This window comes from Calypte anna, chromosome Z (assembly GCF_003957555.1).
Source record: "Calypte anna isolate BGI_N300 chromosome Z, bCalAnn1_v1.p, whole genome shotgun sequence".
Classification (NCBI taxonomy): Eukaryota; Metazoa; Chordata; class Aves; order Apodiformes; family Trochilidae; genus Calypte; species Calypte anna.
The window spans coordinates 28,668,020-28,789,915 of NC_044274.1; the positions used below are offsets into that span (position 1 = coordinate 28,668,020).

General features: G+C 39.3%; 3 protein-coding genes across 5 annotated transcripts; 2 read left to right on the forward strand and 1 right to left on the reverse strand.

Moving 5' to 3' along the window:
* Positions 1-31,084: 31,084 nt before the first annotated feature.
* On the forward strand, positions 31,085-42,065 carry CZH5orf30 (chromosome Z C5orf30 homolog). Its single transcript, XM_030468031.1, has 2 exons — positions 31,085-31,215; positions 40,944-42,065. The coding sequence occupies exons 1-2, from the start codon at positions 31,135-31,137 to the stop codon at positions 41,586-41,588; spliced, it is 726 nt and encodes a 241-aa protein (XP_030323891.1). The 5' UTR covers positions 31,085-31,134; the 3' UTR covers positions 41,589-42,065.
* Positions 42,066-46,438: 4,373 nt separating this feature from the next.
* PPIP5K2 (diphosphoinositol pentakisphosphate kinase 2) lies at positions 46,439-101,404 on the reverse strand. 3 transcript variants are annotated; one of them, XM_030467028.1, is made up of 31 exons: positions 100,892-101,259; positions 92,878-93,263; positions 91,122-91,317; positions 90,373-90,463; positions 89,394-89,479; positions 86,126-86,280; positions 85,628-85,729; positions 80,882-81,043; positions 79,652-79,773; positions 75,117-75,218; positions 74,478-74,564; positions 73,478-73,553; positions 73,287-73,396; positions 72,193-72,278; positions 71,426-71,551; positions 71,218-71,339; positions 68,539-68,721; positions 66,879-67,020; positions 65,619-65,842; positions 63,931-64,058; positions 63,628-63,742; positions 62,297-62,404; positions 62,102-62,218; positions 61,178-61,351; positions 58,751-58,924; positions 57,463-57,532; positions 55,290-55,409; positions 54,326-54,388; positions 50,452-50,583; positions 48,838-48,966; positions 46,439-48,188 (listed from the first exon to the last, which is right to left on the reverse strand). In XM_030467028.1, exons 2-31 carry the CDS (start codon positions 93,019-93,021, stop codon positions 48,085-48,087), a joined length of 3,750 nt encoding a protein of 1,249 aa, XP_030322888.1. In that variant the 5' UTR covers positions 93,022-93,263; positions 100,892-101,259; the 3' UTR covers positions 46,439-48,084. The 3 variants fall into 3 exon arrangements, with proteins under 3 accessions (XP_030322888.1, XP_030322889.1, XP_030322890.1); XM_030467029.1 differs by lacking the exons at positions 58,751-58,924; positions 100,892-101,259 and adding an exon at positions 101,290-101,374; XM_030467030.1 differs by lacking the exons at positions 54,326-54,388; positions 55,290-55,409; positions 58,751-58,924; positions 100,892-101,259 and adding an exon at positions 101,290-101,404.
* A 46-nt stretch (positions 101,405-101,450) lies between these two features.
* On the forward strand, positions 101,451-118,880 carry GIN1 (gypsy retrotransposon integrase 1). Its single transcript, XM_030467031.1, has 9 exons — positions 101,451-101,552; positions 102,736-103,006; positions 104,407-104,552; positions 105,410-105,603; positions 110,207-110,512; positions 111,166-111,354; positions 111,451-111,618; positions 112,067-112,355; positions 117,969-118,880. Exons 2-9 carry the CDS (start codon positions 102,891-102,893, stop codon positions 118,163-118,165), a joined length of 1,605 nt encoding a protein of 534 aa, XP_030322891.1. The 5' UTR covers positions 101,451-101,552; positions 102,736-102,890; the 3' UTR covers positions 118,166-118,880.
* The last annotated feature ends 3,016 nt before the right edge of the window (positions 118,881-121,896 follow it).

Sequence of the window (121,896 nt, forward strand, 5' to 3'; positions counted from 1 at the left end):
AGTTGGAAACTGAAAACAATTGGATACAGATTTACTAACACAAGGGAAAGGTAATAACATAAGGGATAAAGTAACAAAAGAATACAAATATATACTAATATATACTAACATATATATATATATATGTATATATATATATATATTTACACAACCCAATAGACATGGGCTCTGAGGAGCAGGTGTCAAGCTGGTGGTAAAGAAGCGCAGGGGAGCAGCAGCGCAGCCAGGAGCGAGTGGAGAGAAAAAGGGAGGAGCTGCCTGGGCTTCCCGAACTTTATATAGAGTATGAGCAGGAAATGGGAGGGAACAGACACCTCCCTTTGTGTTCCGCCCCTCTCAGAGTCCTAAAGCACCCCTTCTTTAGTTCTTCATGTTGAAACAATGACAGTGCGACCCGACCAGTGCCAAGTATGGGGAGAATTAATTTCCCTTCTGCTGGCCACACTATTCCTGATTCAAGCCAGATACTACCGAGTGTTTTAATATTGCTTTTGAGTCAACAAAGCATTTTAACGTAAAGTAATGAATGTCTTAAGAATCTCTGTTAAATTAATCTTACATGGTAAGAAATTATATGATACCTTGTTACTTGCCACATTTGGGATTTGGCTTTTTGTTTAAGTTTATTTAGACATCACAAAGCATCAGAGTGAACAGGTGTCACTTCTGATTTACCTGTGAACTCTTCAGGAACTATTTTCTGCAACAACTTGTTGACAGAATTCTGTATGTTTTGCACAGTTCAGCCAAATGCACTGTGCCTCATGCTAGTGATCTGCTTTCTCAAAGGCTTGAAAATGTGTTACTTAGCTTTAGTTTATCTTTGCATGTGAAGATTTTTGTGTCTGTGTTAGACTTTTCCATCTTAATCAGATTCTGTCATCTCATTATTAAATTGCAGTCTGCCTCATCTTATTTGAATGCTGTTTCAGAGTACCAGTGTTACTATTGCTATATGATGGTCTCAAACAGGGAAGGGATGAATGTCACAGAGACTGTATCTGAGCTAAGGCAACAGTGGTACTAAGCCCAGAACTTCTGAGTTTTGACTTCTGATATTTTTATTTGGCTAATGCATGTACTTAAAGTGCAGTTTAAACTTTGAAGTACACAATACAGGAAAATCCTTGGCAAGTCATCATACGTTACTGTGGTGTGTGTTTTTTTCATATATAAGGCGTGGTATTTCGTGAAAGAAAACTATTTCATAGCCATTACCAGCCAAAACTATTTCAGCTGTTTTTATACAGCTTCCAATATTGCATACACAGAAAGCTCTCTCATGCATTGACAACAACCCATTAGCAAACCATTAAAAACACGGTAAGTTGCCCCCTTTCTGTGCTACTGCACTTATTTTAAACTGCCTTGTCTTATTTAGCTTTTTTTTTGAGTGAACAATAACCTTTTCTGGCAGAACAGTTTGATTTAATGTCACTGTCATTGCCTAACCTCTGTTTTCAATGACCACTGTATCTGTTCCTTCCTTCTAACTGGACTTCCCACTCAGCTGAGTAGAAAAAGCTTGTGTTTTCCTTCTTTTTTGTTTGCTAAACTATTTGTTACTGACTTTTTGCAACAGACAGTGTTTTACAGCAAAGCTCACAACACAGTTATTTAACAGACCAGTAGGCTGACACCACATCATCTTAATGAATCTACAACGACAGCTGTGTTGTGCAGACACCTACTATTACTGAAACTCTCTTCTGCACTTCGCTGCAATAAGTCTCAGGTTTCCCCTCCATAACAAAGAATGCAGATAGCTATATTGTGCCAGGTCTTTTTTCCATCATTACCTTATCAAGGATACCAAAGAAATATCATGAATAAATGCAAAAGAAAATTTCTGTGTAAACAATGAGGATGCTATTGATATTGCACACATTCTTCCAATGTATTTTAAATGACAAAGACACTGGTTGATGTAGAACTTGAAATATGTATTGCAGATATGCAGAACACACCAGGAGAGTCTGAGTTCTTAACATCTCATATTTAAAAGAAAAGAAGAAATGCTTTAATCTCACATTAGAAGACTTGGGTCTTATTAAAACAATATTTTACCTTTTGCAGATTGTCTTTTTGGATTCCCTTATAACAAAAATCACAATGGCAGTGTATTATAGGTTGAGCTCTTCCTTCACTTGTAAATTACGATGGGATGATTTTAGTAATGAAAAAGACTCTGCTTCCCAGAGAGGGATGGAAAGGCATAAACATTTTGTGTGTGGTAATGCTTCCATCCACGTCTGAGTGCTGTATTCTGGCATCAGACACCACTGCATTTTCTCTGGAACCAAGAGGGTATATGATGAAAATTGTTTTGCCAGACTACAAGCAGTAAGACTACTGAAGTCAGTATATAAGTAAGATGTTATTTTTAAAAAAGCTTCTCCATACAGCTTTGAAATAATCCTGTTTCTACGAGTGAAACTTGTATTGAAAAACAAATAGATGCAGAAAAGTTATTACTGTAAGAAGAAAGTAGAAGTTGCCATCAAATTTAGGTTTTTCTTTCTCATTTTCAGCACCGACTTTTCAAACCATTTTCACAACAGAAGCATGTCTCTTCATATGACATCCTCCTTAATTCTTACCAGAATTTTTCAACATGCTTGCTTTACAGAACCATGTATGGGTAGATGTCACACTGTATAACACTACACTTCCACCCTTGGCTATCAAAAACCCAGAGTGCCTGGGGCTGCTGCACCAGCTGGACAGAAGCAAAGATGCCTGGATTCAGCACTACTGTGTTCTGAAGGATGGCTGTTTGTACTTTTATGCCACTCTTCGCTCTACACCTGCCCAAGGTAGGAATGGATGCTGGATTTTAGTAGATTGATAAACCAGAAACGTTTCACAGCAGTTTCCTAAAAGAATTTTTACCATGAATGATAAAAAAAGGAAAAATTCTTATAATTGAACTCCCTATGTTCTGTAAAGGTGAGTGAAGGAAGCCTTTTTTCCTAAAATAGACAGCTCTTTCTCCACCCCCATCTTTTGCTTTCTGTGTTTCTTTCTGGAATGGAGACAGTCAGGATCTGTGCACATTACCTTTGAAGAAAGTATCAACAAGAGCTACCCTTCCAAAGGACTTCACAGTGGCCAGAGCAAGTCCCACTGATGGCAGTCTGCTGAAAGCTGCTGAGTCCTACCTGTTAGATAGCATCATTGTAGAGAGAGACACCATGAACTCAGCCTGTTTTTTTCTGCCATTACCAGGTTTTCACATGGCCTTGACAAAGCTATTCCACTCACCAAAAGGTAGAACTTCCATGCTCCAGCAGCCATTGATATTCCCGGGTGGGGCCATGAACTAAAGCTGCCATTTAGCAGTTCTCCCCATTCCAGAAGGTGTCTGACCACTGAAAACAGCAACTTGAAGCTACCAGGGCTCTTTGTGAGTTTCAGGCACTGTTGTAAGCCTACAAGCACAAGCCTATGAAAGACAGTATTTAAAAAATGAAGAGGTGCTCCAGGGACAGGTAATGTGTCAGGACCGGCAAAGGCACTCTCCCTGTGCTAAGCAAGTTAGTATTTAAAAATCATAAAGAAAATTCTGTGGTACTTTTCCCTACTAGCCAGCTTACAGATCAAAAGGGAAAACTTCTCTTACAGTTTACTCTGTTTGCCTTATGATCAGGCAAGAGTCATTCCACTTTATACTGCTCAGCACTTTCCCTCTGCCAAAAGCTTTGCATATAAAATAACAGCTCTACTGAAACTGCAGCTAAGGTTTGCCCAGAGATAAATGATGAATTAGAGGAAAAGCAAAAATTAAGTATAACCTGTTTATGATACCCAAGACTATGCTACACCTGTTAAATACATCTCTTCAGTGTTTAAATATTCTACTCCATACAAACTCTTGTATACTGTAGTGCTTCTCTCGTTATTGCAATTACTGTTTTTTCCACTTTCACTACAGCTTCTCCCTCCCCCATAAAATCCCCAATGTTCCTGTCACTAAATGTGAAAGAAGAAAAACAAACAAAAAAACAAACACAAAAAACCCACAAAAAAAAAAACCAAAACCCCAGACCCTGAGGACAATAACAGGAACATTCAGCTACAGTTAATCAGCTCCAGAGGGCTTTACAAAACAGCTAAAATGAAAATGCCATGAAGGCCAAATTCTGTCTAATTCCTTTCCTTCACAGATGGCTAGTGTGGCCTGCAGTGATGTTTTAGTTGCTAATGGCAGCAAGGGAAACCAGTGGTGACTCTAGGAATTCTTTTTTAATGACCAAATTCATATCTCTTTAGCTTTTCAAGAAAAGAAAAAGAACATCAGAAGTTAGAAAAAACTATTTTGCAACTTCTTATCTAATGAGGAGATAAATAAAGCTACATAGTTGATTATTTGCTGGACAGGAAGCATGTTTTACACTACTTTCAAATAAATTTTAATGAAAATAAACCCTGAACTTTCACATTTTTAAATATTTTATATGTAAATTCTGCACAATTCTATCAAAACACCCAACACAAGGCATCTGAAAATCAAACTTGCAGATATTGTTGGTATGCTTGTAATAGGCAGTAATTTCATAAATGATACCTGCAATAAACATGATGCATGCCATTTTCTCCTGTCCAGGCGGCCTTTACCTACAGGGATACATTGTAAGTGAACAGTCTCTGGGCTCAAAGAGATCTGTAATTGAACTCAAGCCTCCATCTGAAGAATTTAAAACATTCTACTTATGTGCAGAGAATGTAAATGAAAACAAAAGGTAAACCAATCTTTTTCTTTTTTTTTTTTTTCTTTCTATTTTTATTTTATTTGGGAAAGTAGGAACACTGTAGATTGGAAAGATCTAGTGACAACTTTTCATTCTGTTTTCACTTGTTTCCCCAAAATTCCTTTTAATTGTAGATTTAATCAAACTGCAGTACAACATGTTGGCATGTGTGAGTCATCAGTTTCGCTGTTGTCAGTGCTGGAACAACAGCAAGGCTGGCTCGCAGAGGCTCAGAAAGGTACCTTAATTAGGAGCCTTTCACAGTGTGTGGGTGACTGCACTAAAACAGAAAAGCAACGGTACCTGCCATGAGAGATAATGGAAAATATATCTTCCTAATTCCTAAGAATTATTTACTTCCAAGAATGACCATTAGAATTAAAAAAGAAAATCTGTGTATCTGAAGGTGAATTTCTTCATCATATTTCAGCCACATTCTGGAGATCTTGTTTAAAGCCTACTAATTACAGGATTTGGGCTTTAATTTAATGAACAAAGGACAAAGCTTTTTGCTAGCTGGAAATTGGTGTTAGTTGTTACAGTCAACTGCTACACCTCCTGCCTCTCTCTAACCCACTTACTATCAGCATACATAGCAACACAGTAGTACAAACACCATTTATAGATGGCAAGTTTCAAGGAATATTAAACTGCATATAAAACACTTAATCAGAGACAGTTGTTTGTCTTTCGTTTCTTCTAGATGGATTACAGCTTTGAAAGCTTCAATTAATAAATGGTTACCCCTACATCAAGCAATCCAAGACTTCATGAACAGACCATTGGAGGAGACAAGGATGTGATAAGAAAGCTCATTTTTTTCCCTTTGATTCCCTCGATTTCCATTAAAAAATCCAGTCTTTTTCTTACAGTTCATTTCATTACAGTTCATTACATCATTTCAAATGATGCTTTAGCAGCAGGTAATCTTTACCATTGCTATAGATTCACAAATGTTTTTAGTATTAGTAAATAAAGCTGTGTCGCCGCCTTTGTGGCTGTCTAATTTGTGTTTCTGCATCAACTCAGATCATGCATAAAGTCTTTTACATCAGTGAACTGGCATCAACATTTATCTGATGCAGACAAGAGAGAAGCTGCTGTATTCCAACGTGCATTTTGTATTCTCTGATTTATTATATCTGCATTTTTCTAAATGCTCACTTTGTAAAACTCTTTTCCATCCAGAATTTTCATATGATGCAGGGCTAAAGGCTGGGACAGGCTGGGCTGACTAAAAGGCTAGCAGCTTCATATCATTACACCACTATTCCTGGAGGAATAGAATAAATTTGCCTTATTCAGATGAATACTTTTTTTCAGTATGTCCTGTATTAACATAGATTTTAATTTTTAAATGGTTCTGATTTGGCCATCTGCCATTGCAGCGCAGCACATTTGTGAAAATAAATCAATTCAAGAATCAGAGGCACTATTTCCTCCAAAGTTACCAGTTAGAAATAGCACCATAAATCTTCCTCAGGAGTATCAGGGTCAGACATCGGTAGTTATTAACAGCTGGTCTTATACATAATGTTTGACACTATTGTCTGATATCAAGATAAATCCTCTCATTAATAAATCTGGGTATTCAGTTCCCAAGCTTCCCAAAATACGAATTCAAGTAAAATAACAAATACTTGTTCCCTTTATTTACTGAAGTCACATGTTAAAAAATTTAAAATTTAATGCTGCAGCAAAGTACAGAAGGAAAAAGATACATACCCAGTACAGAAAAAAAATTTACTGAAATTCTGTGAAAAAAGCCAGTGATAATTGCTCTTCTTACCATGTTTCTTAGACCCTGAGATCATCTGAACACACCAGAACCTCATCTAATTGCCAGCTCATATTGTTAACATGGAAAATATCAATTGCAATGACATTAAAAGCTAAAAATCAAGTAGCCACCAAAAAAAATTTTTTTTAATGTGATTTATTGACTTTTGATGCTTCAAGGAACACTACAAAGAAAGCAGGTAAACACTCCAAATATATTGCTGCAGTGATCTGAGTGATTTAATTTAAACTAAGAATGGTTAGTTAAACTGTTGGTTACACTGTTTAGTGTAAGCAGTTTTCTGAAAATGGCAGCAAGCCCCAAGTATGTTAGCATCCTTGTGCTCTGGAGTAAAACATACAACTATATTTGAAAACAAGCAGTCATCACAGTCAAGTTCTACATTTACTGCTAGTCTTTTGACATTTTCACGTTCAGAAATGAAACTGACATTTCTGCTATAACTGAGAACAAGTAATGAAGTAGATATAAACTAACAACCCTCTGAGACCCAGATGTTCCTTCTCTCACTAGCTCAGTTGGCATGTTTTAACTACTGCACCTGCAACTATCCTCAGACAGACCACATGATCACCAACTACTTCATTTACACTTAAAATAAAATAAAATATGTAGCACAAAGAACTGACAGCGATATAACATTCAGTAACCTCAACATTAAGGTACGAAAAGAAATTAGCTGTTCAAGGTGAGTAAAGATTACAGGACAGTCTTTACTGTCTCACTAAATTTTTATCATTATGAAGTGCTTCACAAATTAGTGGCTCTTCCCCCGTGAGGAAGGGAGCCCAATCAGCTCACCAGATAACAACCAGTGCCCAGATGAAGCAGTAAAGGGCAATGGCAGTGCAGACTCTCCTCTCAGGGGCACTGAAGGACCCATTTGCAGACCTAACCCACTTACTAGAGAGGTCTGCAGCTTACCGGGGTCTTGAATTAAGGACATTACTCAAAAACTGCATAAACTCATACATTCTACTGACTGCTATCCACTCTTACTATTTCATATGGGCACCAATGATATAGATATGAGTAACATGAAAACTGTAAGGAAGGATTATAGCGTGCTGGGAACAGCAGTGAAGGACTTGGGAGCACAGGTAGTGTTCTTATCAATCCTCCCAGTCAAAGGAAAAGGGCAAGAAAGGGCAGACAGAACTGAAAAAGTCAGTAAATGTTTAAGTCATGTGCCATAATCAGGGCTTTGGCTACCTAGACCATAAGGGTGGGATGGCTCCCATGACTGAAGCATGGGGATGGCTGGGTATAAAATATCTAGGAAAGACAAAAAGAGGAGGATGTGTCATCTGCTACATCAATGACCAGCCTGGAGTCCCTGGAGCTGCTTCTGGGGATGGATGAGGAACTGACAGAGAACCTGTGGGTCAGGATTAATGAAGAGTCAGGGACAAGAAATATCATAGTGGAGTCCACTACAGGCTACCCAACCAGGATGACCAAATGGATGTGGGTGTCTTTAGACAGATAAAAGCTGCCTCGTTCTCACAAGCTCCTGAGGGACTTGAATCACTCTGACATCTGCTGGAGGAACAACACAGCAAAGCACCATAATTCCAGGAAGTTCCTGGAGTGCATTGATGGCAACTTCCTCCTCCAAATGGCAGAGAAACCAACCAGAAAAAGAGCTTTGCTGGACCTTGTTCTCACTAACAGAGATAGGCTGGTGAGCAATGTAAAACTCAATGGGAGACCAGGCTGCAGGGACCACTGCACTGCAGAATTCAAGATCCTTTCAGTGAAAAATGTTTCCTAATATCCAGCCTAAATGTCTCCTGGTGTAGCTTGCATCCATTTTCTTCGGTCCTGTCACACCCCACCACTCTCCTCACTCAAACCTCCTTTGAGATAGTTGAGAGAGGTATGAGGTCTCCCCTCAGCCTCCTCACAGGACTTGTGCTCCAGGCCCTTCATGAGCTTTGTTGCCCTTCCCTGGACACGCTCCAGCACTTCTGTGTCCCTCTTACAGTGAGGTGCCCAGAACTGAACACAGCACTCAAGGTGCAGCCTCACCAGAGCTGAGTACAGAGGGATGATCACCTCTCTGTTCCTGCTGGCCACTGAGTTCCTAACACAAGCCAGGATGCCATTGGCCTTCTTGGCCACCTGTGCACACTGCTGACTCAAATTAAGTTGACTGTCAGCCAATACCCCCAGGTCACTTTCAAACTTTCTGCTTTTTAACCACACATCCCCAGTCCTGCAGCTTACCATGGGGTTGTTATGACCCCGGTGCAAGACCTGGCATTTGGACTTATACAATTGACTTTGGCCCATTGGTCCAACCTGTCTGTGTCCCACTGTAAGGCTTCCGTACCCTCCAGCAGATCAACCCAGCCACCTAGTTTGGTGTCATCTGCAAATTTACTGAGGGTGCACCCAATCCCCTTATCCAGATCATTAATAAAAAGAACAGGCCCCAGTAGTGAACCCTGGGGGACACCACTTGTAACTAGGCACCAACCAGATTCACTATGGTAAGCATCTTACTGAAGAACTACTTTTCCTCCAGTTTTTGGAATGTAATGCATGCAGCCTGAGCACTAAAAGGTGGAGTCTGCAGAATACTCCACATCCAGTCCAATGGATTGTCTCACTCTTCTCTCTGTTTAAAGTTAAACACAAAGTTCAACATAGAAATTAGGATTATGCTCATAGTGCTTAGCTCTTTGCAGAACCATATCTGTAACAGCAGCTTGCATCCTGTTCATTACATTCGTTACTTCGAGACATAAAGCAAGAGTGTGCCTACATGTGACTACAGCACATCTAATCAGGGGGTAGAAAAAAATAAAAAGGTGTAAACTTGTGATTTTAAAATGGACTGAGTCTGAAAGCAAGCTTATGAGTTTTCTCAGTATAATTTCTTATATAGTTCATTAAAAATATTTTTTAAAAAAACATGTTTTGTAATTTTTCAATACGAGAGTTCTCAGATTTCTCAGACATGTGACAATTGACCTGCAATATAATAAAATAATAAAACAATGAAAAAATAACAAAAAGAATAAAAGAATACACAGAAGAGATTGGTTGCTAAAAAAAAAAATAAAAATACTAAGTAATAACACACCAGAGGTGACATCCAGAGCATTAATAGAAAACACATGAACTTGTTAACCATTGTTAAGCTTTGTTAAACCAAAATGTCCAAGGACACACCACTTTTGTATTGCAATGCTGTAATTTGCTGTTGTTCCATTCCGTCTTTAGTTGCAGCAATAAACTGCTAAAACTTGCTGCCCTTATTTGAGAAATAGACATATGTTAAAATGCCGTATTTCACAAGCCTGAAGAATTGTTGCAATAATTCCTCATTTTCTCTAATGAAAAGTAAAGTGGTATAGTTTAAATGGCTGCTGAGAGCTTTACCTTTACCCTCACATGAAAAAAGCCTGGGACAGCAGTGAGAAAATACAATCGCAGGGAAAACACTACCTCCACCTTAGAAAATTAAGTCTTTCTTGGCTTTGCCATGGCACTAAGAAAGGAATCCACTCTTCGCTTGAAAGAACATGAAGTAGAATACTACTTCTTCAATCTTTGAGTTATTTCAGTAATGTCAACAGAGTGCTATTACCCTTACTTACAACACTTCAAATGGGAACTCCAGAATGTAGGCTGAAAATAATGAGCCAGCAGTGTGCCCAAGAAGGCCAATGACATCCTGGCCTCTATCAGGAGCAGTGTGCCCAGCAGGTCCAGGGAAGGGATTCTGTCCCTGTACTCAGCCCTGGTGAGGCCACACCTCGAGTCCTGTGTCCAGTTCTGGGCCCCTCAGTTCAGGAAGGAGATTGAGGTGCTGGAGCAGGTCCAGAGAAGAGCAAGGAGGCTGTGAGGGGATCCAGCACAAGTCCTGTGAGGAAGGGCTGAGGGAGCTGGGGGTGTTCAGTCCGGAGAAGAGAAGGCTCAGGGGAGACCTCATCACCTGAAAGGAGGTGGGAGCCAGGGTGGCGTCGGCCTCTTCTCCCAGGCAGCTCTCAGTAAGACAAGAGGGCATGGACGTAAGCTCTGCCAGGGGAGGTTTAGGTTAGATATTAGGAAAAAAATCTTTACAGAGAAGGTGATCAAGCATTGGAATGGGCTGCCCAGGGAGGTGGTGGATTCTCCATCCCTGGAGGTTTTTAAGAAGAGACTGATGTGGCACTCAGTGCCATGGTCTGGTAACCACAGTGGTACTGAATTAAGGGTTGGACTTGATGATCTCAGAGCTTCTTTCCAACCCAGATGATTCTGTGATTAAGTAATCCTGAAGAATATTAAAAAAGAGCCCCTGGAGACTAGACACATCTTAAATTAAAAATATTTAAAAGCCCAAACAAACACATCTGTAAACAGATTCAGTAACTTGGAAAAGAATTTTAAGTTAGCTACCAAAGAAGTAGTAGTCAGATATGACACCTCCAAATCCAGATTTGTCCAAAGGCTAGATTCCACTCTGGAATGTAAGTTTTAGTCCCATTTTATCTTTTGTTGCACTTCCTTCAAAAGAAAATACGGAAAGCAAAATTGAGGTATGCTGCTTCATTGCTGTCTCATGTCAGCAAGGGACGGGCAGCACAGCTGTGCAATCAGTTTATTGCTAGTATACCACCACGGCTTATTTGTTTGCATTGAAGACTTTGTATTTATTGATAAACACACCTGCAACTAAGCTTTTCCTTTCACTGCCAGGAAAAAGATTACTACATTTAAACCAGAGTGCTGAGATTAGCAGAGTATACTATTCTGCTGAGAAGAAATTGAGTCATGTACTCAAAATATGGCATTTGCTGCACTCCGAATGGAGTTTGTTTTCTTCCCTGTTCAGCAGAAAGTATGAACAGGATTCTGAAGAGAGGAAGCTACACAAGGTCTCCAAGGCATTTTCCACCAAGGGCTGAGATCTTTTTAGCAGGAAAAACTTCAAGGCCATAAAAACAGATTTGCAAAGTGCGTAATTGCCTTTTGTAGCATGTTTTTGAAGGATAAAGGTGTCAGGGTTAGTTTTCCCCTTCCTTCTCCCTGACCCTGGAATCTCATTGACTGGAAGCTGAAAGGCAAAATATTTTTTATTTTTCCAGAGTTAAGACACCTTTCAACTGCAGCAATTGTGAACTATCTGACTGTCTGATACCCAGACTCAGATGACATGTGAACACCTATGCCCATTCCCTCTGCGGTCATGGTGCCTGTTCACAAGATGACATGCTAATTTTATCTGAGTGGAGCAGAAGGATTTCAATAGAATGTTCAATTTTACATGCTTTATTCAAGATGATCTTTTCATGGGTTATTTATTCCAGGCAAGCCAGGCACATCCATAAATAAACAAATCAATCAATCAATCAATCAATCAGTAAGATTTCAATAGAATGTTGAATTTGACATTCCTTATTCAAGATAATCTTTTCATGGGTGACTTATGCCAGGCAAGCCAGACACCTCCATAAATAAATAAATGCTCATATTATATAAATAAATCTCATGCTGACAGAGCCAGGAAATACTTTCCTTTTTCTGGGAAATAATCAAATAATCTTGCTTTCACCTGATGATTTCATCACTTAGGGAAAACACAAGACATCAACAAAAACAAATAAACCCCAAAACTTAAGTAATAGCTTAATCCTGTAAAACAGCTAAATGTTTTGGAAATTATACTCAGTGATTTTTTTTAACTAGTTTATAGTACTATAGGATGTTAACTGTAGAAATGTATAATATAAAACCTATTTTTGTAATTTATAACTTAGTATTTTCTTAATTTTACATTCCTGAGAACAGCAGTTATCTTGCATCAGCTGAAATGCCTTCTTATTTGCCAACAACCAGAAAGCACAGCTAATGACATTTCTATAATGAAATCTCACAGCACACTTTTTTTGGTTGAATTACACAGGGCAAGAAGATCACTTGCTGGTGACCTAGTGAACTGGGCATTCAAGAAAAAGTAAACGTCCTGAAATTGCTTCTCCAAATAAGCACTTGCCATTATTGCTGCAAAGATGGTTTTGAAACACAAATGGAACCACTAATTGGAGATAAAGTAGTATGCTCAGGAAGGGAAAAGCATAGATCTGCTAGGGTATGTCTCTAAACATACACCTATAGGCTAGTAACTCCTAAGGGAGTTAGTAATAACTCACTATCTGAAGTACCAGCACAGGCCATGCAAGGCAGTATGACTGCTGGTAGGAAGGCCCAGAGGGTCTCTGTACAATACCATGTAAAAGAGCTGGCAGACCAGCTTGTGTTTTGTGTCTGGGTAGGATAGAGATACCAGAAGTTGAGGTCCAGAGAAAAACTTTGAAAATCATCTGAAACTTTGCCAAATAAACAGACCTCATTCTAGGGAAAGAGCAAAGCAATCTGATGAGAGAGAAAGCTGAAGCAGTACGAGCCAAGATAAAACAAGTGTACAAGCTTATTCTAAAAGAACCCAACTAGCAGCCCCAGCTGAAACTACATTCACTATAATCCACTGTCCAGAAGAAAGCATGAGAGCTGGAATGAGAAATGTCCTGTCTAAAAGCTACACTACAAAGGCAGAAGAGAAAAAAATTTAGTCACCTCTAACTAACTAAAGAATAGCAGTATGCAAACTGTGGATATACAATATCCAATATAAAAGAATCTTACAGTGTGTTTACAGCAGAAGCAGAAAAATTTGCCCTAGTTTGATTTCGGTATTATTAGACACAAAGGCAAATTGGCATCTAGTTCTGCTGACGCTGAAAATCAGAACAAATAGCCACCATCTCTGCAGAACTGAATTCCAGATTGCTACACCTTTGTAATTGTGCTACCAAAGGACAATTTTATGTAACTATGCAACAGTCACTCTTCCCCATGGATTCAGAGTGTATTCACTGCTGCAAAGGTTGCTTATTTGCAGTTAGTCGATCCTTGCCAATTTTATCTGGGTTGAAAGCCAAGTACAGCATAATCCCAAAATCAGCAGTAGTAACAGAGTGGAGAAATATGGCCAGATGCTTTTAAAAATCATTCTGGGGGGCATCTATGGAAAGAAACATACGCTGTAAATATGACAGGAAAGTGTCAGTGTCAGGAAAGACAGCAGTGAAAGCAAACATTGCTGCTTTGAACAGATGACAGTCGGTGGATATGTAGGAGTTCCACTCACAACAGGACAGTGGAAGGAAAATAATCCCACAGAATACACTTAATGTGAAAGACGAACATTCAGTGTGAAAGAAGAGTGAGAACAGTCACCTCCGTCTATCAGAAGGATTACTCAGATCAAGGCTGTAGAGTTGAATCAACAGTTCACATCAACAAAATGGAGTCTCATTGACAAAGTAGAGTCTGCAAGAGACAATTTTTCCCTTTCACAGAAGTAGAAACAAACATGTAGAGGGACCGAAAGTGCCACTGCATGAACAAACCTTCCAAAGACCTTTACAAGGACAAGTGTCACGGATTCTGGCTGGGATGGAGAAACAGCTGTCTTGTGGTGAGAACCCAGTAAAGCACAGCTGCATATTGATCCAGCATCACAGAGCAAAGGAGCCATTATCCACTACAAATGCCTGACAATATATTTTATTAGAGGGAAAGTGACTTGGTTTCTGCTGTTAAGAAAAGTTCAGTTCTGCCAGGCTAGATAAACTGGTGCTGACAAGCCTCTGAGAACCACAAGTGGTGCCGGACCCTCAGCTGATAGCCTGAGCGCATTCTGATGCAACCCTCCTTTGGGAAAAGCACTAGATAGCAAGCAGCAAACATCAGACCACAAAACCAAACCTTGACTGCTCCTAAGCAGACTTTACCCAAAGCTGAAGAGAGCTGACTTCCTTATGTTTAATACACACAGGCTCCCGCAGCTGGAACGACCTGGAAAGCTGTTAAGCAAATAGTCAAATCCCAGGTTATAAAAGGAGCTCAACCACTTACAGGAATAGTCAAGTATCTTTCCAGATTGTTGATTTCTATGGAAAACCTTGACAGGACTCATTTTCCAAAGATAGAGAGGGGGCTTCAGTATCCACTTAAAAAAATGAAGACAGATGATGCTGTCCTACAGTCATTACAAACCTGACCAGCAATTAGGTCTGCTATTAGGGACACAGTGCGGGCAAATCCGAGAAGGGGGACATGGTCAGCAGCACACACTCTTTGGCAGGAAGAGGCTCAGGCCAAGAAGCAGCTACTGCCTGAGTTCTTAGGCTGACAGACATCATTAACTCACCCCTGAGAAAATCTGCACAGGATGCCATAAAAAAGTATTTTGAAAAATCCACAGGATATTATGTACCAATGTGTACAACAACGGGGAGAGTAGTCACTGACTGCAGCAATTTCATGAATTTCATGTATTCTCCATGGTGCAAAATGAATTAAGATTTTCACAACTGTAGGTTACAAAAGCTTGCTATTCATATGCAAGCCTCCAGGCAAGCCAACAAATTACCCAACAAGCCAGGGTGCCAAGGCAACAAATAATCCACAGCTGCCCACATGACATTGAAAAAAAAAATCTTAAAAGTTAATGCCAAAAAAAAAAAAAAAAAAAGAACATTGGAACAGGCAACTTTTGTGTGGAAAGGAACAAAACAGTCTCTTGGTAGAGTAAGAGCTGGTATTTTAACACGCATATGTTTCTCACAAGAATATTGAATCCTGGTCCCAAAAACCAGGGGAGTATATCTGCTAACCAAATGGAAAGACCAGCTGAGAGTACTTAATCTGTAGAGTGCAAGCAATGCATGGAGATGGATGTAGTAACAGAAGACAAAGCATTTCATTCAATCCAAACCAAATCATTAGTAGTCAATAGTAAGAGTGTTCTCAGTTTTCCATCTTTCAAAAAGAAGTAACACTTCCTTTTGTTTGTCTAGTCCATTTATATTTTATGCTCTTTGGAGCACAGACTCCACTTACTATTCTCACGCAGAAAATCTAATATGAAATATATATGTTCTTATTGTAGTAACACCCTAAGACGATAAGAAATCGTCAATGAGAATGCATTTATGTCACAAACAATACCTCATCATATTGACTAGAAAAAAATGTCTACAATTAAACTAAAATTAACCTACAAGCTAACTAAAGTAACTTCCTATCAATGCTACTGAGAACTGAAAAGGCCTTATTGCCAATGACCAGAAAGATAATAAGCAGTAAATGTTACTTCCTCTTGAACATAATTATGAGAGAAAGAAAGATTCCACATATTTTACAATCTAGATGTCCTGCACTTTAAGAAAAGGGAAAAAAAAAGGAGTGAGCAGGGAGAAGAGGAGAAACAATGATTTGCTGACGTGGTGACTGGTTGCTAGAAACAATGAGAAGATCAATCTGGTCTTGAAAACATTTAAAAATACATTTCAACATCCAAGTAACACAACTGTACAGCTGAGTATCACATGCATATCTTTTGTTGCAGAATGTTACGCAAATTCCATAGAAAACTTACTTTGACATCAAGTTTGGATATGCAATTTCAACACTTGTTATCAGGTACTAATACCTGTCAGGAGCATAGCTCCAGCTTCAGAGACTTCAGGTCAGAGGCAAAAGATAGAACAGATTTCTAAAAGCCATGTTTCTATTTTGTTTTAACCCTTCTTTCCTTTAATTTCTTGGGGTTTAGTTGGTGGAGTGAGAGTTAGTGTATTGTAGATGGACTTTCACACAGAACATTGTTTACAGGTTCACATGGCAATGACATTATTTTTTTTCTCTGCCAGAGCCTTGAGCTGTTAAGGTTTTTAAAATTATATATAAAATTATATATTCTTACACACATCGTAATAACAACCATGATATGCTAATTCTTTTCCAGCAGTATAATAGTTAGCAGCTGCTACTTAGACTTGCCACCACAGAGGTAGAATTACTATGATCCATGAAGGACAGCGAGGTAATAGCTTTGAAGCAGCAATTTCTCAGCTCAAGTAGTATATGCAAAAAGGCCAACCACTGCACAGCACACCATCGCACTGATGCCCAAGGCAACTCCACACAAGCTCCAGCAGATACCCAGAGCAGTGCAGCCATGCTAGTGCAGTGGTGTGGCTGGGCTATCAGGTCACAAGCTCACTCAGGTGTATCTCAGTACTGGTGTGTTGGGCCTGAAGGTTTTACACCAAGTCTGCGAGACTGAGCTGAGGCTTAGAGGTCTGGGAGGGGCCTCCAAGCCCTTGCTGGTATAAAATTAAAGTTTGTAAAACTTATTATCACTGTGCAACAGATAATAGCCCAATATCAGCAAACACAAAGCATGTTTCTGAAACACTTTTCCTGTTAACAGAAAGAAAGGTGGGTCTCCTTTGAAATTGGTTTGAGACATTGCATCTAGAAAAATAATATTTTTTCATAAAAACAATTGGATACAGCACAATTAATATAGCCATTACAGAGCATTGAAGTGACACTGACAGGCAGTATAAAGAACATTTTTTACTAAAAACAAATTGTCCCACAGTCAATGCACATTACCATAAGATCAGTAGGAAAAAGGAAGAGGGAGATGCTTGAGATGTGGATGCTAATGCAATATAGGTAAAATTCTCCCACTATTCAGTTCACAGGAAGTAGAGATGAAGAATAAAAGGAAGTATAAGTAAACGAAGAATTCAATCCTAGATATATAAAGCTATTTCATCACAATCACCATGACAGCATTATGGAGTGTCTTCGTATCATATGGGACTCTGCTGTTGTTTACTGTCCAGTAGATCAGACATAATTTTCTCTGGAGATAGCTGCCCAGAAAGAGCCTTTGACAGAATGGAAAATCTCTACCAAGAAACCCCAAAGGAGCCATTTTAAGGTCTCTGTACTAGCTCCTGAGTGGATAAAAATGTATAATAATAGGACACCAGACCTCTTTATTGAAAGTGTGAATTTGTTCAGTTTCAGTTATTGGCTCCTCTTAGCTAGAGTGCCAACTTGTCATTCTTACAGAAGCAGTGAACCTTGAAATGTTGGTTCAGAAATGTGCAGCTTGATAGAGGGGAGCGCACAGGGTATGTTTTTTATTCCTGCCCTTTCACAGCTTCAGTGTAATTCCTTTATCAGTGGCAGAACAACAACTCAGCAGAAATATCCATACATATTCACAGTGTGCAGCTGCTTGCCCTTAACATCTGGCAAATTTCACTGCAATGAAGAACAAAGCTCTCATGTTGTAGGTGGTAAGATTGCAATAAAATCAGGACATGTGAGTTGATCACAGAAGGAGTATTCAGTGGTGGTGATGTAGTGTAATTAGTGGAGATCAGAGGAAAAGAAATTTTGAAGGATTTAACATCAGATAGGATGTGCTGGAAATGCTACAGCATTTCATGCATGCTAGTTCTCACCTGTCAAATCATAAACGGTGTCCTAAAGTGCCTCGGGAACTGCATTGATATTCTGATGAGAGGAGTAAATTATTTCCTAAATTAATTTATTGCTGCTATTATTAAGTTTCTATTTTTTAATGATGAAGCTATAATACTTACGCATTTACTTAACACTTAACAACTTTCAAAAATCTTTCATACTAAATAAATGAAGAGTAAATGCACTCAATACAATTTTACTTATCAGCTGTGAAAAAAATCTCACTGAAACCCCATGCCTCCACATTCTTTTTCTCAGAGTCATTTTTCACAATAGTGGTCATATAGCATATGGTCCTATGATATCCACCAAAATCATAACATTTTGTCTGGACTAAAAACTGAGTAGTTTTCTGTTTTAACTGGGCAGTCTGCTAGTCTTTCCCCTCCACATGACTTTTCCACGACTTGTCATGCTCCTGTAAAAGAAAACTGGAAAGCATTAACCACCACCTCATACCTGAAAATAATTTATTCCTATAAAAATAAAAGCCCTCATAAGCATATCAATAGGATTTTTTTCCAGATGCTCTAACCAGCAGCAACAAAACATTTTTCTCTTAGGCATGAAGGAAAAAAATTCAGAAAAAGATTTCAAGTTATATGTGGGGTGTGTACAATGAATAATAGAGAACAAACAATTCATGAAAATGCTTACGCATTAGTAACATAAATGCATTCAGACTGTAGGACAGGAACAAATATCTTCATACATCAAAAGCAGCTAAACTCAGATACATGATAGAAACAAAAAGCTTGATGATTTACACAAATTGAACAGTTCTAGGGTGCCAGTCTCAAAGACATTATGTACTGTATGAACAAATGCTGAGTACATAGAACACCATATTTAATTTGGAGAGTGAAATCTAAATGTAGGCTTTATCACCATTAGAGCAACAATAGTATGTCAGCACTGAAGAATACAAAGGATTTTCCAAGAGAACACAAAGAAGCAAAGGAAGTATGTATGTTAAGAGATTCAGCAGGACGTCTTTCAACAAGCCATCTTCAAATTTCAGCCTTCTGGCCCCAGCAGCACCTCCAACCACCTCTGCCATTTTTTGTCTCAGTAGGAGAAAAAACAAACTGCTGAGGTCCTGTGCGCTCAAGGAGTAAGCAAAAAACAACAGACATGAGTCAGAAGCAAACATTAGTATACTTTATTCTATAATTTAACTACAGACAGGCTTTGACTAACACATTCCTCCCTGATCTCTTTTTAATAAAATAGCTACTCTGACAATGAAGAGGGCTGCAAGTATGTGTGAGGCAGCTGCTGCACAGGCCAACTGACTGAAATGTTAGAAATTAAAAGCATGAAAATATTGACTGGACATATAATAGCTTTGTATCCTGTAATGATTAGGACATGGGGAAGATACAGGGTACCCAGGGCAAAAGGACTGCATAAGACAAAGTAACAGAGACTGTTAAGACAAATATAGGAAGAAAACCAGAAAGAGGTTCTGCTCCATCAGGAGCAGAAACAGACCACAAAAGAGAAGAAAAACAAGTGCATGGAAAATTTCTGGAGTACAGGGAAACAAATGAAGTCTGATACCACTGAAGACATCCAAGAAGGCAGTGGGGCAGGTCAAGCTGGAAATATAAGTTCACTGGTTGTCAAATCTGCTGTTTCACATGCAAGGCTGACAGGAATGCAAAGCAAACAAATACAACTATTGCATCCTGTCACAGTTTAGCAGTTTGGGCAGAAAAAAAAACAAACACAAAGGACAGACTTATTCTCTCTTCTCCCCCTTCAAAAGGAAGATAAAAAGGGAACAAGACTATAGAGACTTTGCGTTAGAAACTGAGAAAACTGTAAACAGATTCACAACCAAAGGGGAAAGGCAACATAACACAAGGAATAAAGAACAAAAATGCAAATATATACAAATATATACATACAACCCGACCTCAATGGCAGCAGGGACGGGTGCCTGAGGGCCCTTTGCTGCAGGGCTGACTCAGGAGAGGGCTCCAGGGCTCTTCCCAGCACCCGATGGATGTGGATTCTGAAGAGCATGTGGCGAGCTGGGTACAGGAGGGCACGGGAACAGCGAAGAAAGGAATGTCCAAAAAGAGAGGAGGGGCAGACGGTCTGCCTGACTTTTATGTAGAGTATAAGGATTAAATAGGAAGAAATAGTCCTGTGTTCCGCCCCTTTCAGAGTCTGAAAGCCCTCCTTTAGTTCCTCCTGTTCAAATGGTGACATTCCACCCCGTATTCCATTCCATTTCTCTCCATGCTCATTCACCCAGCGGTGCCCCGTCTTTAAACAAGACTTTTGTTGGGTCCAGGCTGCAGATCCTCACCATGGCAGTGTCTCAAGGCAAGACAGATGGCACGGGGTCTGTCAGGGTTCATGCCCTCACGTCCTGCAAGCTCTTTCAGAGACTCTTGGACACCACTTCATTATCCTGGGGAAAAACACTTAATTACAACTTACTACTCTTATATATCAATCAAAACTATACAAAGTGAAACTAAATGCTCTTGGCTGGAGTTAAGTTCCCCTGTGGTACACAATGAACTTCCCCATCCTGCAAAACCCACCAAGTACGTCCAGGACCTTGAGCAGAGACAGTCCCACGGATGTGTTTGCCTTTGCCCAAAGCAGGATAGATCCAAAAAGCTTTTCCCAATAGGTTCCTTTTACACACAACAGGGACTTTATCCCCATCCATTGTATGTAGGAGGTCTGACTGAGCAGGACCAGCTCAACTGATAGATCCCCTGGTGTTAACTAGCCAGTTGGCTTCTGCCAAGTGCATATCCCAGTTTTTGAAAATCCCACCATCCATTGCTTTCAGGATGGTTTTCAGCAAGTCCTTGTAGCTTAGCCTGGTGAGACTGAGGGAGTGTGATATCAATCTGCCAGGTCCCTCCGTACTTGTATTTACACCAAGTCCCCTGTACCACAAAGGTTTTAACCATTTGATTTGTACAACTTACGCACATACATGACAATCATGAATAAACTGTGTAATAATGTCTAAAGTTAAATCGACCCTTTGGTCACAGGCCCATTTGTACATTGCATCTCAGCCTTGGTGACCTGAAGTTCACCTCTGCTCCCAGCCTAAACCTGTTTGAAACACTTTAGCTGCCTGGTCCCCACTCTTAGGGGCCCTTACCCTTACCCTCAGTGTCTCTAACAGGGCAGTGATACCTTGCCACAGGGTGGCAGCCCAAACAGGCTTCCCCCTGCACTGCCAGTTGTCCCGTTTCCATCCCTTCAGCCACCCCCACAAGGCATTTGCTGCCATCCATGAGTCAATGTAGAGGCAAAGCACTGGCCACTTTTCCCATTCAGCAATGTCCAGGGCCAGCTGGATGGCTTTTACCTGTGCACACTGGCTGGATTCACCATCCCCCTCAGCTGCTTAGTCTCTTTCTTATTCGAGGGTGAAGACATGGTCGCAGTTTTGCTGACTGCATCCGTAGGGATGTGCCGGCGCCCATCTGGCCATTTAACTCTCTCCCAGGATCTGGATCTCTCTGGCAGGTCCCCTGACCTTGTTTCATTTTATAGCAAAACCAGTTTCTAGTAGCATGCAAATTGCTTTCCTGCCTTTTTCAAGGATTTCTTCAGCTGTCCTACCCCACAGAGCAATACCCTCAATGCACTGCAGATGGTCTGGAGCTCCACCCTTCTCCAGTGCAGTGTGGATCAGTCCATGGCAGATGCTGGGACTGTTCTTCCAGCCCTGAGGCAGTCAGTTCCAAGGATACTGGATATTCCTCCAGCTGCAATAAAATTGGGGCCTGCACTCTGCCGCTATGGGAATGGAGAAAAACTCTTCAGCAGTGTCACTAGTGGCATACCATTTGGCTGCCTTAGACTCCAGTTCAGACTGAAGCTCCAGCATATCTGGAACAGCAGCACTCATTGATGGTGTAACTCTAGTCAGACCATGGTAGCCCACAGTTAATCTCCATTCTCCACCAGGCTTCCAGACTGGCCATATAGGACTGTTGAAGGGTGAGCAAGTCTTGGTGATCACCCCTTGGATCTCCCATTGGTGAATCAGACTTTGTATGGGGAGCAGGAAGTCTCTGTTGGTACAGTACTGTCAGTGATGAACTGTGTTAGATGCAGTTGGTACCTGCTGTTCCTCTGCCATCATCAGGCCCACCACAGAAGGGTCATCCATAACGCCAGGCAAGGCAGACAGGTGGTCAATGCCCGCAGTTTCCACAGCTTCTGCACCAAAGAACCACTTACACCCTTTGGGGTCCTTGAAATACCCTTTCTGGAGAAAGTCTATACCAAGGATGCATTGGTCAGTCATTTTACAGTGGGTCTCCCAGTCATTTAAAGTCAGGGTCATTTCATCCCTCACTACAGTCAGTTCTTGAGACCCTCCTGTGACTCCAGAGATGGTATCAGAGTCTGCTCCCTTGGGATTTGATGGTAGGAAGGTGCACTGTGCACCAGTGTCTACCAGGGCTCTGTATCTCTGTGGCCCAAGAAGCCACACTGTCCAGTAAACTCATTTATCCCTCTCCTACAGCTGGCTGGAGGCAGGGCCCCTCTACTGCTGAGTACAGGACCCACACTGAACAGAAGGGTTTGTGTGGCAGACTGGACGATCACTGTTACTTCCTTGACTCATAGTTGGGTTGGAGAGCCATCTGCTGGGGCCAGCAATTGGTGTTTCTTGGGAGACTGGAGCAGGCATCCTTCTGGAAACACTATCCCCAATGGTATTACCTTGCAGCTCCTGTGTTCTTGCATGCAGGGTCACAGTGTGTTTGCCATCGCATACACTCATGTCTTCACCAAGGTCACAGAGGGTCAAGTGTTGAGTTCTGCTTACCCTGAGCTGGTCTCCCAGGGAAGAGCCTATTTTCAATAGCTGATACATTAATCTATTCAGGAGAAATACTAGTGTTAACTTTCCATCTTGGAAAACACATCATGCAGCTTCTCAAAAGAGGTTTTCAGCTCCCCAGTTTTTTCCACAGCTGAGAGACAAGCCTGTAAGTGGTTAGAGACAGAGTACACTGTCTCTGTACTGTGTTAATTGGCTAATAAACTCACTGGCAGGTGGTGAGCACAGGCAAACGAATGGACAGTATCCTCCCAGGATGCTGAAGCAAGTAGGAAGAAGCAAAGTACCTTCTGTTTGTGACCAACAGATAAGACTTCAGGTAAGAGGACTACAACTCTGCAACTAGCAGCACCTGACATCTATCATGTACTTTGAGACCAGGTCAGATAAAGCCTTCCATTCTTCTCTGCAAAACTTCTATTCTTTCCTTTTTGTGTTTTACTGTTATGATTAGAGTATCAAAAATGCCAGTACATGCAACAGTGTGTATTTATGTGAAATATAGCTACTGAATTACATGAAGAGCTGTGATGAACTGTATCAGAACAGTTAGGAATGAAATCCACTGGTGCAGAGATGCTGTTCTGAGGAAATCAAAGTATTGTATGGGTATTCTTAAGGCTTTGCACTATTATTTGCAGAAGGCATTTAAAACAGCTCTTTCACAATGTGTTTACATTTAATCCTCAAATGCTTTCTCAAAATATTTAACTCAGAAGACTGGTTGTAAGTGTCCTTTCCATGGAGACTGTTGTTGCATATTAGACTCAGATAGACAGTTGTTCACTATTTCTAGCCATTCTGAGGTGAAAGTGAAGTGAAGTAAGTTTTTCACAAATATTGTTCATTTCCTTCATGGATACTGCTGATGCTGGTCACTGAATGATGTGTAAAAAGACAGGCAGAACAATTCTGACCTCCAGCCTCTGCAGAACAGGACGTTTTGAAATGCAGTGTTACTCTTCTTGCAGATGAGATGAGAGGAAAGAGATTACTATGGCATGTTGGTGGCCTTTCCTAGTGACAAACTAAGCTAGTTTGTGCTCAGCTGTACCATAGCTAAAACACAGACTGCAGGGGTAAAGGTATGCAACTCTCGGAGAGAAAGGAACATAACTCCTAACCAAGCTGGCTAACCTGCTGCCAAAGATCCCCCCACCCCTTTCCAGAGTAGTCCATCACTCCCTAAAACGTTGTTTTCAGGGAAGTGCTTTCCATTGCAGTAAAATCCAAAGCCCTTGTGACAACACCAGTTATATAGCTAGTTGTTGGTCTATTCAATATGCCCATTTCTGTCTGTTACCAGAAATAAAACTGGTAACACTGAGGAAAATATAACCTGGGCCCCGAAGGGTTTTGCATGCATGAAATCTTTCTTTTTTGTTTTTAGATTACAAGCTGCGGTGTCATTTGTGCCCACATGAAAGAGCAGCAATAGTTAGTAATCCATACTTTTGACAAGTCTAGGGAGCTGCTCAGCAGCATCCTGCTCTTTAGCTCTGGGAAAGCAGCACACTTCCTATGACTCCCTGTCAGGGTGACAGACTGGGACAGGGAGTGTGGGTCAGTTCACCACTTATTGTTTCTGCCATTCCTTCTTCCTCAAGAGGAGGGCTCCTCACTGCCTTTTCCTGCTCTCATGGGAGAGAGTCCTTCATGAACTCCTCTGATATCTTCCCATGAGGTGAAGTCCCTCAGGAGTAGATGGCCCCCGCGCACGCTGCCCTCACAGTCACAGCCTCCTTCACCTCCCCTACTGCGAAGTCTTCCAGGGCTGCAGCTTCACATCTGCCCCTCTCTGTGATCTTGGGCAGGTTACAGCTCCAAGTCTGTCCACCTGTGACACTTTAGGGGCTATTCCACCATGGTCCTTCAGGGACAGCACCATCATGCTGCTCCATGGGCTGCAGGCTGACAGGCTGCCACCTCACCATGGGCTGCAGGAAAATCCCTGCTCAGGCACCTTCTCCCCCAGCTTACTCACTGACCTAACTATATTTTCTCTGGCATTATTTGCTCGCACTGCCTCCTCTCTTCTATTTATTCTGCAGGTCTCTCTCTATATATTTATTTATTTATTTATTTATTTATTTATTTTTTAGGTTTTGTTTTCCCTCTCTTGAATATGTTACTGTAGTGCTAAGGCTTGGACAATAGGCTCAAGCCAGAGTTGACCTATATTTGAATCCTGTCCTTGTATGATAGTGCTGAGGCTTGAACAACGGACCCAGGCCAGAGCTGCCTTGTATGGAAATGGCAAAAGTAATTAAAATTGTGTCCTTGTATATAAAAAGCAATTGACATTGCATCCTTATGTTAATCATTAAAAACATCATCTATCAAAAGTAATTGACTTGATGCTTTGAAAAAGAGTATGTTAAAGAAACCCTGCCAGCCACGCAGGGACTGAACTCTGGCCCAGTCCCAGCCATGGTTCATCAGGAGATAAACCAGATAGTAATATACAAGGCACAATATACACAGTCATCCTGATTAGCAGGTTATTTAATATATATAAGGCTGGACCGTCTTGCAGTGACTTTGGATGCCTCACGTACAGGTGGAGGCACCGTGTAGGATTTTCCCACCTGCCTGGAAGGGTTCTCCAAATCCTCGCTGCATCCGGGGCTCCCCAGTGACTGCGCATCTGGATAATGGCAACTTATGCCAGTGCTGATGTATCTCCCTTAATCAGTATCATTTCTCTAATGTAGTAAAGATTTGATGCATTACCCGTTATATTTTCTATCTGTCTGCTTTAGGTACTTTGTTCTGTATTTTCCTGATTTGGTTGTATTATTTAGCTATCACCAGTAAAACACATCTAGTTTTCTCACTCTGGTGTCCAAGTCTCATTACCATCCTCAATTGGCAAAACAGTTACTCAGAGGCTTATCCATCTTCCTGTATCTGCTCAGCCTTGGGCAGAGGTGGAGCCAGGGGTGTAACCAGGGGAGCTTCCAGCAGCTTCTCACAGGAGCCACCCCTGTAGCCCCCCAATTCCAAAACACCACTGACTCAAGACACGTACATACATGCACATAAGAAAATTTATATTTCTCAGTAATGCTTCATGCATACCTAATTTTACTACTTACTTCTGAAATTCCTTTCCAAGGCACCTGCTTTGTCATCATCTCACCACTTGCTCTGCCGGATTCAAATCCATGAGGTGCTGGGAAAGAGCATTGGAACGTCTTCCTAAATCATCTCTGACACAAGGGACTTTTGGACCCTTATGTTAGTGATCATTGAAAACATCTGCATCATAAAAGAGGTAGAAGGTAGTGTGGAAAAGATCTTACCTTGAAGCTTAATGGCTTTGCATTGGTGCAAAAACAGTTCTTAAATGTCCTTGGTTAAGAAAAAAGTGACAAGTAGAATGGATGGATGAAAACTGGTTTATGACCAAGCCACATAATGTATGAATGTAGTATGCAGAAATAGACTTGTAGTCCAGACTTCTAAGAATTACAAATATCCATTCCTTATCTTGATCTCCTATCAAGGGAAGAATCATATTAATGAAATAACCTGAGTATGACTTGAAGTTAATTTTCATCTTTCTCCAAGCTATACTGATATCAGTGTATACATATGGATCATAAAGTCACTGGAAAAGAGGAACTTCTTTATGGAAATTACAACGTCTACTTGTTTATTCCCTTTCAAAAAGAGTTTACCGATTTTGGTGATAATTGCACTGATCTAAACAGCATTATGCAGTTGACAGTTGTAGTGAGAAATTCTTTGGTTTTAATCAAGTGATAAATTACAAGTTCAGAAAGAGAAATTCTCATATTTTACATGGGTATCTCAAGCCTGAAAGGAAGGTATATTAGGCTATTTTTGTCTGGATATATCTTTTCTCTAACATGTTCTTGAGAAATCAATTTTTTTTGTGCAACTTTCTTGGTCTATATCGTCTGATGTCCAAGTAGAATGGAAATATCATCAAAGCCATTTTCTGATGCACCAGTTTACTTCCAAGAAAGCTTGTTCTTTATGTGTGCATGTCTCACTAAATCTTCTGTTCTAATATGTTTCTCCAGAAGAGGGAATAACTGTTCCTTTCATAAGATTATTATTATTCACTGTATACTAATGTAAATATTAAAATTCCTGTGAACATTTAAAAATCTCAGTGTAAGTCCATGGGGAACTCCTGCCTTATTTATCTATAGATTCTTGATATTTTTCTAATTCTTATTTTGGGTGAGAGCTGGGATATTTCAGCTAACATTCTTTCTGAATACTCCATAAATGATTCTCAAGACTACTCTAAGATATATTTTAAACTGTTCATGAATCATAACTAAGAGTCTATAGTAATTTTTAAACACAGTAAACCAAGGGTTAAAATGTACTAAGATCTGTAAAGAAGAAAATCAAACCCAAAGTATCTGAAAGACAGGAACAACATTGTATTTGAAATAGAATGAAAAGAAGCAAAAGCTTGGAGACTCCTGCCTTTAATAATTTGGATATTAGTTATGAGCAAATAAACACTGACTTTGGAGGGAGACTCTCTTCAGGAGTGCCCAGTGACAGGACAAAGAGCCACAGACACAAACTGAAACACAGGAAGTCCTGTCCAGACAGAAGAAAAGTGATGTGAGGGTGACAAAGCACTGGAACACACTGCCCAGAGGGTTTGTGGAGTCTCCTTCTCCAGAAACATTCAAAACCCACCTGGATGCAGTCCTGTGTAATGTGCTCTTGGCAATTCTGTTTTAGCAGGAGAACTGGACTAGAAGAATCTCTGCATGGCCCTTCCAATACCAATGACTCTGTGATTCTCTGATTGTCTGATTCTGTTATTCAAACTATGTCCAGTTCTTGGCCCCAGTTTAAGAAAGATGTGAATGTCCTTGAATTCCCAGTCCTTTGTTGCCAGGTGAGGACAACAAAACTAGAGGAAGAACTGGAAGGCATAGAATCATTGAATCATTAAGGTTGGAAGAGACCTTCATGATCGCAGAGTCCAACCATAATCCAAGTACCACAACCACTAAACTGTATCCTGAAGTGCCACATCTCAGTGCTTCTTGAACAGCTCCAGGGATGGTGACTTCACCACCCCCCTGGGCAGCCCTCACCACTCTTTCAGTAAAGAATTTTTTCCTAATATCTAACCTAAACAACTTCATATCTAACTCAAACAACTTAAACCCATTTCCTCTCATCCTATCACCAGTTACTTGGGAGAAGAGACCAACACCAGCTTCTCTACAGCTTCCTTTCAGATAGTTGTAAAGAGCAACAATAAGACCTCCTCTGAGCCTGCTCCAGACTAAATTACCCCAGTTCCCTCAGTTCCACCTCGTACGACATGCCCACCAATTGCCTCACCAGCCTCATAGCTCTTCTCTGGACATGCTCCAGGGCCTCAGTGTCTTTCTTAAACTGTGACACCCAGAAGTGGACACAATACTCAAGCTGTGGCCTCATCAGTGCTGAGTACAGGGTCACAATCACTTCCCCACTCCTGGACAGTTTTTGATACAAGCCAGGATGCCGTTGGCGTTCTTGGCCACCTGGGTGCACTGCTGGCTCATATTCAGCTGGCCATCCACCAGTACTCCCGGATCCTTCTCCACTGAGCTGCTTTCCAGTCCCTTTTTCCCAAGCCTGTAGTGTTGCTTAGGGTTACTCTGACCAAAGTGAAGGACATCAGACAACTGACCTCAGCCCGTTGATCTAACCTGTGCAGATATCTCTGCAGTGCCTTCCTACCCTCAAGCAGATCAATGCTCCCACTCGATTTAGTGTCATCCACAAAGTTGCTGTGGTGCACTCGATCCCCTCATCCAAATAATTGATCAAAATATTGAACAGACTGGAATGGTTCAAAGCTGTGCCAGGGACTGATTAGACTGGACACCAAGAAATATTTATTTACCAAAAGAGTGGTCAAACATTGGAACAGATTTCATAGACTGATGGTTGATGCCCCATACCTGCCAGGGTTTAAGGGACACTTGGACAATGCCCTTATTGACATGTTTGAACTTCTGGTCAGCTGTAAATTGGACCACATGATCACTGTAGGTCCCTTCCACTAACCTGGTCTGTTTTACTTTTATTCTCTTTATGAGAAGATTGGGAGTATGAGGATGAAAACCCCTTCCCCTTCCCTTTTACCTTCTCCTTCCCTTTTCCCTTCCCCTTCCCCTTCCCTTCCCTTTCTTATTTTCCATTTTTCACTCCAACATGTTATGTATTCAATTCACCACCAAGGTTAAAGAAAGTTGTTGTCCCAGTACCAGGTTCATTTACCCAGTGTGTAATAATACAATCTCCACAGAATCATTGCTTTATTCCAGTTCTGCAGAGAATGGGGTGATAAGTGCCAAATCCAATTAGCTAGCATGCCTTCCTTGTAACATAGCGTTTCTCTTCTGCACAAGCAAATGCAAAATTAGCCTGTCTCTAAGCATACTGGTACCATTTTTCTACATGAGTGGTTAGCTAGTTCTTCACTGCTGCTTTTCAAAAAGCACTAGGCATGCTCAGAGGGTAGGGGGGCTTAGTGAGAAGGGGGTCTTTTCAGCTGAAGGGGGTTCTGAACAAGAAGTGAGTCCACAGTAAATTTAATTAGCCATGGTTTTCTGCTATGTGGTTTACATAGGACTTAAAAATAAAAGAGATTAGTGGTTTGTATCTTCCATTCAGCTCTTCTTTGCATTTAGATAAGCTCATTAAACACTCCCTTCTATTGGTTATGCTGACTTGTCTCTTTCGTCCTGTCATGAACATTTTCATTTTGGTTTTGAAAAGCTTACTTAGGTTAACAGACTTAGAACTTTAGTGAATACTTTGTTGCCTTTTCCTATTAATAAGCACATGCAATTGTGTTATTACATGGTATACAAAAGACAATGTTTAGATTTTATATACCTTTTCACTATGGTTTCTTTTAACGTAGCCAAATAGCATTTCAAGATACACTGAAAAGTTACCAAGCTTTTGGTTTTGAATGGCAAAAGTTGCTAAATTGTATGGTAATAGGTATTTCTTTTTTTCTTCTTTTAACATTAAAATATTCTGGTTTTAATTATTTTTTCAGTGTAAAAGTTACTTCAGCCATAGTGGTCCAAAAGTGGGATCTGTTACCTGGTGTGCAAAAAGCCACTCCACACACAGAGTCATGGTATTTGCTCCAATATCCATTTCTAATCAGAAAGGGGAGCAGGGTGATACTCCACAAAGCAAGCACAGTTTCCCAAAATGCAAGTGCTACTTTTATACCCCGAAACATAAGAACTTTAACATTATTCCAGCATTTGCACCCATAACTAGTTAACTAATTCCTCATTTCCATTTAAAGTGGCAATGTTAAAAAATTTTACTACTCATGCTCAAAGAGTAAGGGCCTTCTTATTAGTAGGGGTCCCTCTAGCTTATGGGGTTGGTATTTTAGTATGCTAATGGTACATCGATACAGTGAGTCCAATTACTCAGTGGCTTTCTGTCCTATGCTGAATTCTGTAACCAAAAAAAAGTTGTGGGTAGCAGTGGAGTATGCTCCTTCCCATCCCTTTCATCTGTCTTGCAGGCATGTCTCAAAGCCGGGTTGCTCACTACTTGGGACATTTTCCTCCTGTTGGGATCTGGTTTTGTCTAATTCTTACTGTTATGTGAGTCCTATTTTTATTCTGCATGTTTTCTGTGTTCTCTTTCATGTGATTTTTTTTTTCTCTTAAAATTTTACCTATTTCAACTAATAACTGGTATCAGTATTTCAGTGAAGAGGAAACAACCAAGAGGTGAATACTTGAGCCCTTTTTAGAGTTGTGTACAAAGTAGAAAAGCAATATGAGAATTTAGTTTATTCCAACCAAGGGTAGAGAGTATGTGGAACGGATGGAAAGCTTGTGTCAGCAAGGCTCGCTGCCAAGTACCCCAGGGCTGCCTCTGCTGAGGGATCCAGGAAGACATTTCGGCTGGTTCGGCACAACTTACCCGGTGTCTTTTGAGCCACCCTGGCCCCAACCGCAAGAACCCGCAGAACTTCGTTGCCTGAGCCCCCCATGCCCCCTCCCCGCTCCCGGGGGGAGCCAGCCCCAGGCCGCCCTCTGGGCTACTGCTCAGCTCCTGCCCCGCCCCAGCCGTGGCGGTGCCCCCAGCCTCCTCCGCACAGGCTTTTATACAAAAAGAAGGGAAGGAGGCGCGCCGGAGGGGCAGTGACGAGGCAAGGGGAGGCCACGGCGCTAGCCGGGCCAGGGTCGCGGCGGTTCTCCCCCGGTTACCCCTCAACACAACCAGCCCAACGCGGCCGAGGTCCAACTGCAAGGCGCCGCCGCCATAGCTGCCATTCGTCATCAGCCGGCGCCCGCGCCCCGCCTCCAGGCCCGGCCCGCGGGGCGGGCGGAACTGGGCCGGTTATGAGAAGCGGAGCTCGCCAGGCTCGGTGTCTCGCTGCTCTTCCTACGCCCCACGGTGGGCCCCGCCGCCCTGGAACGCAGGTAGGAGGCGGAGATGGTGCTGCTCTGCGCGGCCGTGGGTGGAGGTGTCTTGGGCCTCGGCTCTGCCCGCCGGCAGTGGAGCGAGGTCGGCTGTAGGCCCCGGGAGGAGCCGTCGGGCGGAGGGTGGCAGGGCCGACTCTGGAGCCCCGGAAGAAGCGGCGGTGTGCCGAGATTCCGCCGGTATTACTGAGAGTGAGAGGCGGGCGTGGGCCGCGGTGGGGCCCCATGGGAAGCCACGGTGTTGCCGCTCGGCGCGGCCTGGCCCGGCCCTCCCGCGGGGGGTGGTGGTCGCGCCTCTGCCCCCTCTCAGCGCTGTTGTGCGCCGCAGCGGGGCTGCTCCCGGTTTGGGAGCCATGGGGCGTCTGTTCCCATGGCTGCGGGCACAGGCGCATAGGATTGGTTTCCCCCCGCAGCGTGGGGGTCTTGGCGGGTTCTGTCACCGGCCTTTCTGTGAGCCGAGCCCCGTGCTCCCCGCCGGAGGAACAACCCGCAGGCCCGTGTACCCTGCGCTCCCACCCCACGGCTGCTTCGCTTTCCCTAGCAGCAGCTGGTGTATGCTCTGGAAGTCATCAGGCGGTGAGGAGGGACACGTAGCCCTCGTGAAGGTGTCCAGGCAGGTCTCGGAGGAGGACAGGGTGTTAGTTAGTGTACCCGCCTGCGAAAGGAAGCCGGGGGAATTGTCGTGTCATGTGAATCATGAAGGCTGAAGTGAGGTTGCTCAAGTGTGCTTTCGATGCCAGCTGCCAGTAACAGTGGAAACAGTGGAAAAGTCAGAGTTCATCTGTAAGCACTTGTATCTATTAATAACATTTATTTCTCTTATCAGTTGGAACTTCAAAACTCATCATACCACTCATACTCCTAGGCATGTGCAAAACTTGCTTAGGAGTATGACCTTACAGCTCTGTCTGATAGTAACAGAGTGCACTAGTGCCCAGACTTCTGTGGGTCATTTTATAATTTCTCTGTTATAAATCTTGCTTAGTGAAGGGTGGTGAGACAGTGGGACAGGTTGCCCAGGGAACTTGCAGATGCCTCCTCCCTGAAGAGGAGATTCAAGACCAGATTGAAGAGGGCTTAGAGCAGCCTGAGCAAGTGGGAAGTGTTCCTGCCCATGCAGGGGGATTGGAACTAGTAGGTCTTTAAGACCCTGCCAGCCCAAACCATTCAATGATTCTATGTAAGTTGAGACTCAAAAGCTTTTTTTAAATGTCAGTTTTACCATCAGTGGTACTAATTGACTGCATTTGTGCACTATAATGTGCATTAAAGTGTTATTTTGCAGAGTACAAAGCTTTCTAAGCTGCTTTGGTTTATTGGCCAGTGTTTTCCCACTTGAGTCTCTACATGTTAAAATACTGGGGGATTGTCTCTGAACATCTAAATGCTGTTTTGAGTGGTCTACAGATACATAGGAAAATAGTTTTAGGTCTTAATTTCTTTATATAAAAGTTATTTTTATGCTTTTTATGCAGGGTGTTTAGGTACATACACTTAGATCAACAAATGATGTACAGTGGTGGATGCTTTCTGTGACTGTATCTTATCTTACTTGTTGGCCTGTTGGTTCTGAAGGGCAGTGCAGTACATTACTGTACATGCATACATACATGTGGAAGTGAACTGATGGCTGAAGCCTGTACTTACACAGATCTCAGTGGGAGTGATGGAGAGGGCCTGTGATGGGGAGCAGGACAAGCTGTTTGTACTAAAAATTGGTTGACTTCTTGAAACAGCTCTTCCTGAACAGTATAAGAGTCCTTGGAGCATTTCCAGGAGGCATGTAGCTGGAACTCAGGAAACAATGCTTTGTTTTACTATGAGGAGTAGAAGGGTACAGCAGTGATTATCATTCCTACTTTTCCCCAGCCATCTCCCTTACTGAAGGCTGCTTCTCCCACCACCTTCCTGCTGTTGGTGTATTTTGAACCATATTCTGCATTATGTAGTATGCTTGCTTTATTTTATTTTATTTTTCCCTTGAGGAAATAGAATACTGAGGATGGGGGAGAGTGGTTCTCATGGTGACTTTGAAGTGGATGGAAGTGAGACAGTGGAAGTGCAATCACTGAAATTAAGTTATTGCATAACAGTGCCAGTACTGTAGCATGGCTCTCTTCATGTTCTGTGTTCTCTTCTTTGACCAGTTTCAGGTCAGCAAAGACCAGCTCCAGCCACCAGGCTCGCATAATCATATGCAAATGTGGTATGTTACAGTGAGGTCAGATGAACTGATTATTCTAGGTCAGTGTTTTCTGTTCACACTAGGGTAAGTTTAGCACAATTTTACTGTACCTGCATATGCAGTTGGGCTTTTATTAATTTTTATTATGTAGCAATCAAGTAAGAACAAGTACATTTGAGAAGGAAGCAGAGAACAAAACTTGAAAGCCATTATGTACATAACTAACTTGAGGATGAGACCTTTAGCAATGTGAATGGTCATAGTTGAATGAGACACACCTAGATACCTGCTGAAGATTGCATTAAGTCAAGTCAAAGAGCTAGGCATTTAAAGTGCATCAGTTAAAAACCAAACCGAAAAAACTTAGGTTGCTTTGATTAAACATATTTTTCTTGCTGTCTTTGAGTAGATATTATTTTTAAATAGTAGCTTTCTTTAAACAGCTGTTTCTAGTCAAAGGCTGAATCGAATTGGTTTTGTTCAGGTTCAGTGTAATGTTTGTTGACCAGTCAGGTTTTTGTATAGGTTTTTTGTTGTTGTTGGGTTTTGTATTGTTGCTGGTTTTGTTTTATTTTGGTTTTTTGATTGGGTTTTTTTGTTTAGTTTTTTTGGCTGGCTGGTTGTTTTCCAAGTGGGCTAGCCTGAAACTGGAGAGGATTTTGGAAATTAAATGTGTTTTGTTTGGTGATAAGATGAAAATAAAAAAATACAAAGAGGACAAAATAAAAAGGAAACATATTTTTAACTTACTAACCAGCTAAAGAGTAAGAATTATTTCATTTACAATACGTGTCAGATTTTTTAATATTGTTTTCTTTTTTGATAATGTTAAATATGACTGAGACTCAATATTCTGTTAATGGTTTAATTAATTAATAAAATTGAAATTGCAGTGAGCAGAACAGCACTGGATCCATGGGGAGTCTCTGCTCCACTCACACGCACACCTCTAAAACTCTAGAATTACCTTATATTGATTACAATTCTGTGAATATTCAAAAGGAGGTGGGTTTACATACATATTCATAGGTATTACATAATTCCATTATAATATTCATGATAGGCAGAGTCCAGACGGAGTCCTCTTTTGGGGAGATATCTGGGGGTCGACAAGGGGTCTTTGGATGAAGCTTGAACTTCAAGGCTTGAACTTTTTACCTTTCTTGATTTCGCTGACTTCATTATATTGTTACAAGGTGTTATCAGACCCTAGCCATAACTTTCCCCTTATCTGCTGGTTGTGACATCTTTATGTTCTTCTTTTGCAGATGTTCACATTCCTTTGGTGCCTAGTTGGCCTTGGCAGTGCCTTGTTTTAAGAACAAGACTTACACTCCTAATTATCTTCGAGACAGAAGTTAGTCTTGTTAGAGCCTTGTTTTGTTCACACTGAAACAGTGGAAAATTACATGTCTCAGCTGCTTTGTCTAGCTCCATATTCACTTCTTTCTCAGTTTAATTCTGAATTTCACTGGTTAGGAATACAAATTAATTAACATATATTACAACCATTTATTACAATAAGTAATACAGTAAGTACCAGTAAACAGCTATCTTTACATTAGTCAGGAGCATCAGCTTACTGATGGAGTGAGGTGGAAGCTTGTATCTGCGATTCCATCCAGTAAGGAAGTCATGTTATTTTAAAGTACTAAGTATTTCACCGAAGTTGCCCTCTGTTAAACATTTTAATCTAATAGTGCTTTTTAAAGAGATCGTAGAAATTAAATACCTTTATCTCCCACCAACCAAGTAAAATTTTATTTTACTTACCTGTTTGCTAAAAACCTGTCTGCTCGTAAAAAATTCATTACCTTGAACTGACTTTTAGAATTCCATCTATCTCTTTTCTGTGTAAACTGCACACTCTGTCATGCTGACCTGGTCTGCTGGCTCTCCTCTCTGTGGGACGAGATAGTTGCTGGTGTAGCTAGTTGTTATTTGCTTAGTAATTAGTTTTATATCCTCTTGACCCAGGAAACTACATTTAAAAATTTATAATTATTCCATTAAAGCTATGTGAATTACAAGAAGTAACAAATTAGTTAAATAGTTCTTTCTTCTTGCAGTAGGAACATATGTTTAGAAATTTCTTTGATCTTCTTTTGCAAAACATTTACTAATTCCTTATTCCGTATAAACCATGTGGTATTTATTGTCCAGTGTACTGGATTGCTAAATGGCTTAATACTTAACTTGTTGATAAGAACCTTCCCCACCCCTCCCTATTCTGTACTTATTCTTTTTGCTAGGTGTTTTGTAGACTGTTGTTTTGCATTGCCTCCTAGAGTTATTGCACATGTTTTATTAATTTAGTAATAGCCATTCCTTTTTTCTTTTTTTTCCTTGAAACCTGCAGGATCATAACATAGGTGACAAGCATAATATAACTTTCTTGCATTTAATTTTAATTAAAAATTTTATTTAAAAATATGTGCCAAACTTTGTTCATAGTTCATCTGAATGGTCTCATGTGGCAGAACATTTTAATATTACTGCATTTCACTTTTTTTTTAGATTACTTTGGTATTTCTCCTAAGGAAAAGCAAATGTTGGTGAAGAATGTGTGTAATTTATTGATACATTTCGGGAGCTTGTTTTCTGTAATTTACTTTTTTAACCCCCTTTCCTGTGCCTACAAATGTGGTATTAGTCTGTAAAACATAATACAACTTCTACGAGAGAACTTCAAGAGCATAGTGAAACAATATTAGTTTAGGTTACTTTAGCTGAAGGAAACTTAGATGGCTGAAAACACCCGTCGGGCTTTAGCAGTATGTGCAACAGTATCGCAGCTTGCAATAAAAGAAACTACAAACTGCCTGCATCTTAAAGTCTAGGGCCTGTCTGCCTCAGATCTAGAAAAAGAAATGCAGCACCTTTGTGGGTACTCTTACATAGCTGAAATGAAGCTTGACTTTTTTCTTTTCTTCTTTCCCTTTCATCTATTTCATTTGTTTTACTTGCAGATTGGAAATAATTCTTTCCAGAAAACTCTAAAAGTACCTAACCACACCAGCATATTTCAGTGACAGAGAAACAAGATGGCATTTCCAAGAGCACATACTATATCTGAAGTTTACTTCGTAGGCAGTAGGGGGAAAGGCATAGACAACTGACAGGCAATTGAAAAAAACTGTGTGCTGCCTTAACGTGTGGTGGGTGAGTTACTGCTTAGTCCTGATGTTTTACAGACTAATGTATCTTAACTGTGTTGCATATATTAAGTAGTAGAAGCATGGAGAAGAGGAAGTACTGAAACTGGCTTCATAGCCCTCTCCAATATGTTTGACTCTTACAGCGTTGGTATCACTGAATCTATTGCCAGCTTTCCATTCTTCCATCTACTTACTGCAATTTTGAGCATTTTATCAATGAGATAGATCTTTGGTACTTAACAAACAGTACTACCTGCAAGCTTAGCATCTAGGGAAAAAAAAAGCATCTCGTTAGAACAAAACAAAAATCAGTAGTTGGATTGGCAGAAATTTAATACTGTTCCTAAAAAAACCCCCAACCAACCAACCCACCAACCAAAAAATTTCTCACATTCTATCAAATCTCATATTCTAGTTTAGTTAAGTAGCAATGCACATTATAGTTTACAAAGAACCAGTCCTTTTGCTGAGAGTAACTTACTGTGGTGGTTTCAAAACAATGAAAAGTTTTTACAGTGCCAAGGGAAACCCCCTTTTCATCTTTGTCTTTGTTAAATACTGTGTAATTTAATTCGGGTTTTTGTTTGTTTGGTTTTTTTGTTTTTGTTTGTTTGTTGTTTTTTTTAGAGGGGGCAGACAGAGAAATAACACTCACCAAAATAAAACCCCCGAGACAGAAACAATTTGCTGCTGGGGGAACTGGGTCCTTTTGCAAGGCTTAAGGAGGAAGCAAAGTGAAAAGACATTCCACCCTTAGTTTTGAGCCACAGTTTTACATATGGTCATCTAAAAACTTTAATGGACCACAAGGTTATATTCAGGGGAGATATCTAGCAATTCAAACAGTTTGGGAAACTAAAAAGCCCTTTGCAAATAATAGGGCAAAAAAGATGGCAGGGACAGGAGAATAGTACCGGTGTAAATTCAGTAAATTCAACTGACCCCTTAAATAAACTGTGAGAGAAAATCCCTGCAAATGAAAAGGATTGGTCAGAAAATAATAAATAATAAATCCTGAAATATGCAATCCTCCAAAAGACTGGCAAAATGTGCTGAGATTGGTTCTGAATAAAACCAGCGATATGGAACTTAAGTGTGCAGTTGTTCCAAAGAGCTATCCTGAAACGTCTGTGGTGGATCTCGGCACACAGGTCTGCATGCTAAAATCTGATGCAGTAAAAAAACGTGGATTTGATTTGTTTGTAAAGCCTATATTTGTAAATGACACCTTTGGCAAGCCTGTCTTTCAAAAAAATGGGTAGAGTTTCCCTGAAACGAGCGGGAGACGAAGAGTTAATTAAAACCCAAATGATTGTAGATGGTATCCCTTAAAATTGCTAGGAATGGTTGTTCTTATTGGTCGGGTGTGAAGAGACAGCAGAATTTTGGCACACCCACACTAAAAGTGAGGCTGTTGCAAACTGCTCCAGGCATGCCCAAAGCAAAATTTCAAATGTGATACAGTATCCTATTCCAGTTGCGGCAAATGAGGGGATCAGAGAATTTCTGACTTAATACAAAGAGGCGTTATTGTGTGTTGCCACTCTCCCTTTAACTCTCTCTGGTGAAAGGGGGAATGACAGTAGCCTTTAGGACATACATTCCTGAGGACAAAAGGCAACCTCCATCCCAAGAAACAGAATTTCTAAGAATCAAATGGAAAGGGGTAACATGGAATATTCTCCAATACTCTGTCTCAGCTATGAGAAATAAAAGCACCCACAACTGAAAAGGAGTTACAAAAAATAATGGGAACATTACAATACTGGAGAAGGCACATTCCTTCCTTTCACAACCTTTATATTATCTGTTTAAAAAAACATCCGACACTGGAGTGGAATCATTTCCATGATGAGGTGCTAAAGCTCTTCCTTTTGGAAGCACAGACATTTTAGATGCTGGGACCTCTCCGCTCAGATGACCCAATAACGATAGAATGGATTTTTATTTCTAGTGCATTATCATACCACTTTTGGCAAAAGGGGCCATCTGGAGCCATAGATGGTAAGTTTTTATTCTCAGTCATTAAAGGAGTCAGAGAAATGATATTCTGTCTTGGAAAAAGGTTTGCTCACAGTAAGCACAGCACTTAAGGAAATTAGTAAAATAATTAAGAAACAAAGGGTAATCCTCTGAGGGCCCTTCAAAGTAATTAACCATGTACTGTCTGGACAGGCACAGATACTCCCCTGAGGAAGTATCTCAAAGGGGGACAATTCAAAAATGATACAGTCAAATTGAATACTTTTTTGACCTTTTCCAAATTGAAGAAGGCCCAGATAAAAAATGTAAAAATCAGGAATCAGTTGGATCCACAAAGGAAAAGGATTTAATAATGAAAACTCCTAGTCCTAATAAAGAAGCCCCAAAATACAAAAAGCGATTGCTTATATTGGACCCTTCTGAAGGTCAGTATTCTTATTGTGAAAATTATATCTGGCTTAACTTGTGCTGAAGTCTGTGCCAAAGCTAATGGGGGAAACATGGTTTCTTTTCTGAAAAAAAGTTCTTGGGGTTTTGCTACCAGGATCGATTGGACCGGCCAGTATTCAGTCTGATACTGGGACCCATTTTATTTCCCACCTGGTGCAACAGTGGGCTAAAAGCGAAGATACTAACTGGACATTTCATATTCTCTATCACTTGCAAGCAAACAGCATAGTGGAACTACCAACAGGTTAATTAAAAGGCTTATTAGGCTAAGTGGGATGAAAGATTTATTATGCAGTTTCTGCTGTTAACAATCAGTGGGGGGGTAAATAGCTACCCAAGAAAGAATGCTTTCTTCCCCTTATCAAGATAATCCCCTATTCAAGATAATAGCTCTGATAAGAAGCTTCCCAGGAACATCAAACAATCCCTGCAGCTAGGACAGACAGTTTTGATAAATTTACCAAAAGTCAGTAAAATTTAACCTGCCCTATAAACTCCATTGTATCCAAATACATGGTAACTGATGTGAATGATAAACAGCATAAAATTAGCATGGACGGGGTAATCTGTGTGGAGTAAGAATTAGGTTCTCTTTTCCTTGTGTTTACTGTAAACCGCTGTTTTCTTTATGTCATTTGTGTATAAGGACGGAATGAGATTGAATTTCTCGGATTCCAGGTCTCTACAATTTAGGAGATCCCAAACGCCATAGTGTACAGTTTTGGAACTGGCTACTCTGGTGCTGACACTGGAAGGTGTTACTTAGAGACAGCTGAAGGGCTGGCAACCTCTAGCCTAAGCAGAGGAACTTGTAGCATGATGATACTTTTTATGATTGCTCCTGAATTGTTATTACCTGTAATACGTTTTATTGATGGTGTAATATCTGGTGGTGTTATGTCAAGTAATGGATTTATGTTATATTTGTGATTATTTTATTCCTACTTTCTTTTCTTAAAGCTTCACTCAGGGGTGAGTAATTTGTTTGCAAACCCGCTTTCTTGCATTTTCTCCCACTATTAACCCCTTCCTAAAGCCTCCTTTTCAGTGTGGTGTTATTTTCCCCTAACTAAACCATTGTAATTCGCTTAAACCATAAAGATGGTTACTTTTGTAATTTGTGCAACGAATATGCCCAGTGGCTAATATTTCCTTGTAAACAAAATATAAAATAATAATAGTTACAGTCCGTGACGATATGCCATGTTGTTCCTCTTGTACTTGTTTTAATTCTGAAGGAAATCTTTAATTATGCATTGTCTTGAATGGACGTCAACTCCATTTTCATTCTCTGAGAAGCAAGAAGATAAGTCTTTTGTGATACGGAATGAGATGATAGGGTTGTTTGCAAAGGAGGGACTGCTGGTGACAGCTGCTGAGCAGCTAGGATGCCACTCTTTGAATCAAAAGCAAGCTGCCTTCATATCTGGAAGAGGGAGGCATTGCTGTACCCTCAGTAGGTGGGGTCTGGTCTGTGGTCATGCTTGAACTAAGGTAGTAGCTGTTAGACACACTTTTTAAAAGCTTCGTTTAGTGAGATTATTGTCAACAGAAAAAATATATGATTGAATATGAGAGAATTCGCTGTGGATGCACTACTAGATGTAGTGAGGGGCTGTAAGGAATCAAATGGATTAAAAGGATGAAAAAATTAACAGGAAATATTATTCTTTGTTGTCTACAATGTAGAGCTGTCTAGAGTGTTTTTAATGTTAAAGAATATCTGGAGTGTATTTTTTAAATGTGTAACTAAAAAATACCCATGATAAATTAAAAGGCTGATGTTTATCATAGTTTTGTTGTTCAGCACTGTGTAGAACAAAAGACAAGGCTTATCAGATAAGCACTGGTCATGACCTCTCTCTCTGATACACAATCTAATTTCTGTGATCTCTGGGTTCCTTGTGTTGAATTAAGGCTCTATTCCTGATCAGACCCTTTTTTATTTTCAGGAGGACAGCACTGTGTTTAAAATGGAAGTTGACATAAACGGAGACTCCAGAACTACCCTGCCTACCCTTCCTGTGCCTCTTGCAGATGTGAGTCCTGTGGGCAGGATGGAAGCAGAGAAGCCCCGCTGCTCCAGCACCCCCTGCTCGCCAATGCGACGGACAGTTGCGGGATACCAGATCCTTCGGATGGATTCTAACTACCTGGTTGGTTTCACAACTGGAGAAGAGCTGCTAAAATTAGCCCAGAAGTGTACAGGAAGTGAAGAGAATAAAGGGGAATCCGGGCCAAACTTTTGCTCCAAACAGCTTGATTCAGGACTTCCCCGTTCCTCTCGTTTTTACAAAACTAGAAGTAGATGCTATCAGCCCTATGAGATCCCAACAGTAAACGGAAGGACAAGGAGACGGATGCCGAGCTCAGGGGATAAATGCACTAAGGCTTTACCATATGAACCTTGTAAGGCACTTCATGGTCCCTTGCCTCTTTGCCTTTTAAAAGGTAAAAAGGCTTATTCAAAATCCTTGGACTACCTCAATTTAGACAAAATGAGTATTAAGGAACCTGCTGACACAGAAGTACTACAGTACCAGCTCCAACACCTTAATCTTAGAGGGGATCATATGTTTTCAAGAAATAACACATAAGCTATGATTTTGACTTCAGAGCCAGTTTATAACTCACATGTTTGCTGCAAAAATCTGTACATGACTGTTAACATTGTAGGTCATTCTGTATGTTAAATTTTATCAGAAAGTTATTTATTTGAATAGAATTTTGGCAATACAGTATGTTACAAATACTCAGAGGGATAACTTTCTGAGCAAGCAGTTTTTGATGCAAAGTTGACTGTCACTGGTGGATGCTTCTTTGGATGCCTTTAAAAAAAGCTTTGATTTTTAGTTGGGGATTTTCTTTTCTTTTTTTTTTTTGTCCAGTTAGACCTGGTATTTACAGTAATTTAACACTGAAAAATTGGTGATGTCTGCTTGTTTGTTGCTAATGTTGGCTTGATGTTAAAAAATGCTCTTTGACACATACTCAAGTTTAGGAGGTTTTCTGGTTTTATTTTCTGTAATATACAGTAAATTGTATGTGGGGTTTTTGTTTGGGGTTTTTTTAGGTTTTCTGGGGGTTTTTTGGGTTGTGTTTTTTTGTTTGTTTTTTGTTTTTGTTGTTGTTTGTTTTGTTTTTGTTTTTGTTTTTTTGTTGTTTTGTTTTGTTTTTTACAAAATGGACCAGAAGGAGCGCTTGGCTAAACTGGGTCACTTCCTACTTAAACAGTCAAGTGTAGACACTTTCAAACTGGGCTTGCACTGGTGGAAAGAGTGAGGTTCGCTAAAAAAAAGAACTAACAAACAAAAACTTTGCTACTTGAATTTTTGTTTTTTTTTAATCTGTAATCTGTGGAAGTAATTGCTGTCCCTCTTCTATAGAACTTGCTCAGGGTTATTATAATCCAGTCTTCTGGGGAGTGAAATTTTGGGGTTTTTTTGTTAAAGGGATTTTTTTTTTTTTTTTTTTTTTTTTTTTTTTTTTTTTTTTTTTTTTTTTTGATGCAGTGCAGGTGAAGTGTTTATCAGCATTGAAGAGATGATCCTGTTATTCAGAAGAGTAGATTGAATTCAACAGCCTACTTTTACTCAAGAATTTTTTATCCAAACATGGTATGAAGTGTTGATTTGACTGATGTATTCTAGATGTTTTAAAAATATTTTAGTAATTTCTGTTAAAAAAAACAGCTTTCAGACTTTGTTTAGGTACAATCTTTTACTGAAGTAGTGTATAACTTGGTTTTGGTTTATGACCTTTACAAAAATTCTTAAAAGTAAGATGACATTGTTTTGAACACACTATTTGATTGGTTGTTTCTGGTAGAATAAGATTTTGTTTATAATTTAGAATTAATAGAAAGCGCTAATTAGTGCATGTATGATGAAAAAGGAGTTCTCATGCTGTCACTTACTCCACAGTTGTAAATGGAAGCAGCTCGTTAGTCTTCATTTTCCTGGTTTGGCTTTTTTCTTTTTTTTTCTAGGTTTATTAGCATCTTCGCAACAACCTGATGTGTGTTTTCAAAAGTTAACTACACCTGTGTAAATTTAGTGCATTGAACTATGATCTTGAAAGTAAAATCTTCCTATAACAGAATGTATTCCAATGCCAAAGAGATGGGAGGATTTTTTCAGGAGTAAAAACCTGATTCTTGAAATACTCTATGATTCTGGCTGAAAAATAAAAAAGGGGTGGTATAAACGCCTATTCTTGTGGAGTCTTTTGTTGTGTAGGACATGTGTCAACGTTTAAAAAATATTACTTTAGACCAGGGGCTCACTTAAAACCAATTTAAAGCAAGGGTTTCACAGGACTTTTGTGAAAGAGATGCTTAGGTTTGTTACTTTGTTTCAGGAAATAAGCCAGTGAATTATTAATATTTTGTCCATGTTTCTAATGTCATCTTCTGCTGTAATTTATAGCTATAATAATAGCAGGTTTAATGGCTACCTAGCTAAGTTCAGGCATAAAAAAATTTGTTAGTACTTCACCTGTTTGGTGATTTGCTAGCAGAATTCATGCACCTGTGAGGAGTTCCTCTCTTTATAGCTGAATTAAGCAGTATCATAGCCAAATGAAGGGCTATGTATTATTATGTCTTAATATATTATTTTTGCTGCTTATAATGCCTTCCATTAAGCTCAAAACATGAGCTTAATTAAATGCTCATGATGAATTAAAATCAAACATGAGATGGGTCTTCATATTTCTAAAATGAAACTGGAGGTGAACAGTACTAACTTTTCAAAGTGAGTTCTCACTGTTCCTGTAATAAATTAGAAGGGGAAAAGAAAGACTCAAGATTAAGGTTTCCTTTCCTGCTTTAGGTATCTGCAGGAGGATTAAAATACTAAGGTATAAATTATACAGTTTAGTAGCACATCTTCATTTAACATAACCAAAGCAGATCTGGAATCATATGTAAACGTATTAGCTTGGTTATTAAGGCAGATCTTAACTTCAGGCACACTACTGGCATTTTTTACAAAATACCAAAGAAAAATCAGAATTAAATTTATCTGTATTTTCTTCTGTCATTTCCTATACACGCATGTTGCATCTCCTGTTTCCTGTCTTACGTGCTTGTATTTAGAGCTGTACAGAGAACTTCCCTGACCTTACGCTGTTACTTACCTTCTCTTTGTTAATCCAGTGATTGCTGACTTCTGCTCTGTTCTCTTGGGTGATGATTTCTCTTGCTGACAATGTTTACAGTAGTGGGCTTTGCTACTTGCAGACTAAGACTGCTATACAGTATTGCAAAGTGAGTAACAGACAAGCTTTTAGAATTTTAATGCGTGTTTTTGTGTGTTTGTTTTGTTTTCTGGAAAGAATGGCAAAAGGTGTGGTTTTTTACCACTGAAAACAGATGTAGCTGTCTGGATATGGAGAAACGTTCTTAAGTTCAGGGCTTGAAGCATAAATAATTTCAGTATTTTGTGGGCAAATAAGAGGACAAGTGTAATTTTAAAGAAAACAGGAGCAGAAAAGCTGCATAAAAATCTTGGAAGATCTAAATGTCTGCAGCAATATCAGCTGATCTGTTTCAGTAAAGCTAGACAGGCTTATATAATTTGCTTAGGAAAAAATGAGAAAACTATCTAGAACACAAAGCTGTGGTCTGAAAAAATCATAGGTGGGTTCCAGGGTAGGTGGGTTTCAGGTAAACCCAACAAAATTTTAAGGTTAGTACAAAGCTAATACCAAGTTTTATGGGTAAAACTGTTGTTCCAAATCTGCGTTCTTCACACAGTATGCAAAACCCATAGAGTCGAGATACTTGTTTTCTTCCAGTTCCAAGCTAGCTCACCTTTCCCCATAATAGGATTTATTTTATAGACCAAACAATGCAAAATCACCTTATCTTTAAGTATAGTGAGACTGTTTGCCTGTGTGATTGGCTAACTAGTCCTTTGCCTGCACTTGAAGTGCTAGTGCTTCTGCTTCTTACTACTGGCTCAGTTTAGTGGTCAAGACAAAAACTGGAGAGAACAAACTTGCTAATACTCCCCTGCACCCTTCCCTGGGGAAAGCAAAAAGGGAATGAGGAAGAGACTTAAAGCTGGGAACCAGAACATGTTTAATGGAAGAGAGAAAGGACAGTAGAATAGGATCAATAAAAAATAACAAATATGTACAAAACCTAATTCAGGCCATGGCTAAGGATCAGGGAAAGGTCCACAACTCTTCCCAGCACTCAAGGGATTCGGATACTGCAGAGCATGTGGTGAGCTGATGACAAAGCAGGTGTCTTTCTGCAAGACCTCTGAGTGCAGGAAGCTGCAAGGAAGAAGGGAGCTGGAAGGGAGAAGAATTTGCCCTCCTCATGGCTTTTACAGAGGATAGCAGATGAGAGGGAATACTGCCTCTCCACCCCTCTCTCTGCCACCCCAGATCCCTCAGGGTCCCAAATACTCTTAGGTCCCTGTCTTGATACCATAAAATTACCCTGTGCCCCCTCCAATCTGTAACAACTGGAAGAGAAAAACCCAACCAAAAAATTGGAACCCAACCAAAAATGGAACATAATGCTTCTATCTGTTTTAGATGACAGAAAAAATGTTAAATCCTACAGTCTGCCCCTTCAATAATCTATTGCATTGAAATGGTCATTAAGAAGTTTATTTCATCTCTTCTGCCAACTTAGTCTGAACTCTGCTGGTTTAGAAGCAATTGACCAGTGTATTATCATTATTTTTTGTAAACATAACCTTGCTGGGCTTGGTTATATGGGTTCCCATGAAAATGAACTATGAAAGCACACCTGTTTTGTCTTAACAAATTTTACTTGCTAGTATAACAAGAGAACTCAAATGTATGTCTTTAGTATAACAAAGAAACAAAACAGACCATTAAGAAAAATAATTTTAGGTGTTTTTACAAATATTTTTGGATTTTGCTCTGTTTGGTGATGAAGTTTCATTTTCGAAGGAAATGTTAAATCTTCACCTAAACTACTTTTCAGGGTGGTAGTATTTTGGAAGTTACAGTCATATTCAAACATTGATTTTCTTGGCCTCAGTCAAATCTGACTAGAATAGGATTCACAGTTCAGAAAGAATCCAGTTGCATAAAGAAGACAAACTAAATGTAGGTTCAGATCAGCTCAGCACAGTCCATGTTCTCCCTCATTACCAGACTCGTAGTAGGAAACAGAAGAGCACTCACAGAGGTTCTGTATTGAATGTTACCATTCTGTGAGGTGAAGAAGCCCTGCAGACTGTGTCACCACTGTTTACCTTTTCCAGGACATATTTAAGTGTAAATGAAAATCCCCATTTCTTGTAAGTAATGTCTTACAATGCCAAGAGAAATTTTGGCTTATTTGATTGTACATTTGTGTATTATATGGAAATTCTTTTTCCATCAAGACTACAGAGTCAGCTATTGTGTGTATTTGACACATACTCTTCAAAGAAAACAAAATGGAGAGAAGTTGCCAGTGACCTTGTTTTTATTTAGGAGCACATAAAAAAGTTATGCCACAGCTTTTGTTGACTGGAATGATAAGTATACTTAAATTTTAACAGTATTTTTTTTCAATTTGTAAACAAATATACATTCGTGTGCATGACCAATGCTGTCAATACACAATTACACTAAAGAAAATGAAATGTTCTAAGTATATAGCTGTGAAACCTTTCATGTTTTTTGTATTTTTAACCAGCTTTTTTAGATTTAGTCTGCTCAAGCCATTTTGTGTGTGATAAACACTGAAAACACCTTGTGGCAAAGTGAACACAATTATAGTTGCACTGGCTCTGGAGACGAGTTAGAGCCCTACTTAAAAATATTATTTTGACGCTACATCTGCAACTTAAATATGAAAGGAACCATCTGACTTGCTGTTCTGAAGTCAGTTATTAGCCACTTGAACTTACAAATGTGGGCAATATTTTCATACATTTGGGATAATTATCATAATTCAACAACTTTTCATGCCACAGATAGTATCACAAGAACAGCTGAGACTGGATGATCATTTTACATAACCCAATACCTCAAAGTTCCACTGAATTACTAATGATTCTCACAGCTCTTACAATTTTTTTTTCTTCAGTGAGAGTTATTGTCAACAGAGTAGAAGCAGAGAGGTATGAGAATTCCCAGGTCTGATGTATCCTGAGTATTTTGCAACAGTAAGCACTGAGTTCTAGTAGACCACAGTCTGTCTCTACCCCTAAGGGATGATAATAAAGCATAGATGGAATATTTACGGTTTTTTGGATAAACTTGCTAGACTAGCTGTAACAATCTTTTTATAAAACCTGCTTTTTAATATCACCTTTTTGTAGAAACACATGAGAAATAAAATAAAACTGTCTTTTTAGTAAACAAAGCTTTTGATAAAAATCTATCAAAGACAGTTTTATCTGCTGGATGATATACAGGTACCCATATACAATAAAATGTTGTATACTTTGTATACTAAACAACAAAAGAAAAGGTGTATTTGAATGCTACAGGTTTGATGTAAACATAGAATAAAATAAGGAGAGTCAAAAGTGTAAATACATTAACTCGCTCCATCATGGCTAATTATTGCAGCATGTATGATACAAAATCATTCAAATGCAGAAAAGATCTGGTTATCTTCAAAACCAGGCAAGAGATTTCTTTGGAAATGTAGTTAAATCAAAAAAAGAGCTTCTAGACATTATGGTTTTTTACATTTCAGCCCACAAAAGAAATTCACAGGGAGATTATATCCTCCTGAAAATAGAAGTTTATAATGACAACAGACAATGCCTTCATCAGTGACACCAACAGAGCCACTGTAACACATACTTCTGAAATGGTATTTTCTTTTTGTATAAGTTTACAGTACACATTCGAAGACACTGAAAACGTTAATGTGCAGCTTTTCCAATAAAGGTGTGCAGTTGATCAATAAATATACTACCTGAAATGGTTTATAAAATTAATAAAGACATTTGACCTAAATATGTAGCCTGCACACTAGTTAACCATGTATGAACTAAATGTGCACCAGGAACTGCAGACAACAGCTTTTGAAAGCTTAGTAATTTAGTTGAAAGCAAACTAAAGATTGTTTAGTAAGTTGCTTCGAGTTTTGTCTGATCAACTTCACTTGTTCTCAGAAAGAGTTTCACTACTAAGTCCTACATCTCTCGAGGCCTCTTCAACACATAGTTTAACATTAGATACACAAACAGAAGATCCAGGGGTAGCTGTTTAGATAAGACAGAAAAAAACCATTAAATTGTACAGTTGAAAGTATCATGCCAAAAAGGATCAAAAGGAAGAAAAGGATATTCAAGTTAGCGAGCACACAAAAGCTACATAGCATCTAATGAGATGAGTAATGCAATGGGATTTGGTTCTAGATGCCCTCAAAACAGCACAACTATCCAAAAGAAGATTGTGTAGCTGGAAGGTAGTTTAGACTGAATATACTAATAATTGAATGCATCATGATATTACTGGCAGCTTCAGTCAGAACCTGGTCACAGAACTCTATGTAATATATATATATATAAAAATATCTTTAAAATTCTGTCATTTAAAAAAAAATAATTCTTTGTTTCTCTTACTTGGAGAGAGATGGAAAAATACTGTTACACTTAAAAACAAAACAAATCCCCATGAATTCTCAGGCCATGGAAATTATTCCAACATTTCTGAGGATAACAGAAAATAACAATTACTGCTAAAATTATTTGTGAAATGCTACTAATCCATGAAATTATCACAATTACAGAGACAAGCAATGTTAAGAAATAGCTGCCCTAAAAAATGATGTAAAACATTAGAAAGAACCCTAATGCTGTAAACAATGTGATGAAGTTAGCCATTCTGCCTCTGACAGAAGTTACTTACGTAAGGTTGGTTTCTCTATTGCTATCCTTTCAGGCAAAGTTTCAAGTGGTGTTGGTTGAATTTTTGCAGGGGTATATATATTTAAAGAAATTTTTCTTCCTGACAGTGGAACCGTGTGAGTTGGAGAAGCTGAAATGGGTGGGAAAAAACCAGACAGGTGTCATAAATAATAAATAACTCTAGACCTGAGGAAAATACCAGAAACAGCAGCCTCTGAACTGGGTGTGGGCCTGGCAATATAGGTGCCACAATTACACAACCTTCAGCTCAGCTACTGACTTTTGACTCTAATGTCTAAACTTTAAAGCATAAAAGACAAATCTAAAAATCTTTTACCTTCAGAAAATCACATAACTTCATGCTGCTAAGGCACCTAAGTTAAATATCAGTAACAGCTGCCTGTTACTGAAAACTGGCAAAAACATCAGTGTCCCTTCCTGCAGTGGAATACATTTAGTCCAGAACATGGATTGAAACTGCACACAACAGATTATCCCCTAAACAATTTCTGAATGTATAGGAAAACAGGAGAGAAAAGTAACTAAGGCCTGAATTCTATCAGGTCTAATTTCTAACTACTCATTTGCAGAAAGGTGACAACAAGACCATAGTGGAAGTATGACAGTTTTTTTTTTTAATTTTTTGTCTTCTGTACTCTAAATTCTGAACTGATTCTGAAGAAATACAAACTTCCTAACCACTGAAATAAAGCATTTTAAATAACTGAAAACTTCAAAATACCTGAAAACCAGCCTCCCTGAATTATTTTCCAGTAACATCAGTTTTCTCATATATAGGAGGCCTACCCCATCAACCTAGCTGTTGATTAAAATCTAAACCAAATAAAAGTAAAACTAAAATGACAGGAAAAAAAGGAAAAATCCTAACACCAAGGTAACCTTTGTGTCAGTACCAGCAAGTAAAAAGTTCCTGATCAAAACACGAGTCTTTAGACATTTCCTTGAGATAAATGATCTTCAGGCACCTGCCACATCCACTATAAGCATCCTAATATGTCACAAATCAAAACTAACTGAAGCTGTTTCCCAAGTCACAGCAGTACAATGTCAGTGGGGAGTCATGCTCCCAGACACATGCAGATGGACCCAACTCAGTTTGCATTTCAAGATCACTTGAAATGAAGCACAAATCATTAAAAAACTAACTAACTGCAAGGTGAAACTCCACAGGTGAAATCCCAAGTAATATTGAAAAAAAAAACAGGATGTAACAGTTTTAAGATTGAAAAGGCTTGTAAAAGGCAACAGTACCCTGCTGCGATTACTGCCTGTACAAGATAAAGACAGGAATACCTCATGCTCAATAAAAAAGTATTCCTTGTAGTTCAGCTAATGGTGTGGGCAGTACAGAGAAGTTCTTAATGTGAGGAAGCAAACCAATTACTATTTCATTAAATCCTTATTTTACTACCCCAGTTAACAGAGATGTAACTCCAATTAATTATAACAGTGTCCACACTTAAAGTTGTTTGTGTACATACTTGATTTTTTTTAAAGCAGCTCAGTTTACTTGTTAGTTCCAAGATACCAGAAAGTTTATCTAGACATTTTTTAACAATTTAAAATTAACATAATTACAAACGAAAATCAGTACATGTTTCCTGTAGATTTTCCCTTGATGGAGCAGCAACAGAGGCAAGAAATTCATCCACCTGCTTCAGTGACAAGGAGTTGTGTAGAGTTTCCAAAGGGCAAATTGAAGGCACCATGGAATACAGTTCAAAACCTGAAAGAAACACAATAATAAAAAAAGATATATCCAAATGAAAGTTAGAATTTAAGCCATTGCATGGGCATGTATTAATGTATCATATTTATTTTAAATCAGCACATACAGACATAGCAGTCTTGAAATCATGGACACTAAATATTACATGAATAAAAGCAAGATGTGCCAGTTTCCAAGGTCTACTAAGGGTAACACATAATGTACCATAGGATAAAAATCCCATGTTACACATATAGTGGTCTTCAAACATTACAGCTGTGTTCTTTTACTCCCAAATCAGCTAGTGAAAGCTTTCCTCCTAAGCTTTTGTGAGTAAAGCACAAAAAAAAAAAAAAAAAAAAAAAAAAAGGAAAAAACCCAACAAGAAATGGAAGTTTATCTCATACCTGGCACAACATTAAACAGATAATTCATTCATCCAAGATAGCTATTTTGTAACTGTTAGCAGAAAAGAGCTAGAAATGGCATAACTTCTAAGAAATATATTTCCAGCATTTATGTTCTATCATCTTCAGCATTCTATACAAACAAACTGTTGCCTTAAACATCAAAGGAAAAGCACTGTTAGCATTTTTTGTATGTTGAGGTTACACATTTAAACTTTTTAACAGATTTACCCAGATTTACATTTACCTTCATACTTTTAAAAACAGTACTTGAAAGACTGAAAGTATTAGAACCAGTAAGCACAGCAACCTAAAATATAGAAAACTATTGGACTTCTCTTTTCTATGTTAGTACTGATCATACACCAACCATGCATATCCATATTACTAACATATTAAGAAGCATTTAAACATGTTGGAAAAAAAAAAAAAGCACTTCTCTAAATTGATGGAAATTTTATTATCCAATTAACAGCTCTTCATCCAATTACATGTCAGAAGAGGAAAATATGTCCATTAGTGATTTCAGTATTACAACTTTGCAATGCCATACTGTTAATCTACACTTGCTGGATTTAAGATTTTTAAATGAAGAAACATACAGTGAATGAAATAATGAATTAGAATTTCAGTTCAATGTACATTTATTAGAGATAGCATTATGACTGTGAACTGTTCCTTCCCTTAAAATAATAAGCACCAATATTCCAGTGATATCAAGCGTCCCCATTCACTCTTCGTTTAGTGCTTTCCGTGGAGAAGTAACACAACAAAATTTCAGCACCCAAATGTCTGTGTTTATATTTGGATCCACCTTGGCCCTACTCAAATCTGAGGGACAGTCACTTGAAATATAGAATCAACCGAAGTGTATTTCTTTGAGCTTCACTTAAAATACAAATATAATATTGCATTGCATGGAAACTTGGTTTTCAAGTACAAAAGGAATGCCACGACATACTTAATTTTTGTTTTCCTTTAAATGCAGTAACTAAGCTTCAGCGTAAGCACTAAGATAGATGTTCATAGTACATATCAATGTTGAAAAAAACTATGCATGCATGCAAAGCGTAAACCCTTTCTTTGAATTACAGTCATACATAAGATTTATCTCTGCCCTGTCAGCAAAGGCACTGTCACTTGAATGGGAACTTATGTTATTAATTTTGCAAGGAATGAAGTAGAAAAATGTCAAATTTTGAATAAACACTACTGTTATAATGCAGTATTACAGAAAATCAGAGAGCAATTTTTAAATACACCCTATAAAAACAAAGAAAACAAAAAGGTTTTCCTTCAGAAATTTCCCCTCCATTGTTTTTTTCTTCAGTTCTGAACAGTCGTCTGCATTACTTATTTGAAGCTTTTTTATTATAAGTATTTTATGAGAAACAGAATTTTAATGATGAAAACAGTATCCTTTTAAAAAAGCAGTGTTCTGTAAACAAACAGCCTTTGAGTTTGAGCTTTATTTATTCTTAAAGCACTGTCACAATCAAAAGGCAAGACAATAAAAGGGTTAATGCAGCAACTGTTGTCTTATATTTAATACCTATGGAGACATACCACTGGAGTCTAGAAATTCTACGAAAGAAATGGACTACCACCTAAAGAAGTGTGGGTGTTCTGCAGAGGCCCAGAAAGTAATGTAAAGCACTGTCAGAAGATAACTTTTTCACCATGTTCCTTGAACTAAAGATGAGGGGTAGTCTGAAATGAGTTAAGAGGGTATGATAACTACACTAAAAAAAAAAAAAAAAAAAAAAAAAAAAAAAAAAAAAAATAGAGTGGGACAAGGAGAATCAGAATGATAGTCCAGAAGACAGACAAAACAACAGTGCTATGTTCATGTGTTTATGAAGAACCCTCTGAAACCAGCAATATACTTAGGTTTCATAGGAGCTCATACTGCATAATGTGCAAAGATGTGTGGTAAAACTGCTGTATCAAATTAATCAGAACAAGCAATGCATTCATTAAAAGCAGTTTAGATTTATTTTTTTTTTCAAGAATGCAGTTGCAAAAAGATAGTACTAAATGGAATAGAAAGTAATTGTGTTACTGGACACTAACACTCAAATGCAGTTCTTACTTTCTCACCTTGTATGTTTTGGAAATATTCAGCTTCAGTCTAAAGAAAAAAATGGACTCCTATCTTTCCTGTTTGTCCTACTGACACGAGAACTGTCCTTTTACATCAGACATAGTCTTAATGGTATTAATTCAGCCTCACTATAGCAGTTTCCCTTCAAGAAGCACTGCAACTGCAGAAAGCCACTGTAGATTCCAAATTAATACAACAAAGGGCTACTTTGCTTCTCAGCAAAGCCAAACAAAAGCTCAGCCTTTTTTTAAAAAAAACTTGTTTCTAAGCAAGTACATTTTTGATCTAACAAAGAAGTGTTGATGATTTCCACTGCAGTTTCATTAATATTGCCATCACTGTACACTGACAGCCATCATACATGTTTTAAAACTGCAATTAATAAATATGGAAAAGCTACATTAAGATTCAGTGGATGCTGAAGATTGAGTCTGGTCTTCATGAACAGGACACATTTTGGATCTATCTAATCACATAGAAAGGTAGGCACAAAATCCTTTGGTGAGGAAGGAAAAGGTATACCTCTATAAAGACATACCTCTGTTCTTGGTTTTATATCAGACTTTCTTTGTAACTACAGCAGACGGAAGACAGGCTAACTCTCACTCTTGAAGCTCAAGAGGTCAAGGTAAGCAACAGACAACTCTCTTGCTGTGATTTTTTAGTGCAATATTTAAGTAATTTGCACATCTGATGAACAAAGAAGTATGACAGGATAATATAAATTTTTGTCTGATGACAGATATAGCAATTTAGCAGGAACGGAGTCAAAAGTTTCTACTCACTTTTCTAGTTTAGCATTACTTCAAGATAATCATAAACTCCAGTTCATCAATTATTTTAGAATAAGGAGGCTCAAGGAAACAGGTAAGCAGGAGAAAGTCAAAGAAGAAGCAGCAGCTACCAAGAAGTGTACGCCCAAAGATCAGATTTAATTCTGTTTTTATCTTGTAACATACAGTCTAATCACGCAAGAAGTTGGGGAGAATAATTTATAACAGAAATCATGACTAACAGGAGCAGTCCAATTTTTTCAAGAATTTTTCTAAAGAATGAATTTTGTTGTTGTATTTATACTAATGAAAGGTAAGGAGTTAGGATCTCTAATGATTACAGATACATTTCAAGTTTTGCTTGAAGTTTGGAACAACAGATGGCTGGATGATAGTGTACATTTGTACTCGAAATAAAAATAAAAGGATGAAGCAAGGAACCTTTTCTTTTTGTTTTAAAATAAAAGCAAACGTACCATTGGTTGGGTGTCGAGCAAATGAGATAGAAAACCTTTTAACAGCAGAACCGCGTGTGGTGTCTGAGAAAGAGAAAAACAGGTACCTGAAATTTTTAACAGCTACCAAAAGAGGGACATTTTAAAATAGGAGTGGAAGAAGAAAGAAAAAAAGAAAATATAAGAAGGTATTAGAACTGAGTGGCATGCAGAAGGAACCCAGGAAAGGGGCTAAATAGATGTAAATAGATGTAAAAGTAGATGTCAAATGTGCATTGTTGGTAACTACAAGATGTGTAATGAAGTGTACAAAAACAAGCAAAATGAGCTGGTGATTCTGGCATACAGGGTTATATCAGGTTAGAGTCAAACACTGATTTGGGGGGGAAACATTGAATTGGGGAGGAAACTGCACGAATACTCTTTCACCTCAGAGTTATAAAGGCTGGCTTTGTCATCTTTACATTCTGAAATCTACTGAGAGTGTTTCTCCTCTACCCCAGATTATCCAAAACCGAAAATCTCCTGCTCCATTGTAACACAAACCCCACAGGGGAAAGGTCAGGAATCCTAAAATTTTCACCATCAGTATTTAACTTGTTAGTTTATAGTTTCTTCCATTCCTTGTGCATGCTTCAAGTAATCTATTTCAAGTTCAGTAAGTAAAGCTAAAACCCAATGTTTAAGACGAAAAAAATAATTTCAAAACCAAAATTTTGGCTTACTTAAAAAATACACTTACTGAAATCTCTTGGAATGTACTAGAAGTCTGTGAGATAGCGCTCAAGGCAAAAACAAGAATTAACTCTGCTATTAAGCTAGGTACAAGGAAGCTGTGAGCAATAAAGAAGCAACAGAAACTCATACAATTAATACTAAGGCAAAAGATTCTAGGATTCCGTTTGAATAAGCAACCTACAATTTATCTTTGGAATTTTAATGTGCACAGGGATTTGTGCGTGCATGTGCGAGAGTGTGCACATACCATCTATGAAGCCAGCAGAAGTCAGCTTTTTACGATGAGTACGAGCATAATCCTGTAGGTTAGGTGCACTTGAAGAACCCCCGAGCACTGAGGTACTAAACAGGCCCGCACAGTGAGACCCTGATGGGAGTTAGAGAAAATACATACAACAACCAGGTGTTCGTCCAGTCACATTGGGGATGCATGCAGCATGCAAGCACATGGCTCTTACCACACACAAGGCAGCTTTTGGCAGTGCCTTGGACAGGTTCACAATATGCTTGTAATGTCAGAGTGGTACTTGTAGGCTGAAACTACCATAATTTATTGTGGTTCTACTCATGACACAGCACCCTCCGCTACATGTGCAAAACGAGGACTGGCTCTAACAAAGTGAGTTCTTGTCCTGTTTTCACTTTTGGTAAAAAAAAGTTACCAATTAGCATCAATGTAAACATAACAAAAAACAAAAAAACCAACAAAAAAACCCCAAACAAAACCAAGATGATGATCATGTGAAAGTTACGTGCTTTAAAAACTAGAGTTCAGAAACAAATGCAAGCTGGAAAAATACTGCTCATTTTTTAATCCAAATAAACCTTTAAGGTGACAGGCTGCAAATTCCCACAGACTTAATATGGAAATATTTGCCTTCGAGCCCCAGCAAAATGTTAACCAAATTGGAAATACTCTATTCATATTTTAGCTATCATCACTGCTAATGTTACACACTGAAAATGCTTAAAGTTCCATCAAATTTAGCTTGCCTTCCTTTCTTAAGAAAACATTTGTACATCTCCATACAAGTGAGAGTACGTTTGTTAAAAGTCAGTAATCCCTGACACTAGGTCGTAAGTTTTAACAAATTAGTGAAAGTCACAGACAGTAATACAAAAATAATTTTTATAGTCATCAACCATAAATCAAATTGATATACAGCAATGAACAAAATGGAAAAAGAAAAGGTTGCAATTTTTTCCTTTAGTTTTTAATACTAATTGAAAGGAGAAACTGTTTTCCACACAGGATTTATCTTTTAACATTTTAAATAACTTAGTTGCAGATTTTTTTTCTTTTTTCAAACCACCTATCTCTTCAGTGATACTTCCTTTCCTCACTTTTAATAGCCCAGTGAGGGGAAACATTACTAGCACATGTGACCAATCACAGCCAAAATAAATAGGTGCCTGGTCTGTGGCAAAAGCTACTCACACTGAATGTAATATCTTAATCTATGCACAGAAATACATCAACTACCACAAGCCATATTGTGTTACACATTGGCAAAAAAGAAGTTTTTCAACTTTAGCAAACACACAACAAAAAACATGACTTAAATAAACAGGAGAACCCAACATATGCATTTTACTAAGGGAAAAATATAATCTGGAAAAAAGTATCACAGAAAGATTAGACATACAAAAATGACATCTTTACAGAGAAAGGAAAAGCTACTTCTACATTTATGCATATAGCTTATGCATTTTCTACACTCCCATTTTTCCTACAAAAAGACACACAGAAAAAAAGCAATATTGATTTACAGTAGTGCAAGATTTCATGTCAGTTGTATGTATGCCTGTTTCAAAGAAGCAACAGAAAAGCACCCCTTAAATTAAAAGAATATTAAACAACTCATTGAATTATCAAGTGATTAATTCTAAAGTTCAAAGGAAGAAAACTATTTTAAGAGATAGAATGTGTGCAAGCCCCCTGATACTATCAAGCTTCATTCACCATGTTCCTCCCCTCCCCTCCCCTCCCTAAAACTTACTCAGTTCTACCAATTGCCCCAGCAGGAAATGGTAATGTTCAAGAAAAGTGTTTGAACAGTTTCCAATGCAAGTGATTTCAACCCAAAATTATCTTGCAAAACCCCAAAATAGTAATAAACTACATTATCTTAAAAATCTACTTCAGCTTTAAAATAATCCTGTGTACCTGTTGTGAGAGGTACAGAATCATCTGTTTGAACAGTATCAAATAATTGCTCTTTTCAGTTATAACTTGTTTGAAAACTTCTGCTGCACAAAAATTTGTCCAGTTCATAGGTATTCAGCATGTACTATTGATAACGCACACTATATATTTGGTTCTGTTAACATAAAACTATTCAAAGGATGTACACTGTGCAGAACAATGGGCAGATGAAAAGCTGCTGACATCAAAAAGAGTTTCAATTGTAGGCACATACCTAGACCACTCTGCTTTTGTTCCAGAATAGTTCTCGGTGTTCTTAAGTTACTATTGCTGTCTGATAGGACCTGGATACAAAAAACAAGAAAATAAGGAAAAGTAGAACAGCAGCATAATGTGTCCATTTAACTTGATACAGCAGCCTGTTTCAGACAGACAAGTGTTAATAAGCTGTATGATAAGTGTTAGTAAAAAATATGTACAGGAAACATGAAAGATCATGCAATATCCCCTTCTGAAGGGAGTCCCTTTGACATATGAGTTCCTTGCAATGAAGTGGTGCAAAGCAAGCATTCAGGATGAGAAAGGACACAGACCAAGGCAGATATAAGAATAGACATTTGAGGTTTTATTTCATTTTACCAAATGGACTCTCCTAAACTGTGCCTGTATTGAAAAAAGGAGGGAAGGGAAGGAAACACAAACAAGCTATTGAGGACGCCATACAATCACTGATCCATGCACAGGCTCAATCAGTGTAATCTTCAGATGCTCATAGTCTTTACTGAAATAATTTTTTCTTATGTAAATAGTTCTAGAATCTTCCACAATAAAAAGAAATAATGAAATTTTTCAAAGAAAAATGAAAAAGTTAACAGAACACCATCCATTGTCATGCATGTAAACAATATCTCAACATACTAAATAATCTTTAGATCTTAAAAACCATTATTATATAATTTTTTCCTGCCTCCCCCCGCAGTATTTAGAAAAATCTTCAAAATACTGCACAAGTCAATGGATGATGTATAGTTTTGGGAGTTTCAGGTATCTCTGGATACAGAAAGGAAGAATTATTAGTACTAGAGTTTGTTCCCTGGAACTGTTAATACCAGGCCACTGAAAATATGATATATGCAAAACAAGTTTTGAATAGCAATATGAAGTACCAAATAAATGATTTTAAATGGTATTGGTTGTAATTATTTAAAATAAGTTTTTCAATTTACCTACCACCAAATTAAACGATGCTGGTTTTAAAGTCTTAAAGGACAACTAAACCAAAGCAGAAATCTGTTTCATTAGGCAGAAGACTAAGTCTTTTTTACTGTGGTAACATTTGCAATTCCTATAAAGAAACCAAATTTTTAGGAAAACATGTAACACATTCACTGGAAAAACATGCACTTGCTCTTTTTCCCCCAAACATTCTCGGGAAGTAGTTTTAAGGAGTGGATGAATATTTGCTTCAAACATAATCCATAACAAGGGATTAGATGTCCTTAAAGACAGTTGGTTGTTGCTTGGAATGCATAATAATGTTTAATGAAGTAAAGTTTAAAAACCTGTTGCCATGAGCCAAAAATACTGGATGTGAAAGCCAATGATTTAGGGGAGACAGGGGAAGAAGTGATTTGTTCCCCTGATCTGCGTCTTCGACGCCCAGTACCCACACCGCTGGTGTAATGCAGCCAGGTACCAATACACTCTGGGCTAGACACACTCAGGGGGCTCTCTTCCTGGAAGTGAGAAAGGGGGCAAAAAACAGCAAAGCATGCAAAGTTAGATACAACAGAGCCAAATGAACAGAAAAGAAAAAAAAAACAAACAAACAAAAAATAACAAAAAAAAAAAACACCAAACCAATCTGCTTACACCCTTTTATACACTGCTTTGAAAACTATTAAACAGAAAATAGGGAAGAGTAATACTGCAATACTAGGAAGTTATCAGTTCTAATATAAATATTCTAAACTATTTTACTCAAATTTCAGGTAGACTAACTCTAAGATACAAGAGAAAACGAATTATTATTAATAATTAATTCCTAATTTTATGAATTTCCCACATGTTGAAGATAGAATATCTGTTATTTTTGACATATTAATAGTTTACCCACTTTAAGTACATTAAACTTTCCTATTTATTACTTAAAAGTTCTTTACTTCTAGTCTATAACCTTATCTACGAGATTTTAATTTTTAGAATTGCTTTTGAGACTTCACAGCTGACTCACTGACTCATATTGTCTGATGTTAGACACCTATTAACACTTCAAGGGAGTAGAAGTGTCGTGCCAAGTTCCCGATGCCCTACATCACCATGTATCAATAGCAATCAAAATTTTTAGCAATACAGAATTTGATTTCCAATGCCAAAGAGCCTTACTGCCTTGTTTTACTGTTAGAACTCTGCTTCTTTAGTATTTTCAAGACTTAATCACAGATACAATCGTTCTGTAAATGTTGCTGACTATATCCCAGATTAAAACCATATAATCTCACACCTAAGAGTGTCCTTTCCAAGTAATGAACATAGGTGAAGAAATAGTTGCTTTATAGGGAAAAAAAGATTGAGTAAGTTTCAGCTAAGTTGCAATGCCTTTTTTTAAACCCTTGAAAATACCATGTGGTTTATATATTCCAAATACTGGTTTTGCAGATTTCAGTTGGCCAGATGAAATTTTCACTTTTCCCTTTTTCAAAAGAATTTCATAGGATAACTTTTATTTAAATGGTCTATTTTCTTCCAGATAATAGAAAAGCACTGAATGTTGAAACACATTCCATCTGAACATCTGAACTGTGCAGACAAGCAGTCAAGATTTAGTAATTTATTTTATTGGTATCTTTTTGAAAGTAAATTCTGCATAATTTATGAAAATGGAAATGCTTAAGTTTGAAGCAACAGACTATCAAGTCGTGTGTATGTGAACTCATATATAGGGAGTTTCCATGATCACAGTGAAAACAGCTTCTAAAAATCCAACACACTGATATTGTGAGCATTTGTTTTAGATAAAACTTAATGCAAGACATCCATGTTTCTTATCTCTATTAGTTTATGGAAATCATGTGAAGTTATACAGATATCCTTATAGGAGGCAACCATGTGTCTCTCTCCACACTACCAATAACCAAGTTACTTGCAAATCAGTAATCGCATGCGAACAGACAACTCCCAACACAAATATGGAAGGAAAAGTTTTTGGTCTGAGTCTTCATTTCATATGGCTTCAAGCAACTTAAAATTAGGCAATAAGAAGCTGTTAGTCTGCTTCTAGCATTAATATCGCAGATGTGCACCATCCAAAGCTTTGCCACCCTACTATACAAATCGTGTAAGTGATACTGCTCTGCATCCCTCCACATCTGTGACATTAAAGCCATATAGATGAAGCACACCTTGATGCCATGGCCTTCAAGACAGGATACTAGACTGTTTAAGATGTTACCTGAAGAATTCATTAAAAACAACCCCCACCCACTTAACAGAAAAAGCTTCTAGTTTATTATCTTACCATGTGAAAGCAAATACTGCAGAAGGCATGTCTCTCACCTCCTGTACCTCCCCTATCACCCCCAATCCCTCTGTTCCCTCTCAGCACAATCACCCTGAAGGTTTGATAAATTCCCAATAGCAGCTCTCTTGTAAGGATGAATACAAAAGCAATGTGTATTAGTTTGAAGATGTAGGCTTAGACGGAAAAGGTCTTCATTTTCAAATTCTGGCTTTTCTAAAATGGCTTAAAAAGAAAAAAGGAAATAAGTCTTATCACAAAATAATCATTCGTTTGAAAAAAAAAATAAATTATTTCAGACAAATTATTGCCATGGATGATTTCCCACAGAAAAAGAGCAACCTGCTTGTGAGACGTAACATCATACTGGTTCTGTGAAACCAAAGCAGAATTACATTTGGTTTTGCTTTTTTAAAAGTAAGTCAAAAGTTAATTTATGCGAAAGCCATTATCCGGAACGAAAAACACTTACTTCAACAGAACCAATCTTCCTGGATCTTGGAAGGGGTGACTTCCTGTGTATGTGAATTGGGTCTGATACCATTGGTTTGAACATCACTACTGACCGATCTGTTTCATCTCTTTTAGAAGCTTGGACCTCCTCATCACTATCATTTCTATGAGAGGTTTTCTTTGAGCCTTCATTCTACAAACAACACATTGTTAACTTTCAATTTAGCTCCACACATTTCCACATGTAGACAGACGTGGCTGTTAAAATAAATCCTCAGTATAAACATAAAGCAAACTAATTTTAAAAATACAAGTTGTAAATCACATATCATTGAACAAACTCTAGACTCTATTCTTCTAATAAACTATGTGTATATGCTCCTAACCAGCCACTGCATGTGACAGTTTGGTCCTAATTAACCACACTGTTCAGCCAACACACCTCACTCCAATTTTCTGTTGTCATAGAAATAAAATCCTGGCCTCATAAGTCAATATAAAAATTTCAGCCAAGCTTTGCTTTCACTCATTTCTCATAAAGCAGAATGGAACTACAGCACTGTCCACACAGTCCTTCCTCAACAATTTGTATGCATAAACATGCCAAACCACCTTACTTTCCTAAATATTTCTTTCAGTTGCCAGAATATCATTGATGCAATACTTGCAAAGTTGATATCACTTTTCTTACAATGAGTAGTTCATATTTCTAGCAAAAATTCTGGCAAAGTCACAGAAGGTCCAAATTACTTGTGTCCATTACCTCAGTGTCCATTCAAAATGGAATAATACATAGTGACTGACTATATTTTACTAGATAATTTTCTACAAAAAATAACAACCACGTTTCTATGTTTTACCTAACAATTTCCCAGTGGTTATTTTAGGTTTGCCCACATCCAGGAAAACTAACTTTTCCTTTAAAGAAAGGCATAATTATTACCTCTCTGGAGGCAGGTCTGTATCCATATCCAGCTGGTAAATTTTTGTCTTCCTCACAGCCTTTGGCTCCTGGACTAAAGTGCAGTTCTACATGAAAGCGTTCTTCTGAAGAAAGTTCCTGAAGAAAAATTATTAAATACTTTAATATATAGCTTAACACTACTTGTTTCTGAAGATATTTATCCATTTTAAATACCTTGTTTGGATCCTCATAAAGCATGATAACAATCTGTGTCATGTAATTGAGTTCATTGACAACATTTAAATAATCCATAGCTCGTTTCCACTGTTCATCTTTTGATTCCTTAAGATTAAGAAAAAAAAAATCAACAAATGAAACCCTTCTACCTTTTTTAAAAAGACTGATGATATCTCTTTATGCTCATTTACATAGACTTTACATTCATGGCTGAAGTACAGAGCTTTTCAAAGCTAAATAAAAAACAGATACTAGTAGAAAAAAAGTGACTTAAAATTATTCATCAAATTAACTGAATTAAAATACAGAAAGTTCTGATCTCTACTTTTCATTATCTTTCATGTTGTTTCCCATGTGATGATATGTTTTGTAGATAGATGCACCATTTCAAACTCTTCTGATGGGAACCATTAATTTTGCAATAAAGTCACTTCAACTAGTATATTGTGGAAAATATTTTTAGATACTGCTCTTCAAGTCAAACTTAAGAGAGTAAATGAAGGCTTCTAGTATATAAAGTTAAAAATAACAGTCACATATCATATCCCATTCAAAATACGTTTACCAATTCAACTTACAGGAAATCTAAAACTAGAAAGGTATCTGTTGTAAGACTGAAAATGCTTTTTTCATCAGAGTATGTAGTCGTCCATTACCAGAAGTAATTATGGCAATATATGCATTTGAAAACTGAATGTATTAATCAATCTCCATCTTAGAAGCAGCCATGTAGCCTTTGTGGTGCTGCATTAATCCTCTCCAAGAGCTCAGGTAATTTCTGAATCTTCAGATCTTGTCTTTATCAGTCTTGGTTTCAAAGCCAATCAGATGGAGAATAATGCACCAGCTTCTAGGTATTGTACAACAGTGTAAGAAAGTAAGAAAATCAACTAAACAGGAAAAACTTGCAGTGACTAGAAGTCAAGTATGGTGGTCTTGACAATATGCCAATGGTGAAAAACAATGTCTGTCCAAAAGTGAATTCAAGCAAATCCTCAATGCTAACTTGAAAAATAAAGAGTTGGAAGAACTATAGGTGACCACATAAGACAAAAAAATGGATTATCTGCCCTCTTCAAATCTGTTTATGATGTAACACAGCTGAACACAACAGAACTCAGCATTACTTTGAAGGGCATGCTGGTTCCCACCAATGTGCACACCAGCAGTTTAACTCTCTGCATATATAATAGGAAAACAAATGTTTGAAAAAGTGTGATACATTTCAAAGCCACTTAAGCTTTCAACTGATACAATTTTAGTAATATTGGGTCCTTTTGGTTCCTTTCAAAGTATCAGAGGTTTAACACATGAAGTGTTCAACTTACATCACATAAGGCACCATAACGAAGGGTGGATAACAGGGAGTGGACATGACTTTCACTGGTGAAATACAGCCGTGTGCGAACATGGCGTTCAGGAGACATAACACCCCTGGAGTATCTTCAAAGAAAAAAAAATCTTATTAGACCATAATGAGATGAGTCTATTTAGAAATAGCTATCAATAAATAAATCAACTGTCATAGTAAAATGACTATGAGCTAGGAAGACATTTCAAATATGAAAGCTATGAAATGCTTCCACTAAGTATTATGGAAGTTAATGCAACGTAAAAAGTAGAAGACTTACAGGGGGTGAAGCTTATTTACAGTATCATCATCTTGAGTTCTCTGAAGATCAGAACGGATTTTTCTGACAAGAGGAGTGCAGTAGCCTTTAGCAATCTCTAGTTTCTCAGCCTTAGAAATACCATATTCCTGTGTAAGAAGAAACTGACTTTTAAAATTCAGCTAAAGACTACAATGCTTCTAATTCAAAACTTGTATATTGAAGCCAATGAATCATCTGTTAGTTTGCTCTGGTGGCAAACAGTTTTGTTTAACATTACGATATTTTACATTACTACATTTTATTATATTTCATTATTGATGTCTCTTCAAGTAACAAGGGATTTGCCCTTTTGCTGTTTGATTTGACAGAGAAACAGTTATTCATTCACTAGTTGAACCACACAAGTGGATTCATGTTCTAGTTACTCTTTTTCTTAAGCAAAACATCTAGGGAGTAATTCCTGCTTTCCATCTCCTCTATGCCCCATTCTAGACATCTACAATGCATTTCATCTCACCTGATTTCAAGCAACTTTTTTTTGTTTTTAAAACACTCAATGTAGAGACATAACCACGTTACATATTTAATGCCTATCTTAGTTTGGGGTAAATCACCCCACAGAAGATCTATTTACCACAAGTAATACTGAAAATGGTAGTTAAATGCAACCAGAAAATACAATAGTATTTAAAAATCTCCTCTTTCAGAAGCTTCATGCTCTGTGCTGCATAGAGAATGAATTCTCATGATTATGATGGGACTCTGTTTTACCCTAGCATGCAAAATAAGCACCTTGTCTTTGCATTATGTAGGCTTATCAAGTTACCTCTGTTTTTCTTCCTTCAGTATTTGTCCTCACTTTTACCTACCATTCTCTAACAGTCTATTCAAAATTTAAGCTTAAACAGGCCCACATAACACAAAACACTTAGCATCATTGCTCTTTGTGTCCTCCTTGCTGTCAGAGAATTCAAGAGGTAAGAAGAGCAAGAAGTTCCCTCACTTGCTGCATTTAATACAGATAGTACTTCTCTTACAGCAGTGCTCACTGCAGGGACACTTGAAAACTTCAGCCTTTTCTGGCCTGTTACCGCAAAACAAATTCTTGTTCTACCACCTGCAACATTTTAGAGCTAATGGGAATTTAACAGCCTGCAGTATATAGAAGTTTAACTTGCCTCCTCTGGCTTGAAATTCTGTGAGTCTTAACATCTACATTTTAAGTAGGGAGTATTAAAATTTTGAAGCAGCAGAAACGTATTTTTTAATTTAAATTGCTTAAAACAAGTGAAATTAGAAAGATTAGGATTACCAGCGCCATTTGCGAAGAGCCTAAAAATGAAATTTATAAAATCAGGAATAATTACGTCAAATGTAATTTCTGAATAAAGTTGCTCACAGGGGCTCCTTAAATCTATGCAGAATAGCTGTAATGAACCACTTGATTTTAATACATTGCAGTAAAGGAAGAAGACATGTTCACATCTTAAATTGCCAGAAAAATTCCCTTTGAACACATCTTAATTAATTATGAATCATATTTTTAACAAAAAGTAATCAGCTTGCTAACAAAAACAAAGGAACATTAAATGCTTCTATAAGTGCAAAATACAGGAAACTTCAATAGAAAAGGCAGAATAGACATTTTCACAAAATTTGAAAAAAATGTTTATTCTACAATTTATTTAATAACTGAAAATGCTTACCTGAGGGATCACAATGTCAGCTAAGGCTTTTGAAAGCCTATATAATTCCATTGTGTTTTCTAATTTTAATGAGCCATTGTGCTGCACATCATATTTTATACAATCATAAATATCAGGAATTTTGCTAATATCATATCTTCCATTTTTTGTTTTGAAGTCTTTTTCCAGCTTGGCCCACCTGCGCAGCATCAGTTCTAGTGTTTCACTGTGGTATAGCTGAATATCTAGATAGATACATATCTTGTGTAAGTAATCAAGACCATCCAAGTAACAAAAGGGAAATTTTAATTTAATGGTAGTAAAAGTTTAATACAGAGAGTTAAAGAGGATCAAATAAGGTAACTCCATTACTTCTAAGAAGAGGGGACAGATGTACATATGGTTCACTTTAGTGCTGAAAGCCACACAGCTCATCATCAAGCTAGTAGAAAACTTTGCCAGAGAAATGCAACCCTGAGCCTTTAAACAAAGCTACAGCACCATAAGGACAAAGTGTCGCACAGCACCAATCTTATATAAAAAAAGTATCAGAAAAGAAAGCCGTAAGAAAATTCTAGGAGACAGTAAGAGATGCAGAACAACATCTCCATTTTAGAGCAGAGCACATATGGCATTTGTCTCTCTCGTGTGTGTCAGCAGCAAGAGATTGGCACAAAGAATGGATTATCCCCATCCCATGAGAGGAGATTAGAACCAATAGACAAACAACACTGATACGATGGTACAGGCAATGCTTGTACTGCTCAGACTTGGAGGGGAAGTTGTCTGTGTATCATACGCTGCAGAGAATACTGATAGCAAATATGCCAGTGTTTAGCTAATACCAAAAAAGCACTGTGGTCACTTCAACCTATTTTTCCCGTGTCCTGGGTTCACCACCATTAGTATTGAGTATAATTCTTTGCAGTTCTACTATGCATCATACAGCAATCAACAAATCTTCAGCAAAGACACTTAAATATAAAAATGTACCTATGTAATTGTTTCAGTACCATCTGCTTTTCCTATTACTTTTGCAGATTGCCGAGTTTCCAGAATTAAGACTAGAATTTCTGCAAACAATCAAGGTCTAGCCTGAACTACTGAATCCACAAAAAACCCTTACCTTAAAATGCATATGGGACCAGCTTGTGAAAATCCCTAGCTCACTGATGATATAAGTTCTGCTAAAAGTGAGTTTAATGACGAAAAGTTACATTACAATTCTCGCTCAGAGGTAAACAAGAGAAATTTAATTCAGCTACAAAAATGGTTAGGTACCTGCTGACTTTGGATCTTCCATCCTTTGTCTGATCTGAGAAGTCAAGCTCTGGATCAAGGAATAGACCTTGTCACATGTCTTTACAGGATTTTTAACAAACTGCATTGATTTTATCAATGAGATGCTTCCAGATGGAGTGAGCTGCAATTTGAGATAAACACAAAATTATCTAAAAAAACTGACTAGGTTTGATAAAGCTGGTGAGATAACGTGGAACTCATGAAAGGTTCCAGTTATTGAAGAAAAAAGCACTCCAGCACATTGCTATTATTCTTGAAACAATTTCTCAATTACCTAATCCCTTTGAAGCATCAAGGAAAAAAAATGTATCGAAAGGTAGTAAGACTTATTAGAGATTCAAAGGTGACAAGAAATTCATAGGGCAACAAACTCTAAATAGTAAATATGAATAATTTTGGGAACTCTTATAACTTTTTTTTTGTTGTTCCAAGACAGGAAAACCAGAAAGAAATTTAACTTTGCATGTACTTAGCAAATTTCCATAACTTCCTTCCAAGTAACTATTGCACTCAAAAGCTTACCAAAAATTATGTAAGATATATCATTGTTAGGCTACATGCCTCACAAAATACTTTGTGTTCTATAAAGTTCTCTCCTTAGCATAACTGGAAGGAAGAACCAGATTTGCCACTATAACTTACATCTGAAAAAAAGTCGTCTCTTCCTGTTTTAGGTTTTAGTTTCTATAGGACTGAAGCACACAAACAAAACGAAACCCATTAAATGCACATATATCAATTACATACAAGATGTCCTTTAGAAATGACTTAATTATAGGAAGAATAGAATTTACAAATTATCACCATCAAGTTAAGTGTCACTATAACAATACAGTCAATATCCATAAGTCAGGCTTAGCCTCATTTTTTCCAGAAAAGTCTGCATAATCCAAAGTAAGCAAACAACTATTTAACCAGTAATTTATATACATAACATACACATTGCACTTTCCCCTGTTTCCTCAAATGCATAAGGTAATTTGGACATGGAAACCTCCTGCTCTCTACCTAGTACACTCTGGCACAGAAAAAAACCCCAAACATATTGTTTACCCAAAGTGTAAGTAAGTTTAAACTAACAAACAGAAAAACAAAGTTATTATCACTTTATAATCCCACAGGTTAGCTACTTTCAGTGACTGTCTTAGAGGAAATGGCTCTGTTACTTTCAGATCTCATTGCATCTATATAGCAAAAAAGAAGACGGAAGTTAAATAAATACTCAGGACCTTATACCTTCTCACTTTTTCAAAGTACTTCTGTATTCACTGCTTGCAGTGGTTTGGATGATACTTTTAATCCATATGTATAAACAAATCCACACAGAAAATACACACAGAGTACAAAAATTAATTTTAAGTAATTTGCTCTCAAAACCTTTTAGAAAACAGCAGCATGAGCGTAAACCTCATTTGAGGCCTTGTATTTAGTTGCTACACCAGACAGAGTAAAGACTATTGAATGAAAAATAAGTTTCTTAACAATAACAAAGATTACTTACATTTAAACCAGGAACAATCGTGTATTCTGTGCTAAGGCAGCATGAACTATATTAATATGCACTCATTCAGCATGTTAATGAGACAAAAAACTGTGTGGCTATCTATTGGATTTCATAGAAAACTGATCAGATGCTAACCTTATCGTAATCTTCAGCAGTAAATTCTCTGTCTCTCTGGAGAATTTCATGGAGTCTTGCTTTAACACGATGCTGACAGCTGCTTAAAGAGTCACTGTCACTGTCCAATAGACCATTCATATTTGCACTTTTTACCATCTGGACAAGAATAGGAGTCAGCTCACCCTCTAAGGCCAGTAGTCCCTGAAGCAAATAATACAACTAATCAGGGAAACAGACAATGATCAGAGTACAAGAGAAGCTTAAAAAACCCACCCAAAACACTAATTTAAATACAAGATTGTATCACTTGCCTGTGGGTTAGATACACAGGGACTTGGCAGACAATGCTGATGTTGCACAGAAATGGCCCCCAAAACACTGCCTTGGTGTACAGGATTGCTACTGTTGGTGCAGTAGAGATGTTGAGATGTCATAGACCATCCTACTCAGCACTAGCTGGAGTGACCTATGTCTTGGGTTAGCGCAGTGGTGTTTTGGAAGCAGGGGGACCACAGCGGTGGCTCCTGTGAGAAGCTGCTGGAAGCTTCCTCAGTTAGAATCTTGGCCCTGCTCTGGCCAAGGCCAAGCAGATATGGGAAGCTGGATGTGCCTCCGCAAGTAACATATTAAAGAAAGTGGAAACAAAATTGAGAAAAATATAGAAAAAGAGACCTGCAGAGCAGAGGATGAAGTGAGAGAGCAGTGCCAAAGAAAAGACACCAAGGTCAGTGAAGAAGGGGGAAGGTGCCCAGCAGAGATTTCCCCGCAGCCCATGGTGAGATGGCAGCTGTCCCTCTGCAGCCTATGGAGGAGTATGGTGGAGCAATCCCTGAAGAAGCTCGGTGGAGCAGTCCTTGAAGGACCATGGTGAGGTATATGTGGAGTTGCAGCCCCTGAAGTGTCACAGGTGGGCAGATGTGAAACGGTAGCCTGTGTGGGATCATGGAGAGGAGCAGCTGTGGATCTGCACCTGTGGAAGACCCTGTGCCAAAGTAGGTGACTGTTCCTGAAGCAGACATGCTCTGCTCAAGGCACGGCGTTACCAAATAGTAGCTATTGGAGGAATAAGCAAACTGAGCAGCATCTAGGAGGACAAATGGGAGACAGGCAGTCTTTTCAGATGCCGTGGAGGCAAAACACAAAACTCTGCATGGTGCAGGGCAACAATCAAAGGTTACAATTAAATAAGAGGTGAAAGTAAACTTCTAAAATGGAGAAGGCTGGAAACTTTTGTGACCTCTCCAGTAATAGAGACACTGAGCTAACTAGGGAATGGAATTGTGTCTCATCAAGCCTGCTGATCAAGAAGAAAGCATGACAGATGGCTGAAAAACTTCTGCTCCAACATATGCAGCATGGAAACAAACAGGAGAAAAAAGTCTGAATATTTGCAGAGCTGTGCATTTATTCAGATTACCGAGATGTGGTGGAATAGTTCACATCAATGGAGTTTTGCTAAATACAGAGACTTGGAAGCCAGCAAAGCGATGAGACAGAGTTGGGATTCTTTATAGTACAGATTGAACACTGGGTCATTTGTTTTCAAATCTGTGAAAAGGCAGTCGAGATCTTGCCTGTAAGGATCAGGGGACAAATAAGCACAGGGCAGCATCATGGTGGGCATCTCCTACAGACCATGTGATTTATAAGAGGGAATAGATGAACCCTTCTTAACACACTGGAAAAAGCCTTCTGCTTGCAGGCTCTGTTTTCCATGGCCCTTAGTCCTGGTTACCTCATGCATATGCATAGATAGTATACAGGCGACAAGCAATCTGGATTTCAGGAAAACATCCAGGACAATGCTTTGACAAAGGCTGCTGATTAACTGTCAAGCAGGGGCATTTTTCTGGACCTGTTAATTAAAAGTGTCAGAAATGTGGAGGTCAATGGCAGCCTTGGTAATTGAAACCTAATATTATGACATCTTTTGAGAAGTGAATAAGAAAAATAATTGCTTTAGAGCCCTAAACTTAAAACAAGTAGACTTTAGCTTGTTCATAGAATCCTATGGAGGAGTGCAGTGACGGACAAAAATGCAAAGAACAATCTCCTCAAAGCACAAAAGCAGGTAACTCTGACACATTGAAAATCATGCAGAAAGTAAGCACGGATGAAAAAGGAACACAGAGAAGGCAGAATCAGGAATAGGCTAATTGGGAGGAACAGAGACAAGACTTGCAAATGAGGGGTGGAATGGAAAAAAGCTGGAAACGCTATGGAATTTCCAGCCCTGAAGATAGTCAGAATGTGAGTGGATATAATTCTGATCAACCTCATCCAAACTGGCTCTGTGCTGTGTGTAACTGGACTAGATGACCAATAGAGGTCTCTTGAATCTCTCTGTCACTCTGTATTTTCACTTAAACTCATTCACCTAAGATTTTATGTAACACATGCACAAACATGTCTTCTCACACGATTAAAAGATCTGTATCACTGAACCACAGTATACTGATAGGGCTGTAGGATTAAAACCTGTCTCTGTCTGTTGAAAAAACTCCAAATACTTGGAACGTTAATGGGACACTCATTCTCATTGTAATAAATACTCAGAAAATAAATTCTTTTAAAACACAGACTCATTACACACTGTGTACTCTTAATAAACCATAAATCTCCCCGAGTCTTCAAAAGAAAAAACAAACTTGAGAACACTAGAATTTTTAAAATTTAAAATACAGTTTCACATTGTACCTTTGCAAAAGCTGCTGCAGTCATCTGAACTCGTCCCTCATCAGAAGCATAGATTTTGAGATCATGTCGGTAAGTGCTATGTAATCTAAGTAAACCACATCCAGGAAATCCAGCATAATCTCCTACCAAACAAACATTTTGCTCAAACTCTCATTTTGCACTTGATTATCTTTAAAAGGGATACATGCCTTTGAACTTTTTTTTTTACCTTGTCCACCTGGATACATACACCTGAAAGCCCTTCCAAGCTCCTCTGCTTGAACCCTGCCTGCAGGGGTCAACTCTCCTCCCCATTTTAGAACCAGAAGCAGGGATGGCTCATTTCTTCTATTATCTAATTGTACACAGAGAGAGGAGTTCAGTAGTGAAGTACAGTAGAAAAGTGGGGTTTGTTTTAGGTTTTTTGTATGAACAAAAGTATCTGGGCTATGCAGAGATTCAGTAAAGGTTCTCTTCAGCCTTAAGGATCTTTAATAGCATTCTAACATAAAGAAAATACTGAACTGGAAAACTAAATGGGCATTTAAACAGAGAATTATGAAGCAGTTAAATCACAGGGAAACCATAAGCAAAATATACAAAAATTAAAGAAAAACTGGATGCTAAATATCCTACAGTAATTTTAATCAATAACCTATGGGCCCAGTACCAGAAAAGCACACAAAAGTTTTAAAGATAGCAGTAAACACTGAGTGAGATGTTCCCAACCCAGTGCCTAAACACTATTTTTGATAAATCACTGAAGCTTTATCTCACCCTACTTCTCTGTTACAAAAAAGCAGCCTTGGAAAACAAATTTACTAGATAGTTTCAGGTGTACAATTCAGCAGATTAAGAGACTGAATATCTGCCAGCAATAGAAACATTAATTCAAAACAATGTATTCCTTCTTCTTAATATCAAGACATGTTATACCACTAGTCTGTGACTACTCAAATACACATGCTATTAAGTCTTTAGTTGCAAAAGTAGTACCTTCCTCTTCACTGGAAGTTTTTGGGCAACCATGAGGAAGATATGTCAACTGAACTTTGCGATTTATGCCTGAAAAATGCCCATACCTGAAACAGGAACAGGGTAAAGTGAGAAAGGAAAATTTTCAATCTCCTTCATACCTGCTATGCTCCTGTAACAGGATACAATAAATCTATGATGGTCATTCTTTCTTTTGACCACCATTATTGAAGCTTAGAACAAACCTAACTCAACATGCACAGAATGACTATAGAAATATCAGCCATTCTATAATGACCCATTTAAAAATACTTATTACTTTTTTCATAACACTGAACATTAAAGTGACACAAACACAAACAAACAAAAAAGCAGCATTTGAAGAATACACAGGTAATTTATCTATTACTATCGACAACTACAGTGGCTATCAGTACCCAGAATATGACCTGGCAGTGTAGATGGCCACTATTTTGCTAGCCAAGTAAGTTCACAAGAAGGACTCTAATTCAAATAATGATCATAAATTTCAATAATAGCTCTCTACTATCTACTACCATTTAGAGTTCTGAGACCTCAGATCTTTAACAAAACTTTGGGGTTTTTCTGCTCTTTGTTTTTTGGGTTTTTTTAATTATTTAATAGGCTTTATCTACAAAGCCTTATTTATTTGGGACTCTCCAATTTTGCTGCAATTAGATAGTACGCATGGTGGAAGTTCTTGCTGGCTCCGTAAGACTTCATTATATCACACACTGCAAGAGGTAGACCCAGCACTTTAGGCTTAAAAACATGCAAGGTGAGACAAATTTGAGATAAAAGAAAGTAACTTTTTCACTTACAAAGTATGTACTAGATGAAGCTTTTTCTAGTACTTTTCATGCAGTAGTAGATAAAGCAGTAAGTTCAGTTAAAAAGGTTAACAAGAACAAATAGAAAGATGACCCAGCTCTCCTTCATAATGTCAAAAAATGCCATTGGTCCTCTTAATAACTTTTTAATTAATATAAAATTACATCTTTGATATCCATTACAATCAAAACAATAACTGGTCAAACAGGTAAAAACAGCAGATAAATCTTCATCACTATGAAGCCTGAAAATTAGACACTTACATTTCTAACACAGTCTTTAGCTGTTCAAGTTTTGCTTTACTTTCTTCAATTTCAGAATCATTGTTTTGCCCAAGTTCCACAAGAAGTTGCCTTGCTATATCAAGCACTTCCTAGAGAAAGAAAACATAGGATTTACTTAATTGATCTTCTATGTACAAAATACCACAGCAAGGCAGTAAAGACAAACTTGCCTGCAACTGCTTTGGTTTTTTCAATTTTAGTTTTCCAGATTTATATCCATCACATTTTTCAAAGAGATCAAAAAACCTTTAAGAGAAAGAATAATGATTAAAACCGCAGTAAGTTAAAATATTACTTGAACGAGTGGTTCTTATACTTGAAGTATAAAATTGGCACCTTTACAGTATTAGAGAAGAATATTAAAGCCTGCACACTACAGAGGTCAAACCAATCCTTATTCAAATACCATTTCCCAAGAAAGTCTTCAAGACATCAAAGAAGTAAGAGCACTAAAAATGTTCTCTTACTGACTTGCTAAGTGTTAAAAAGAAGTATTCTATATATCAAACGAAATACCATTTGAATACAAACCACGCTGATTCTTAATCTTCAAGAATGATCCTGAACAGAAGTAGAGACCAAAAATGCCAAATCAGCAATATTACACATTTACAGCATGTATCTCTAAGTGCAATAATCTAATCTCAAACCAAATCATTATTTTTGAGAGAAATTGTTTTTAATCCTAGGCCAATTACATAAGTTAATTTATGAAAGTTAACACAAAGATAGCATCTACCAGCAATTCAGTCATCAGACTGACAAAGTAAAAGACAAAAGGTCATGCAGCAAGATGACAGCTCACACAAGAACAGTTATATAAAGAGAAAGACAGAATTCACAGCAAAATGATGAACCAGAAATATTCTCTGCTGCATTGTTTTCAATAAAGACATCTAGAGAGAAAAACGCATTTTCAGTAACATCAAGCCAGACTATTCACAAGGCACAGCATGTGATAAAGAAAGTCTGCACAACCTATTTGACAGTCTTTAGAAGGAGAGGTGCATGTTTGTTAATTCACTGAAACATCAGTCAAGACTTACAAGAAAACAAAATAAAACCCAACTTGTATGGTGCAATTCCTGCTCAATTAATTGCCTGCACACCCCCAAAAAGTGAGCTGTGCTATAAAGCATTCAAATTAATTTTTACCAAGATCTGACTTACTTCTGATGTTTTACTTCCATTTTCATTTTTTGTTTTGGTGTTCGGTCCCCATGGCGTATTACAGCTATCACACATCTAAGCTCCATCCTGAAAATTCAGAGTTATATTTCACAATCCTATATATGAGGGTGTTTTATTTAATATTTAAAATGCCATTAATCAAGACAACTGACAGTCATAGTTATCTGATGTAATTACAGACGTGATGGAAGGATATGCAAGAATACAAGGTTAACTGAAAATTATGTAAGGTATAAAATATAAACATTGATTTTAAGACTTGGGTAACTATAGAATACTACTTTAAATAGTTTTTAAAAAAATGATTTTGAGTTTCATTAAATGGAAGAGTAGGTTTATTAGAAGCACATATTAAGTTGGTGCTGGAACAATATTAGCAGTGAATGAAGCTATGCAAAAAATATGCTACACTGGAAAATCTGCTGTTCTATACTCAGCTTGACTAAGCGTCATAAAGTCTGATTGGTGGCATAGCATTTGGGATTCCTTCCTTCTTTTCATCACACAAAACAAGCGTTCATAGGCCAAAGTGGACACACCTTGTGAAGAGAAAAAAAAATTCACACAGAAGTTACATTAGGATTTTGCACAATTCAAGTGTAGCTACTATTCCCTTACATTGTTCCAGAGGTGGTTGGCACAATAGGGATGTCTTCAGCTTCCAAAGGAATTGACCATGGTATCAGAAACTGGGGAGCAAGTTCTCTCATTATGATATTTCTAAAAAAGGGGTTAAAAAAACAAAACAAAACAAAACACTAAGTTTGAAACACAGCCTATACATCATATGCAAACTCCAAATAGATAATACATACATACATTTTTATCTATGTGGTTTTAGAGTTCTAGCAGTCATGAGTCTAGATGCCTATTTTCTTCTTTTAATCAGATAATAAAAAAACTACTTAAACAACAATTTAAAGCTACTAAAACTCCTATAGACACCACATTAGCCTAACGTCCGTGGATTTGTAAGAACCCTCAGCTTTTTTAACTCCAGATACTAAGAGTTCCTTGGATATGGTTTAGTCTTGTTCATTTTCATACTCCGATACCTGACTCCAGAACCTAACTGAAAATCCCTGATAATCAGCAAGTCATTCTCATCCAAGGGTAACTGATACCACTGATAGCAATTTCTCAAAAGTATGTGATAGAATTGGAAAAACAGATAGAGTCTGTAATCATAGCTACAAAATCATAACATTGCTTCCAGCTACAGAAGGTTGTTAAATCTTGTTAGTGCTTTGTTTCCGAAATGTTTTGCATTTCATCAAAACATAGTGAACTTCAGATTAATAACTATGTAAGAAGCAGTAACTGAGGGGAAAAAATGTGCATTTTGAAGTAGCATAAGCCAAAATTTTTATTCTAAAAAATCTTTTAAAAAAATCTGCTGTTACTTAATGCAATGTATTACCTTAAAGAATAAAGCCTTGTCCTAGTTTGGGATGGGAAAGAGCTAATTTTCTGTCTTGTAATTTTGCTTTCAGCTAAGTGTCTTGTAAGTAGCTGCACTTGTTGAAATTAACAGGAATTAAGTTTCTCAGTCTGCTTCTGGGACTGATAACACTCAATGTTTATAGTTATGACTAGACACTGGTATGCAGAATCAAGGCCACCGCTGAGTTCTGAGGAACATTTTGTGCTCCAGAAAGAGAAAAGAAGTAAAGAGGCCACACCTGCAACCTCCTTTAGGGAGGAGCAGACAAGAGAAATGACCAAAACTGACCAGAGTATTCCATCCCATACTTGTTACAGTCAGTATAAATTTGAGGGATCACAAGGGTCAAGCTCTTTCTGCCCTCTTCCTTTTGCCTTCCCCTGTCCTTCTTTGCTTCGGCATTCTGGGAGGATTCTGTCCGTTTGTCTCCCTGTGGTCCTGATCCATACCAGCCTGAATCTGCGTGTACCAGTCAGCAGTACCAGCTCCTGACTGCTGCTGACTCCAGGACTCCAGCCTGGACTTTCCCAGGGCTGCCCTGCAGCCTTGGTGGTGATGTGACTGCTATTGTGCGGAAGCAGGGAGGAACATGGTATCATTTTCCTGTATATTTGCATGCATTTAGTAATTTTCCTTTTTATCATTATTGATTCATTAAAGCTGTGTAGTTTAGTTTCCAACCCATAAGTCTTCCTCCCTTATTCTCTCTCCTTTCTTTATCAGGAAGGGAGGGGGATTAATAGAGAGCATCTGTCATTCGCTTAATTGCTGGCTCAGCATCAAACCATGACAGATTTATTGGTGCCCAACACAGGACTTGAGCTTAAGCCCAGTTCAATTTTTTTACTTATTTACCTGAATAGTCTGAATTCCAACTTCAGTGGGAGGATACCCAGATGGCTCCACTGAGAGGGAATTAAACTGTTTCCTTTGAAAATTTCACAGGGTTGGAAATTAAACTGATGATGCCATACCTGTGATATTTAGGGTATGTGATATGCTGCTTTGCAGATGGAATGAGTGTTAATAGCTTTAATACGAGCTGCTTGAGAAAAGCAGTTGTGATATGGTCTGCAGTACTAACATACAGTGCATGGTGTAGTGGTGTTCATAGAGGGATAAAAAACTTTGTTGGTAATTACATTTTCAGTTTTAATTTGAGAAATTGTACCATTCTGTTTCATTTCGAGCTGAGTTCACCAGATTCTAGTCAAAATGGCATTATGCTTATTATAGTTTTGATTCTCCTGCTTGGTTTTGTCAATGTTTCTCATACGTGCATATGTATTCTCATATATCATCATTTGTTGGTGAGGAGTAAGACAACTACCACAACTAGGGGAATGAGCACACCCCATAGAGAGAGCACTGCCATTTCTGCCTCTGCAGCCACTGCTCTCCCCCCCTCACTCAAGGCCACAACTTGGACATGGCCGGGGAGCATCGCCAGTGTATCTGCTACAGCTGCAGCTGCTGCCTCCACCCCCCCCAACACTGCTGCTGTTTAGAACGTGAGCCCTGCTGCTCTGCTGCTGCTGCAGACACCACAGCCGCTCCCCCACAATCCACTAGGAGAAAAGTAAAACAAAAGAAGTCAGATCTTAGCCCTAGTCCTTCGAAGTCTGCACAAGATGACCAGGTGATAGAGCAGATAAGAGGATATGACCTCTCCTTGCAGAGCACCTAAAGCAGAACCATCTGAACAGGAGGACTCAGAATCATAAGTATATGTTCAGTCCTATTCCACGAGGGACTTACTTACTCCGAGAAAGACCACTCCTCACTCAGTTACTCCCATGCTGGAATGAAGGGGCTGCTACCATAACAATAACTCAGAGAGAAGCCAGGCAGTTGGGATCCCTGGCCAAAGATGCAGGTATTGATCGGCCATTTGGGGAAAAGGCTGGAACCACCAGCCTATGGAAGACTCTTGTCATCTTTAAAGGAGAGATATCCCTATAAAGAGGAAATAGACTGCCTACAGGTCAAAGCAGCCACACCTGAAAAAGCTATCAGGTATCTGAAAGAATTGGCTGTACAAGATGATATCTATCCCAATGATGACATTGTGGATCCTTATCACATGCCCATGCCGTAAGCCTATGAGGCAAAGGTTTGTGCATGCTGCACCATCACCATTTAGCCATACACTATCAGTAATGTTATGGGTTCCTGGAGAAATGGAACCATCTGTGGGTGATGTGATTAAAACAGCATGAGAATACGAAGATGCTGTCACGGCTTCTCATCGGGCCTGGGTCTCAGCTGTGAAGTAAATGGCTGAGAAACTGCATCTGCCCCATTTTTCTCAAATAGGAGGACAAGACATTGCGGCCTTTAAGAGGAAACACCCTTCTATGAGACTGAATTGAGAGAAACAGAATTCAGCAAGAGGAATCCTAGGGACACTCCTGAGTGAGAGTGGAGAGGATATGAAAAAGTGGGATCAGAAACCTACTGCTGTCCTACAGGCATGAGTATGTAAGTTGCTGACTAAGACGAATACCAAAGGAGGTCCTTCTAAAAGGATGGCTGCTCAAGTCTCCAGTGTGGAGCTACCTAATCTGAGTATGCTGGTCACTCAAGATCCCTGTACATCAGGTGTGAGTAATGGGGGTGCAAACACCAGTAATTCACATACTGACAGTGCTGTATGTGCTCAAGCTTAGAGGTGCCCTGCCTCCAGTCAGGTGGAGGAGAGCAACAACTGAACCTATTGGACTGTGTAAATTCGATGGCCTGGCACATCAGAGCCCCAAAAGTAAAAAGCCTTGTAGACACTGATGCACAGTGCACACTAATGCCATCTTATCAGAAAGGGACAGAATCCATCACTATTTCTGGAGTGACAGGAAGATCTAAAGAACTGAGTGTTGTGAAGGCTGATGTGATAAATCTGTCACGGTTTAACGCTGAGCCAGAAATTAATCAAATGACAAGCATAAGGAAAAAATAATGAGATAACTTTTTTTCAGAGCATTCAACAGCTACAATAATTTGATTAAAAAGAAATCAAAATTGGTATGAGAACTGTAACTCAAAAGGTGCCCTAAAACAACATAACTACTTATGTTAGTTGGGATTTAATCTTATCTCTTCCTCAATTTAATAAGATCCCAGACGATCCGATAATGCAGAAACTCATGATGTATCAGTACAATCTTACTGTAAAACCAGTTTAACTAACCAAAATGGTAATTTGAGAGCCACAGAGTTCACTTCCTAACTCTGTACCATCCCTTGTAACACCTTTTTTTTTTGCTTCCAGAAGCACAGTGAAGATGATACGACAGAGACACCTTGATATTACATAATTTTGGATTTACCAGTATGAAATGCACAAATATAGAAGTACACAACGTGTTCAGATCACTGAAAATGTACATTAATTTGGGCACATATTAAACAGCAGCAATCATAATCATGCAGTGGTGCATCTCTACTTAAAAAAAATCTGATACCTTTAAGAACTTTCAGCTTTCAATATACTTATTCAGTAAGCTTTAAATATTCACAAAGCAGTCAGATGTTTTGGATGACTTTAGGAATAAGGAATTTAGTTAAGATTTATCAATTTTAAAAATATATTTAAATTATTTATTTTATTTAACTTTTAATAATTAATATAGGAATAAGTAGCAAATAAATATAGACACATACAACAGAATGAATAGGTAAGATTCCTGAAAAAAAATTAGTAAACTCTTACCCCAGTATCTTAGCACAATCATCATAGTATTTCATGGAGTTTTTCACAAAACTGAAGCCGTTCACATCACAAACATAGGACTGACCATTAGCACGCAGCAAATCAAAGCCACAAACTGTTTGCTGTTTTTAGGAATAAAAGTTCAGGTTATTCATTACCTTCTCTAGGACTGCTTATTCCAAATTAACTTTATATTTTAACCCAGTATTCATCTGAAAACATGACAAAAATGACAGATTTTATACTTTGCACCTTTTGCCAGTTCCATATTAGTTTTGCTCACATCATGTAAACATCATCCTATTTTTAACTTTATATCCCCAAGTTGATTATACCCTTCCTACATACCTTTAGCAGTACTAGATGTGAACAAACTTAATCTTTGAGATTTACAACACAAGCAATGATGGGCCTACAAATTCCTCATTCTGACAGTGATAGTGATATGACAAAATACCAATAAAACCAATTTTGCATAAATTTAAAATTGACAGGATAGTTTTGACACTGATAGAATACTGATGTTATTAGTACAGGATATTAGATGCTATTTTAAGAAGTTACTTTTTTAGATCTCAAAGCCCACTTTTCTAGATGATAGAGGCTCACTCCCTTCAGGCTCCAGAATGCTATCACAGTTACACATAGATGATGAGACAGAATGAACAACAGCCTTTTAATAAGACAAATGAAATGAGGGTAAGAAATTGAATGAAGTTTGGAACAAAGTAATCTTAAAGCTACACAAAAATGGAAACTATCAAAAACTTCAGATAAGGACCTAGTCATGTCAATACCAAATTAACATTTACTACTATCCAATGTAAACACTAGATATCAAAAGTTACAAAAACTTCCACCATGTTAGTGAAATTGCATTCTGCTAACATAGAAATCATTAAAAAAATGTGTAAACATACCGTGCATAGAACAGATACACTGTGGACTAGCAAAGCACAATAGCAACATGTGAATTCAGGAAACTTATGGAACATAAGCAAGCCACCCAGAACATTTCAATGCATTAAATGAAGTCTTTTCTAGTTTAAAAGAAGATGGGGAAGTTCAACTTTTAACCTTTCTACTAGTTCTGCAGCAGTTATCACTCTTGGCTCTATGCACTAAAACCCTATGACAGTTCCATGTAACAAACAATGAATTACATTAAATTAATTTAATTTAATTTAGTTTAATTACATGTTTGATCAGGTAGGAAAGCAATTAGCTTACTTTAAAGGCAAGGCACACTTTCCAAGCAATTAATTTCTCTCTTGCATTCAAGATGACTGGATACCTCACTTCTTTTCCTTCACTATCTCGTTCCACTTTGCCATCCAAAGCTGGAGACTTTCGGGCTTCAGCATGAGCATAATCTGGACCTACTGTGTACACCTATATTGAAAAACAGGAACCTTTGATAAAGTGTAATTAAATTACATTACAAATATGCATATATCTTGTTAAATTCATCTCAAAGTGATAATGACCTCAAAAGATACATCATTGAAAATGTCACTCTAAAGTACTTCCCTCAATGGTGTTCTCTGCCTTCAGAGAACCTACATAATTTACTGACCTAGGATAAAGCAAAAGGAGAAAACAGCTTAAGCACTGGTAAAGAAAAAGAGTAACTATAAAATTAATTTCTTAATTATGGTGGTACAGAGGTAGAGAATTATTCTTTTCTCACCAAAAAATCTGCAGAATTTGGAGAGCAGATTAATTAGAGAATTATTTCAATCTATTTTATTATGGAAATCTAGATGCAGGACTAAGTGATTCTCCTCAATAAAAATGTTTTAGGTTTTTTGTATTTTAGGCAGGATAAAACAAAGCAGAGATCTACCTAGTTTTAGTATGACTTGAGAGAATGACTGTGTACCTGCTTTGCCACGGTTTTGATGCTCACTGAAAGAAAGTACCAGGGGATATGCCAGAAGAGACTTGTCAGCAGCTCTCAAAACCAGGTTACTGTCACTTTAAATAAAACCAAAACTCTAAGCTTTGATTAAAAACTATTCAACTAAACCAGATGTATGCAAATACTGCCAAATTACTCAATTCAGGCAAGAGGGTGAGTTAGGTAAAGCTGCCTCGTTCCACAGAATCACAAAATCACAGAATCATTGAGACTGGAAAAGGCCTCTGAAATCATCAAGTCCAGCCTAAGAGCTAACACCACAGCAGCTAGACCATGGCTAAGTGCCACATCCAGCCTTTTCTTTAACACCTTAGGGATACTGACTCCACCACTTCCCTGGGCAGCCTATTCATAGAATCCTTGAATCATAGAACCCTTGGGGTTGGAAGGGACCTCGAAAGACCCTTCTCCATGAAGAAGTGCTTTCTGATATCCAACCTAAACCTTCCCTGAAGCAGATTCAGGCCGTGCCCTCTCTGTTCTATCACAAGTTGCCTGGGAGAAGAGTCCAACCTCCACCTGACTACAACCTCTCTTCAGGTGGTTGTAGAGAGTGATAAAATACCCCCTGAATCTCTTCTCCAAGCTAAACAACCTCAGCTCCCTCAGCCTCTCCTTATAAGTGTTTCCCTCTACCCCTTCACCAGCCTCATTGCTTTCCTCTGGACCAACCCCAGCACCTTAATATCCTTCTTGAAGTGAGAGGCCCAGAACTGGACACAGTACTCAAGATGAGAACTTACCAGTGCTGCATGAAACAGGAGAATTACATCCCTAGACCTGCTGGCCACACTATTCCTGATACAAGCCAGGATGCCATTGGCCCTCCAGGCCACCTGAGCCTGTTGGCTTATGTTCAGCTGGCTGTTGATCAGCGCCTCCAGGTCCTTTTCCACCAGGCAGGTTTCCATCAATTCCTACCCAAGCCTGTAGCATTACCTAGGGTTGTTATGACTGAAGTGCAGGACTCAGTACTTGGTCTTGTTGACCCCCATATAATTGGCCTCAGCACATTGATTCAACCTGTCCAGACACCTCTGCAGAGCCTTCCTAACCTCAAGCACATCAACACTCCCACCCAAGTTGGGTGTCACCTGCAAACCTGCTGATGAAGCACATCCCCTCGTGTAGATCGTTGATAAATATAATGAATAAGACCAGCCCCAAAACTGAGCCCTGAGGATCATGACTATTGACAGGCCACCAACAAGATTTTACCATTTACTACAACTCTGACATACAGACAGATTTTTACCTAGCAAAGACTACATGTCTATGCCACAAGCCACCAACTTCTTTAGGAGAATGCTGTGAGAGAGAGTGCTGAAGATTTTACTGAAGTCCAGGTAGACAAGGTCCACAGGGAAGTCACCTGGTCATAGAAGGAAGTCAGGTTGGTTAGGCAAAACTTGCCTTTCCTGAACCTATGATGACTGGGCCTGATACCCTGGCTGTCCTGCACTTGCCACACGACTGCACTCAAGATGAATCTTTCAATAATTTTTCTGGCCACCAAGGCCAGGCTGACACGCCTGTAGTTCCCCAGACCCTCGTTCCAGCCCTTCTTCTAGTTAGTCAGCACACTGGGAAGTCTTCTGGAACCTCCTCTGTTAACCAAGACTGTTGATAAAAAATGGAGAGAGGCTGAGCAAGCTCCTTGGTGTCCAGGAGCTGTAGCAGGTCATTAAATGCTTCCTCCTGGATTATGGGAGGGTTGTTCTGCTCTCCTTCCTTGCTATGCAGCTCAGGGAGACGAATATCCTGGGGGCTGCTGGTCTGACAACTAAAGACGGAGGCAAAGAAAGCATTAAGATCTCAGCCTTTTCATCATCCTTGGTTGTCAAGTTTCCCCACACCCTACATCCAGTAAAGGATGGAGATTCTCCTTGGCTCTCCTTTTACTGTTAATGTATTTGTAAAAAACTTTTTGTTGTCCCTTATGACACTGGCCAGACTGAGGTCCAGCTGGGCTTTTGCATTTCTAATTTTCATTCTGCATGACCTACTAAGATCCCAGTACTCATACTGAGATGCCTGCCCCTTCTTCTGAAGTAAACTCTCCTTTTTTTCCTGAGTCCCAGCAAAAGCTCCCTATTCAGCCATGCCAGTCACCTTCCTAGCATACCAGGACAGCCTGCTCCTGCAGTTTTAAGACTTCCTTCCTGAAAAGTATCCAGCTGTCCTGGACCCCTCTGTTCTTTAGGACTGCCTCCCAAGGGACTGTCTCAGAAAGTGTTCTGAAAAGGCCAAAGTCTGCTCTCCAGAAGCCTATGGTAGAGGTTTTGTTAAGCCCTCTCCTTACTTCACTAAGGGTTGAGAACTTAGCCATTTTGTGGTTGCTAAGCCCAAGACAGCCTCTGACCACCACATCTCCCACAAGTCCTTCTCTGTGAACAGTAGATCTAGTGAGGCATCTCCTCTAGAAGGCACACTTACCAGCTCTGTCAGGAAATTATCTTCCATAGACTTGAGGAACCTCCTAGCTTGTCTCCTCTCTGTGCTGTAATTCCAGCAGACACCCAACAGGTTGAAGACCCCACCAGAACAAGGGCTAGTGATTGTGAGACCACTGCCAGATATTTGTAGACTGCTCAGTCTGCCTCCTCATCCTGGTTGGGTGGTCCATAACAGACACCCAACAGGATCTCCACCTTATTTACCTTCCCCCTCATCTTTACCCATAGTAACTCAACCTTATAATCAAACTCTATACAATCATGATACTCCCTAACAGACAGAACCAGCCCACCTAACTCCTCTTCCTCTCTGTCCTTTCTGTAGAGCTTACAACTATCCATTGCAGCATTCCATAGTGAGAGCCACTGTCAGAGCTGTCATGCCACACAATGGCTTTTAGCTCCTCCTGTTTGTTACCCATGTTGCATTGGTGTAGATGCACTTGACCAGCACGCTGCTCCCTCTGTTCCCTTCAGCACAGAATCTCCTATGGCAATTACCCTCCTTGTATTAGAAAATAAGAAAATAGAAAATACTCCTTCTATTTTTTATAGGAGCTATCTAATGCGTGGGGCTGCCTGTCTCCACAACTCCCTGAATGGACCTTGATCAACATCATCATTTGCTTGGTCCTCCACTTCCAGAGCACCTGAACTTGTGTAAGGGAATTCCATCTGCTCAAGTTGCAAGAAACTTTTCTTTTTGTAAACAAATTTGTAAAATTTTTACTCAGACCTCTGTAAACCTTGATTATCCTGATTGCAAAGTGCTACTCAGTGTAACTATCTGAAAAGTATAGCTCACAAAATGTAGCAACTTAAAGAACCCGGAATTTGTGTGAGGATATAAAATGAGCATTCCTCTGAAGGATCACCAAGAGGAAGAAGTGGACTGCAACTGATAAAAATGCTCTTTGACCCAGGACTGGATTAGATCTCACACTCTCTAAACCTTCAATTTTGTTTAAATATGCTAATTTAAAACATGAATTTTACATGTTTTGTGATGGGTTTGAAACACTCAGAACTAACACAAAAGGAAAAAAAGCAAACTCCACATGACTGGATTAACCTCTATTCTGTTACTGCTCTATTTCAGCACTCTGATAGCTGATTGCTACATTTTTAAAGAAAACAGATGGGAAAAAAGTGAAAATACTTACATTTAGGGTCTATGCATTATTTTCAGCAACTTCATGTAATATTAGTATGGAAATTTTGTTTATTTTTTAGAATACTATGATAGTTGGTAGAATCTATTTCAAATTCCAATTCCTTTGTAAGCTTCAGACAAAATACCTACGTAGCAACTATGTGTTTACATAGGGATGTATATAATGTTCTGGCACTAATACAGTGCAAAAAAGGAAAGACAGTGTGTATCACAATAAGCCTCCAGCACTTAATTCTAGCAACATAAGCAAAGCTGAACAAGTACTGTTTAGCTAGAGCATGAATTACATTCTTTACTTACAAACTGCATAAAAATGTCATTAAAATTAATCCTTGACACAAAGATATACTCTCATTTCTAAAACAGACAAGTTCTCAGAGCACTTCACTGTTCTAAATATAAATTAAAATGCACAGTTGCCATACCTTCACATCAGTGCCATCTGTAGGCATGAATTCCTCATAAATATAGGAGCCTGTTTTTCTCACGCTGCTTTCAGGGGAATAAACACTGCTTCTGCTACCAATCTGAAATGAATATTTTTCTGTTAGTAAACTCTTAGTCTACTAAGACTGAGAAACTTTAGGGTTCCTTAAAACAGCACACTTGTTTTGAGAAAACACCTCCTGTACCAAATGAAGCAGGTAGGTTTTAATTGTTGCCAAAAGATTTCTGTAAGATCCTAAAAGCATACTGATAGTTTGCTTTCTTTACAAGAATCTGCAGTGGTTGACAAAATACTGCAAGGAACAAGGGTCTTCATTCAGTATATATTTCTCCTTAAAGAAGTTTCTCTGGTATGTCACTACTCCTATAGAAGCAAGACATGACAAAACAAGTCTCAGCTTGGATAGGACAGAATTATTTTGCAATTCTGTTCTGACACCTTATACTTTTCAATGGTGTTAGTATAATATCCTCACCTTTCGAAAGAGTCTCTGGCTTCCACCCCCAGCAGATGTTGGATAATAAATGTAAACATTGTGGTCCTCAGCACTAACTGGCTTTTCTACAAAAGGCTTTTGGAAAATTTCTCCATTTACTTCCACATGATCTTCTCCTTCAATTAAGTTGCATTCTGATGAAACAACGCAGAGATGTAACAATACATTAATGGAATGAACATTTAGAGATTGGAGAACCACTACTGGTTGGCTGAATGCAGAAGTATTTATTTGACTTCTGTAGCATAAATGAGTCCTTCACCCCCTAGATTCTGAAGACGTTTTAACCTAAAATAACTTGCCTCTTAACAGCTACACTACAGTAAAATTTCAATTATCTTTATTTTTTTCTTATGTATTAATTTGTGTATATTAATCTGCCATTGCAATGTCCTTCTGGAGCCTCGGTTTGAGTTTGGAGGCCCTTACATTCCAGTTGTTCTATGATGTCTCTAGGAGGACTGTGAGCCAAGCTTTCAGAATCACGCTTTTCAGATACATACTTGTCCTGCCTTTGGCTGGGATGGATCTAGTTTTCTTCACAGCAGCTGGTATGGTGCTATGCTTTGAATTTGTGACCAAAACAGTCTTGATGTTTAACTATTGCTCAACTGTTCTTCTCTTCACATACTGCCACTACAGCCAGCATGGGGTAAGTATAAACAAGGAAAATGTAGGTCCTTCCCTAAAGGAAACGTGAGATACTGATACCAAACAGGATACTGAGAAAGCTGAGGTGCTCAGTGACTTCTCTGCACCTGTCTTCTCCAGCAAGCACTCCAGCCTCATTGTAAAGGCCACAGCAGGTGAAAGTAGGGACTGGGAGAACACATTACCACCCACTGCAGAAGAAAAGGTTTGTGACCATCTGAAGAACCTGAAGATGCACAACCCTATGGGACCTACTGAGGTCCATCCATGGGTCCTGAGGGAGCTGGTGGATGCAGTTTATAAGCCTCTGTAGATATCTGAGAGGTCGTAGCAGTCTGGTGAGGTTTCAATTGATTGAATAAAAGGTAACATATCCCGTTTTTAAAAAGGGGGAAAAAAGAAGACCCAGGAACTACAGGCCACCCAGTCTCACCTCTGTGCCCAGCAGGATCATGGAACAGATCCTCCTGGAAAATCTGCTGGGGCACATAGAAAATAAGGAGGTGACTGGTGACAGCCAATGTGGCTTCAGTAAGGGCAAATCATGCTTGACCAATCTGGTGGCCTTCTATGACAAAACTACAGAGACGGGAGGTAGTGGTAGAGCAACTGGCATCATCTACCTGGATTTGTGCGAGGCATTTGACACTCTCCCACATGACATCCTGGTCTCCAAACTGACAAGACATGGATTTGACAGATGGACCACACTACCAATAAGTAATTGGTCGGATGGCCACACCCAGAGAGTTGTGGTCAATGGCTCAGTGTCTTAGGTGGAGGCAATTAGTGTTCCTCAGGGGTCAGTATTGAGAACAGTGCTGTTTCACATCTTTGTTGGAGATGGTGGGATAGAGCACATCCTTGGTGAGTTTGCTGACAATATGAAGCTGTATGGAGTGGCTGACACCTTAGCAGGCAGGACATCCAGAAGAACCCTGACAGTCTGCATAGGTGGGCCCATGCCAACCTCATGAAGTTCAACATGGCTAGTTGCAAGGCCCTGAACCTGGGTCAGAAAACTCCAGGCACGAATACACTTTGGGGGGGAGAATGAATAGTGAGCAGCCCTGAGCTCTGCTCTGATCTTTTGAGATTGCATCTGGAATATTGAGTACAGCTTTGAAGCCTCTAGCACAGGAAAGACACAGATCTGTTGGAGAGGGTCCAGAGAAGGGTCATGAAGACGATCATAGGGCTGGAGCACCTCTGCTATAAAGACAGGCTGAGAGAGTTGGGGCTATTCAGCCTGAAGAGAAGACTCAGGGGAGACTTTACAGAGGCCTTCCAGTGCATGAAGGAGGCCTACAGGATAGCTGAGGAAAAGCTTTTCACCCAAGTGGATAGTGACAGGACAAGTAATGGTTCTAAGCAGAAAGACAGTAGATTTAGGTTAGGTATTTGGAAAAAAATTCTCCACTATGAAGGCAGTCAGACACTGGAATAGGATGCCTAGGGAAGTTGTTGATGCCTCATCCCTGGAATTGTTTAAGGACATGTTGTCCTCGTTTGGGCCAGGATAAAAGTGATTTTCTGTTTTGTACTTTTGCTTCTAGCTAAGTCTTGTAAGTAATTGCTGAAATTAACAGCAAGTTTCTCAGACAGTGTGTGCTTCTAGGACTGATAACACTCCATGTTTATAGTTACTGCTAGAGACTGGTATGCAGAGCCAAGGACACTGCTCAGCTCTGAGGAAAACTTTTACCCTCCAGAAGGAGTAAAGAGGTCCCCCCTGCAGCCCTGCTTTGGGGAGGAACAGACAAGATGGATGCCAGAATTGACCAGAGTATTCCATCCCATATACATCATACTCAGTATAAATTTGAGGCATCACAAGGGCCAAGCCAGATTTCCTGCTTCCAGCTTCCAACTGCCTGCCCTTCCTGCCTTTCCTGCTTCCCTTCCTTCACCCGGCATCCTGGAAGGATTCTATCTGTTCACCTGCCTGTGGTCCTGATCCATGCCAGCCCATATCTGTGTGTTCCTGCCTCCAGTTCCCAACTGCTGCCAACTCCAGGAGTCCAGCCTGGACTTTCCCAGGGCTGCCCTGCAGCCTCAGTGGTGACGTGAGAGTTACTGGGGGGAGAGGGGGGAGGAATGTGGTATCCATTTTCCTGTATATTTGTAGATATTTAGTAATTTTTCCTATTTATCATTACTGTTTCATTAAAATTGTGTAGTTTAGTTTCCAACCCATAAGTCTCTCTCCCTTATTCTCTCTCCTTTCTCTATCAGGGAGGAGAGATTAATAGAGAGCGTCTGTTACTCGGTTTAATTGCCGGGCCAGTGTTAAACAGTGACACATGTTGGATGAAGCTTTGTGCAATCTGGTCTAGTGGGAGATGTCCCTGCCCGTGCAGAGGGTTGGATCTTGATGATTTTAAGTTCCCTTCCAACCCTAACCATTCTAGGACTCCACGATTCTATGAAAACTTTAAATACTGGAGGAGAAATCTGCACCAATGAATTAATTCTCTGGTAAGTGAAAATTAATTCTCTGGTAAGTGAAATTTACCTTTCCTCTAGCTAGGTATTGCTCTGCAGTGAAAACAAAGAGATGTCAATGGTTGATAAGAATCTAATCATCAATTTTTACCTTGGGGATTGTTTGGATCACGGTTCAGAACTGCATATCGAGGAAGTAAAATGCCTTCAGCTTTAAGAATACCATATACTTCTCTCCTAGAAGAAAAAAATTGCAATATTGTATTTCATAGCTCATGCATAAGGAAGAAAAAAAAAAAAACCTTTTTAAAAGAAATCACACAAGGTAAGATTAAATATATTATACTCTATTAATATAATGCTTTAAAGGTCAATGACACAGCTGCACCTTTGCAGTGATCCCATCAGTATTAATAAAAATGTAATATACTGCTGTCTTCTCCACTCCAGCACGGTAACAGCAATTTACATAGAACAATTCTCTTGTTAGAGGAGACTATTAACATGCAGTCTTGAAGAAGTTTATACAGGACAGCAGCTGAAGACATCAAAATATCAGGTCCACTCACTGTTCATAAGGCTCCGATGTTTATATATTTTGCTCAGTGTTTTGTTAATATTTGCCTATGCATGATTGCTGCCTCAAAAGAAAACTGTCTTTGAGTAGCCACACAATCTCCGCATACAAAAAACTTGTGCAAAGTATTCCACTTAACAGAAAAAAAGGCCTTTAGTAAGTCATATTAATTCTCCAGCTACAGGATTTTGTGCAGTTGCTATACATACAAATACTGTATACATTTTCAGAGTTTAAACGTTTTATTTGCTAACCATTAGACAAGTCTATAACTGAATTTTTACCTTTGTAAATCTCCAGATGTAGTAAAGTACTAAAAGAAAAAACAAACCTAAAGGTACATAATTCCAGAAAACTATGCATACATTAATAAAATAAATATAGATAAAATATAAATAAAATACAATAATAATACAATAATAATAAAATACAAAATTAACTGTAATTTTATTTAGATTATTGTACAATACATATATTGCTAAGTAATACCAAAAGATTCTGACAGTCTCTGACTTAAGTAGTTTGCTCTTTACAGGTAATTAGTGCTACTTACCTGTCTTGTATGTGATACTGCATATTCAAGTCATTTATTATGAATGGATTCCTGAGTTTTGCATAGGCAACTGCTTTGTCCAGTGGAAAACCTAAAATATTTATAAAGGCAAATGAATTAAAACTACAAGACACAACACCAGTAAATAGTTTGAAACCTTCATATTCAAGCTTTAGGGTACAACCAGAGAGATGATTTAAGATTCTTCCTCAACTACAGAGACACTTCATATTAGCTTAAGACAACCATGAAACTAAACCTAATTTTAGGCTGTCTGTCTCCAGTTCCCTCCTCCTCATTCCATATGCCCTCCATTTCCATGGAACCAGAACTAAGACTTTCATTGCCTCTGGCAAAAAAACTAAACTTCAGTCTACTCATCTTGGTTCATGGCCCAGCTCCATGAAAAATCCTAGATTTTTCAAATAGCAGAGATATTTGAAAGAAGTAGCCAGAGACCCAACACTCCCACTGAGAAAGCAGCATGCTTTCACAGTACTGGAGCAAGGATTAGTTCACCACTTCCACTGACTCCACAAATATTTACCAATGAAATAGTTATTTTACATACTGCCAGACAGGGCTTTCTCAAGCAATTAAAGCGGAATACTGTTTTTAGTAAAAAAACTGTTTTAAAAAAGTAGTAAAAAGCCTTATTTTAAAAGGCTGGGTTTTAAAAGTTAATTGTGTTCAAACAGGCTGAAGTATGCATATGTCAAAAATATTTATGGTACTATTAGAAGATTTACCTTTAGAATGAAAAGAAATGAGACAGTCACATAATGGCCAGTTTTCTACTGGCTCATTCAAAATAACATCCTCTTCAAATATTACCACAGTTATGTACTTAAACATGGAGAGGCGCTCAAGAATCTCCTTCATTGGTTTGGACTTAGATTTCTTAGCCATTGAACAAATCCCAACTGCAATTTGTCTTTCTGGTGGCTAAAGGGGAGGAGAAGAAAGCAACTATTTTTCAACTATTATTTTCAGAACACAACAAGGTTTTAGCTACACAACATTAGAGCAGATATGATGTTAAAATCAATGGACTACTTTAAATTTAGGTTTTAGTCAGGTAAATTGCTAGCAAGTAACAAAATGCAGCACAACAGCACACCAAACTGCATTTTTATGAAAAATACCTCAAAAAAATACCTGTTCAGTAGCTCCACACTACTTTTTGTGAGTATCATATCAGGACAATACACAGGATGAAAATCTAAGTCAGAAATGTCAAATCTAAATGAAATCATACTTACAGCTTATTTTGAAATTAACAAGCAATTAATTTTTAAGATACTTATTTTTTCTACATCTACTTAGTAGCCACAGGGCTTCTCATCTAATTATATAAAAACTCGTAAACCAGAAAATACTATTCTCAATTTCTGAGCTATTTTGTACATAGACAGTTTTCTTTTTCTTCTTTATAGTCTACATTTTCTTTCATGCTACAAACTTCTAAAAAGTTTTTCTAAAGTTTTCTTCTAAAAATTCTTTCCCCTAGCAGTATTCATAAGTGTCACAGAAAACTTACTCCTCTGTCTAAAAAGAAACTAATCCAAATTCCCCGCAGAACAAAGCTTTATTTCAATTTACTCTTATTTTAAACCGTGGCCAATTACTTTCTCTTGCTAAGTAAAATGACTGAATTGAGCTGAGCTGCTAATCTTGCACTATTTTTCTGTATTTCCAAGTTACTTTTAACCATCGTGATACATCTTATTCACACTTCCTTGCACTTAAGCTTCTTCAGGTATAGTTGTAATAAGTGAAAATTTAGTTTGACTGCTCCCTAAAGTCAAACTATCCTGCACACTGAAAAGAACAGCACAATAATGGTAAAAAAAAATTATGTAACATGACTCATGTCATTGAAAAAATTACTCATGTCTAACAAAATCAACAGTTTGCCTTAAAAAAAACCTGGTAACCACAGTGCTAACACAATTAAGAACTGTCTTCAAGGATAATAAACTAAGCTATAAATTAGTTTATTTGTTAATTTATTAGTTTATTTAGTTTATTTATTAATTTAGCATGCACTTCTTTACACCAAGACAAGGAAGAACTGAAAATGTCAGATTCTAATGAAAACAAGTGAGACAACAAAAAAAATGTTGAGTTTGTCCAAATTAAAAGTTAACTGCAGCAGTTAACTCCCATCTTTTGCTACTAATTAACCAAGTAAATAAAATGAAAGCTTATGCCATGAAGTTTATTCCCAGAACCCAAGTCAAGTCTGAAAAGCTGGTACATCAGCATCATCTGCCCGGAAACTCTGCAATAAGGTCAAGAGCATCTACTTTGAAGTTCCAACAGACTTCTTTTGAAGCATGCTGCATTTCCAAACATAACTGGCAAATCATTATCCAAATCTGAACAACGTCTCAATTCAGAACACCACTTCAGCATTAGATTTCTGTTGGCTAATGGCATTTAACAGAAAAATAATGCTAGAGAACATACAGAATAGTACACACATGCCCCTATAGTACATACAGAGTCATATTCTTCTTCCTCTTCTTCCCCAGGGTCATAGAAGTGTTCATAATCTGATGGTCTAGCTGAATCCAGTAATTCTTCTCCATCTTCTCCACCCACAAAGAATCTAGGAGGATCATTCTCTGTTGCACTAACAGACATGGTTACAAGATCCTGAGAGATCTAGGTAGAAACTGCAGCCACTTTGGCAGCTGTGATACTGGGCATGTTTCCCACTGGCTCAGGAACACAAAAGTCTCCTGCTCTTTGATACTGCATGTGCAGAGTTGCCACTGTGATGATGTTTGTCAGACACAGTTTAACTGGTATCATCTGCTCATTATTGGCTGGAGTTGCTGCTCCATGATAGGCTACTGCTTCCTGAGATAATACAAATTCTTAACCTAAAAGAAATATCCAAACAGTTAATAAACACAAAAAAAACCCACAAAAAAAACACACACAAAAAAACCCAAAAGAAAACAAAAAACCCACCAAAAACACTTGATAAAGGCAGACAAAAATAAACCCTTATTTAGAAAAAGAATGTGAACATTTACATACCTCCAAGCAAAGCATAAGAAAAAAGCCCATGCACACCACACACACGCTGTATACACACACTCTGTGTAGAGCAGGGGGAATAATTTTAAGATATTTTCAAACAGACATTTTAAAACCAGATCATATAATTCACAAAAGTAAAAAACTGTCAAATTATTTTTTTCCTAACTTAAAAGTACAGAACATATATTCTTTAGGAAAAAATAAAACAAAAAAAATCGTCTCAAATATCCACAGCATTTTACTTGCCACCCCTGTCATTCACTATTTTTCCCCAAAAGTCTTCTGATGAAACAGCACACAGACCAAAAGCATAATGAAAACTATAAAGCCTTCATTAGGACTACTCTTAAATAGAATCCCATGATTTCAAAAACTGACTGAATCACCAAAATAAAAACAGAAAGTATGTGCCAGCTTGATGTTTCCCTACTTATTTTTGACAAAGCTTTGCTTTATTTTTACAATGAAAAATTAATATATATAATGGGGTGCACTGTCTTATGTAAAAAGTACTAAACACTAATGCACCAGACATGTGAAAATAAAATCGTGACCAAGTAACTTGTAAAGAGAAAAAGAGGGTCAGATCTATCTTCTTTAAACAGGTAAGTCTTCTTGCTGTAATTTGCGCATGACTTTATACCCTTTATTATAATCCACATATAACTACTTTAAAAAATAAGAAGTTAATTGTTTAGAAGCTCACCTGATCAAATTATTTAGGTTGCTTATTAGTCAGATAAATACTAAGTAAGAGACAATGATGTCTCAAGAGAACTGATTTTGTCTTTAAATATCTCTCAAAATTACTTTGGCTATTCTTCAAATGAAGTGAAATAACAGTAAATTCCCAGTGGTGATCAACCATTCAGCTTCTTGTGAAAGAGGGTGGTAAACAGAGCAAAAGTCACCCAGAAAGAATGTCATGTCAGAGATCAATAGGTTAAGCATGGGTAAACAATACGCATGTTTGTGACACAGGTGTTGGACCAACAGACACATACAAACCGTGGAGTGACAGCAGAGGATAAGAAAGATTAATTTCTTCAATGTTTTCTGAATTGATTTCTTAAATGCATTTGTTAGGTATCACTCTCCTTCAATACTGCTAAAAATTACTTTCTCTCATTATATGTAATGCAGCCATTTGTTCTTCAAGAAACAAGAACAAAATGAATGAAGTGGAAATGAGGTATTGAGCTAAACCATGAAAGGGTGATGAAAGCAAGCTTTCCAAATCCTCTTCTAGCAAGCTTCAGAAAGTCAGAGATTATTGCCAACATATACTGGCAACTAATACGTAACTTTGAAATGGTGTTAGAAAAAAAGACCCCAAAAAACCTATTAAAGCCAGAAAATGAAGTCTAACAGTTCCTTTTCCTCCCTTCAGCTTTTGAAAACCTAAGGCCTTCTTATGAAGTAGGAAAAGTACCACTTAAAGGATGTAAGCAGGAAGCAATGAAAATAAGTTTTTTAGGCTTTTTTTCTAACTATTCCTGTAGTGTACCTTGTGACAACTGAAGCTGTCAACACCGTGTGCAGTTATCGATTACTTATTTCATGAGGATCTCTGGCACTACGTGGTGCCTAACCTAAAGACTGAAGGGAAACCATAATTGTCTTAAAATAACTCAAGGATACAACCTCAAAGGCTTAATTCCCTAGCAGACTTACATGGAACTCAGGTGCTTTTCTACCTTCTTCACTTGAGAATCTGAAGAGTATTGATGTTATGGGTAGAAAGCTAATGGGCAGCTGCACTTGCAGAAAACAGACTTTGAACAGTCACATAGTCTGTGTGGACTTGAATTATTTTCAGCAAGGTTAATTATATTGTTCACCCATCTAAAGCTGGATGAATTGCTAGATTGCCACCACATGCTGGGAATCACCGAATTGCAAATAACTTGGTATTCTGACTGCTGATGGTTACCAGCTAATCTCCCAGATAGTAGATGCTGTCATTAGCACAAATTTGAGTAAGGATAAAATGAGTAAATCATATACTTTTTAGAATAAATGTTTTCAGAGGTGGGAATTAAAAATATTTTCCTCCAAATGTTTTGGTTACTATACAAATTGATTAATTTCCTTCCCTGATGTGGTATGTGAAATAAAAGGAGTCCAACAAAAGAGACATGGAAAAACAAACAGGAGTATCTGCAGCTACAGTGAACAACTCCCATTATAATTCAAAAATGAAGTAAGACCACATTTGGGTAAGACCAGGGTTCTCCTTGTACACCAACGAGAATAATAAATGACAGAGGAAGATGACAGAGCTGTCTTCCTGCCCCTGAAGGAATGCCCATGGGAGAAGCTTTTAACACACAGGGCCCTATGCACAACTCCATCTTGCTGCCCCTGGAGCAGGGAAGAGTCTTCCCATTTCATATTACAAAATGAGGAGCAGCAGCAGCAATACAGGGAGAGAGATGGTCTATGTTAGATCCTCCATACTTGGTGCATAAGCCTCATCCAACAGTGAAGATTCGAAATCACATGCCTGCCTCAACCATGGAAAATTACAATGTAAACAAGAAAAAAATCCCCAAAGCTTTGTGCTGGAATATTGCCTGACCTATTTCCAAAGAGATAGCATCAAAAATATCCAGGCAACGACCTCCTAAGTTGCAATGACCTTCCCATGTAAAACTATGTAGACCATGTTCCCTTCAAACCTCAGCTGTTACACAAGCCTTTGCAGCTTACAGACAAAAAAAATCCCCACTAGTTTTGAAAAACACAATTTAACTAAGTGTTGTTTCTTAAAACAATTTCTAACAACACATACAGCCTTTTCATTCCACTTATCCTAAAAATTCCTATTCATGACTAACACATGACATGTCTTAGCCCACAAAAATAAAGGGGGGGTGTGGGGAGAAAAAAATGGTTGAAGAAAACAGTAAATCTGCTGATTCTGCATTCTCTCATCCCAGTTTTCCCCTGATAAGTCAGATGCAAGTGAAAACATTTCTAAACCATGTATCACTCAGGGAAACTTCTGGACTGCCATTATCACAAAGCAGCTACGAAACACTTTGTGACATTTGAATCGGGAAATTTAACAAATAGGCAACTGTATGAGAAGCATCAAGTGGTTATCATATGTTATGTTATTCAGTACATGTAAAATAACATTAAAACCACAAAACAGTCCACTCCTCTGTATTGTCTCCCCATATTGATACTTTTAAAGTTTCATTTATTAGTGTTGTAGGAATGTTGAAACTGCACACATGACCAGTTTCCTCCAATTCAAATTATGTCGTGAAAACAAAAATTATTTTAATAGCAATTTTTCAAGTAGACTCAGTAAGATGACAAAAGCTTCCAACATCATCCTAAGTGCTCTTCATGGATGTGTAACACCCTTCTACAGATGATTTAAAAAAAAAATTGGTAGCACTTCATATTTACATGTGAAACTACCAAAAATGCCCATACTCAAAACCAGCATTTTCTCATATCTGACAGGTGATTAGAAAGATTAAAGGAGACAGCACAGGCAGGAGGTATAAAAATATAGAAAGGATGTTAAGACACAGAAGCTTCTGACATGCACAGAAGTTCCACCACAACATGAGGAAGAATTTATTCACTGTAAGGGCCTTAGAGCCCTGGAACAGGCTCTCCAGAGAGCTTATGTAGTCTCCTTCTCTGGAGACCTTCAAGATACAACTCGATGCATTTCTGAGCAACCTGTCCTAGTCTGGGTCCTGCTCTGACAGAACACTTGGACTTGATGATCATCAGGGGTTCATTTCAACCCCTGACATTCTGTGATTCTGTGAAAGTGGGCTTTGGGAGCTTCACTGACACCAACACACCCCCTGGTGACTTTCTGTTATCTCTCTTTTTTCCTGCTATTCTCTCTTTCTCACCCTCCCTTTTCCTTCCCAAAATCACTAAGTAACACAAGGCCTACCACATTTTTTTCCAGGTTGTGCGGCTTGAACACAGATGTATTGTGACTTTCATAATCAATGTATGAGCCTTCATGATTGTGCAATCTGAGCATTTAAATTAATCAAAATATTAACTTCTTTGAGTTATTCCTTCTATAATTCTAATCAAAGCTAATACTCAAATACATACCTTGAGTGTTTTTTCACCTTAATCCAATCAAGGGGTATCTGATGATCAAGCATGTCCTCAGACAATAATATTTTAATCACTCTCCCCAGAAGGGCCAGGTCTGTGACAAGACTGGATCCAGTCACACCTAGGCTGCTCTGTGAGAAGGAGTTTAGAAAGAAAAGGGGACCCAAACTGAATCACTCTGAGTTGCTCAACCTGGATTTGCTCAATCTGCTTCAAAAGCAGCTGACTTTATGCACCCCACTCAGGAGCCTGCAGCCCACTCACTCTCCCCCCAGACTCCCCCAGGATTCTACCACAAACTTTGCCAGAGCATTCCAACACAGGAACAGCCACACCTGTTCTAGCTTCCTCCCCCCACACCAGAACCCTGCACCTTTTTGTCCCATCTAGACTCTCCAGCCCAATGTGTCCTCACCACTAGCTCTATGTTCTTGTCCCCATCTCTTCCATTATAGGCAGTGGGGTAAGATGCTCCCCAATATCTGTCAGGAAGTGATGACATGACAAGAAACTCCAGAAAGACCAAAATAGCTTCTGTTTGTTACTTTCAGACCGTCAACTTGCCAGACTGTCAGATGCAGAGCCACAACCTATGCAAAATGAAAACTGTGAACGTGCTATGTTCTTTCTGTTTGAAGGAACATTTCAAATATTTTATACAGTGTTCCAAAAGCATTACAAGGAAGTACTCAACGCTTCGTTCCTCCACAAAAATTACAGGAGCTGCAGTTCTAAATCAAACAACTCATATTTGAGTTTTGCTCTACTGGGACATGAAAAAAAGAAGAATGAACAGAAGCTGTGAGTCTTCTTTGCCAGGTAACTGTTTGTATTGGCTTTATGTAGGAGGAGGAGGTACCTGTGGGTTGCAGGGCTGGCTTCTTTGAGAAAACACCAGAAGCTGTTCCAGGTCAAAGACAGTACCAACTGGCTCCAAAGACAAACCTACTTCTGTCTAGAGCTGTAGGTGAGCCTGTCAGCAATGCTGGTGATGCCTTTCCAATAATATATTTAAGAAAGGGTAAAAAGAACTGCAAAGCAGCTGGGAGACAGTATATGTGAAACGGCATTGCAAACACCAATATCAGACAACAAAGAAGAGGAGGAGAGGGTCCATGTGCCAGAGATTCCCCTGCAGCCCAAGGAAGATTCCATGTCAGAGTAGGCTGAAGGAAGCTGTAGCTCACGCTCCAGGAGGAAGCTGTGGCCAATGGTGAGGACCCGTGCAGGAGAATGTTTTAGGGCAGCTCCCCACAGGGGACCTACACTGAAGCAGTTTGTTCCTGGAGGCTGCACCCTATGGAAAGGACCCATGCTGGCACAGTTCATCAAGAACAGCAGCACAGTAAAGACCTGCCCTTTAGGTTGTTCATGAATGAGATTTATAGTCTTAGAGAAAAATTGTTACAGTTTTGGAACAGTAATTACTTGGCTGATGTCCCCATGTGAGCTTTCCTTCCTAGTAATTATACAGTTAATTAAGCAAAACATTTCCAGTGATTTAGAATTAACAATCTTAAAGTGAAGTACCTTTCCCTTGACAGATTCTTTGCTCACAGAATTTACTTTTACCCCAATATCTCACCAGCAGAAATGTGCCTTTTCAGCACATGTAATGACATCTCCTAAAATTTTGGAGTTTTAACCCCAAACACTACACTATCATGGGGCATCTTTCAACTCTTTAGAAGCTGGAATGTCAGTTGCAAAATGAACTCATCCTTTAAAGGAAGTGTGGGAACAGTCTTAAAAGTTTAGAAATAACTTTCTGCTAAATATCATTGCCTTTCCTTCAAGATAGAAAGGAAGTATTTTTTAAAAACGGGCAACCACTGCTACAAATTGTCATATGGTGTTACAGGTCTCTCCTGCACAACCACAGAACAGATAACCTTCACATTCATTAACTTCCACTGTTCTTTCTAAATCAAGCCTTGTCAAACACACAAATACATAAAGACATTTATCTTTGTGAAGAGCTTGAACCTTGCTAGAAAGGCTGATTTCTGAACTTTTACAGATCCCACTCATAGATGTTGAAACAGCTTCTTCATACTCTCACACAGAACTTGTTACTTCAGCTTTGCAGAAAAGAGAAAGTTTTTGCAAAAAGTTCTCTAATAAAGAGCATTACTACAGTCAGCTTCTGGAGCCCTGATCTGTTCTAACTACAACTGCCAGGTCAATGAAATTTGCTTTCACAGAAAGAATCAGACATGTTGAACGAAAGAAGCATATTACATTAGTCAAATACTTATGCCAAAGCCCATTTTACATAGCAAAAATAGTTTCGTTATTTGTTGAATCGAAGCTTGTGGATAGATTTAGTTGCCTCTGATCATTTATAACCATGCAAGATTTCACCACTACAAAGGAAGATTTTATGGGAATACTGATAACCAAGACAAAATAAAGATATTTGGCTTGCCACTATTGCAAAAAAGAGATGCAGAAAGGATGAAGAAAAGATGGAAATGAAGCAGTTTTAATAGATGAATGGAAATAACACGTACAAAGAACGATACAATACTCAAACAATGGTAAAGGTAGCTTTTCAGCTTAGGAAAACAGATGCAAGTGGTTTGAATGAGAAAGGAAAACGCTTATTTCACCGTGGTTGTGATACTGATCTTCCCCAGCCTTTCTAATTGTGTGAGCAGAGTTGCTCAGTAAAAAAACCAGCTAGTGGTCAACAATAACTTTCAAAACCCTGTTTTCAAAACTTACCAATACTCATTAAAGTTCCCAGGTTTCAGGAAAACACCGCAAAAACAGAGAGAAATGTTCCATAGGCCACTCTATACTTCTCTCCCACCTCACATGCTGACAGGTTATTTTCTGATTATTACATGTAACTAATTCTCAGCTCTTGGACTGCTGCTGCTTTTCTTTCTTAGCTTGATTACAATGTAGATAGTAATCTCCCCTGACCCAGGTAATTTTACACTGAATTTATCACGAGTCTTTGGATTGTTAACAGAATATTCCAAATCGAGCAGTTTAAGAAACCCTACCCCGCCCTACACATAAAGCGATCACACGCACCCCAGCCCCCATCCCACACCCCGCTTAGGAACACCTTTCACCCCCTGTATTCCTGTGCACGAAAAAGCTTCACCTGACAGGATAGCACACTGCAAACTCAAGCTACTGCTGCTCCAGAAATACTGTTTCCGAGAACAGGATAAACTACAAAATCAACTAAGAAGTTAGATGTACTTATTGGCCATGCACACCAACTTTTGCCGATGACTGCCGCTTACGGAGCAGCGCGTTAGAGGTCTACAGGAAAGCCCAGACGGGCTCTGCCCATCTTGCCCTCAGGTACTGGGACCGAACCCGCCCAAGCGACTCCCACCTCAGGAGGCAGCTGCCCACTGACTCCGCTCCTCTCCTCACGGGACAGCACGGCCGCAGCGGACTCCACCACACCGAGCCCCGCGGCGGCCTGGGAGAGCAGGGGCAGCGGGCTACCGGGCACCCCGCCTCTGCCCGCTACCAGGGGACTCGCAGCACCACGGCGGGGACGGCCGCAGGGCTCCTCATGCGAGGTGGGAGCGGCAGTGCTGGGCGGTTCCCAGGCCGCAGCCCGAAGGGGGTGACGCGACTCACGGCAAGCCGCCACCCCAGTCTAAAAAGGGGGTGCGGTCGGCGGGGCCGATCCAGTGGGCGCCCTCCACATCCTCTGGGCCGGCTAGGGAGTGGCGGAGGGGAAGGAGGGGACCCCAAGAGGCACTCCCAGAGAAGCCACCTCACCTACGCTTGGCACCTCCCGCGCCCTCGCGTCCTATTGAGAAAGTCCCGCCGCCATCTGACACCGCGCGGCCCGGCCCGGCCCAGCCCGGCCCACTCCCTTCAGCGGCCCGGCCCCGGCCCCACCCCCTCTCCAGTCACTTCCGGGGGCACCACATAAGTCCCGAGGTGCAAGGGCCGCCGCTACACTCACCCGGCAGGGCAGAGGCCGGGCTAGCGGCCTGCGAGCCCGGTGACCGCTTATGCCGATACCTCTCCTGGAGCAGGTGCGTGCCCAAGGCCCCGGAGACTCTACACGGAGCTCGACGAACCGACTGCCTCGGAGCGGGGCGGAGAGGGTGGGGCGGGACGACGGGGACGGGAAGGAGGAAAAAGATCGCAGCGACGCCTCTTAGCGCATGCGTGAGGCTCGCCACGCCTACACGTGTACGTCTGTCTCTGTCGGGGTGTCTGTATGTCTGTCTGCCCCTCTGTCCTTCCCGCTGTGTCTTACCTGTCTGTCCCTCCGGGGGTCCGCGTTGCCAAGAGCGGGAGTAAAGCTGTGTGCGGCCCTGGTGCTGTAGCATCGCCGGAGTGGGAGATGCTGAGAGCGGGCGGGATCCCCTCCGAGACGCTCCGGGGAGGTACGGCTGATGCCTCGGCTTATGGTACCTCCATCGTCCCGTCCCCAGATAGTATCAGTCCTGCAGGGGCCATGCCTGCCCACCGGTCCTGTGCCCACACGTGTGGTGTGTTCGCAGTAAATGGTAAGGGGACACTCGCCAGGTGATGTTTAGGGGTCGGGGCAGTGGTTTAACGTACCTGCCTGTGCCTCTAAGGCAGCAGTGCTGCCACTTGCAGTAGGTTTTCCATCCTGATTGAGGCTTGTGTGTGATGCTGTCAGAAACCTATCATGTTGCCAAGGATGAAGGTGGAGGTATCTAAGAAGTAAAGGTGTTCTGAAATAGTGGGGGTTTGTGTCAAAAACAGCTGAAGCTTTCAAAAGTCAGGGAGGGATGTCTGGTGTGAGACCATCCATGTACAAGTTCTTGGAAGCATGCACTTGGTTAAAAAAGATGTATACCAGACTCTATGGCCACTGTTTCTGATAGGAACTGCAGGTAGAGATAGGGGAAGTACTCAAAAGCAGGGCTTAAATTAAAGTTCTGTAGTAATGGTTGAGATTGTGGGTGGGCAAAAATGGGCATTAAAATGTAAAATAGTTAAGTGTTACTAGGTATGATTATTTTGGCCAACACACTGAAATAAGAAGAGCCCTGGTTACATGGGGGTTTCATTCTCTGTGATGAAATACTTTCTTTGACTGTAAAGCAGTGTATTATTTTCCAGCTTCAAAGATGTCCGCTGGTTTCTGATTGTAAAAGTCTGGTTTTTACAGACTACCAGATCTGTTATGAGTATTGATGGAATAGTATATGAATTATAAAATCATACTATTGTTTTGATTAGAAAAGATCAACATGAGCCTACAACTGTCAAGTTCACCACGAGACCAGGTCCTTAAGCACCACAGCTACACACCTTTGAAATACCTCCAGAAGTAGCAACTCAGCCACTTCTCTGGGCAACCTGGCAGCCTGTTCCAGTGCTTGACATCCCTTTTCATGAAGAAAAGTTTCCTAATAACCAATCTAAACCTCCCCTGGTGCAACTTCAGGCCGTTTTCACTTTTTACCTGGGAGAAGAGACCAGCACCTTCTTTGCTACGACCTCCTATCAGGTAACTATAGGGAGTGATAAGGCCTGGGAACAACCTCAGTTCCCTCAGACACTCCTCTTTGTTGCCCTTCTTTGGACATGCTCCAGCACCTCACTGTCTCCTGCAGTGGGAGGCCCAAAACATCCAACCCTCAGGCAAATCATCCCTTGCACGTAACATGGTGTTCTGCAGACTGGTTGAGGATATAATCAATCCCCTCATCCAGATCATTAATAAACATATTAAAGACAACTGGCCCCCAAGTAATCTTTATTCTCATTGTCTGATGTAATATGGTTTATTCTAAATAACAAAACCAGGAGATTTTCAGGGTTTTTTTCTAATAGTGGGCTTAGGTATGGGGGGAACTAGTAGGGACATAGGAAAATAAATATGCAGAAAGTAGGATCATGTTGTCCTCTTAGGCAGCAACCCAGCAGACTACTGAAGCCCTGTAACAGTTTGCTGTATCAGGATCCTACTAGTTAAGTTAAATGTATATGGATAGTATTTAATTAATTTAGTAGTGTCTTTATTTCTTCATTGTCTTATGTACAATCTTGCAAACTTTTATAATGGGAACTGCAGGAATTGAAATAATATGGCAGACCTCAAGCTTTATCGTGCTCTTGTATATGTCAATTAGAGGAGGGTCAAACTGATGCTCCATCTACTTCTTCATTGCAGCTGGAACAGGCTTTTTTGGGGGAGGAAAAAAAAATATCCAAAAAAGCAACATCACTGAAATCACACAGAGCCTGCATGAATATTTCTGGTTATCATTAACAGCTAATATTCTGATGCTATCTTTGCTAGACTCAGACTTTCCCTGTACCATTTAGACATTTTAGTTATGATATTTGAGTTTATTAATGTGATCAGGGAGGTCAGCCTGTGTCAGGAAATGCAGTATTAACTTACAAGCTGAGTCTGGTTTGGGACGTCAGAACCTAAATGTCAGATGAATTAGTGAACAAAACAGATTTGTCAGTTTCCGTCTGGGGAGCTTTTTCCTATTTGTCTGTAGGTTTTTTTTTTTAACTAGAGTGGCTCTTCGGAATAATCTGATCTCTAGCATATTTGCATTTGAGAGCTGTCCAAATGTTTAGGAGTGAGAAGGGCAACTTCTTTCTCCCTAGTCTCATTCTCCTCCTCTCACATCCAGTAAAGGTAGTGGAAGTCTCTGCTGTTTGAAAGCTTAAAAAATACAGGTTGACAATTCTATGTGTAGAATAAAAGTAGTGTGTAAAGCATAGTTCCTTATTACTTAGGTTGACAGCATGGGTATATATCGACAGCAGTGCAATGGTTATTGTAACATACTCTTAAGGTATAAGGATCGCACAAAGAAACCAGTAAAAACAGAAGATGTGTTCCTCTAATGGCTGTTTCATCTAACAAGTACTGTACATTTTGTCCAGGTTAGCAATGGTCCGTAGTGGAAAAAATGGTGGGCTCCACCTGAAGCAGATTGCATACTACAAGCGAACAGGGGAGTATCATCCTACAACATTATCAAGTGAAAGAAGTGGAATCAGGAGAGCAGCCAAAAAATTTGTTTTCAAAGGTAAAAATACTTTCTCAATGTACTCTGATAATAAACATTTTAGGTGAAGACTTGTTGATAGAAAAGAAAGTGGGATCTTGTGCTGCAGCACTTTATGATTTTTCATGTACATTCTCATAAAACAAAAAGTCTGCTCAATTCTTATTAATATATAACAGGAACTCTACAGAAATTCAATATGCTTTATCCCTTTCCAGGAGGGATTGTATATCTACCTTAAAAGCCAAGCCTTGTTCTAGATACTGAGGAATTGCATAGCTGTTGCAGTCCACAATTCAAAGGGCTACAGAAAGGAGACAAGGAATGCTTTCTTTAGCAGGTCTGGAGGATGCTCTGCATGTCTGGGAGAGGTGCAAGGGTGGCTTTGCCACCTGTCATCTTTGAGCCTTCTGTCCCTTCCTGGCTCTTTTCATCTGAGTGGTATATGAGCCTTCGTAGCCTGGTGTGCTCTCTCAATCACATCAAGCTGTCCAAGTCTATACAGAGAGAAAGCAGTCAGGAGTTTTAAGTAGCAGATTGGAGTGTCAGGTTGCTGGCAGTTGGGCAGTAAAGTCTTCTAGCAAATCCTGCTTCCCTTTCCCACACCCTGCATTAGCTTGTGTTTCAGTCAACTTCCTGTGGGAATGTTGTTTGCATTCTAACTTGTCCTTGTAATGCCTCATGTCCAGGCTAATAAATGCAGGTGAACAGATTTGTTTTTTGGAGGAAATAGTTTGTAAGTGTAAAAGCTCCATTGGCACAGGAGTGAACTGAAGCTGATTTAATACATTCTGTACTGAATCAGGCCCAGCAGTTTAGTAAACTAAACAAAAGACAAAGCACTTGCATATAATTTGCTGGTACTTTTCTTCTTTCAGAAAATAAATTGTTCTATGTTGGAAAAGACAGAAAACAAATGCGCCTGGTAATTGTTTCAGATGAAGAGAAGAAAAATGTGCTTGAGAAATGCCACGAAAATGCTGCTGGCACTCATCATGGCATATCAAGGACACTGACTTTAGTGGAATCTAATTACTACTGGACCTCTGTAACAAATGACGTCAAGCAGTGGGTATGGTCTCATAGCTGCAGGATTTTTTTTTAATGTAGTCTGTTAGGTTTTGTGTCATGACTGTTACAGCAAGCACCTATACTGCTTTATGACAGGGAAACTTAAGCTTCCAATTAAATTTTAAAAGGTCTTCTTGCCGAAGGATAATATTTCCTTTTTCTCTTTTCTTTTACTACTGACCACATGGCTTGTATATTGCCAAATGTTACACAGTAGTGGGGAGCCACACTGCCTTTCAGTGTGCAGGGCACATCCAGTCTTTGAGAGGAACTTCTTTTGCATAGATACTTCTCATATCTATGTGGCCATATTTACTGCCAACAGATAAGAATATGCAAATGGTGCATATATATATGCACCATATATGTATGCACCATATATATATGGCCTCTGCCATATAATTATGCATGTTGAGGAAATAGTTAAATTACTGCTTGGGAAAGTTTCTTCTCCTTTACCGATATATATATGGGTAGGATCTCCATGCAGAATGTGGTGCTTGAGGAAACTATATGTGTAGTCACAGAATCATCGAGGTTGGAAAAGACCTTTAAGATCATAGTATCCAACCCTACAACCCATACCACTAATCCATCCACTGCAGCACTTCATCTGCCTGTTTTTTAACACCTCCAGGGATGGTGCCTCAACCAGCTCCCTGCACAGCCTGTTCCATTGTTTAGCTACTTTCTGTGAAGAATTTTTTTCTAATATCCAACATGAACCTCCCCTGGCAGAGCTTGACCCCATTTCTTCTTGTGCTGTCCCTGGTCACCAGGGAGAACAGGCCAACATCTGTCTCACTACCACCTCCTTTCAGGTAGCTGAAGAGAGCAATGAGGTCTCCCCTCAGGCTTTTTTTCTCCAAACTGAACAGGCCCAGTTCCCTCAGCATGTCCTCATAAGGTCTGTTCTTCAGACCCCTAATCAGCCTATTTGTCCTTCTCTCCACCCTCTCCAGCACCTCGATGTCCCTCTGAAGCTGTGGTGCCCAGAACTGCACACAGGACACAAGGTGGGGCCTCACTAAATATAGAGACAGGATCACCACCCTGGTCCTGCTGGTCCCATTATTCCTGATGCAGGCCAGGATGGTGTTGGCCTTCTTGGCCACCTGGGCACACTGGTGGCTCCTGATCAGCCAGCTGTCAATCAACATCCCCATGTCTCTCTGCAGGGCAACTCTTCAGCCACTCCTCCCCAAGCCTGCAGCACTGCTGGGGGTTGTTGTGGCCAAAGTGCAGTTCTTGACATTGGCCTTATTGAAACTCATGTAATAGGCCTTGACCTATTAATCAAGCCTGTCTAGATCCCCCTGCAGAGCCTTCCTACCCCCTAGCAGATTGACACTGCCACCCAACTTAGTGTCATCTGCAGATTTACTGAGGATGCATTCTATCTGCTCATCCAAAACAATGAAGATGTTAAACAGGAGTGGCCCCAGCACTGAGTCCTGGGGAACACAATGCATGACTGGCTGCCAACTGGATTTAACTTCATTCAGCACAACTCTTTGGACCTGCCTGTCCAACCAGTTTTTAATCCAATAGAGCATATGCCCATCCAAGCCACAAGCAGACAGCTTCTCTAGGAGAATGCTGTGAGGAATCTTGTCAAAGGCCTCGCCAAAGTTGAGGGTCAAAACATCCGCAGCACTTCCCTCATCCAGTAAGAGGGAACTGTCATAGAAGGAGATCAGGGTAGTCATACAGGACTTGCCCCTCATTAACCCACGCTGACTGGGCCCGATCTGATTGTTCTGTGTGTACTGCATAATGGCACTCAGGATGATCTACTCCATCAGCTTCTACTGAGGTCAGACTGACAGGTCTGTAATTTCCTGCATCATCCTTCCATCCCTTCTTATGTATTGTGATTACTTTGGCAGTTTTCCAGTCTTCTGGTATCTTTCCAGTGAGCCAGAACTGCTGATAAATGATGGAAAGTGGCTTTGTGAGCACCGCTCAAGTTCTTTCAGTACTCCTGGGTGCATCCCATCCAGTCCCATGGATTTTTGCACGTCCATGTTGTGCAGCAGGTCACTGACCACCTCCTCCTGGATTATGGGGGGATTGCTCTGCTCCTGGTCCCTGGCCTCTACCTCAAGGAGTTGGATTCCCTCAATATAAATGGACCTGCAACTAAAGGCTGAGGCAAACAAGTCATTAAGCATCTCAGCTTTTTTCTCATCTTTTGTCAGCATGTTTCTTTCTGCATCTATTATGTCATGGAGGTTCTCCTTTATCTTCCTTTCGTTAATAATATATTTATAAAAGCTTTCCCTGTTATCCTTAGCCATGCAGGCCAGATTAATTTCTAGTTGGGCTTTGGAGTTTTTAATTCCCTCCATGCATAGCCACACAGCATTTTTGTGGTCTTCCTGAGTGGCCTGCCCCTTCCTTCAAAGGTCATAAGTTCTCTTTTTCTTCCTGGGAGCCAGCCAAAGCTTCCTATTCAACCAAGCTGGTCTTCTATGCTGCTGGCTCACCTTGCAGCTCATGGGGATGGTCTGCTCCTGTGCCTTCAAGACTTCCTCCTTGAAGAGCTTCCAGCCATCCTGGACTCCTATATCTCTCAGAACAGATTCCCAAGGAATTGTGGCTGTCAAGCTGCTGAAGAGGCTAAAGTGCCCTTTGGGAGACCAGGGTAGCAGTTTTGCTACCCCTTCCTCCTGGCATCTTTAAGAGTGGAGAGCTCTTAACAGTTCATCTATTGGTATGCCTAAGATGGTCCCCAGCTGTTACATCTCCAACCTGCCTTTCTCTGTTCAGAAAGAGCAGGTCTAGTAGGTCACCTTGCCTTGTTGGTTCAATCACCAGCTGTGTTAGGAAGTTATCTTCATCATATCCCAGGAACTGTCAGGACTTCTTCCCTCTCTGCTGTGTTGTAATTCTAGCAGATGTCAGGGAAGTTGAAGTTCCCCACAAGAACAAGGGCAAATGACTGCAAGATTTTACTCAGGCGTTTATAGAAGAGTTGATCCACCTCACTGCCCTGGTTGGGAGGTCTGTAGCAAACTCCCAGAGCTGTATCAGCCTTGTTGGCCTTATCCCTAATCCTGACCCAAATAGGCTCTACCTTGTCATCATTATAGTCTAATTCTAGACATTCATATTCATAATCCACAGGGCCAGCCCACCTCTCCTTCCTTGGCTATCCCATTGAAGAGCTGGTAGCTATCAACTGTAGCACTCCAGTTGTGTGAGGTATCCCACCATCTTTCTGTGACAGCCGCTACATCAGAGCTTTCCTGCTTCATCATGACTTCCAGCTCCTCTTGTTTGTTGCCCATACTGCACTCATTGGTATAGATGCACTTCAGGTGAATTAATGATCGTGACACCTTTCTGGTGTCAAGGGGCCCTAATTCCCACCTGGGTCTCAGGCATTTTGATTGTTTCTGAGCCATCAACAACCTTGGCCTTTCATTTCCCACTGTATCACTATCACCCCTCTCAACTCAGGTAGCTAGACCTAGTCTTCTTTAACATGCTATCCTACAAATCCCAGCATGGGGGATTATGCTTAATCTTATAATTACACTTAAGCTTACTTTTGACAGACTCAAATTTATCTCCTTCAAATCTAGTTTAAAGCCTTGTCAGTCAGCACCACTAGCTCCTACCCTAGCATCCTTTTCCCCTCTGAGACAGTTGGATTCTTCTTGATGCCAGTAGGCTTGGTGTCTTGTAAAGTAACCCATGATTGAAGAACCCAAGGCCTTGCCAATGACACCAGTCTCTGAGCCATGAATTAACCTGATGACTGTTCCTGTTAGTACTCTCTTCCATTAATGTCCTTAGAGGAATGGAGAAGAACAGAACCTGTGCTCCCGATCCCTTAATGAGTTGACCCAGAGCCCTGAAATCTCTCTCTATTGATTTGGATGATCTTGTTACCACCTTGTCACTACTCACTTGAAAGACCAAAACTGGGTAGTAGTCTGAGGTCCTTAACCAGGTGGGAAGTTTCCTAACAGCATCCTTTATCCAGGCCCCAGGGAGGTAGCAAGCAAAATGCCTTTTATGGCCAAATTACTATTGCTATCCGCTTGCTGCATCAGCTGAATACTTTGAATTGATATGTAACTGTAACTTGAACTGAAAATGAGTCTTTACTTTCAATTCAGATTTGGACAAAGGGTCTCTGTCCTGTAAATGAAATTGATCCATGTTATGCATGGAAAGTTAAGTATGTTGCAAATGCTTTTCAGCCATAGTATATACAATAGAACCAAAACAGGAACAATATGGACTTTCTTGCCATCCCCCCTGCTTCATACGTCCTTTAGTATTTACAGATGGTAATGGATATTAAAATTGATACTGTGGACATGGAAGAGGACAGTGCTTTTAGGATGGGTAGAGTTCAGCTATGAATTCCTGCACATGTTCTTCTCCTGGCTTTGACTGTTGTTTTGTTTTAGTTTTGTTGGGACTGAAAAATCTAAGGGTGAAAAATAACCATGATAAATTGAACTTTTTTGCATTTCCCAGTCTAACCTAACTTACAGAGGAACAGTTGGTATTTATTATCCTGCTGATTGAGTTAAACGTTCAGCATCACTTTTTATTGATAGTATCTTCCCTGATTTTTTCATTAGGTGTATGCTTGCCAGCGTTGCCAAATGGCAAAGAATACAACCACAACAGCATCCAAACCACACCCTATCAAAGCAGAGGATCCATGGACAGCAGTCAGTATAGACCTAATGGGACCTTTTAGTGTTACCAACAGAAGCCACAAGTATGCCATAATTATGACAGATTTGTTTACAAGATGGGCTGTTATCTTGCCACTGCATGATGCATCAGCAGCTGAAATTGCTAAGGCAATCATAACTATGTTTTTCTCATATGGGCCACCTCAAAAAATGCCTATTGATAAAGGGAAAGAATTTGTTTATCAGGTAGGTCTTTATGTGGCTGTTTTCTTTTTTTTCAAAAAAAAAAACCTTTTCCCCTTTATTAAGTTTGTATTTTATATCATTCTTGAACAAGACCGTAAATCTTCTTCTTTTTTTTAATTAAGAAAAAAAAGTCAGCACACAGAAAAAAATGACATATTAATTGCAATTGTAACATTGTGTAACATTTCCCACAGTTTTATTCTTTGGCTTAACAAGAAAGCAAATTATTTTCTGGCAGTCGCAGTGCAGGTTTTGGGACAAAAACAGTTGAACTGGCACAAGCTTTCATACTAAAACATTATGTCTTTTATCAATCAATCTGTATAGTATAGCTAAAGGTATTTTTGACATAAGTCTGCAGTGTATTAAGTATTTTTCACACTTAAATCCTCTCAGAGATAATGAAATGATGAGACTGATATGGAAGAAATTACAAATTGAGTTAGGGGCAGAAATATGTTTAGAAACCATCAAGTATGACTCCTAAGTATGATTCCTTTAGCTCTCTCAGCACTGGACTGATTGCTGAGTATATGTATGTAAGGCTTGTGCTATCACTGGCATAGCAACAAAGGGGATGGAAAAGTTTGTTTACTTGAACTGTGATGAAGAGGAACGGAACCTTCAGTAATTGTGTTCTTTTTCTTCTGAAGATAAATGAAGAACTATTTGCACTGTTTGGAATGAAAGAAATTGTACTGTCTTATCCTCAGACAGATGATGTAAAAGAAAGAACATGCAAGACAATCAAAGCTTTCCTTAACAAATACTGCACAGACCATCCAAATGATTGGGATGAGCATTTGTCTGCTATTGCCTATGCTTTCAATTTGACAAATTTGGTATGTGAAGGTTCTTCCTTTTTTGACTGAAGTCCTTCAGAACATCTGTGAAGCTGTATGCTTAATTTCCTTGCTTTTTGCTCCCTGTTTAAATAGGAGCCAGATCAAAACATTCCATATTTCCAAATGTTTAATCGTAACCCACATGTTGTTGAGCCATTGAATACATGCGTGGAAGGAAAATACAGTATGTTTGCCAAAATATTTGAAGCAACTAAAAAAGCCAATAAAGAACTGGAAGAAGAAAAAACCTCAAATTGCCAGGTAAATGTTATGTATTCAGATTTTACTCGTAGGAAGACTGAAGATTAAAAAAAAAAAAAAGCTGAAAAGCCTTGAAGTGTAAAGTAAAACAAAACTTTTAGAGCGATGTGGGGTCTTTTGGGGATTTTTTTGTTTTTTTCCCTTTGATCCCTGGATTCGAGAGTACAAATTCTATGTATTTGCAGGGTGTAATCTTAAAAGAGGCCTAGTGCCAAGGATTTCATATCTGACGTAAGAGGACTGTGTATCTGTAAAAGCTGAAAACTGTTGTCTATGTATGTTTGAAATAGGAAGATAAAATGAGTTTCTTCAGAACTCTGCAGCCCTACATGTTATGAATTACATATAGCTAAAACCACATAATGCTTCTGCAGTATTAACCAATGCTATGACAATACATGATCGCTTTTGGAAAAAGAAAATATATTTCATATGTATTTTTCTTCAGGTGATGAAAAATACTTCAGATGAACAAAAAACCAGAAACAAGATCACTGTCAAAAGGAAGCCAGAGCAACTAAATACCCCTCAGCTTAAAGTTGGTCATGAAGTCCTCAGGCAAAAAAAAAATTGGTGGAAAGATGGTCGTTTCCAATCAGAATGGATTGGTCCTTGTGTTATAGATTATATCACAGATAAAGGCTGTGCAATATTAAGAGATGTCACAGGATCCAGGTTGAAAAGACCCATCAAGATGTCTCACCTCAAGCCATATATAAGAGGGTCCAGTGGAAAAGGTATATATATATGTGTGTATTTTATATATGTTTTTGGGTTTTTTTTTGTCATATCTTGGTTTTAGGTTATCAAAGTGAACAAGTGTCATTCTCCACAGTGAATTAAACTAACACTGACTATTCACATAATTGCAGTTTGTAAGGATAACAGTGTCAGTGCCTTAAAACCTGTGTGGGGCATGGGACAGAGATAACAAGGCATGTCTGAAGTCTGTTTAAAACCAGCTTCCATTAAATTTGCTTTTAAGCTGTGGTCTGCCCCTGTTCATGCTGGCTGCTGAAAAAATGTTAGCAGTACTGGTTAGGCAGATCTGTATTCAAAGACCATTTTCTGACTTTCTGTTTTGATATAGATAGGGCTCACATTTATTTTTCTTGTTCAATGGAAAGCTCATGTTTTTGGGTTTAGGCTTTTTGTTTGCTTAGTGACACTAGTGCAGGTGGTACATGTTTAAAAAAAACTAAACAACAAAAGTGTCCTTTAAAGCCATAAAATAGTCTATGTCAAAGAACTAAAGACTTGCGTAGCCAACTACCATATTTACATGTTCATATGTGCCTTTTTTCAATGCTTCTACATTAATCAAACAGTGACAGGTGTTTCAGGTCTTTTGAGAAAATTGAATATTCAGTGTTCAGAAGATTTCTGTCAAAGAACTAGCTGCTTTTTAGTTCAGAGTTCAAAAGTATCCTCACCCTACTGGTATTTGTGGTTAAGCATTGGTTCTTCAAAATGCATGAGTGCATTGAGATGATAATTTCTTCCAACACATCAAAAAATGTGGAATTTGCAGAGCTGAAACTAATTACAAGATAATAGCATCACATAATATTAGGGGCTGGAAGGGACCTCTGGAGATTATCTAGTCCAACCCCCCTGCCAGAGCAGGTTCACCTAGAGAAGGTTGCACGGCATCTAGGTAGGTTTTGAATGTCTTCAGAGAGTGGTTCTACTGTCTGTCTGGGCACCCTGTTCCAGTGCTCTGTTACTGTAAAGAAGTTCTTCCTTATATTTTGGTTGAACTTCTTTTCCAGTTTGTGGCCATCACCCCTTGTCCTGACACTGGACAACACTGGCCCTATCCTCCTACAATCATAGCATCATAGAATCAGGTTGGAAAACACCCTTGGGATCATAGAGTCCAACCATCATCCCTACTCTACAAAGTTCTCCCTTAAACATATTCCCCAACACCACATCTAAATAACCCTTAAAGACATACAGGGATGGTGACTCAACCACCTCCCTGGGCAGCCTATTTCTGTGCCTGATCACTCCTTCTGTGAAATCTTTTTTTCCTAATGTCCCTGTTGCAGCTTGAAGCCATTCCCTCTTGTTCTGTCACTAACTACCTGTGAGAAGAGAGCTGCACCAACCTCTCTACAATGTCTTTTCAGGTAGCTAAAGAGAGTGATGAGGTCTCCCATCAGCCTTCTCTTCCTCAAACTAAACAGTCCCAGCCCCATCATTGTTCTTCATTAGATTTATTCTCCAGACCCTTCACCAGCTTCATTGCCCTCCTCTAGACTCACTCCAGCACTTTGGTATCTCTGTTATATTGAGGTGCCCAAAACTGGACACAGTACTCAAGGTGTGGCCTTACCAGTACTGCATACAGGGGGACAATCACCTCCCTACTTCTGCTGATCACACTATTTCTAATCCAGGCCAGGATGCTCTTGGCTTTCTTAGCCCCCGGGCCACACTGCTGGCTCATGTTCAGCTGCTTGTCATTTAGAACCCCTCGGGTCCTTTTCTGCCTGTCAGCTTTCCAGCCACACCTCCCCAAGTAGTGTTCCATGGGGTTGTTGGCGCTGAAGTGCAGGACTGGCCTTGTTGGAGCTCATACTGCTGACATTGGCCCATCTATCTAGTCTATCCAAATCTCTCTGTAGAGCCTCCCTATCCTGATGTAGATCAACACTCCTGCCTAACTTAGTGTGGTCTGTGAACTTACTGATTTTACACTCTATGTCCTTATCAAGATCATAAACAAAGATGATAAACAGAAATGGTCCCAACACTGAGCCCAGAAGAATGCCACTTGTGACTGGCCACCAGCTGGGTTTAACTCCATTGATCACCATTCCTTAGGCCCTTCCACCCGTCCAGTGCTTGATCCAACGGATCTCATGCTCATCCAGGCCATGCGATCTGTTAGATCAAGCACTGACTAAGTGTCCTTTTGAGGGGGCCATGAAACATGCCCTTTAGCTACTTGATGACATCCCCACCTCAGTTTTCTCCAGGCTGAACAGATGCAGCTCCCTCAGCCTTTTTTAGAATTGTGGAATGGTTTGGGCTTGAAGGGACTTTAAAGATCATCTAGTTCCAACTCCCCTGCCTGGGCCAGGACACATCCCACTAGACCAGGTTGCTCAAAACCCTGTCCAGTGTGGCCTTGAACACTGCCAAGGAGGAGGCATCCACAGCCTCCCTGGGTAACCTGCTCCAGTGTCTCACCACTACAAAGGAATGGCTGGATTTCCTCATGTGGTAGATGCTCCAGTTCCCTAATCATCTTAGTTTCCCTCCACTGGACTCTGCAGTAGCTCATCTTTCTTGGACTTGGGAGCCCAGATTTGATCATACTATTCCAGATGGAGCCTCACCAGGACAGAGTAGAGGGGCAACATAACCTCCCTAGATCTGCTTGCCACACTTCTTGATGTACCCCAGGGTGCCACTGGCCTTGGCCACAAGGGCACATTGCTGCATCATGGTCATCCTTTTGTCCACCAGACACCCAGGTCTTTTTCCACAGAGCTGCTTTCTAGCAGGTCAACTTCTAAGCTGTACTGGTGCAAGGGTTTATTCCTCCCTGTGTGCAGTAACCTACACTTGCCCCTGTTGAACCTCACGCAGTTTCTCTCTGCCCAATTCTCCAGCCTGTCCAGGTCATGCAGGATGGCTGCACAGCCCTCTGGTGTGTCAGTCACTCCTTGCAATTGTGTATCATCAGGAAACCTTCTGAGGGAGTACTCTATCTATTTGTCCAGGTCATTGATAAGTATATTGAACATCAGTGGACCCAGTACTGACCCCTGGGGAATATCACTTCTTATGGACCTCCAGCTAGACTCTGCCCCACTAATGACAACCCTCTGAGCATTCTCTTTGATCCAGTTTTCAATCCACCCCACTATCCATTCAGCTAACCCACACTTCCTGAGCTGGCCTATGAGAATGCTGTGGGAGATGATGCCAAAAGCCTTGCTGAAGTCAAGGTAGACAACATTCACTGCTCTCTTCTCATCTGTCCATCCAGTCATGCCATTGTGGAAGGCTATCAGATAAGTCAGATACGACTTCCCCTTGGTGAATCCATGTTGACTACTCTGATTACCTTCTTTTCCTCCACATGCTTTGAGATGATGCCCAGAACGAGCTATTCCATCATCTTTTCAGTGATGGAGATGAGGCTGACTAGCCTGTAGTTTTTTGGGTCTTTTTCCCCTTTTGAAGACATTGGCTTTCCTCCAGTCCTCAGGCACCTCATCTGTTTTCCAGGACCTTTGACAGTCAATAGAGAGTGGCCCATTAATGACTTCTGCCAGCTCTGGAATTTCTGGAACAATTATGGAATTTCACTTGTGAAGCTGACATTTGTGTCAGTTACAGATTTCATAACCAAGATACCAACTGCATGTCATGTCTCCAAGACATCACTGTTACTGTTGGATGATCACTCTTTGGATTTCAGTTCCTTCTTAAGTTGCTTATTTAAAAGGACAAAGTCGAATGTCAAGCATTCCGACAGTCTTCCACTATTAAAATTACTTCAGTAAATTGTATCACAGTATAAGATGTTAACTATGCTTGTCTTTGTATCATCAGAGCCTAATGTGTTTACCACTAAATACTGAAGAAGCAGTAGATCATCATAGAGTTTCTTCTGTTTCCCAGGAAGTAAATAAAGATAGTTTCCTGACACAGGTGATTCAGTGGATTATGAATACTTGCAAGTCTTAAAATTACAGACTGATATTCATACATATTGCATAGAGATGTAAACCAAGCTTTGCCAAATTAATTGCCAGTCTAGCATCAGCCAAGAAAGAGTATTATTTTAGTTGAGTAAGAGCAGTGAAACCAGTCAGTGAATGGCAGAATGAATGACATTCTGCCAACAATTTAATCTCTGAAGAAGCCATATCTTTCTAGCAAAGGACTAACAAAGGACTTAGCCGGGGTGGACCTCTAGTTGCAAAATATTTATTATTCCTACTGCTATGGTGTAAATTTGGTGTCTGTCACACCAAACTAGTGGTATTATAACCTTGGAAGGGAACAAAGCATTTGCAGTGTTCTGTCTGAAATAAATGTGGAAGGGAGGATACATGTTAAGGGAGAGTACCTTATTATCTAACAACTTTGTGAGTGATTTGCTTATCCTGCCCCAAAAATCTGAAGTGTATCTTGCATATATTACACTTCAGTTACGTGAATTTGGGACTTTTAAAGAGGAAAAGTGAAGCCTGAAAATGGAGCACTTATTTTTCATGTGAGGAAAATATCTTCACAGGTAAGAATGGGCAGTCAGAAATAAAGTACTTTTTCATAACCTTTTCTAATACTCTTGGTCTAAAAGATAAGTCCTGAGTCACTGCATGGACAGAGTCCTTAGTACAGGCATCACAGATTCACAGTCTGGGTATACCTGAGTTGCTTTACAGCCAGGCAGAGGTTCCAGGACAACTTATACATACATTTATGTTTCTGAAGCAATATTTCATTTTTCCTTATCTGAGTGTTGTTTGGTTTAAATATTAAATTCAAGAGAATGCCTTTAGGTCCAGTGTTCAAGTGATTCAGGAGTGCAAACAGTAAAATTTAGGGCTTCTCTGTGGAGAGACATGGCCAGGAAAATGCAGTTTTTCCTCCAGAGGAGCTCCCACAGAAGTCCCACTTTGAACCTGTATCTCCCAAAGGAATTTGTAGCCCTTAATATAGAGATGCTTTTCTGTTGAATGGTTAATCTGATTTAATAGAACACTTTATTTCAGAATAAAGTCCTCATTTGAGTGAGAAGATAGACTCTAACCTTGTCTTCCAAAACAAATATTAACTCCATGTTGACAACTACACTTCTAATTTGTCTGGTCAAATTGTTTTCATTTTGTTTGAATTCACTTGGAAAAGTCAAACACTGTAAACATAGACTAGATAGGAGGAAAGCAGTCACAACTGTTGTCTTTGAATTCTATAAAACTGTTTTATTTCTCTTATTTCATAAAAAAAGCCTGCTGTATTAAGATCTCCCAGCAGGAGCCTGGAGTATCCACATGCCTCTGTATGCCCAACAGTGGAAGCATCTGTATGTCCATTTAAGGTATTAGTACAGTATGTGACTATGGCAGATGTTGAGCTAGTCACTGATCTACCTGAGAGAAACTCTTCATATGGAGCACTGCCAGTGTTATTTTGTGGATGCAGCCAAACTTTTGATACTCAGTGAAATAAGGAAATTCATGTTATCAGGCTGCTGTCACCCAAACATTCTTAAGGTTTTCTCAAAGTTGTGAAAAGTAAGTTAACACATCACTAACACTTTAAGTATGGCTTTCATGAAACCAGATGGACCTGATTTAGTGAATACTTTTTTTTTACAGGTAATCATTATTTTTTACGAGGTGCAGTAGTTGTTGACCATGACTATATTGGCTTATCTGAACCATCCTGTAATCCAAGCCAACAAGACTCTGTTGCTGAAGGAGAAATAAATGCCTACACAAAAGATGTCATGTCTGCTGTGCAGATGCTACCTGCAGCCTGCGAAGACCAAGAATCAGAAGATGATAAACGCTAGTCTGGGCTGACAGAAAATCATGGAATTGAATCAAAAGATGCAACACTGGAGCAACAGCCTTCTCCTTGTTGGACACTTTAGTCCTAGACCGACTATATTTAAGCATAGTTTCACGTCACCATTTCATTGCCAGTTTGGAAATTCTGTGGCAGACTGAAAAAAAATGTGTTAGCTCCAAAATCCACTGCAAAATTGAGTTTATTACTTTATAAGAGGACAGCAGGTGTCCACTATTCATTTGTATTGGCAATAAAAAGGAATTGCTCTGTTAAAAAAACATAAGCACAATGTAGTAGAAGTGTAAATTCTGCTACTGTATGAATTTAAGAACACTGTAGGTGTCCAGTCATTGTTTTATGTGGGCTTTTAGAAGCAGTCACTTGATGACCAAAAGTACAGGCACAACCTAGTAAAAAAATGCGTTCTCATCGTGCATTTGAATTTCAGATTTTGTAGGTGAAATGGCAGAGTAGCTGTACTTTACTGTTGCCCTGTCAGGATACAATGCATCATTTTATTTATTGGCCTTATTGTTGATCCTTAGATGACTCACTCTTTATGTGCAGAGATACTGTGGAATGAATATGATCTAAGAAACTTGTTTTAAATTTTGTCTCCACCGTGGAGAAGCTCATGTCCTTCTTTTGTTGTTCTAAAAGAGTTTCCTATTCTTTCTGAGAAGAAACAAGGTCTTGACTTTCACAACATTAAGTTTCTAACCCACAGCTGTCAGATCTCACAAAACAGTAAAGCTGCAAAAATGAAGTACATATAATGTTCAGCATGTGGAACAATGAGTCCTTCAGATGCTCAAAATTCTGTTAGGGTGAGAAATTTTAATTTCTCAGAAATCTTAGGAGCACTCAGCATTTATTTGTGCTTTCTTTGCAGACATACTGGTTTTGCTTACAGTCATAACTTCACAGAGCCAGTACAGATTTGATTATTCCCACTGACAGCAATATAGAAGAGGTGAAGCACTACTTTTACTGGTTGTTACTGGTCTGGACTTTCTGCTGAGCAGACTGTATTTCAGAGTCAGCTGAACAAGAATTAGTTCATGTAAAAAACATACGAATGCAAGTTTTTATAGAGAAGTGGTACAAAGAGGAGAAAAACTAGCAGAAAACTGTGTTTAGAATTTGCCCAATCTATATCTGATGCTGTGAAGATTTGCTTATCATGTTCTCTGAATGTGTGCATTCCCTCTCATGCCTGCTGGTGCATGTCATGTGATATACAGTATATGTAGAGGAAAATTCAGTTTCAGTCCTATATTAATTTTCTTCACTGAGAGTGATTCAGAAAGAGGGCACTGTGAGGCAGCTGGGGGTGCTCATTTCACAAGCTCCTCAGTGTCAGTTTCATGAAGCACTTAAAAGATGAAGAAGCTTTGTGCTGGCATTGGCAAACAGACAAGCTGAGAAGCTTATCTTTCTGGTAGCTGCTCTTAGCCCCAAGCTGTGCTGTCCTCTGGGGAGATCTAATCTTTGTAGTCATCAGTCTACAACAGTCAAGTAAGTAAAGCAGGCTCGGTGAAATACATTTGCCTTGTTTGACAGTATTTCTTTACATTTATTTTTAAACTAATCACAGAAGAAAAAACCCACTTGCAAATACGACATAACCGGTAATTGTGGACAACAGTCTTACTTTGATTTAATTACCCCCCCTCCCCAGTAATGAGCACTCTGGTCATACAGTATTTTTATCCCTGTAATAGTAGTTTAAAGACAATAATCCGCTTGAGTGCTGTGTGCCATGTACACTGGATGGTCATGTAATGTCAATCATGTGGCAGCATAAATTGCTCTTGTGCTAATCCCCAGCAAAGACCCAGGCATTTTAGATGAACAGTCCTTCTTTGTACATGCCTTTCTTTCTTCCACTATGATTATCCACTGAAGTGACATGTTCTGCTAGGATGAATTTGTTACATTGCTAAACACATTGTGTATGTGCGTGCATGCAAAATCTATAGTGCATGGGAAAAAAAATGAAAAAAAAGAAAAAAAAAGCATCAGGGATAAAGCTAGAGAATAAGGGAGTTCTATGCAAGATACCTTTCTGCTTTGTTTGGTGCTAAAGAAAATCAGTCCTTTTTTCTTCAACTGATCATTTCCTTATCTGTGCAAGTGTGCAAGGTACAGTTTTCTGGAGGAACTCTGGGGCAACACAAATGCTGTGTACTTGTTAAATCCACGCTGGAGAGAAAGAAAATACTATGGTAACAGGGAAACAGGAAAACCAGGAAACATTTAACATACTGTGCACTTAGGATCATTCAGGGCTTTAAACCAGATCTGAAGGGGGAAGGAGATAATATCAGCAGGCTTTCACATAACAAGCCATGGGACGACACGCCTATCTCAAAATTGGAAAAAGACCCCGGCTCAGGGGCTAGGAACACTCACAGGAAGGTTTTTGAACTAAACTCCAAGGAGGGTAGGGATAAAACTGGGTTTAATGAAGAGGGACCTGGGAGCAGCATGTCACTGTCAACTGGCCAGCGTGATGAGGCATGCTTTAAACAGAAGGACCTGAGTGGAGAGATCCAATACAGCAATGATCACCTACCACCACCACTACAACCAATCTGGGATTAAACCAGGCCAATCATAGTAGTGTAGAATGTGCCTCAACAGTCACCCTATATGAGAAGCCAAAGGTTGGTGTATGTATACAAACACATGAGGTCTTGGAAATAAAGAGGAGGAGCCAGAGCTCTGTGCCCAGTTAGAATTATGATATCATTGGAGTAACTGAAACATGGTGGGATGAGTCACACAACTGCAGAATCATGATAGAAAGCGATAGATAGATAGATAGATAGATAGATAGATAGATAGATAGATAGATAGATAGATAGATAGCTGTTCTGTAAAGACAGGCAGGGGTGAAGAGGCAGAGGAGTTGCACTCCATGTTATGGAAAACCTTGAATTTATAGATGCCAACTATGGTAATCACAGTAGCCCTGTTGAATGCCTCTGGGTCAAAATCAGAGGCGTTGTCTCCAAGGGTGACCTTACAGTTGGCATGTGTCACCAACCCCCAAACCAAGATGATGTGACCAATGAAGCAATACTCAGATCAATCAGGCATGATCCAGCTCAAAAAAATGTAGTTCTTATGGGAGAATTTAACTGCCCAGACATTTGTTGGAAGAACAACAGCGCATCTCACCTGACACTTTCAAGTTCCTGGAATGTATAGAAGACTGTTTCCTCACACAAATGTTGGATGTGCCAGCTAGGAATGGGGCATAGCTGGACTCACTACTCACTAACCAAGAAAACCTGTTCTGTGATATCTTGGTTAGTGATAGACTTGGCTGCGGTGACCATGGAGTTTGGGATACTGCTGAGCACAATGAAGGTTAATTAAAGAACCAAGGTTTTGGAGTTTACAAGAGCAAACATCAGTTTGTTGAGGTCTCAGTTGGAAAGAATCCCATGGGAAACTTCGATGGAGGGTAAAGGAGCTAGTGAGTGCTGGGAGTTTTTCAAGAACACTCTCCTAGTTAACCAAAACCAGTTCATCCCCTCTAGAGATAAGGGAAGTGGGCAGAGCAAGCAACCCTCATAACTAACCGAGCTTCTGGGTCTGCTACAAACCAAAAGGGAAATGTACTACAGGTTGAAAAGTGGTTCATTACTGGTTGAAAAGTGATTCATTACCAATTGAAAATTACAAGACCACTATCAGGGTATGCAGAGAAGCAGTTATGAT

Bases quoted from the DNA above. Each gene is read 5' to 3' on its own strand.
- PPIP5K2 (XM_030467028.1), bottom strand. From the start codon at position 93,021: ATGTCTGTTAGTGCAACAGAGAATGATCCTCCTAGATTCTTTGTGGGT. The intron at 89,480-90,372 runs GTAAGTAGCACT...TTTTTCTTCTAG, and splicing joins CAGTATCACATACAAGACAG to GAGAGAAGTATATGGTATTC. The intron at 74,565-75,116 runs GTAAGGGAATAG...CTGAATTTTCAG, and splicing joins CCAACCACCTCTGGAACAAT to GATGGAGCTTAGATGTGTGA.
- CZH5orf30 (XM_030468031.1), top strand. From the start codon at position 31,135: ATGAGAAGCGGAGCTCGCCAGGCTCGGTGTCTCGCTGCTCTTCCTACG. The intron at 31,216-40,943 runs GTAGGAGGCGGA...TTTTATTTTCAG, and splicing joins CCCGCCGCCCTGGAACGCAG to GAGGACAGCACTGTGTTTAA.
- GIN1 (XM_030467031.1), top strand. From the start codon at position 102,891: ATGAAGAAAAGTTTCCTAATAACCAATCTAAACCTCCCCTGGTGCAAC. The intron at 111,355-111,450 runs GTATGTGAAGGT...CTGTTTAAATAG, and splicing joins CTTTCAATTTGACAAATTTG to GAGCCAGATCAAAACATTCC. The intron at 112,356-117,968 runs GTATATATATAT...TTTTTTTTACAG, and splicing joins AAGAGGGTCCAGTGGAAAAG to GTAATCATTATTTTTTACGA.